Source organism: Aulostomus chinensis, chromosome 15, assembly GCF_037954235.1.
Source record: "Aulostomus chinensis isolate RoL2024-O1b breed Wild chromosome 15, RoL_Achi_v1.0, whole genome shotgun sequence".
Lineage (NCBI taxonomy): Eukaryota > Metazoa > Chordata > Actinopteri > Syngnathiformes > Aulostomidae > Aulostomus > Aulostomus chinensis.
In genome coordinates, this window is record NC_141334.1 from 10447690 (window position 1) to 10590240 (window position 142551).

Consider the following 142551-nt stretch of genomic DNA (forward strand, 5'->3'; position numbering starts at 1 on the left):
TTTAAGTCTTTATTTTTTTAACACTCTGGGAACACAACAATTCTTCAGCGTCATCCTGCACTTCAGCCTCTCACAGTCCTTTTTGTTATATTTCTCTCTCCCTCCCACCTCTTCATTGTGTGGGGTTTTGATTACATTAAAGTAAATTGTAGTATGTATGTCACTCTGCCACAGCCCATGAATTACATGTTAAAAATAAGTAATTTATCTGGTTTTTTTTTGTTTTTTTTTAATTTTTATTGCATAATTTGCCAGGATATCCTTCAGATGGTCATTGCATCCCCCTGAATCAGAAATCTGATGAATTACGTAATCAGAGAATATTTCTCAAATGTGCTCCAGAGGGCACCATTGTTGTGCCAGTGTGTCAGTCTTTATTGTTATCACAACAATGAAGTATCAGCAGTCGCATTAATTACACTTACAGTTGTGGCTGCATTTGCAGTAGTAGAATTTAACTTTTTTATAGAAGATGCTACATATGAAATATATTCAGTAAATTCCAATGTAGGTTTTTTTTTTTTCTCTTAATATGTATCAGTAATGAACTATTGTGGTTTCCACCTTCAACGACAACATCCCATATTTGTCCAGTGAGTCCAGTGAAGCCAACAGATTAAGACCTTTCAGTGTGATTGTGAGACTTTTGCTTGGTAGATACATTGCTTCTGAGAATGTACTCCGTCCACCATCTCGATCCGGCTCCTCTACACTGGCCTGTGTGGCTCATTGTTGTTGTTCTTCCTGTTTAGATTGATCACTTGATTTGCAGCTGAAGGCCTCTGTGTTTTCATTCATGGCTTCTCTGTTTATTGCAGAAATTTGAGGAAGAGATTTTATTGTGGTTTGGCACTGTGTCATTTATGTTATCCTTGAGTCTCTGAAATGGCATCTTGATGGAAAGCATGAGCCAAAAGTAAACTTGTTTATGCCCACAGTTGACTTGTCAGACCGGGTTGCGGAGCATCTAGGGCAGTTTTGCCAACTGTTCATGTGACAACATATTTTAGTGACAAGAGAAATTAAAGGTCTGTGGATGCAATAAAAGTGATCATTAGAAGGGTGATAATGATTAAAGAATGGTGAGGAGGATTCACATCAAGACCCACACGTGCTCAGAAACAGCAGAACTATCACATAACGTGTAGTATGGAATTGAACCAAAGCTACTGATAAACAGCTGCAAAGCCTTGGAGTTTAACTGATGTCTTGTGAATAAATGGATGATTTATGAAGAACATACTATATAGCATGATGATAATGATTAAAATCTATATTTAAATCTTCATATAGTAAATTTACACATTAATCATCTGTACAAAAACGATCGGGATTCATTTACTTAACAGGTTAGCAGGAGTGTGAAGGGAAAGATGGGATTATCTTAAGTCTCTGAATTGTGGGTTTGAAATCTTTTGACCTTCAAAACCTTTGCCACAAACTAATCGGGTCAAGCAAGAAGAGAGTGACAAAACTCAGCAACTTGTAAGTGAATCATCAACCACTATATATATTTTTCACCACTGCGAACGTTGCAGGTGCACTTACGTCAAGTGTACGGTAGAGAAGAGATAACTGGAACACATTTCCAACACATTCCTGAAGATGAAAGGTTACCCTGTGGGTTTTCTTTGATTGGTTGGCCAGGGTGTTTGAAAAGACAAAAACAATGGTGTGTTTGTGCGTTAGTGCGCATGTGTGTGTGCGTGTTTGTGTGTTAGTGCGCATGTGTGTGTGTGTGTTTGTGTGTGTTAATACTTGGCCGTTGTACTCCCTCAGGGGTAGGGCACGCCTCTGTAACTGATTTTGGCACCATTCCCTGCTCTGTTCGTTTGCCACCTTTAACTATTTCCCTGCCAGATTTAAAGGTACTATTTCTAAGAATGTGAAAAAGATCTGTCCTGTATAGTAATACCACAAGAGAGAGAAAATACTCTGACACTGTAGCATGCACTGACTGCACAGCCGCCCTACGGAGTAGGCTCACTTCAGCACCATGAAGCAGTAAAATCTCATTCTTTAACACAAAGCTCTTGATCATAAGTGAGGGTTGAGACATTGAGAATTTGGCCCTCTAGTTTATGCAAAGGAATTTAGGAACCCATTTTTTATGGGAGAACATCTAAACCTTTTGGCAATATGCTACCCCGTATTGGTTCGGGGTTGGGAACCTGATTAGATTCTTAGAATGTGTACCTTTAAGAAATCCTCAGCATTATTTTGGAATGTTGCCCTTAGCTATTCTGCTTGGTTGGTTGAAAACTGTTTAATGCACCTTTTAAAATAACATCCCACTCAACAGCCTGCGAGATATGAAGTAATTAAGTTTTTCCTTGCCCATTTATCACGAAATTCCTCCAGTTAAGGGTTGTTTCTATTCAGCCAGAGTACTAATAAATTGCTTGATTTTCTACAGAGAACTAAAATTTAAAGCAAGTGGAAATACCAGTTTAACATTTCACTAGTTTAGTAAATGATTTTAAGAAATATTTTTTGCGATACTTTACCTCGTCATTCATACAGTCTGTACAGGTTGTACAATTTGTGGCACAGATATTTCTGTAGTGATCACTTTTAGAAGAGGATATGAAAGTTGTGTTGTTTTTCTCACCTGCACACAAGAGCTCTGGGGCTCAATAGAGCTGATGTCATGACAGTAGTGGCATAAACAGCAAAAGTCACCTCAGGGTAGCTATCTCCCAAGAGATAATTACCTTACATACAGAGGTGGAGAGCAGGAGGAAACAGTCACTATGGCATTGTCTTAACTGATGACTTTTAAAGATTAGATTTTTCTGTTTGGTCTATTTTTTTTATTATTTGATTGCTTCTTTGTTGGGGTTTGATCAAAGAAATTTTTTACCTTCCAAAACAGTCTTCTGTATTTAGTTCTGCCCCTGTATGTCTTCTTGAACTGCAGTACCTCCCCAGTAAGGCAGATTAGTATTTAAATGCATATTTCTCCTGCAGTGGGACCAGATTCCTGCTTTGACAGGAATTCATGATATTTTGACGGTGCTACTACCCCTTATGTATCTCTCAGATACATCTGCTAATCAAGTTTAACAGCTAACCTTCACAAAAACATGTCAGTCCTAATGTTTGAGACTTTTCCTGTTTGTGTGAGGCTTTGTTTCCCTCCTCTGTAAAGGGGTGTGTCAACCCTCAGTAATCCTACACCATTAACACTTCGAGGTTACTGTAACTGGCTAAACAGCCTCGACCAGTGAGCGCAGGGACTAAACTCTTACTCACACCCACATGCCAAATGTTGGCTGTTTGGATCAAGTAGATAGGTGTCATTTTGTCATGCTTTACTTATATGTGTGACAAAGAGGATGAAAGAGGAAGGAGAAGTAAACAGGTGTGTGAGGGGTTTTTTTTTCATTGCCCAGTAGTCTTGTCATGACAATAGGGGGAGTGTTATAAAATCCCCCAGAGAGAGAGAGAGAGAGCGAGAGAGAGAGAGAGAGAGAGAGAGGACGACAGAGGGGATAAAAAGATCCACCCAAACTTCTCAAACCACCCAATCATGCTGCGTTCTTAGAATTGGATCCCTCCCTTGTTCACCACCTGAGAGCAGAGAAACACAGCTGTGCCTCAGAAACTCAGAGGACTGAGAAAGTCAGAGAATCAAAGAACAGGTGAGGTCACAGAGGTAGAAGTCGTTTGAGCTTTTAAAGAAAATAAAACCTTTTCTCGGACTAAATATAAAACAGAGACAGCTGTTTTAATCTCAAGCAAGAGAGCGAGAAAAAGACCTGGGAGAGGACAGACCTGAAATCTCAGAGGTGAAATAACAAAGCACGAGCTAACCGTCTTTGTGGATCTGATGAACCTTACCCAGTGAGAAGACATTGGATACCAAATTGTGGATATGGAGGAGACAAAGAAAGTCAAAATAAAGATTGTGAGACTGTCTGAAGAGTGCGTTTAAATCTTTGTTGAAAGTGATTTTTTTCCAACAATTTTTTGTTGTTTTTTTCCTGCTACTGAAGAGGCATCATGTAGCACCTCTTTGCTTGCTCTGAGGACAGAAAGGCTTTGAAAACAGACTACCTGGAGTGAGTTAAGCTCCTGTGGAGACATGTCCCTAGAAGATGTAAGAAGCACCACCAGCTTTGGTGCTGAGACTGCTGCATCAGATCACGGCAATGGCTACTCTCCAAGCCGCTGTCCAGAACAGGATCAGACCAACAAGAGCCATGGTCAAGACAGGATTGTTCTGGATCGTATTGCCTCTCTGTCATTGGACATGTTTGATCCCAGTGACTTCACCGGGAGATTTAGTAAGATCCAGTCCCGATCCAGAAAAAGGACAAGAATCATTGGCGGTAGGTGCAAGCTCCTAGTGTCTCCTTGATGAGTCAGTACTGGAGTGAACACAAGTTGCTTTGGGCTTTATTTCCATGCATTAATTTGTTTTGAAATAATCCTGATTTGAGTATGAATGCAAATGTTGTCATGCTCTGAGGGTTCTGCCGGACTGACCAGTCGAACATCCAGCTGGAGTAGTGATTCTCCACTGGAATGTGGGCTGGGTTTAAACTGCCCTGACATTTCAAACATTTTTGGACCCCTTTCTACCTGTTTGGACCCCCTCGGGCTCTTTGCCAGTGAGGTTCTCCTTTGCTGTGACTTTAACTCTTTACAAGCAACTCTACAGGGGCCTGTTAGACCCTGGGTGACTCCAGAAAACAGCATAAGGCTGCCCCACTAATTCTTTTTCTATAGAATGGTATACCTTTGTGATTATGGCCTTGCTTTTGAGTTCATTGTTTTGTTTTTTTGTCATGCCATTTGTCTTGTTTCATGAGTTGAGATGAGTCGAGTGGAGTTGTAGAAAAAGTACAGTAGTATTGCAGCAGGTTTATATTCCAATACGTAGTGAATGGTGACAGTTTTACGAGTTTCATTATGGCTTAAAACTACTGCACTACTGACACACTTCCTGAAGCTGAAAATGTGGAACACTCAGGCTGAGTTTATACCTTCGCTGGATAATCCGTAACACTTCTGTCATTAAAAGATTACAGGTTCAAAAACAACATCAACTGATGACTCATCGAATTTATTATCCCAGCGTAAAAAAAACAAGAACCTTGTGCTCCAGTTTATTTTAATGTGTAATGATTTTGTTCATTTTCTTATTAAGAGAAACCCAGCGTCTTAGTGAAGGTATGTGTGTGTGTGTTTGTGTGTGTGTCAGGGAAATACAGGAGGGATTCATTTAAAGTTAACCACATGTTGAGTGTGAGCAGAGAAAGAACTTTTAGAGTCGGGTCACGTCTGACTATACATTTTTCTTTGGATGTTGGCTGAATTTCAAAAGATTTGACATTACTTGCACCAAAGAGAAAAATGTGGTGTAATGAGGTGCCTGTGAAACAATATAACACCTGCACCAACAGGTCTTACAGGCAAAGTAAAAGTGAGTTATCTATAAAGTAGAGTTCCACAAAGATTTAATCATCAAATGCAAGAAATGCAATTAAATGGATTATTTTTATGCTGTGGCCACATGAACAACTGTGACTGATAGGGAGACAGGTATGCCTGGCATGAAAATTTCTCTCTTTCTCTCTCTCTCTCTCTCGCTCACACTCTCTCTTTTACACACTTACACACATGCACACATTCTTCCCAACATTTATCTATTTGATCAGGCCAGTTGTGTCAAGGAGACACCTCTGTGTCAACGGTCAACCTCGAACAGTACTTCTTTGGCAGCGTGTGTGTGTGATGACCATTCACAGGCACACCAGATGAACATATGAGAAAGACAAATTCTCGACACATGTTCAATCGTATTGCATGCAGATGTAGATGTGAATAATGTGGTTGACCCTCACCACTCTCCAGAAGAGCTTTGTGTGAGTCAATTTCAGTGAATTGATTACTTCTTTAATTGAATGACCTTTTTTCTGATTTATTTTTATGTACAATAAAACATTGCATTACATCTGTCAGATGTACTTAAAAGTACAACAACAAAAGCAGCTCCATTATGAAGTATAAAAGATAAAACAAATGTTAACAAATGTGTGTAGTAATGTTATAAACTTGAATGAATCACTAAATAGTAAGTGTTCGCATCATCAAATTGTGGTAACAATTAGTAAAGGTGAAGATGGGTGTATTTTTTGCTCGGGCAAACGTATTCATGCTTACTGAGTGAGAGAGCAGCTTTAAACCCGTGAAAGCTCAGCGTGGTGAAAAGTTTCTGTTTTATTTATTTATATATATATATATAAATATATATATATATATATATATATAAATATATATATATATATAAATAAAATATACTATACTCTTAGTGTATCTCAGTAAAAAAGTACACTTCCTTCGACTGTTTGTCATTTCTCTCGGTTACTCATGTCCGCCTGCTGCATTCTTTTAAGAGGAAACAATCTTTGATGGTGATGTTTACTGGTGGTACAGTCATTAGTTCACCATCTGTACAATCACTCATGTTGTACCCTCTGATAACACTCACACGAGTGCAAAACCCAAGATAAAACCGGTAAGTGCTTAACTTTCTTCCACTGCTGTGTGTTAAACTAACCTGCATGTGAATTGTCAATTGGCATGAGGATATGTGTGTGTGTGTGTGCGCGCGCGTGTGTGTGTGTGTGTGTGTGTGCGTGTGCGTGTGTGTGTGTGCCCACTTTGGCTTACAGTGTGAAGTAGTCATGTTTTGTTTTAAGTCATATATTACTTTAACTGTAGGTTGCATTGATACAGTGTACTTCTATATACTGCATGCGTGCATGTACTGTATTCCTGTGTGTGTGTTGAGGAGTCACATTCCGACAGCTGGCATGCCCAGGCCTCTGCTCAGAATGTGTGGAATCCACCCTGTAAGTGTATTTGCGGGCATGATTTTGATTTTTAAGATGAATAAATGTGTATCCCTATGTGGTGAAAATTCTACTCTTTGTGTGTCATAAATTTGAATACATTTTTTTTTACATCTTTTACTTTCCACAAATACAGAAATACTGACGAGTGGTAATCAAACTTCTCCAACTCAAGACCACCTACAGAGAAACGTTCAGTCTCTGTAATAAAACAACAAAAGACCATGTTAAACTGACTGTAGATTATTTGATCTGAACAGAAAAAAGATAATTTTTCATGTAATGGAATGACCGAGGACTTAAAATCAGCAGGCGATTCCATAGCAAAGAGATGACTTGCATCTGTTTCTCTTGTTTTCCATCTTTATCTTGTAACAAGGTCTCATTCTGCTGTCCTCATCAAAGGCACATCTTAGATTTTATTTGCCTGTTTGTAACAACTTAAAACTTTTCACATAATCTTTTTTAGAGTGTGTAATAAATGGGTGCAGTTGGTATTTTGTGATGTTCTCTTTAGAAATGACTGATAAACTGCGATAGTAATCACATTTATTGATCATTTGTGAGTTGGACTCACAGCCAGTTGCACCAGTATACCATATTATAAGCATTGATGGTTATAATACCTTATAAATTTGCTCATGTACCACTGCAGGATTTGGTGAAAAGTTATAGCAAGTAATGTGAACAATATTATAATATGCGATTGCGATACAATAAACAAATGCATAGTGAGTCTACTTGCTTGGTTTTTAAGAAGAATTCTCACAACTTATCAATACATTTTCATGTGCATTTCTTATGTCACACAAACTATCCATCCATCCATCCATCCATCCATCCATCTTCTACCGCTTACACTGTTAAGGGTCACAGGAGGGCTGGGGCCTATGCCAGCAGCCTTGGGATGTGAAGCAGGGTTCACACTGGACGGGTTGCCAGTTCATCACAGGACCAACACATAGAGACAGACAACCATTCACACTCTTAGTCACACCTACGGTCAATTTAGAGTGGTGAACAAGGGAGGGATCCAATTCCAAGAACGCAGCATGATTGGGTGGTTTGAGAAGTTTGGGTGGATCTTTTTATCCCCTCTGTCGTCCTCTCTCTCTCTCTCTCTCTCTCTCTCTCTCTCTCTCTCTCTCTCTCTCTCTCTCTCTCTCTCTCTCTCTCTCTCTCTCTCTCTCTCTCTCTCTGTGCTCACCTCTGCACCACCATGCCGCCCACACATAAACAAGTTTAAAGAAATTTTGTTATGCACTTTTCTGTGTCGCACAATTACCTGTTAGTTATCATACAGTGAAAAAAAAACTCAAACCATAGCAATGCAACTGCGTTAGTCTTGATTTAGTGAAGTCCAACCATCAAACTCATTTTAACAAATGCATCAATGTTAAGTGTTGCTGATTCTAAGTGACTATAATTCAGATATGACCAAGCCTGCAGTGTTCATTGCTAATTTTCTCCTCCTCTGAGATTAGGCTGTAATTGACTGTTAATGTGAACCAGGCCATCCTGTGCTCTGTGGCTCTCTGGTGAGCTGCAGCTTTGCATCATACTGTATCTCACACGCTTTCCTCTGCATCGTCTTTCTCACTCTCATTTCCTCTCCCCCTCCCTTGGCCATTCACATGTTCTGTGGCCCTTCCACTGGTCATCCATCATCGTCTGTTGTATTCTGTGAGTTCGCAGGGTATTTTTTTTCATTGTGTTGAGTGAATATGCAGTCATGTAATCTGTTGGTTTGCATGGGTTTTCTCAAGTTGCAGTATGTTGAGTACCCACAAGTTGGTTGATTTGAATTTTGTCTAAATAAATCAAGAGTGTTCAGTTTGATGGCCTGTTAATAATTATGTTGTGTAGCATTGTTACCAGTGTGGTGTGGAGGCTAGTTGACTTACTGGTACTGTAACTACAGTAGGAAAATCTCTCCTGGAGGCATCCCTAGAATTGAAGGGAAGTCTTTTTAGAAATGTTCTTTTATCTTTTTGATTTCCTACTGGGATTTGTCACTATTTCAGCATGAGCACCCAAAAAGCCAGTTAGAATCAGTGTTTTGTACAGTATGATTTTTACATTATCTCAGGACTGAGTCAGTGATTGACCTGCTATTATTACTGGCACTCTACATTGGAGTGTCCTCCCTGTTATTGCTTCTCTTGGCTCTCATTGGCCAGAATGTGATGTCATCATGCTCTCACACACACACACATGCACGCACACACAGAGGTGGACAACAGTGATCAGAAAACACAACAGGGAATACTTTTCTTTGTCCCTTTCATGTTAATTACTCAGACACCACATAATGCTGGCTCCTCCCTCTAGTCTTCCATCCATCTATTTTCTGCGATCTTCCTTGCAGTTCTTTCTGCGGTACGCCCCCCTCCCTATCCCCATCTTTCCTCTAAGAGGATTGGCTGCTCACATCTACCAACATCTGTGTATCACTGTCCTGAGAGAGCAAAACAGAGAGGGGATGGGTGTTGTTAGCCAGCAAGATAGCAACCGACACAGAGCACAGACAAAGCTTACAGCCGCTCTCCTTTGCTTTCTCTCTGACACACTCACACGCAGCCTCTCTGGTGTGTGTACACACACAAACACCCAGCAGCAGACAGCCGCAACATCTGCATCGCTGGCTGCACACCCCCATCCTTCTTTCCTTCTCTCCCAGTCTTTCTCTCGCTGCCGCGCACCCCTTTTTTTTCTCTAGCTTGCTCTGTCCGCAACGCCTCATCCTGCCTTCCTGTCCTCACTCTGCTGTCTGTCACCGTGGCGACATAGCCTCTGCAGCCATGGCGACCAGCCAGCAGGACTCAGGCTTCTTTGACATCAGTCTCAAGTCTCTGCTCAAGTCCTTTGGAGGGAGTGAGTACAGATAACACTTGACAGATCTGGTTGCTGGTTTGCCCAAACAAATGTGTGATGTGACCTGCTCTGGTATTAGACCAACCAGTTGTCAGTGACTCTGACTTTCTGTTGTCTATGGTTATTTTGTTTGTGTATCTGTGTAGCAAGAGTAGCTGGTGTGGCACGCAGCATATAGCAGGAGCCACAATGTCAATATTTGGCAACATTACGTAATGGAATAATGGAAGCAGAGAGGTAGAGAGAGGGGGTTAACTAAGGATACAGTCAATTTCACTCCTCAGCACTTTTCAGTATTAATTATACCACACATTAATCGACAAAATAATAAATAGGTTTGACTTTGTTATCTTTTTTGTTGCAGGATTAATTACAATAGATTTGTTTTTGAATAATTCTTTTGGGATCAAACAATTTCATGTGGTATTGAAAGTTTGAAAGACTTAATCGATGACTTGATCACTGAGTTCAGCAACTTGAGGGCAACGCTAGACTATCTCACTCTGAGCCCGGACTGGACATACTGTACTTTCAGCACTGGACTCATTAACCTGAGACAATACATTGAGCTGGATCTGCTTCTGGTCCTTACAGCTTGGAGTGAACCTTCACTGTCACATCAATGTTGTCTTGTTGATACAGTTAATGCAGAGATAAGTCAGAAGGCCCTGTAGCTTCTTCTAACATATTGGTTCAACGCTGCCTGCATATCTTTTGTGTGTTCATTTTATTTTTTTAAAAAGTTTGTTTCTTTGGTGTCCTTGTCATTAGCAATCATAACACCTATTGCTTGTGTGTTTGTGAGCGTGTGCATGTGTAGCTCTTACATTAGATGTGTGATGACAGTTGCTGTCAGCAAGGGTTGTGTCAGTGTGAGGGTTACAGAGAAGTAGCAGGGGATGTGCTGATTAATCCCTTGCTGAATTAAAAAAAGAAATCACGCTGGTTTGCCCTGATGAGATGTTGCGCATGTTTCGGCTATAGAACTAAATTCTGAGATGTGCTGGCTTAGATTCCAAGGTCATAAGGATGATGGCAGTCAGAAGGTTTAAAAGCCAAGAAACAAGCTGGACATGTCCAAATTAGGTTAGTATTTTGAGCATAAATCACATACCAAGTGAAATCACTAGATAAACAGCTGACTTCATCAAGCTGAATGTGCTCCATTTCATGCCAGCCTCACTAAAATAATAATTCTGTGTATTATCAACAAAATTGGATTAAGGTGACTCAGATTGCATGACAGGATGTGTCCAGACATTTTGCATGTACCATCGTCTAAGAAAACTATACCACTGTAATAAAGGAAATTTTCTGTATTAAAAAAAACATTACGTGAAGGTATCAATCAAATGTCAACAAAAGGTCACCCATGGTCAAAAAAGAGAGTTTTAACCTCTTGTGATGCAAATAATGACCCACCTATTTAACATGGTTTTTAACAAAGTCTTTTTTTTGTTTTTAGGAATACATTGTTTTTTATGACATGCCGATATTTTACAAGAGATAGCCCATATGCCAGATCAATATTATCGGTATAAAAACAAGTTATAAGATATTTACGTTTTGCGCATTCCGAAAAACTCATGTAAGCATTGTGATTATGAAAAACTCATATTTTTTGTTATTTTCAAATCATTTGTAAATACCAGCAAGTTATATAAGAGAACTGAGCAAAACTAGGCAGATATAAATACAGGCCATTGGATTGATACTGCTATATTTTAGAAATGACAAATATCTGCCAATTCCATTACTGATGATTTGTCAATCTACTTTAATCTTTGTGCTTCTGCTTGCTTTAATTGTGTTTTTTCTTTTATTAGTTGTTTTTTACTGTCATCATTATTTTTTTTTTTTTACTTTCACACTTGATCTGGAAAGCACTCTCGCTTTTAGGTATGAAATGTGCTGTATAAATTTACTTTGTTTACAATTGCGACACAGTATTGATTTGTGTATTTAAAGCTCTCATAACTGAATATATGAAGTACAGCCAGCATTAACAGAATGGATGATGCTGTAGTACATTAATCACACACAGTGACATCGTGCAGGTTTGTTTCTGCAAGGTCTTGTTGAGGGCAAGTTCGTGGCAATTGTCCTTGTGATCCACTGCACTGAGAAATAGACAGCAAACCAATAAAGAGTGCAGAAATGATTTATGGGGAGTTTTAACCCGACAAACATCTTGCTCACTTCCAAACACATCATCCCTAACTTTGATTTAACGTTGTGTCATTGTGTTGGTTTTCCTCACAAAGCTTGTAACTCGTGATTCACCACTCTGGTATGTTGTCAGTTGGTGTGACGTGATGGGGTAAACGTGAATCTAATCTCTATTACCTCCTTCTGATCTCTGCTTTATAATTATTAGGGCCTGAGCCCGGAGGTACTCGGGGGCCAAGACCCTTTTATGTTTTTTTTTTGTCTGTCTCTTTAACTTGCTTCTTCTTTCTTTCGCTTTCAGTCCTTCCTTGTGTTTTGCTCATCTCATTGTTTTTCGCACAACTTAAGCCATTGAGGATGCAGAAACCTGTGTAGACTTGTATTGACCAGACATGACGTATTTCTGCTGATTCACCTCTTAAAATGCTGAGTCATATGTACAAGGGTCCTGGGATGTGCTCTGTTGCACGATATCGACAGCATTATGTCTTCCTGCTCTTCAACCTCCTCAAACACACTCACTCACTCACACCCACACAGGCCTTAAATTCATGTCAGTTGGAAGCTGGAACTGATTATTAGAGTTTAGAGTTAACCTTGTATTCACTCAATTGGATTACCGCCATTTGCTTTGTAGTCCAAGCACATTACTTTGTTTTCCAGATATAACACTGTTTGCCCGGAACAGTCACACACGTGTATGTCTTTTTGTGTGGTTGTTTGTGTTCTTGTGAGCATGTCTGTATGTGTGTGTGTCTGTATTTGCTAATGTGTGTTTGTGTGTGTGCGCGCTTGTGTATGAGTAGGGGTCAGTGGGAGTGGTGCTCTATATATAGCGCCACCCTCCTCCCCTCGCCTCTCTCTCGGGGCAGTGTTGAAATTCCAACCCAACTCTTCTGGTTAGATCTCCACAAGGTGCAGACTTTACTTAAATGGGACTGACAACTAAAGGGCAGCCTTGAAAAACACTTTCTACGAAGCACTTTATTCCAATACAACTTCACAGGTGACAGGCAAGGATTCCAAGGTCGTGGGAGCTGTCACACGCAGAAGTGATGGCAGGGTGGAAGCGGAGCAGAAGCAAAAGTTGAAACTGATAGTTGTTCTGAAGGCTCATGTAGCTCTCAAGCATGGGGCCCTACGCAACCTCAGGCCTACCCAAGCATGTCTTGGAGCAGAACAGTGGAATATTTCTTAATCCCTGGTGGTCAAGTCCACTTTTGAAGGAATAGCAGCGTGGCTTGTGTCCTTTTTATTTTTCTAAATGGACACTTTCATGCTATTTCTTTCTCTGTGACACTTTGAGGCATCGATTCAGAGTGTTTTCCGCTTTCTTTTGGATTTAAATCGGGATACAGCTGCTGTCATGGGAGTTTCTTCTTTCACCACAAGGCCCTTGGTTCCCTAAATTTTCTGAAGGATGGAGTTTCACACTTTTAGCTTTGGTTAAAACAGGCCTAAGTTGGACATGATGTCTGAAGTTGCTGTCTTGGTGGATAATAAAGACAACATTCTTCTGCACAATGAGTCTCCTTCAAGGAATTACATTTATTAGTCAATCATGGAAACTGTAGTCTAATTTACATTTTGTAGTTAGCCCTTATCAGCTTCCTATTTGCTCCTTCTTCCTCCATCCCTCCATTTCTTCCTGTTCTACACACCCTCATCCGCTGTTTTCTTGTGTGACTATCTGACTGTCTGCACCATGGAAGTGCCAACTAAATGGAGCAGGGCTAGTGTCATCAGCTTCATCAAGGGCCTCGGTAAGCGTGCAAGGGGTGTGTGCTCGCGTGAACACATCATGTGAGGGCTTAGCTTTCACAGAAATAGTTCTCTGATCATTTACAGACAGGTGAAAATGTTTTGGGAAAAACCTGAATAAATTAACAAGGGCTGTTGATGATAAATAATGAAATGAAATTTTACTTTTAACAGCTCAAGTACAAAGATTAAAAAAAAAAAAAAACTTGTCGGTGGAATAGAAAGCACAAGTGGCTGAGGAGTTATGACAGACTGTGGCAGTTGCCCTCACTGGAGACTTGAATTTCACTCAGAAATCACAGTTACCTCAGGGTGATTTTGATCAGCAGTTGGATCTCCTGTCACAATGTTGTTTTGCTCGGTCCTTCTTCCGTCTTCATCCCTCTGACAGCATTTTGCCAGCTCAGATTTGCTAGCACTCTCTTTCACTGTCAAGACTAAAATGAAAGAATAGTTTTTGGAAGAATGTTGTTCTTCCCTCCAGCAGATTTGAAGGATCTCTACTGAAGAAGGCTGATGCTATTTTGGCAGCAAGTGGCAGCCCAACACCTCACTAAGATACTCTATGTTGGGTTTTCCTTTACTTTGTCACCTGTCCATCCATCTCACCACTCTTGGGTCTCTGGATCCGGAGCCAGCAGAGGTGGTCATAAAAGGTCACCTGACAGACCTGTTAACTGACACACACGTGCCACTTCTACGAAGTGCTGCCGTGAATTATTGCTTTAGTTCATGTGGAAAATCATGCCTGTACATTACGGAAGGTTACATTAACTGTTCAGGAGAGACGCTAAAAAAAGAGGGATGTTTTTCCAAAAATGTACAAGCTTAGAGTATATTCACTGGATTTAATAAAGCCTCATATCAGCTTTTAGTAAACTTTATTATATTATATTGTTTTATTTTCATACATTTGTGGACAGCATAGCTCAAGAGGCACAATGGTGATCTGACAGTTTTGAAGTGTCCTTGAGTAAGATACTGCAGCCATAGTAGCCTGGTTAATGTCATGTATTAGCTCTGTGTGTGTGTGTGTGTGTGTGTGTGTGTGTGTGTGTGTGTGTGTGTGTGTGTGTGAAGGGTAGAAATAGCAGGCTACTACATCAAAACAAATGCAATCATTTTATATTTCTGGCTAAAACAAGGAATATGGATTTTATCACCCACCATTACTTGCCAAACAATGCATCATTTACCAGCCGGAGTGGACAGGAGGACAGACACGTTGCATAATATACTACTGCCAGAAAGAGTGAATCATTTGGATGAAGCTTTGTGGTGTGCGAACCTGAGACACAGGAAGTAGCACAAACACAGAATCTTTGACATTTTTGTTTTATCATTGAGAACTGGAGACGACATACAGCAGGATCACACTATCAAGATGTTGACACCCATGAGCACCGCTTCAGTGTAATCTGTGATCAAAAGAGTGCACAGTCATCAAAGGGCCATAAAACTTCAAACTCACTCTTCATTTCTTAACTGTACACCTGGAAAGTTAGGGACTTAAATTTGAATGTGGGCCAGTAGGAGAATGTAGGGGGCTACTTTCCTTCTTCTGGCATCTGAACTCAGATGTCATTGCAATGTCGAATGCACACCTGTTGTGTTTTGTGACTATATCTCACACAGTTGTGACGCTATCGTAGTGGAAAAAACTTTCCACTGACAGACATATAAAACCAAAGTATTCATGACTGCCTCTGCAGTTTCCTGGTACTATAGGTGTCATTAGGTGTCATTGTTTTACCATGATGACACACGCAGACACACTCACACACATCTCTCAATGTGTAATATGAAGAGGAGCAATAAAATCAAGAACTTACAAAAAAACACACACACACACACAGCGACCAGATGATTCTTTTAAGACAAACTTTAAATTTTTTTCTACCTGTTCTATAAGCTCTTATTCTACCTACTGTTTTCACTGATGTCACAAAAATAATTTCTGAAAGTCATGAGTTTATTGATATTTTAAGGACATTTTCATAATCCTAGAAATGCATGACAGGAAATGCCCCCTGCCATTATATCTGTTTTCGATCTCTTATTCCTATGTCACGACACTCCCTGTCTGTCTATTATTACATCAAAGTATAATTTTTGCTCAGTCGCCCTAATGATGTAAGCAGACGGCAGAACTGCACACATAGGCGGTCCAGACAGCGTTTGTGTGTGTCTTTGTGTGCTAACCCGTTAGCTTGATGTGGTCATAGCTGAGGAATTTTAATTTACAGACAGTTAAGAGGTAATAATAATTGTGGCATTCATGTTCATTCATGTGAGAGACAGGAGGGTCTGTGTCTCAACGGTTGCTGATGAATGCATGTTGAAGATGACATCATTTTGTCATTTTAGTCAGAGCCTGATGTGAAACAACTAAAAATGCAAGGTGTCAATACACACTGACAGACTGACTGAAGTGTCTTTTCTTTGCCTAGCCTCTCCAGTGGGACTAAAGCCATCCCTCCCACCTGTCAGTGGAACCTTGGGAGAGAGGAAGGGTCCTGTCGTGATGGCGCCTGTCAACGTGGACCCCGAGAGTAAGCCGGGCGAATTCGTCCTAAAAAGCCTGTTCGCCAACTTCACTTTGCTCTCTGAACGCAAGATTCGCATCATCATGGCGGAACCACTGGTGAGTGACTTGCATCCATGTCTCCTCTTGTACTCGTCATTTCTTCTCAGGTTACAACATTGTTGAGATCTACCTTCAGACATCTTATATGACTGTACTATTCAGGGTGGTTCCTATAACAATAAATGCGAATCAATGCAGAGGAAATGATGCCTTTATGTACTTCTCTGCAGAATAGTACATCCACAGCATGTACTTTAAATCTATTTTAGACTAGCTCTAGCAATAGAATCACAATATTATGGGTGCTGTTATTGTTTCAATACAGGGATACCATTGATAATTTAAATAATTTATATTTTATTATCTGATTAGATTGCAATGAAGCACACATATCATATGTTTATGACAGTGTTGGTCAATGCTGTTAGTGACAATTAGAAGTATTTGCCACTCAGTTTGTTGCAAACTGTAAAAATGATCCGCTGACGACCTTTTTATAACATAATTCAAAGTGGCTCTTTTTTTTTTTTTTTTAACCAAATTAGCCGCTCTGATGCAGTGGTTTACTAAATTGGTGTTTGTGTCACAGTAACCCTGACATAGATTTTGCAGCTACATTTTGGAATTTTCCATCCATCCATTTTCTCCCCCTTAACCTGAAGGAGTCGTGGGGGGGCTGGAGTCTATCCCAGCAACCTTTGGGCGAGAGGCGGGGTTCACCCTGGACAGGTCACCAGTTCATCACAGGGCCAACACAAATAGACAGACAACCATTCACACTCACAGTCACACCTACAGTCAATTTAGAGTATCAATCAGTATCAATCCCCCCTGCGATCCTTAACAGGATAAGTGGTACAAAATGGATGGATGGATGGACTCAGGATATTGTAATATGTCTAATATGGCAATACCATTTTATCATGAAGTATCAGGATATCTTATGAAAGGGTCTTTTGTGATTCCCACCCCTTGCAAAATTGTGAGTCTGTCCATTTTCTTTCTCTACTTATTTCACTTGAGGATTAGAATGAGCTCAAGCCTATCTCAGTCTTTAAATGAAACCATCACACACAAGTAGAATAAGCACCCCACACAGAAAAAGATTAAGGACTTTCTCATTTTTCCTAGAGTTCGTGCAGGTAATTCCGGTTGACCTTGTTTTCAAATTCTAGGATTAACCTTTCATCCTGATCGGGTGCCATGTCACCTATAGACATATACACCACAACATTCAAAGCCTCTAACAGACCATCATTTTATGAGGATTATAATGTTTTTAATTAATTGGGTTTCAGTGATTATTTTTGAGGCTGTAAATAGTGGTGCTGTTGAATTTGACTTGATCACACAGAGGGGCGTTCTTTTTTTTCCCCTCCCTATGAATGGCCTTGATTCACGATATTCAAGATACAAGATGAGACACACTTGTGCCTGACCTTCATCAAACTATGATAATTACATCCACACCCTTATTTTCATTTCCATAATGCAGAATGATTCCTAACATATATGATAAAAACACTGAGATCATTTTTGACGGTAAAGAGGGGTGAATGTGATTGTTGTTAGACTTCAAAGAATCAACAGAATGTTTGAAATCTTTGTAAGGCTTGTGTGTAAGTGAATTTCTTGTGTCAGTGCTTTATCATGAAATATTGTTTTTTTTGTGGTTTCTTACTTCTTTTTTCTTTAATCTTTTCTCACAGGAGAAGCCCCTCAATAAATCTCTGCAGAGAGGAGAGGACCCGCAGTTTGACCAGGTTTGTGTCCCTTACACCAGTGCATCATCACCATTATCCAAATCTGGGCATAAACTGAAGCTTTTTTGGGGAATAAGATTAACCTCTCATGCTTGTTTGCTTGTGTGTCTTCTCACCATCTGTGCAGTTGATCAGCACAATGAGTTCCTTAGCAGAGTACTGCCTGCCGTCCATCCTCAGGACTCTGTTTGACTGGTACAAGAGGCAGAATGGCCTTGAAGACGAGTCCCATGAATACCGACCCAGGGCCAACACCAAGTCTAAAAAGTGAGGAAACAGCACAAGATTTTGGTTTAAAACTGATTCTGGCATCTGTGACACAACTGCTGAGTAGAGAACATTGACAGAGTTCACAAAGAATTCTCCACCAAAAGCCTATAAAAGATTTGATGTTGTTATTCCTGGATTCAGATCAGCCTTTAATTCGTCACATACATAATGCTACATTATTGTGTTGCTGATAGTAAAGCATACATGCTTTGTACTGTATGTATGGATGCTAAATGTTAAATGATATTCACGATGGGCTGGATGTCTCTTTTATTGTAATGACAATCATGGAGTTAGAAAAATAACACAAAAAGGATTTATATTTAGATACAGCTACAGTACACAAACATTCTATTAAACTGAAATCTAAAGTTCAATTTCAACCTGGCAACAATACTGCACAATCACTACAACGAAGCTGAAGTTGTTTGCAGATTCATAAATATGAAACACAGTGTACACACGGTTTCCACAGTGGGCCAGATGGAGCCTACAGTACATTCATTTATTAATGGAAATTCAATAAAGTCAAAATCTCATGTGCAACACGGTCATGTGCTGGGAGTCTGCACGTGGATACAGGATCAACGGCGATGATGACTAATCTGTTTCTCTGTGTTCATCCATCTCAGTGATGAGCAACAAAAGGACTACTTACTGGAGCGGAGAGATCTGGCAATAGACTTCATCTTCTCTCTAGTGCTTATTGAAGTTCTAAAGCAGGTGAGGCTCATTTTACAGAGGCAGAATTTGCCTCACCACTCATTTAAAAGTGTAAGCAAATTAAAATAAATACCAGAAGTGCTTTGCCTATGTTACATTTAGTCATGGGTTCAGGAAAAATGTTTAAGCTATCAGGTTCTAGCCACTAGTGTGTTTACAGACATGCAACTTTTCCTCTTAACCCAGATCCCCCTTCATCCTCTTCTTGATGGACTCATCCAAGAAGTCATAAACTTGGCCTTCAAGCACTTCAAATATAAAGAGGGGTAAGAATGACCCCATACAGCTACACAAATACATCTCCTACAGTTTTCACACGACAGAACTGTGAATACTGTAATTATTACTCTGATTACATGTTCGATATTTTTATTTCAGGTATCTGGGACCCAACACAGGCAACATGCACATCGTGGCCGACCTCTATGCAGAAGTAGTAGGAGTTGTTGCTCAGTCCAGGTACTGTAGACTTTCAAAAAAACAATGTGGGTATGTTTCTGTTACATTAGAACTGTTGCAATATCTCTTGTAGTGCAACAACCCTTGAGTGCATACACACTTCATGTTTTTCATCCAAGGGGACTTAATCTTAGAACTGCATTTTGTTTTTACAAATGGTTTGGACTGTTTGGAAAAGTCCTTTAGAAGTTTAACTTATCAATGACTGAATGAATGGTTTTTATTTTGTTATCTGAAATATCTGAAAGCCCCCAATTTTGTTATTGTGTAATTTGTTTTCATTTATTTTCATTATTTTACAGCACTTTTTTTAGTTGCATTGACAGCAGAAGTGTAATCCAGGTCATGTTGCAGCTGTGAGTGTTGTTACAGTCACTACCTGTCATCCATTGACCCCATTTCTACCCCAGTAGAAACAGCAATTACAAACACTGTCTGTCCTCAAAAGTTGGTTTTTGTGTGCGTGCGCGTGTGTGTGTGTGTGTGTGTGTGTGTGCTGGTAAAGGTGTGTATTGCAATTGAGGAAAATGACCCTCCAGATGATGGTCCTCTGTCTGTGTAATGTTGTTTGTGATGAGAGACGCACACTGTTCCCATTTTCCAGGAGGTTATTACTGTGATGGAGGAGGCGTGGGTTTGCTGAGCAGCTCAGTCACTGCTGTCAGAACACACACACACAAGCACACATATACTGAGCCATCTTTCAACAGAGTTATTGATCTTCTAATGGATTAAAGTCAATACTTTCAGATAGTAAATCTACTTAGGAAAACAGGCTGTCTTGTCTTGTGGATGATGGGTTTTTACACTTGATTTGTTGATTTTTAACATGTTTAAGGTCTGTGCTATTCAGCAGCATTTATTTGTGGTGCTTTATTTACACACTGAAAGCTTGAATACTCACACACATAAACGGTCAGAGGAATACACACTATGTTCTTGGCATCATCCAAGTGTTTTTCTAATTTGGCTCATACTGCACAGTTTACGTGTGTCTTATTTAAACACTCAGCGTTAGGCAGAAGGTTGATGTCTATTCCACTTACTTAACTGCTGTGGCAACCCCTGTGAAGCACCAGCCAAAAAAACGCCTCCAAAGAAGTGCACACACATAAGAACTCTCACCCACACACATAAATACACAAACACACACACACACACACACACACACACACACACACATACACATACACATACACACATTCCCTCCACATCACCCCTCCAGATGCCATTCTAAATATAGAGTGGCAGAGCCCTGCTGGTAAAAATCTTGTGGGTACATCCTCAATTGCGCGTGCGCGCGCACACACAGACACACACACACGCGCACACACACACACGCACATAACTTGTGCATTTACAAATAAAAACAGGTGCAGAAGTAAGAGAGCGTAAAGAAGACCTTACAGAAAGTGTTTTTGTAGTTGTACGTTCACCAACCATAGTCAGCGGAGTCAACGGATATAAAAACGCAGCACAACTGAACATCTGTTCTCCTGCAGGTTCCCAGCAGTGCGAAAGAAGTTCATCTCTGAACTCAAGGAACTGAGACAGAAGGAGCAAAGCCCCTATGTCATTCAGTCCACCATCAGTCTCATCATGGGGCTCAAGTTCTTCCGCATTAAAATGTACCCTGTGGAAGACTTTGAAGCATCCTTCCAGTTCATGCAGGTAGACTGAATTCATCTGGCACCTCACACTGGAAATAGACAAGACGATTTTCAGGATTCACAGTCGTGACCAGCCCACCCAACTGCAAATGTGTGCCATCAATAATCAATTCTTACTTTTTACATCACAGATGGTGGCGCATATAAAAAAAGCTGTTAGCTGTCTCGCCTCCGTGTTTGTTTACTCTGCGAACTGTTGTTCACCCCAGTGTGATGCGTTCATTTGGCTTCATTTAGAGTCTGTGTAATCTTTGACACCTAATCAGGCACTAAATTTGTCATCCTCAGTCATTCAGTTGTCATAAAAAAATCTACAGAAACCAGTCAGTTAGTGTAAACTCCCAGTCTTTTCATAGTCTGTTAGGATTCTGAAAGTTGTCCAGTGTATCCTAAGTTTTGCACATTTATATATCAACAGACTGAAAATAAGATATGACTTGAAGCTCAAGGAGCATTCACAGGACACACAAACTCCTCCTCATGCATTCATGTCTTGATGCAGTTGAGTGCAATTATAGTTAGTTATCCCAATGGCTACTGCCAAGTTGTACTGAAGTAATTAGAGCTTAAGTGCCTTCTCTTCTGGCCTTTTGATGGTAATCGCTGTGTTGAGGATTTTCTCATTTCCTTCCCCCCTAATGAATCAGAGCGATAAACCGCTCACTTTGCATTCATAGAATTATCATATTTTTTTCCCTCTGATGTCTCTTCGTCTGTCTTTAGGAATGTGCACAATATTTCTTGGAGGTGAAGGATAAAGACATTAAACACTCATTAGCCGGACTCTTCGTGGAAATTCTTGTACCTGTAGCAGCTGTAAGTGTAATTCACCTTAATGCTCAGCTTAAAAATTGGCACTCTTGTCGTCAGAATATTGAACCACCTTTCCATCCTTCCTCCAGACTGTGAAGAATGAGGTGAACGTGCCGTGTCTACGCAATTTTGTTGAGAGTTTGTATGATACCACACTGGACTTGTCCTCTAGGAAGAAACACTCCCTGGTAAGTCATTCATCACTGCTTATCGCTCTTCATTTCCTCTCCATTACCTACAATTTGTGGAAGCACTTACTGTAAGTCTCTAACGTGTGGGTTTTTATCTCTGCAAGGGAAGGAAATAGGAGTGCAGCGTACAGCTCACAGACAAGTTTATGAAGCAGTGCCAGATTGCAATATTTGGCTACAAAAGGGAGGGAGAGGGCAGATCAGCAAATAAGTTGCTGTACATCACCCTCATTAAGATAGAAGTCTGAACAATCAAGCGAAAGTCCAACGACACTGTTAAATGGTCAGAACTGGCACAGATTATCAGATTGCTACTGCCCAAAAAAATTGTAACCATTAATGTTAGAACATTGAAATGTCGTTCTAATCACCTTTAAGTTACATGGTGATCTTGTTAGAGAGCACATCTTAATTTATTTTGGAGTCATGTTTCTATCCAATATTCACTCTCAAGCTGTCGCTTTAGCTCTGTTTCTTGGCCTCTATCAACCCCCTGGAGAAAAATCGGTCTTATTGTTTGTATAATGCCCCAGTGCTTTTACCAGCTTGTCACTAATTGCGTGCAATTTTGTGCTGAGCAGCAGGGTTTTCTGTGAAAACAGCTGTCTGCTGCAGGGGAAAAAAATAATCACAGTGAGAATGATGTGAGTGAATAAGATTAGAGGCTAGAAAGCTAAATGATTAACTGGAAGTTCCTGAAGAATCTGTGGTGAGCAAAGAGGTGCTGCAGAGTTGGTGAGTCGTATGATGTGAAACGCTCCCATTCTTTGGCAGCCATATTGGATTCCTGTTTTGTTTTTTGTTTTGTTTTTTTGGCTGTTGTGAGTGTTTTTGAATACTGGATGAAACATGCTGCACTTGGCAGACACGCTAGGCAGTTGTGGGCATCTGACCATGTCAAGTCAGAAATATGTGGGAATACTCTTTTTACAAGCATTGAACGGAACCCCTGGCAATTACAACATCAGGCTGCTGTGTTGCATTGAGCTGTTGGTGATGTATGCATCTTCTAGCTGCAGAGACTTGTGTTGTCAGGGCTGCAGGTGTGTCACTCAGCCAGCCTGACTGTTTCCCCTGACAGATTCTCCACACCACCCAAGCGTTGTAGACAGAAGCTTTACTAAACACGACACACCTCAATGCAAACATGTTTTTGTCCCCCCTTTTTTCCAAATGAACGAGCAAACAACAACCTGTCATGTCAGAGCTGAATGAAAGGAATGAGAGTTATGTGGTGCATTTGTATAATTGTTATTCTTTTACATTCTGAGTGAGGTGGTAAGAGACAGATAACAAACACCCACTGTGATAAGGAGTGACAGGTAAATGATGCATTTCCTTAACTGTTCACGACAAGGCTGCACCTGAACTCGCACCACTCATTAGCATGGTGCCATCCACATGCAGATTAAAAAGGCAAGTTCGCATTCCTGTATGAGAACTTTGTGTGGAACGCTTTGGTGCATGTCTCTATATCTATATAGTTTTAAAGGTGTTATCATGTTGCATTAAAAATGCCATGTTGTTTATAAAAGACTACTTATGTATCTTGAAGTGTATATTTACAGTATCATAAATTATTCAAAACCAAGTGAAGGCGTAAAACATGTTTCTGATTAAATGTCTGCTGCTTTATAACACAGTGATCCATCATCCACATAGTTTGCTGATATATTTCACCATCCATCAAGCTTACTACATGTGCTGCCACAATAAGTGCATACATTATTGTTATAACTTCACATCAACATCCAACAGGGTCATAAAGTTCTTTTTAGTGTGATTGTTTAGACCACATATAGTGTAGCCATGCAGAGCTAAACCACAAACGTTAGCTACAGGAGCCCTCTGATTTGCTTACACTGTTAAATCTGTGGAACAAAACGACATAAAGCAGATCAATGTGAGTATGCATGAACAAAAACTTACTTCAATACTTCATCCTCAACATGAATATTTAACAGTGAAGACAACAACCTCCAACACCCCACACCTCTTAAAACAATTGTCTTTTGTTGTTTGCTGCCTTCAACAGCACAAATGATATCATCTAATCTAATTTCTTCTCCATTATTACAGAAAAAGGTGTTCTTTTGTTGTAAATCAAATTGATTCATCCCGAAGACGATAGCAGTGATTTAAAAATTATGTTCGAGGGCATGTGAGCTTTATGTTAAATAATATAATTGCCTGCTGTTGTGAAAGTACAAAGGAAGCCTCAAGTAGAGGTGAATAATTATTTTCCTTAAAAGATGAACATGTATGTAGAACAGTAAGAGCAACGAGCTGCATATTTAATGTAGAAAACATGTAGGAAGAAGGTCTGAATCGTTTCCACTCAGTGAAAGATGACTGTCTGTCCTCCATCTCACCACCAGGCTCTTTATCCTCTGGTGACCTGCCTGCTGTGTGTCAGCCAGAAGCAATTCTTCCTCAGCCGCTGGCACATTTTCCTCAACAACTGTCTCTCCAACCTCAAGGTCAGCCTCTCTGTCGCCACCATGCAAATGCAGTGAGGTTTATTACTCGCATTGTTTGGGATGTATGAGTTTGCATCTCATTGTCAATAAAGATTGATCTGTTTCTTCTGTGAATATTAAGTTTGCATTACCAATTAATATGGTTTATACGCAATAACTGTGTAAATTGTTTGGGCTACAAACAGCACACATCATTTTTGCACTTCCACTTCCTTCAAAAATAAAAACATGTTGATGGATACTGCAGAACAAGAGCGAAGTGACGATTTATTGTTCGCTGGGAATTTATTATTGTCATGCGTGACTGCAGAATAAAGACCCCAAGATGGCACGTGTGGCTCTAGAATCGCTCTACCGCCTGCTCTGGGTCTACATGATCCGAATCAAGTGTGAGAGCAACACTGGAACACAAAGGTATCAGACACATGCAGTATTATCTCTTTTTAGCTAGTTCTGAGATGCAGTTTTATGTTGTTGTTGCTGTTTTGTTTTTTTTTTGTTTTTTTCATTTCTATGCAATTATCAACTCATTTAAAATCCCTTGTAATAGGGCTTGGTGATATGGACTTCATCAAACATACTGATAATTTTGACAAAATACGATATTGAATTGTGGCAATGTTGTCATGATGACCATTGGTGATTTCACAAAATATGAACACAGTGACATTTTTGAAGAGTTATGAGAACTATTGATATATTGCCCATCACTACCGACTTATTACCCTGAGCAATGACCACCCTGCCTTGAGACAGTAGCGACAAACGCTAATCTCTTATCTTGTGTTGCTTCATTAGATTGGTTACTTTTGTTTGCTTTCTAAAATCAATGTGGATATTTTAATGTTTCAACACTTTCGCATCCCTCTCTCTCCCTGCCCCCTTCTCTTGTCTCTCTTTCCACTCTCAGCCGCCTGACGTCCATCACCTCCACTCTGTTCCCAAAAGGGAGTCGGAGTGTTGTTCCCAGAGACATGCCCCTTAATATTTTTGTCAAGATTATCCAGTTTATTGCACAGGTGTGTGTGACATATGACATAAAAGCACTTAATTTCAAACTCACATTAAAATCTTGTATTTTCTTGTCATCTCAGACCCTTAGACTTCAAAATCGGGTGAAATTATTAGTAAAATAAGTCATGATTTCACATTGATTTTACACTGATTTCTTATGTTATCAGAGGGATGTAGTTCATCACATATTGATTACATTCTCCAGTGTCCATTAACAAAATTGAATACCTTTAAGCTCAGGGTGGGTGTTTTAAAACTTGTCTTTGTAGTGTCCTGCCTCTTGAGCTCATTGTACTGTAAATAACCAAGACAATTAAATAAATATTTGTATTTCTCAGTATTTCATATTTGTATTTGGAGCAGATGTACCTGCGCCTCTCGCCACATTAACTCTGACCTGCAGCATATGTATTTTTGTTCTCGGCTCAGGAGAGACTGGATTTTGCTATGAAGGAGATCATATTTGACTTGCTGAGTGTTGGGAAACCTGCCAAAGCCTTCAGTCTCAACCCGGAGGTAAAGAACACAGTGTATCACCTGTGCATCTAAGGAGACTGAGCATTCCAGTTTTTATTTAGAGTTGCCAGCACAGTGGCTCTCTCTGTTGAAGCTTTGAAATTGAATTCATCACTGTAGGTATTGTGTGATATGAAGTCCGTATTCTAGTGAAAAAGGCGGCAGATGAATTACAGTAATGACAAATATTGGATTTTTTTGAATGGCTTGCAAATCATAATGGATATATATTTTAAAGATGATATAAAATCACATCTATTTACAAGCAACATAAATAATTTATGGAATAGCTCCGAAATATTCACCAAAAAATGCTACATTGCTCTTGATAACAAGACATTGTTGCCTTCAGTAAAAGGTTATGTTTTCACTGTGTCCCAGCGTATGAACATAGGTTTGAGGGCGTTCCTGGTGATAGCAGATGCTCTGCAACAGAAAGACGGAGAGCCTCCGATGCCCAACACAGGAGCCACGCTGCCCTCTGGGAACTCTCTGAAGAAGAAGAAAACCTATCTCAGCAAGACCCTCACTGAAGAGGAAGCCAAATTGATAGGTTTGTGTGGGTCTGCAGGCATGTCAGCTAGTTTATTTTTTTTGTAGTCCCTGACTCTTTTGTTCCCCACAGGCATGTCCTTGTACTACTCTCAGGTGCGAAAGGCTCTGGACAACATCCTCAGACACTTGGACAAGGAGGTGGGTCGTTGCATGATGCTCACCAGCGTCCAGATGCTCAACAAAGAACCAGAGGACATGATCACGTATGTAACTACAGAGTTTATGATTGCTTCTGTTTCATACTATAACACTCAATGACTTTTAAGTGACTGAGGTTTTGGTGCAAGGCCTTTGCGTAAACCCAAAACATGATGGCTAACTTTACTCCATCTTTGACAGTGGTGAAAGGAAGCCTAAAATCGACCTTTTCCGGACCTGTGTGGCTGCCATCCCTCGTATCCTTCCTGATGGCATGTCCAAACCTGAGCTTATTGACCTTCTTTCACGGTGAGATATAGTTAGAAAGAACTCTATTTCTTTTTGTTTCAGCTGGATAATAAATCATCACTTGCTAATAATTATCTCAAAGAGATCACACAACTTCTGCAGTTGTCCTTCATGTATTGTCATCAATCCCTCAGACTCACGGTGCACATGGACGACGAGCTTCGGCTTATCTCCCAGAACTCCCTGCAGAGCCTGTTGCTGGATTTCTCAGACTGGAGGGAAGACGTCCTGTTTGGTTACACACATTTCCTTTTGCGTGAGGTAATTACAAATAAGATTTGACAACTGACAATTAAATGTCATATGCAAGTGTCGGGTGTCAAACTGTGCTTTTTGAAGGGTATTGACAGAGACATGTTGGTACTGTTTCACATTAAATCAATAACTGCCAGATTCCAACACCTGACACCTCATTTGGGTGAGAGAGTGAAATATAAAGAGCGTAAAAGATTAGTGAAATGTTAGTCAGCTGAAGTATGGATTTTCTGTCTTTGGAAGTAAAAAATTACAAGCACCAAATTCGTCAGTATTGGTTCAAAAGTGATACCCAACCCTCACATTCGCTACATTTGTGTTGGTTAAAATACTTTAAGGCTTGTGTTTAGAATTTATTTGTTATTTGTCATTCATTATGGTTGGTTAACTCTTCAGTAGTTTTTTTTTATTTTTTACCACTAGTTAAAAATGTAAAAGTCATCACACAGAAACAGTTCTATTATCTAGGTCAAACAGAGCTCTAACATAAAAGTACAAAACCTTTAACTCAAAGTAGGTTGCTACTCCTGCAGAAAATCTCTTACTTTCTTGTTTGAAACTAAAAGCCATTAAACGTTGCCCCCAGTTATCCATCTCAATAGTTTATGCGGCTGACAACCCCTACAAACTATCATTTGTACCACCGGAGGTCAAGAACACACAGGAAAGATGGAACAGGAGTGATCCTCATTTTGAATTCAGCATATTTCAAGAGTGCTTCTATAAATGTATCCATCCTCCAGGTCCAAGACACCCATCAGGGCCTGCAGGATGCGTCTGTGAAGCTTCTTCTCCAGCTGCTCACACAGTGGAGGTTGGCTCTACAGCTCCAGGGGAAGATGCGTGGTGGAGTTGAGGTTTGTACAGTGTAGTGTAATTTTTGAAAATCACTGTTTTGTTTTTGTTTTTTCATTTCTTTATTAGGTGTTCAAATGATGCATCTTTTCACTGCACCCACTTTTTAGAAAGTTGAGATTTGCTAAGACTGATGGTCTACTGTCATAATACAGGTTTAATAAAGATCTATTAAGTTGAAATATTGTCCAAAACATCACTTTGAAGGTTATGAAATTTAATGTTTTTCACTAAACCTTGCTCCTCCCCTCATCAGGCCAGCCCCAGACTACCAGAGCGAAGCCCTCACTGCTCTGTCCTTCATGCAGTTGAGGGTCTGGCTTTGCTGCTCCTCTGCTCATGTCAGATCAGTACAAGGAAGCTGGCAGTGGGCGTGTTAAGAGAAATTCGCTGTCTCTTCACAGCTCTGGGACATGCAGAGGTACAGAACAGGAAACACACATCTTTTCAAGCCACAAATGGTGGGGAGAAGAACTCAAGTTTTAAAACATTCTTATAGTGTTTAAGTGACTGGAAAAGCTGGAGAATACTGTATACAGCTGAAACGTATTCCTAAAATGCTGCAAGCACCTGATGGTAAATTCTTACTGAAGGAGAAATGTGTGACATGGAAAGTGTGAGATGTAAGGAGAGCCATCTGACAAAGCCATGATTAGAGGTAGACAAAATGCAGCATGTGAATTCTCTCACATTGTATGGCGCTGGGATAAAAATAGCTTGATTCCATAAATGTCTCTCCCTCCAGGACGATGACAAACCCATGATAGAGGTCATGGACCAGCTGAGCCCTGCTGTAATGGACAGCTTTGTTCATGTGGCTGTCTCTGACTCGGTAAGAGTGTTGATAACACAGCACAGTGCATCACATTCATTATTTATAAAGAAAAACAAGCTTCCAGGTCACTTGTTTTGTTGCTGTACAGCGTTTCTAATTCCTCACCTTTTCTCCATCTTCCATTCTCTCCTCAAGTCCACCTTACCTCTGAGCCACCATGTTGACCTCCAGTGGTTGGTAGAGTGGACGGCTCGACTAGTAAGCAGTTCCTATGACGTGAAGAGCCCGAGTCACGTTTGGATCTTCGCCCAGTGTGTGAAGGACCCCTGGGTGCTTTGTCTGCACATCTTCTTGCGTCAGGAACACCTGCCCAAACACTGCCCCATCGCTCTGGGATACGCCTGGCCCTATGCTTTCACGCGGCTGCAGCTGCTACTGCCACTGGTTGACCCCAAGTATGTGAACACGCATTTTAATAACCAAATTATCAGCTAAAATACTGTGTGGCTGTAGAATCATTCACGAATCTCCAAATTGCAGCAAACAATATATATAATTTATAACAATACCTTGTCCTTTTTGTCACTGACCTTCTACAGCAGCCCTGTGAACGCTAAGAAGACCAGCACAGCCGGCTCCAGTGACAGCTACATGTCTCTGTGGCGGAACTACCTGATCCTGTGTCTCGGTGTGGCTAAGCCAAGCATCATGTCACCTGGACATCTCAGAGCTTCCACGCCAGAGATTACTGCCACCACACCCGATGGCAGCGTCACCTACGACAACAAAGTGTGTATTTGTTTGTGCACAAACAGAGTTCAGAACAGGCAGGGGATCTCAGAGATGTATGGGAATAGTTGCTCTGTTCTCTTACACAATGAGGGATAATTTTAATGGTGGATTTTCTTGAAGTTTTCATTAAAAATATGTCATTTTTGTTTGTGTTTGTCCTCATTTAGGTGATCGGCACTCCCTCAGTCGCGTGGCTTTTAAAGCAGCTGGTGCCTCTGATGAGAGCAGAGAGCCTGGAGATCACAGAGTCCCTAGTGTTGGGGTTTGGATGTACAAATGCTCTTGTCTTCAGGTACTGGAAGAGGAAAATTGTATCCTTCTACAATATCAGACATGCTAAAGGATCATGCTGAATATGAACAAATTTAAAGCTTACTGTCCAGTATCATAAAACAGAGACCAGGCCTGATGGTTTCTCTTTTTTTATGAGCTGTCATGTTGGTAGTGAACAGACACACAATGCCTGAATGGAAGAAGTTACACTGAATGGATGTATTATCTCACCAAACTTATCTGTACATTCTCTTCATAACTGAGAAGACCCACTTGCCTCTCTGGTGTTTTGAGAAGAAAAGAAAATACTGTCACTTCTGTAGAGATGGAATTCCTTGAGGCACAGAGATGTATCACATTTTTTTTAGAGGCCAATGGTTCTGTTATGAAAGGGAGGTGTTCATTTTAAAACATGTCTTTTTATAACCCATAATGGTTTCCAAAAGTGCATCCATTGTTATCAGAGAGATTAAGGTCGCCCCAGACAAATTTGTCTAACATTACTGTGTTTGAGGATTAGTGGTTTTAGGGCACGTGACATTTGGGTTGCACAAGAGAGCTATCTGTTTCCAACCAGATATGTGTTTCCAACCATTCTCTTCTTGTAATACAGACCAGCTACAATGAAGGAAGATTGTCTGGTAATGCGATGAAGAAATAGCTGATTGTTCTCCCTCTTCTCCTTCTCCTGTGTTTTTACAGGGAGTTGGTTGAAGAACTCCATCCACTGATGAAGGAAGCGCTGGAACGGAGGCCCGAGGTAACACACGCAAACACGCAGTTGTGTGATGTACTGAAGGTCATATTCAAGTGTAATCCTGATTAAGACACTGCCATTTTGACAACCTTAACCAGAATAAGGTCATAGTCAGAGTAAGTAATTATCAGATTAATAATAATCAAAAACATGCACATTCATGTTAATCTGACAGCATTTTTTTGCAAATTGTTTAACAGTCAATCTGCTTCATGGAGGTTGAGCTTTCAGCAAGTGGTACAAATTTGGCTTTAAAAGCACAGTGTTCTGCATCATCAACTGTACTGCTCTCTGCTTCCTTAAATGCCCCCCAGGAGGATAAATAAAGTTTTCTGAATCTGAATCTGAATTATCACCAGTAAAAATGTACCAATCGCAACACAACAGAAAGGTGTCATTTCAAATTCACGAGGGAGACTCCTACGTAGTAGGTAGCGATGTCATGTAGGCATCTTGAGTCACTTGTCAGAATTTGTTCTGTAGCATGTGAACAGGAATATGAATAGAATATTCTATTATAAAGTCACGTAAACACCCGAATCAAAATATTGTCCTGTTTAGCATAAGATCAATAGTCGGATTATTACAGTCCGTGTAAACATAGCTGATGACAGCACTTAAACAGGACGAACTTCATCGATTGCAGGAAGGAGATCTGGAATATCGACTGCCATATTAGGTCTTATATTACTCAGATTCACAGAAGTGTATCTTTCATCTTGCAAACTGTATGCTCATTCATCAGTGTTAGAGTTGTCTTCCTCACGTCAGTTATTATATTGTGTCACACCCAATTTATGTTAGTTTGATTTTCAACAGTAGAACTGACATTGTTGAGAGGAGGACTTGAAAATATTGGGTATCTCAAGTGTTGGTGTCATTTGCTTTCAGAACAAGAAGCGCAGAGAGAGGAGGGATCTTCTCAGGCTGCAGCTGCTGAGGATCTTTGAACTGTTGGCGAATGCTGGAGTAATCAGTGACAGGTTGCACCCAGATTTAATCTACTAGCTCTTTTTGTTTATGTGCGATACACAACAGCTTGATGATGGAGCTATTAACCATCAGTCATTTTCCTGATAGTCCCAGTAATACAAGCAAACTTCTCTAATTTTTTTTCCCTTCTTTTCATTGCTGCTGGAATCTCCTTTGTTATAGCACCAATGGAGCACTGGAGCGGGATTCCCTGGCATTGGGTGCCTTGTTCCTTGAGTATGTGGACCTAACTCGGATGCTGCTGGAGGCGGAGAATGAGAAGGAGCTGGATGTGCTTAAAGACATCCGAGCCCACTTCAGTGGGATGGTGGCCAATCTCATCCAGTGTGTTCCTGGTCAGTGTTTCTCTTTAATAATAAGAATCAGAAGCTTTCATATCAGCGGGTTGAATTATAATTCAGAGCTTATACATGCTTACACAATATGTTATCGGGTAAATATAGATGTTCTTTTAGAAGTCTGATCCCTGCTTTGACTTTCTGTGTTTCTCTCTTTCTCTCTTAATCCGTCCAGTCCATCACAGGCGCTTCCTCTTCCCTCAACAATCTCTGCGACACCATCTTTTTATTCTCTTTAGCCAATGGGCCGGACCCTTCAGTGTCATGTTTACTCCCCTTGATCGTTACAGTGACCGCAACCACCAAATCACTCGCTACCAGTACTGCGCCCTCAAAGTAAGCGGGCAAAAAAACCTAGGACACAGCATCAGCAAGTTTGTTATTTTTCTCATTTTGTTGTGTAGTGCAATGGTAAATCATTTTAAACTTTTATCACCCAGGCTATGTCAGCAGTTTTGTGTTGTGGCCCAGTTTTCGACAACGTGGGCCTCTCTACAGATGGCTATCTCTACAAATGGCTTGACAACATCTTGGCATGCCACGACATACGGGTAGGCCAACAGTAGGAACAATTTTTTCACAGGAAAATGTTTTGAAATGTTCACTTCATGTGTCTAACATTAGCAAACAGTAGATATAAAGACATTTTTTTTATGCTGCCATGTTACATGGATCAGGCCATCTACATACTGTAATAACCTGTGTTTGCTGCAGGTGCACCGTCTTGGCTGTGAGGTGGTGATTCTGCTCCTAGAACTGAATCCAGACCAAAGCAATCTCTTCAACTGGGCAGTGGATCGCTGCTTTACTGGATCTTACCAGCTGGCATCTGGCTGCTTCAAGGCCATCGCTACTGTTTGCGGAAACAGGTGGGACTCATTCATTTTATGGAATCTGCTTTGCTTATATTCTCCGTATCAAGTGATAACAGCAACTGCTGTTTAGCCTCTGAGTTTAAGTCCTGTAAGTTATTATTATCCTGTAGTAGTTATTACTGTTAGGATCAATATAGTGTTAAATTAATATCCTTACAATAACATATTCATCTTCACGAGCAGGTAATGATTCTTTGTGTTCCCAGGAATTACCCATGTGACCTTGTGACCCTACTCAACCTGGTCCTGTTCAAGGCTTCTGACACCAGTAGGGAAATATATGAGATTTCTATGCAGCTGATGCAGGTATGCACAAAACACAATTTCTATCATGTTCATCACACACAAAATCCAACAATGCTTTTTTGACCATATAGGATATATAATGTATTTATAATGTTTGCAGGTGCTGGAGTCAAAGCTGTGTGTGTACTCTAAGCGGATGGTGGAGCAAAAGCCTGGCAATATTCTGTACGGAACACACGGCCCCCTGCCGCCTCTGTACAGCGTCAACTTGTCCCAGCTCTCCATCCAGCTGGCCAGCATGTACCCCGAGCTTACTCTGCCTCTCTTCTCAGGTAAAAACACCTGCATCAACCTGCATCAAACTGCACAAAGATAGTAAAAGTTTAGAAATCATTATAAGTAAATTAAAGATAGTACAGTACATCCTGAAGCTGACAGGATCTCCAAATCAGTCTGACTTTTGTTTTTCCTGTGTAGAGGTGAGTCAGCGTTTCCCAACCACTCACCCAAATGGCAGACAGATCATGCTGTCCTACCTGCTACCCTGGCTTAGTAACATTGAGTTAGTGGATACAGGACTCCTACCCCCTGCTTCAAGCCCATGCACACCTGAGGAAGAACCTCGTGGTCAGGCACACAGCATGGGTCTGTCCCCCAGTCTGAGAGGAAACGGCTGGGGCTCCCTGCAGGCAACCTCACTGGTGCTCAACAACCTCATGTTCATGACTGCTAAGGTAGTGAGAATTATTTATGCACATGTGTGAAATGAGTCTTTCTTTACTAATAAACTCTCCTTACTTTGTTTGTATCATAAGTATGGAGATGAGGTCCCTGGCCCAGAGATCGAGAGTGCATGGAATGCTCTCGTGTCCAACGAGAGGTGGAGCAACAACTTACGGATCACACTGCAGTTCCTTATCAGCCTGTGTGGAGTCAGCAGTGATACCACTCTGTTGCCTTATGTAAGTGCCATCCATACACATCCATACACTGATTACTAGTCATATTGTTTGTTTTTTGAAATATGATAGTTAAATTACTGCCACAAAGACACTTGGTCAAGTGTTGTAAGTGAGGTAACCAAAAAAAAAAAAAAAACTAGAAAAACTTTGATCAGCTACTATAAAAATCTGCAGGTATTGTAAGCACTTGTAATTATTTAATATGTATCTATTTAGATCAAGAAAGTGGTGATCTACCTGTGTCGCAACAACACCATCCAGACTATGGAGGAGCTGCTGTTTGAGCTGCAGCAGACGGACCCAGTCAACCCTGTGGTCTTACACTGCGACAATCCGCCGTTCTACCGTTTTGCTGCCAGTAACAAAGCGTCCACCTCGCAGACAGGTGAGAGGAGTCAATACAACTCAGTATTTCACAGGTGGGTGCTTGACTGTATTTTTGAAGACTTTAAAATGTCTTATGTGCAGGCACTACCTCCAGCAGTAACACTGTGGTGGTTGGTCAGGACAACCTTGCAGACACAGATGAGAGCAAGCTGGTTAGAGAGAGTGAGGAGCGGTGAGTTTTAATTTTTTTTATAGCCTTGTATTGACTAGACCTATGTGCAGACTTTTCCAACATGGAAGGATGCTGTGTGAATCTATGAACTGAATTTATCTGAATTTAATTCAGATCAAAAGTGAAGGAATCTTTTGTACTCTCTCAGGAGGGCCAGGGCTCACAACAGACTGGAGTCTCGCTACAGCAACAGCTCTGGAGGCTCATATGAGGATGAAAAGAGTAAGTTGTCTTGGCTCTCTCTGAATGAATGTACGAAGTTGCTGCACTTGTAGAAGGTGTACTCACATGCAGCTGAGAGGGAGTCACAGCTGTTTGTTAGTTGGAAACGTCTTCAGGACATGGATTTTTCCTGTCAATCCATAATGTTCACTCACTAACGTCTGACTTTTACCCTTATTGAGACTAATCCCCTGCACTGACAGACGTCATAAAATCCCTGAACTGGATTCTTAAAAAACTGTCTGTATCTGAGATGTGATATTTGGACACGAGCCCCTGCTGTCCCTTATGACACAGACACAATTTCACCCTTGGAAATGTTTATCTGTAGCAAGCATCTGTGTTGGGTAGCTTCCAGTTGTAAGTCTGTTGCTCTTGTCCTTGCTTGATGTAAGAAAAGCTGTAAACAAACAAGTAAAAGGGTGAATGTGTTTCTGTGTAAAAAAAAAGAAAAAAAGAAGATGTTTCTGAATCAAACCAAGCCATGGTTGGACCTGATATTGTAAATTAGGAACTTAATGATTAGGAATTAGGAACTTGAGTATCTCTCATCGGTCGCTCAGCACAAAAGCAAGTCACCAAAACTGAAGCTGCATGTGAAACCTATTGAAACACAGTCTTTAATGTGTTCTGCTTCCTTTCTGCTTCTCTTTTTTTCAACTCCGTTGTGATGAAATGTTGAGACAAAAAGAGACGCTTGTTTTGACAGTTGCCCGGCAAAAATTCTTTGTAGTATTATTTCAGTAAATTTTGTCAGGAGTTGGTAGCATGCTGAAGTGAAGCATTATTGTAGAAATACTTGGACTGTCACTGAGCTTACATTTGCCCAGGTTTTGTGTGAGCTGTTTTGGAGTAGTTATGTGAAGTTCGGAACAAAGAGATTTCAGTCAGGCCTTGTGTGTTTGATTCAATTTTTATGATTGTGTATAATTTTGTGTACTGAATCTATGGATCGGATTATAATCTCAGATGACCCACTCCCACCGTACGCTGCCTGGCTCCTGGGTGTCCTGGAAACGAACCGTCCTCAGCCATTACCCATGCCTGTTAACGGAGGCTGCTGGGCTCCTCTGGTTGACTATCTACCAGAAACCATCACACCCAGAGGACCCCTGCACAGGTATACACAAACATTGCACTGGAACTGCAATCAGTGTTAGCAATGTGAGGTATTTGCTCACACACTCCCGCCTCAACCAAGACAGCCAATTATAGCTCTGCTATGTAGAGTATGAATACGGCTCAGTTATCATCGCTGTCTCTGTCAAAAATCATTACTTAAAATGAAATGAAAAATGACACGCCTGTCTTGGAGAATTAGTTAAAATTTACAATGAGGAAAATGCAGGAAAGCAAATCTTTCTGAGGCTTCATATTTATGTAAGTATGTCAATACTGTAAATAAATTGCAGTTCAGCTTCACAATTCAGGCAGCAAATTATACGCAAGTTTCTTTTGAATGTACCTGTCTGAAACTTGTTTTGAGTCTAAATGCTCTTAGTTACTTGTAGGACGATCACCGCTCACTTCGCCGGCCCACAGCTAATGGAGGCAGTATTGCCTGATGGTGCACTCATGAGTTTCTTGTGTCTGTGAATCCTTCAGGTGTAACATTGCAGTGATCTTTATGACTGAGATGGTGGTGGATCACAGCGTGAGAGAAGATTGGGCTTTACATCTGCCCCTGCTACTACATGCTCTCTTCTTGGGTAGGAGTGAAAAACACGCTCTGAAAACACATTATGATTATACTTCAGCTCATCTAGCCTGTTAATGAATGTAGATTAAGGAAGCAATCGTCATGCATAAAGTACACATCCTGTGTAAATATTACCCAATTTAATGTGATTTTATATTTTGGGGAGTGCTTTATCTTAAAACTGGACAAACTAGTTGGCTAGCAACTCAGAAGTTCTCCAGCCTGTCTTACTTATCTCCCAGTAAGAGAGTACAACTTGGACTTAAGTGAACTTAAAGATAAGATCTAAATACATCTTTTACTGTCCGTTCAAATAGGGCGTCTAAACTCAGACAAACTGAGATACAGTATGTTGATATTTTTCTGTGACGTCCAATAAAGTCATAGCGTGACAGTTAGAGGTTTTATCTCTTTCCCACACAGTCATGCAGCTCAGGACAGATCATTCTTTTGTGTAACACACACAGACATTCCCCAGAGGCTGCATTTCTCACCAGTTTTATCATCTAACACTTGGACACATACTTACCTACCCTTTAAGCTGTACCAGTCCTGTCTACCCTGCACATTCAACATACAAATCCTCAAGTTTGTCAGGTCAGCGGCCAGTGAAGCACATCCAGCTGCTGGAGCAAGTGGGTTTCAACTACACCAAAATATCTGGGCACAGCAATAGCATTTGCAAAACCTCCTCATGACTTTTTTGTCATTGTCAGTAATTATTTTCCTACAAAACTGGGATTCACAAAGTTCCTATGAAGATCAATGTGAGCATGATCACTACATTCTGCCCTTGTCTTATTGGATTTGTATTTTACTGGCCAGGTCTGGACCACTACAGACCAGAGGTGTATGAACACAGCAAACGTCTTCTACTCCACCTGCTTATTGCCCTCTCCTGTAACAACAACTTCCAGGTTTGATTGGGATACTTACTATTATTTTCAGGCTATTTTAGCCACTACTCACAGACAATATCTGCTCTGGATAAAAGTGTGTGCCTAAGTATTGAATATACAATTGTTTTTTTTAGTCAGTGTTTTTCTCTCTTTCTCTGTTTGACTGCTTATATCAGGTGATAGCCTCAGTCCTGATGCTGACCAGGGAGATCAGTGACAACAAGACTCTCACCATTAAATCCAGCTACCACTCAGAGTATCAGCAGTCTCGTAAGTAGAAACAAGCATAGTTTGTTATTCAATAGCAGATATAAAAGTGTGTTGAAACAGTGTGGTACAGCTGGAGTGCTCGTGTTCCCTCAGATGCACCTGATTTCTTACGAGAGTGGCAGGCATCTCCGGTGGTGGACTCCGGCCTTAGTTCCACCTCCAACTCTTCTTCTGCCAGTCTGGGTGGAGGCAGCACTGCAGGCAGTGTTGGAAATTTGCCTCTTGTGACACCAGATGACCTCGAGGACCTTGAAGATGCCCCCAATGAGAATGATGAGAAGACAAATAAACTCATTGAGTTCCTCTCCACCAGGTACGCAGAACGCCAGGGTTTTGTGCTGTTGTGTGGGAACTGCTTTTTTTTTTTGGCAGACAAATAGCCAAGTAGGGGTGTGTGTGTGTGCGTGTGTGTGATTATGGCTTAAGCCACTTTTGGGGACACAAGCCACACATTAGACTAATTAATTGCATTCTCCTCAAAAACTCATGAAGTTGGGAATTCCCGATTTACCACCTGGAAGTCAAACAGCGAGTCAAGTGATAAATGCAACTTGTAAAATCAGGGCTCTTGACCCTCCGTTACTTCAGCGTTGGAGAGCCACTGCTGCGAACAGGTCAATGAAACGACAATCCGAATCTCATGTTGGATGTTGTATCTGTGGCAGTTGGCAAACAGCTTTTCTGGAAGACATCAACACTTAATAATATCAGTAGTCCATAAGAAAAATGAATAGCAGAACTGGTAGCCTTCAAATTATACTGGAAACTGGTTTGATCTTTGTCGTCATGAACTTGTAATGTTTGAAATGGATCATGTGACCAACAGTGGGTGATTTCAGTTGTTCAACTCTTTTACATCTCCAGCGTTCATATTGTGTACATGATGAATTTACCAGTTCCAAGGCATTAAATTAATTAAAATATTAATTGATGTGAATACCCCAAAAGTAACTTAAGTAACCTTGAATGTTTGAGGAAGTTTCTGTGTCGTGCACACGTTTTAGTGCCCATGTAACACATGTGTGGTGCTACTGGTGGTGGGTATACAGTGCCTGGAGTACTGTGTTGTTGTTGCTCAGAGCATTTGGGCCGCTGTGGGTGCATGAGGACATCACACCCAAGAACCCCAACTCCAAGAGTACAGAGCAGCTGTCCAACTTCCTGCGCCATGTCATGTCTGTCTTCAAGGAGTCTAAGTCAGGTGATGAATCCAAAATAAATCTCAATATTTCTCTCCCTGACCACCTCATGATTTGTCATGTGCTTCACTAAACTATGTTTTTTGATTTCATATTGTTAAATGGCTACTTGTACCATGAAGAAATCCTCATAATGTGAAAAAAATTGCAGTGCAGAGGCAGAAAGAGTGCTACTAAACAATGATAATATTCCTATTTCCTTGAAATATAGCCATAACATAACACTCAAAGTCTGCACATCTTTGCATGTCAATGACCAGATTTCCACCTGGAGCAGCAGCTGAGCGATGTGGCCTTACAGACGGCTCTATGCAGCTCTTCCCGTCACTATGCTGGACGTTCTTTCCAGATATTTCGAGCCCTCAAACAACCGATTAATAATCACGCAGTGTCTGACCTGGTCTCCCGCCTGGTCGAAGTGGTGGGAGAACACGGGGATGAGGTACAGGTAAGAGATTTTGGCCCATTAATCCCTTTTTATGGTGAAAACAAGATTTGAGTGTTGATTAGTTTAACAGCAAATGTGTGTTTCAGGGCTATGTGATGGAGGTGTTATTAACGCTGGAGTCGGTGGTGGTCAATCTAGCAGAATGTCTAAAAAACAGCGACCTCATGGCAGCTCTGACCAGGTGGGTCTCTGTTCCTTGATCTCTGCAAATTCAGAATGTAGCTGGACTTCCTGTTGATTGTGCCATCCTTGTGATGAAATAAAAGGAAACCATATTCAACTAGATTCAATTGTGAATGACTTTTACCGTCTGATTTATAGGACGTCTTCACCAGATTTCGTGACAAGTGACAAACTGATGAACAGAAAGAGCACAGGCCAGTTAAACTTCCCTGGCCCTGGATTTGTTGGTCTGTCATCTCAGCGGCACCAGCGCTCCTATTCTGTCCCCAAGAAGTTCGGCGAGTGTGGCTACCAGTCAAGTGATCCTCCTCGCAGTGCAACTCTGGACCGCATACAGGCAAGAAAGGACGATTCCACTTGAGTCTCAAGGCTCATGGAGACCTGTTGAATCTGGCACATGAACACAGTGTCATATTTTTGTTTCTGATCTACAGGCCTGCAACAATCATGGCCTTGCCCGAACAGGAAGAACTCCTGGGTCCTGCACGTCGTCAACCAATCGAATTGATCCCAGTGTTCTGTCAGATCCAGCTCATGTCTCCCACCCTTCATCAATCCTGGCCACAGTCTTCTGGGTTGCAGTGTCACTCATGGAGTCAGACTTTGAGTTTGAATATCAGATGTCACTTCGCCTCGTTCACAAGCTTCTGTCAAAGGTAGATGAGATGGCACTTGTAATTAAAGAAGTAAAGGTTTGTAAATGAAACAAAGAACAGAAGAGCTGCTTCTTTCGAGGATGTGGATCAAGACATTCATACCTCTTTTCCACATAGATTTGTGTGGGTTTCATATGATGTACAAGTGTTGCCCCCTAGTGTTCAAAGCAAGAAAATGCATGTATTTACAAATGTACCAAAACCTTGATATGTCCAGATAGAGAGGTTAATTTTGTTGGCTGTCTAGTCAGGTAGAAAATTAGTGTGGAGCATTACAGAAGTAGTAATACCTTTCCTGATGTTCTGCCTGATTTTTTCAATTAATTAAGTGTCAAAACACTTGAGGCAAACACTGCACAGAAAATAAATGGAAGGAGCTTTGGAAACACATCACAGGATTTTCCGTAAGAATTATTAGACTTCCTGTCGACTCTCATACTTTCAAAGAGCTTTGTGGAAATGAAGTGTCAAATTGAGACCATCCTTAGAGACCCTCTTTTGCTATGTAGGGTTTGGTTAAAAAGCTTGTATATAAAAAAGGAATTTTCAAGAGCTTAAAATATGCAACATTCAGTGAGAGTAAATGGCTGTTAGTTCATGCAAGATGAGTTTAGCATCTGAAATAGGACTGTTGTCACCATCCGTTAAAGCAGTACCTCTTATTTCCCAGGTGCCCTTAGACAGAGCAGAGAACCGCGAGCGCCTGGAGAAGCTGCAGGCTCAGTTGAGGTGGAGCGGTTTCTCTGGGATTCAACAGCTGTTGTTGAAGGGTTTTACCTCACAGGCCACCTCTGACCTCACCTTACAGCTCTTCTGCCAGCTCACACCAGTCTCCCGTGTGCCTGTCGTCGACAGCTCACAGTCGATAGGTAGGCCGCATCATTTTAGGATCCTTCATTGACAATTGACATATTCAGTATTTCATGTGTCTACTAAATGGCACTGGTGCTGAATCTCCTCTCTCTGCAGGTTTCCCTCTAAATGTGCTGTGTCTGCTGCCTCACCTGGTGCAACACTTTGGCCATCCGACACAGTTTTGTAAGGAGAGCGCTGAGAGGATTGCACAGGTGCTTTTCTATTCTCTACACAAAATGAGCTAACAGTTGATTTTCTTGGTTCATTCCAGATTACTCTTAGTTTCAATCAAAATATCTTAGGCACTTGAGGAGAGATGAAAAGCCAAACAAGCTGTCTGTGCTTTCCCCCCCCCCCCCCCCCCCCCCAGGTGTGTTTGGTAGAGAAGAACACAAAGCTTTCCCATCTGGCCCACGTGATGACTCTCTATAAGACCCGGTCCTACACACGGGACCCTTTCTCTTGGGTTAGCGTGGTTTGCCGCTATCTTCATGAGGCTTTTTCTGACATCACTCTGAACATGGTCACCTATATGGCTGAGGTAATTGCTGGTGCATACTGTATTTCTAACTTCAGATAAAGGGTAGTCTGTAATGGTTTAATGGCTTCATCATCTACAATCTAGTGTAAATTGAATGTCACTCTGTTTCCCAGCTGCTGGATAAGGGCCTTCCCAGCATGCAACAGTCTCTCCTGCAGATCATCTACTGTCTACTCAGCCACATGGACCTGACTGCTGTACAAGTGAAACAGTTCAATGCTGATGTCACAAAGACCATTGAGAAGTTTGTCCAGGTAAGTTTCTTATGTTGTTTTATATTAAATGGTATCTTATTCCACTAATACGTTTGTCCATCTTGAATTTTACTGTATGTTTCGCACCTGATTCCACAGACGATACATTGGAAAGACGCCTTAAACATCTTGAAACTGGTGGTATCGCGATCTGCTAGCTTAGTTCATCCAGTGTATGGCCACACGCAGGGTGACCTTTCCAACCTAGAGGTCAGCAGAGTGTGGGATGGTTCAGCCAAAGCTCTGCCTGGAAAAACACTGGACTTCACCTTTGATATCTCTGAGGTGAGGAGGAAAGTGTTCTGAAAGTCTTTAAAGAGCCCACTTGGGCTCCGTGTCCACCAAAGTGTTTTTTTTTCCAGCTCAAAAACAGCAGGAAAACAATTAAAAGGACACTGCAGCTATAAGAAAGAAAAAAAAAACCTTTGTTAGACACGGTCCCCTACACCTTCAGCACAAAGCAGTTTCAAAGATGTAAAAGTTGACTTTGTGTCACAAAGTTTTGATATTTATGTCGTTCAAACATTTTCATTGTGGCCTGCTGCTGCTCTTCCTCAACAGACCCCAGTGATCGGGCGACGATTTGATGAACTCCAGGGTTCAGGCGTTAGGGAGGGGAAGGCCCGAGCCATGGCTGTAACGCGCAGCACTTCCTCCACCTCGTCTGGGTCCAACTCCAACACCATCTTGGTGCCTGTCAGCTGGAGGAGACCACAGTCTTCTCAGGTAGTCACAGATCCATTTGTCCAGTTATCACCAAATGAAAATATTAGATCACCCACCGATAAGAACTCTCCAGTGGTTTACTGGGTCACACCTAGTCTTCTCACTTGCTGCAGTTAAATACCACAAGTAGCCTTTGTGACACGAACCTCGTAAAGTTCTACATTTATATGCTACATTTATAAATGACTCTAAAGAAGTTAGAAATGAACAAGCCTATTAAAAAAGGGATAATAAAGAAGGATTAATACTTTAATATGCTTTTTGTGGGGTTTCCTCTGTAGAAAAGAACCAGGGAGAAGCTTGTGAACGTTTTGTCTCTTTGTGGACAAGAAGTTGGACTTACCAAGAACCCTTCGGTACGCTGCCCCCTTCCTCTTTTTTACAATACCATTCTTTCAAAAGCTTTAATTTATTAAACTTTCAGATATTTATGGGTCCTAGATCTTCTGTCTTTCTTAACGATGCTTCCTCTAATGAGTGTAAATACGTATTGTTTTTTCTCATCAGGTGATCTTCTCATCCTGTGGTGACCTGGACATGATGGAGGTGCGGGAGAGTGGGGTGTCATCAGAAGAGGGTGGAACCAGAGAGGACACGTTAGATGATACCGCCAGCGAACAGCAGTTCAGAGTTTTCCGAGACTTTGACTTCCTGGATGTAGAGCTAGAAGATGGAGAGGTGAGATGCTGCTGGACAGTTTTTTTTTTTGTTTTGTTTTTTTGTCATTAATTGAATTGTTCCTTTCAATGTCTCATGATGATCAGTGTAGCAGTGAACTGTCTCTTTCCTTCCTTTTTTACTTTTAATGCATGTTTCATTTTCTTCCTTTCCTCAATATCAATGTATTTTAAATGTATTTTTCTGCCCCTCTTCTTTGTCTGGCTGTCTAACTCTGTGTCTCTCTCTCCCCCAACTTGCTGCCTAGGAGCTCCAGGTAAGGTCTCTCACACTTAGCACTCACATAAAGTCTGTGGTGTTGCTGGCTCCTTTTGTTCCTGCTGAAACAACAAGAAGATCTTGCTTCATTTTGCTCTCACTGCTTGGTTGTAGGACATTTCAGTTTTGCTACTTGGCATAAAGAAGATTAATGATGGTGTAAAATCTTTGTGGGGTAAAGATTGTCATAGTGAATGCAAACAGCTTTTCCAGCACATTATTATGTCATGAGTAACAGTCGGTTCTGCATCTTGTGCTTTTCATCCAACGCTCTTAGACAGCAACCCTTTATTATCTCAAAAGTGTTCTTCACTCCTGTCATTTTCTCTCCTCCATTGTTTGTGTTTGTATTTTATCCAGGGAGAGACAGTTGATAACTTTAACTGGGGCGTGCGTCGGCGATCGCTTGATAGCACAGAGCTTGGGGACCTGTTGGAGGAGAGCCAGCACTCAGGCAGCACACCTAGTCTGGGTCATGAGGATCCCCACGACTCAGAGGAGTCTTCAGAGGAGGAGGAGTCTTCAACTAGCCAGAGCCTTTCACACTCACAGCTTGTGTGTAGCTTCACTGTTTGGCTCAATACATGAACATCCAGCCTGAGAAGCTACACAATAGTAACCATGGCATCCCTTGTTTGCCGTCTTTTTCCAGACCAACCCCTCGCCATCAGATGAAACCAATCACACCGACTCTCTGTCTACCTCTTACGACACATCCGCTGACCCACAGTCTCTCAATGCCACCACACCAGGCCAGGGAGCACTCCATGATGACCTCAGTGGCCTACATGTGAGGAGTAATACATACATTCATACACACTTGCAGAGATGTATTCAGGAAACCTTATCAGCTCCATGCCCGCAGGCGAGGGTGTGCGGTGAAGACGAGGACACTCAGGCTCAGGATGATGAACTGTCACTCAGTGCTAATGAGCTCCCTCCTGGATCAGACTGTGGTGAGAGCTTCACCCTTGAGTTGCCGGGGCAACCTCAGGATCAGTCACGCAATCTGGACCACAGCCTCAACTACTGTCAACCACCGCTGGACTTTCTAGACCCCAATTGTCTGCCAAGGTGAATATGAAATCAAAAAAGTAGTGAAATAAGTCCTTTCCTCTTGACATATTGAACAATTCCTTATATATCTTAGATGCCATTTTCTACAAGATATTTAAGCCTACATGGTGCTAAAACTATTAGCTTTCAGCCCATTTTCCCATGAGTCCTCTTGGCACTTGATTTTGAAATGAAAACCTGCTTTTTGAGGGTATCAAAAACTTTGCCTCCATTTCTTTCCAATTTTCATGACAACAGCTTACGGGATGATGTGGATGACCTGGAGGACCTTGGTTTCCCTCCTCCTCCCTCTCCTTTTTTTTCCGCCATCTTGGCAGCGTTCCAACCCACAGTATGCGATGATGCAGAGGAAGCATGGCGTTGTCATATCAACCAGCTCGTGACGGACTCAGACGGTTCCTGTGCTGTGTACACTTTCCAAGTCTTCTCATCTCTCTTTAAGGTAAATCTGTAAGATGATCTTTTTATTTAGGTTTCAACTAAGAACTGATACCAGTAGAGTTTGCATGCGTGTACTACTACTCACTCAGTGTTTCTCCCCGTCTCAGAACATCCAGGGTAAGTTCTGCACCCTGACGACTGATGTTGCCACTTACCTCGGAGAGGGTCTTAGGGGCATTGGATCGAAGTTCCTCAGGTCCTCCCAGATGCTTACCACATGCTCGGATTGCCCCACAATCTACATTGATGCTGATACTGTAAGTGAGACATAACTGACTCACTGACAGTGAAAATTTGATGTATATGGAATTGGTCAGAATGTGTAAAGCCCTGTTTTCAATTATTATTGCTGTGTCTTTCTCAGATCATGTCATATGGTCTCCTTGAAAAGATGAAATTCAGTGCATTGGAGCTTCAAGAGTACCTCGATACCTACAGCACCAGAGAGGAGGCTGCTGTAACGGTAAATCCTTATAGATCTTATTGAGTTTATTGAAATAATCTTCTTGTACCTCCAATATTCTTTTTATTAATTATTTGTCACTGTTTCCTTCAGTGGCTGAGGAACTGTAAGGACACGTTTCCCAGGTGCCCTGGTGACAGCGTTGTCACTTGCCAGCCGGGAGACTCAGAGGAGAAGGTATGACAGCTTTTTACCAGTTATTAACAGTAGCTTAAGACATGGGAAACATTCGGGTAACATCCCTGTTCCTTTCTTGTTTCCTCTTTGCCTCTCTGTGATTTGTCACACTGAAACGTTTGCTCTTTTTTGCACGTTAGCAGCGTGTGTGCCCCCCCCCCACCCCCCACCCCCCACCCCCCAGAAGCCTCAAGGCACTAATTTAGATTTCAAGTTGCTGGGTTTATACATGGTGGACTAATTCAAGTTAGCTTTACTGTTAATAGTTTAAACTGTGCCTGTGTTTGATTGACGCTTTGTCTTCCTCTCACCTCGCTCTGACGCCCTAACATGCTCTCTCGCTGTCTAGCAAATGGAGTCTCTTGCAGTAAGTTCTCTTAAAAGTTTCTCCACTTTACTGCTTGATTAAACTGCCTGTTCTACTTCATACGAGACAGTCAGCTAGTCGTGTGATTGTGTTTGTGTTTTGCATGCGTGTGTAGTTTTGAGAATGTACATGATGTGACAGCGTGGTCTTGACTTATGTTGATTCACACCCGTTTCTTCATTAATGTCTTCTAGCAACTGGAGCTTTGTCAGAGGCTGTACAAGCTGCACTTCCAGCTTCTGCTCCTTTTCCAGTCCTACTGCTCACTCATTGGTCAAGTTCACGCCATCAGCTCTGTACCAGAGGCAAGTACCATCAATATTAGTAATATTCTAATACTGCAACTTTCATTGTTCCTACTATGAGAGAAGAGTCACCGTATTGTATTTTATATATCGTCTTTACATTGTTTACTAAATGTTTTAAAAGGACTGTTAGCTCTCTCCCAACTTGAATGTTTAATATATAATGTAATAACTGAAATGTGATTATAAGGGGAACATGAGTCAGAAGAGTGAAATTTAAAGAACGAGTTAATCACAAACAACACTTTTCACGCCCACTCTGTCCTCTGAACATTCTGTTAATACCTTTCTATGGGGAGAATGTAGACAAAATGTCAGATGTTTTAGAAATTATGTGATTCATCAGTGAGAAACATTCCACTCCTTTTAGTGTACATGTCTGTGAGTTTGATGAACTGTGTGGGACTAGTTAGGTGCTAAAAAGTACAGAATAAGAAAAGGAAGTTTGGGAATCGAAGAACATCTAGTGAGACTTTTCAGAAATCCCACCAATTACATAAAACCTCTCTCTTTCTCTCTCTCACATTCGCACACACTCACACACATATTCACACTCAACCTCTGACTGATTCCCACCCAATAGCTGCTGAACATGTCTCGAGAGCTGACCGATCTGAAGTCCAGCCTGCAGGCTGCAGAGGCGGCTGTAGCCAGTGACCTGGAACACAAACACTTGGCCCACACACGAGCACATGCCAGCCAGGTTGCAGCCATGGTTGTGCCCAGTTTCCCCACTTCAGAGGCAGCTGTGAAGGCAATACTGGAGTGCCTGAAGAACCACGAATTCACCAAAGCGGTCCGCTACATTCAGGAGTGCAGGTGAATAATTGTTCTGTCTACGAACCTGCACGTTACTCACAATAATGGTTAAACATCTAAATATGAAACAAAAACTGAGACATGAAAAATAATGAATAAAACCATTTCACTAGTGACTATTGATCCCGAGTTTTCTGCCAGTCACTCTGTTCTTCACTAAAAGAATTCCAACAAATACCATTCAAATGTATTTCTAGTCCACTCTTGAACTACAAACGTGTTCTTGAATACTTGCATGATTTTATGTGAATTTTATCAGAAAACATGGGTAAGCAGGAGACAGTTTCTGTTTTCTTGAGAAATTCTTGAAAAATAAATTTGATTCATGAACATGAAAACTGGGTTAAAAGCTGTACTTCTGAAGTGTTTTCAGTGCTAACATTAAGAAACCTTGTTTTTCACTTTTAGGAGGCAGTGGCCCCACGGAGTGTTTGGTGGCAGCTCAGAGAATGAGGTCCAGACGCTGCTCAATGTTTACTTTCGCCACCAGACGCTTGGCCAGACAGGCACCATCGCTCTGGTTGGCTCCCGCCAGGACCTCAGCCTGATCTGCTCCAAGCTCCTTGAGCTCAACGGGGAGATCCGTGACATGATCCGCCGCGCCCAGGGTTACCGGGTCGTCACAAACTACCTCCCCGACTCCAGCGCCTCCGGGACCAGTCTCTGACAGGACCTCAGGAGCCCCCCACCCCCTCCACCCCCACCCTTACCTCCTTTGCCACTACAGCCATTGACGCTTCCAAAACAGCTCAACCACATGGCGTCTCAGCCTCTTACACAGGAGGGGCAGCACCCACATACATGGCCGCTGCCTCCTCCTATGTGTCTGCTGCAGCGCCTGCAGAGCTCCCACCAACACTACAAACCAGATCCTGTCTAGACCATGGTCTCAATCCTTCCCTGCCTCTCTCATTCTCATCTACCTTAAATTCTGGTACCCCTTTGCTGGATTTCCCCACCCCCCCTAATCTGTTCTCATCACCCAGCTGCTCAGACAGTGCAGATTGTTCACTGCCACACACACAAGAGCCAGGGAGGAGTTGTTCTGATGAGAACAACAGTGTTTATTATCCTTTCAGAGGACATTCATCACATAGCTCACCATTGTTGTATCTACACAGCAACAAACAACAGAAATCACCTTTTACATCCAACACACTCCCGACTGTGGCCTCAGAACCCACCCTGTTCACACACTCTGACACCTCACCCATGACCCCTCACGGCTCCCATCTCCCACATTTCCCCCAATCTCCTTACAAACATTCAGGACCATCTCCAATCCTACACCCACACCACGGCTCAGTCTTAACGCACGGCCCCGCCCCATCTTTATCCGGTCTCCCTCCTCCTCCACCTCCTCCTCCCTGTCCCACCGACCCAGGAGAGGCTGCAGCATGGGGTTGCTGTTGCTCCTTTGGTAGTGCTGCTTCCCCCTTATCTCGCTACCTGGGGAAGGTGGGGCATGCTGCCCTGCCCTTATTGAAAGTAGGAGGGCTCCTGAATAATGAACCGTCAGATGTCCAGACCTGAGACATTTAATGTGAAGACCTGAGCTTCGACCTCTGTGAATACAAACTCCTGAAATCGACGGAAGCAGCTGATTTTACACTGAGCGTGATCACTGAACCGGCTGGATACGACAGATTGCTGCCTGCTGATGAAGATGACCTGATGGGATTCTGTCTGAGCACTCGCTTTGCTTCATGTGCTCCTAGTTCACGTTGATGGTCATCATTATGCACCTGAGGACCTGCGAAGGCACTTACCTTGGATTTGAAACAGGCTTCCCAGAGGAACCTTAAGACCTGATTGAACTTGATTGACTGTCGCCGTCTCCTTCATTATGCTGACGCCAGAGACAGCGAGGAAACTACCCGTGAAACAGCGTTACAGCATTGGTGGAGTTTTCGCTATTGCACTAAATGGACATACGGTATTAGGTTGTGTTTTTTTTTTATGTTACAGGAAGGAGGGTGTGTTACTGAAAAAGGCTATCACTTTTACTGAAAAGCCAAAAGACGGAGTAACTTTCTCTCCTGTTGTGTCTATTGTCTCGAACTCATTTGCAGGAAATTGTGCAATGCATGACCCAGTTGAATGCTCTCTACTGTACTAGCATCTCCTTTTGCTCCCATGTCTGACCTCTCCAGACTGACTGAAAGACTGACAAAGATGCTGAATATTTGTAATTCCTGATGCTGCCCCTTACTCTGTTTATATTCTGTATCAGTGAACAAGACTACTGTTGTGACCATTGGTAGGGTAATCATGCCATCACCCGTGCGCCGCTTACACAACTCTATGGCTCATTGTAGCATCATTAGTGAGAGCACACACACTGTCCTACACTGTATCACACGTCGAGAGGATGGCGCATGTATACACTTTTGTCTCTGTATACTGTTAATAGTTACTGGCACACAACCATTGTAGCATATGTTTGTGTGTGGTTTGTAGTTACCTTATACGTAAGGGAAATGCTGACATTCAGCTCTCGTTGATGTTCATACCTGTGCTACTACTGAACACTTCCTGCTGTCACCTTGGTTTCCCTTCTAGCAGTTACTCGCCCTTTGCTGTACAAATATCTTTTCCTATTTATAGCTGACTAGCTGGAAATTTGGTTTTATATTGATTACTCTCCCAAATCAAACTGCCATGCATGCATCTTCTGTGGACTGTATGGAGTGTTTGAAATATTTATTAACAGAATCATTTTATCTGAAAGATATGTTTGTATGAGGTACAAAAGGGAGCTGTAAGCTCACGCGGGAATGTTTTGCGGGAATGTTTTTTGTTTGGGGTTTTGTTTTTTCCTGTGTGTGGGAGAACGTGTGTGTGTGTGTGTGTGTGTGCGTGTGTGTGTGCGTGTGTGCATGCCAAACAAGAAATTGCACATTTTTAAAGCTTTTTAGATGAAGACCATAGTTGTTTTTTTCCACCTTGTAAATACTTTTACAGCCTTTGTGAAGTTGTTTTTAGTTGGTGCTCTGTACAAGTTGGTGTCAAAAGTAAAAGACATATCAAACTACTTCTTTTGCACTTCATTAACACCACTTTATTTTATCGAGTGGTTAAAGGGACCTAATAATGCCCTTTTCGAGTTTATTTCCATTTTGGTCATGTATATACTAATGTACGACTATACTTTGTGTATTTATGGTCAAAAAGATCAAAGGTAACAGCTCTGCACGCCATGACTCCAGCTGCATTTCTCACACTGTGGGGACCCCCCCTCTGATTCATCCTTCTTAGAGGGTGTTGGTCTACTGCCCAATACCATATCTGGAGTTCCCCTCCCGATACTGCCTGAAACTACAAAAAAAAAGTCCAGCCCCTTTGTGATGCGTTAAGGAGCAGGAAGTCTAAACAGCTTGTTTAATCACAAGACGACAGAGCGAACCCTCCCACATCAGAAGTGCTGTTATCAAATTGTTTTAGAGGGACATCAGACATCCAAATATGTTCTCACAAGCACTGAGCTTTTAATCATACAGACCCTTTAAAGTATTCTTAGCTCAGTTTACATCTTGAATGTTGGAATTTTCATTTTATTGACCTCACAATGAAGCCTCTTGCTCTGACACGTCAAGTTCTTCGTTTGTTACTGTGCTTGTCTTGGCCATACAGAACATCTGCAATAACAGCACTTGACCCTTAATGCGCTTAAAATTTAACAAGACCAACAAGTACACAGTTGACGTCTACAACTTTTGAGATGCCATTTATTTCATAAACTTTATTTCCTCTTACAAAAATAATGAATTAAGCACCAGGGTAAATAGAGGGGAACAAGGCCATTATGAAGTCAGTTCATAAACTTTCAAGGTAGTGATCCAGCTACTGGCAGGTAGGAGAAATAAGTGAATCGAGTCCGTTTGAGGGGGCAACACTGACACGTAACCACGACTAGCACAATCAGGCATACACGAGGAGTGGGAGATTACAGGTCAGGGTGCTGCTGAGCAACTCAGACGATGTATTTGAAGCTGTAGGTGGCGTCACAGGACAGCTTCATGCCTTTGCAGCGGCAGCACAGGTCCTGACGGTGAGGCCTCTTCATGTTGATGTGCCTCTGTTTCTTCTCACAGTTGCAGCAGGTCTGAGAGCAACCCTGAGACAGGAGAGACCGACAGAGAGATTCAGTCCGGGAATATTTTTGCAACATTTAGATTTTTAAGAACCTAATTAGACTTAAACCTATTACTAACAGGCACTTTTAGAAATGTTCCAGTCATTGGGGGATATGTGGAAACAACCCGATCACTGATCAACTATAGAAATCATTTAAAAAGCAGAGATCAATACCAAAACCCAAGAAATCAGAAGACAGGTACCTTGCAGAGGATGGACTCCACCCGATAAGGGTTAAACCCCACCTGACACTTCCGGCAGAGCTGCTTGTAATACACCTGATGGATCAAAACTTGCTTCACTTTTCCTTTTCATATTTCTTTAATAATGTTTGTTTTATCGCATGCTACAGGTTGCTACCTTGTTGGTTGCTGAGATGCACCATACATAAGCACTCTCCCACCGGATGTTGCACGTTTTGCAATGGAAAAATCCATACCTCTGCTCCAAGAACTGATAGAAATGACAGAAATGGACATTTTCAGAGATCAATGCAAATTGATACCAACCTTTTTTATATAAGGGTTTTAATTAGAGGTTTTTTTTTGAGGGGTCGTTTAATTCATTCCTGGGTTTGTAGACAAAAAACAACAACAACAACCTGAAAGTTAGAGCCCTTATTGGACCGATGGAAAGCGGTGTTCAGGTCCTTCCCTGCCTCCTCCTCTCCACTCTGATCGTCCGCATCCTCCTCATGCTCGGATCCCTCAGTCTCTCTCTCACTGCCACCATTCTCGCTGAGCTTCCTCAGGATCCTGCGGTCAAACACCGGAGAATAGATGGAGACCGGCCTCATGAAGCGAAGTTGGCTCACTGGCGGTGTTTTGAGAAGCTCCGGGCTCTTAAGTGACCTGGAGGCCGCGGGAGGGTGCTCGCCGTCCGGGCAGAGCAGCGTCTTAGGACCCAACGAGCACTGAACAGCTTTATCCACTTTGGCGTTGACCTGCACGCCGCACTCTTTGGTGTTTATTTTCCTGAGGGGAGCGGGTAACCCGGTGTTGACTTGAGACAGGATGACCTTGCAGAGCTCCAGGTAGTTCAGGCCCTGGGGGGTCATAAGGCGACCATCTCTCTTCCCCCAGTTGCTGCCCGGAACCGGGGGAACGCAGAGGTCATAGGGTGGAAATGTGGATAGGAAGCCCTCCATCCTGGTGCCATGAAACCCGTCCCAGTCCTTCCCGCTGGGATTTATTGGCTCTGTAATTAGATGCGGAGAACGTTGCAGTTGCGCTAATTAGGTGATTGACAACAGGGGAGTGCGGAGGCCTGGGTGACCCGTGCTGGTACTGGTAGAAAACGGTCTATTTTTACACGTTAAGTCCTCATTTAAGAGCAAAAGACTCCACCTTTGCGAAGGTCCTTTTGAAAAAAAAGATTCGGTAATCATTATACGTCATGATAGATGGAATTGGAAGGCTGTTATTTATTCAGCTGTTCGGACCTGTTTTGCTGTGTCTATCTGCAATATTTCCTCAATGAAAGATGACTTATCTAAAAAGAATAAAAATAAAAATGAAGCACTCTGCCGCCAAATTTTTTTCAACAGCAGTAAATGACAGCAGTTGTTCTAACTGCTGATATATCAAGGAGCATTTGTTGATTGGCCATTTTTACAGCAGCCATTTTGACATGTCACTGCAGGTAAACACAGGTAAGACTGGTTAAAATCAAAGAGGCTCTTCCTCTATTTATTGCCACAGTCACTAGAAGAATATCAGGGTCCGGGTCCAACTGAATGGAACAGGGCCCTTTGAAAGCTGATTAATTACTTGTCTTTACCCTCATGTCAAAATGGCTGCACTGAAAAGAGGCCTGATTAAAAAAAAACAAAAAACAAACCTTTTTATTTGTCTGCAGCAGCTTCCAGGGCTTCAGTTCTGAGGGGTGTAAATCTGAAACACTATATTAGAGCGCCCCCTACAGCTCGTGTTAGAGATGTAACAGACAAAGGAAAACCGTGAGACACTGATTCCTTTTACTTCTGTTCAGCAAAGGGCAGAAATGTAGGAAAAAGCAATCAGGTAAACTGACCAAATGGTACTGGAAGATGTAAAGATCCATATTAATATTTTAGTCTCTGTTCAATAAATGGGTAAAAGCCAAAACGTTTATTTGGATAATTAAAACTGAGTTTTGCACATTTTAGTTTATTGTAATTAATAAAGTCAAGGGGAATTACACTTTTTTAAATAAACTTTATTGTTAACGACTAAACAGTTCAACAAAGAATAAATCCTGTAATGGGATATTGTGTTATTGAAATACCGTTTGATTCATATATATATATATATATATGTATATGTATATATATAAAAAATAAATCTAATTACAGCATATGTCAAACACAAAAAACAAATCACTATTACGGTTTACTCGATAATGAAATGTAAATCTTTAAATAATCTGATAGTTTAGGTTATTTATTACTTTTGAGTTTTAGAGTGTCAGTTTTATATATATATATATATATATATATATATATATATATATATATATATATAGTTTTGTCATTTTCTTCCCTGTGATATTTTTTCTCACCTATTTTGATCAATTTAATGGATTCAGCAGTGAAAATATATAACATAATGACCATCCGTTTAATAAAGGGTACATGTCAAAGTTATGAAAACCCCTGGTTATGTTTTGTTCTGACAACAGATTTTTAAATTATAGGTCTCCCTTTGAGTTTTGTTCATTCGTTATTGCGCCTTTTCAGTGACCCATTATGCGTGTACCGACTCTCTCTATAGGTGGCGCTGTTTACCCACTGATAGATTGTACACACGGGCACTGAATCTATACATATTGGCGCCATTTTGGAGCTAGGAGGGGGAAGAGAGCTGCAGAGGAGGACACGATTGATCACAATTCACCAAAACAGGTGAGAAATTGCATTAATAAGCCTGTCATTTTGATTGAAATCTATAATTTTTTATTGGCGGTACTGCGAAAAAATAGATATGACCCGGGATTTGTCGGTGGAGAAGCCAGGTTTCCCAGCAGTAGTAGGTGGAGCGCAGCCCGCCTTGCTCGCCTGTGTTCTCGGCAGCCGTGTCCGATTCACAGCGCTGGTTGACCTGGTCCTGCGGTGCAAAATGGTTAGCTAGACATAAACTAGCACCAATTCGCAAGGTTTCACGTATCGGCAGAATGAGGAAACTGTGAGTCGTTGTTGTATGGTTGGGGTCGGGGTACCGATAGCGATATAACGGGAGTTAGCCGGGATGTTTTGTTCTGTGCAGCGTTACTATCTGTCCGCCCTCTGTCACTGAGATTGCTGCTGCTAACGCGTTAGCTCCGCTACGCTAGCTAGTGTAGCGAGCTGTGCACATCAGCTAGCAGGACAGTTAGCTAGCGGCAGCTAACTAGATCAGCTACGGTCAACATTACAGCAACAAGGCAGTCTGGCTCGTATACTGTCCTTAGCCTTGACATGCCTTTGGATCATAACAATGGGCACCCGTATTCCAGCTAACTACCTCACTTTTATGTTACTTTAAGTTGGAAATGTTATCCAGGTTGCACCGAAGCTAAAAATGTGTCTTCGTTATGAATCCAGCTATTACGCGCTACTTGTGCTTGTTGTATTGCTTTTGGGACGTTTACTGCATAGGCATTTTTTCAGGGCGCAAACTATTTTGTTTATTTGATTGTTGGTTTGCTTATTGTAACTTATTTTGCGTTGTTTTTGTTTTGTTTTGTATTGTTAACCAGATAACTTATTAGTTGAGTTACCTTTTCTGGTGAGGATTCCATGTGATAGAAGGCAGCAGCACTCATGAGCTCGTATAGGCTTTCTGGTATTGATACAACAAACAAGAAAAGGCTTTCAATGGGGGGGGGGGCATCTCTAGGTTGATGGGAGTTATTTTTCAGTGGCAGCATTGCTATATTTTATAAATTGATTGAGGACAGTCTCCTCACGGTGCTGGAGTACATTTGATTGACAGCTAATACCTGAGTTGATTGAATGATATCATCATCACGATCATCATCGCTTTGTTAGAAATTTCTTAAACAACAAATTCTAAGGCCATTAAAATAACAATGTGCATTGATCATTATTCTGATGTTTTATCTTCACATTTGACACCAATAAACAGTAGTTTTTAGGAAGCAAGTTGATGGAGGTTTTGTGTTGTTTTTTTTTAAACAAGATATAATTATTTTGCATTGGCAAGCATATATTTCCTTCACAGTTTTAATGTTTGTGGAACCAATTTTGTAGCGGCAGCTCCAGTTCATGTTTGGTTTTGGTTATGTCCCAGATCTGATTCTGGTCGCAGATTTTTTTACTTGTATTTTTTTTTCCTGGAAAAATGATCAGTGGTTTGGTTAAATGTTTGCTTCATGTAGCCACAGTTAATTTCTTTCTCCTTGGTGGTTTGCTTGCGTTGAAGCGATGAGGAGGGAGACGATTCATGCATTCACTGCCCGATAACTTTAGACGCGCTATTTGAAGGAAAAATGTCATATGGCTTTCCGTCCTCTGTGGCATCTTCAGAGACTTACTTCCACCTTGTTATCTCATTCTCATACCCTTTGGACCAATTTAAGTCATCCCTCTCTGCTTCCTTTGTTGTTGATTCTGGCTGACCATCTCAGGGTCAGATTGAGACTCGCTCCATTCAGAAAAACTTTGTTTTCATCTTGGGAGAACACAACTCTTAGCCAGCACTTCCCCGTTTAGTCTCCTTTACTTTGTGTTTGTGCCCATATGGAGGTCGCTGAGTTCACCAACCAGCTGGTGTCCAGTTCTCTTTCTCTCTCTCCCTCTACCCCTCTCCCCTGCTGTCGGCTACTCTCTTCTCCTTGATCACCCGCAGGGTTAAATCCAAGGATGGCGGTGTCAAGGTTCCATTCAGGCTCGGAGTCCTCATATTTCTGCTGGCAGCTGTTTGCATGGAGAACATCAACAGAAAATGTGTTTGACTGTGATAAAGTCAGTAATGATTCAAAAGCAGCCCAGGATCAAGAGTGTAGCGTAAAGCTTGCATTTGTGAGATTATTTACTGTCGCCGCTTATTTAAAGTTGAATATTCCCCAGGGTGGTGGTACTCCACAGACCCCACAGGTCGAGATTCAGCCCCTCTGGTTGGCTGCCAGAGCTGTCAGTGTGGTGGATGTGAGAGAGAGATGAACCCATCCTTGGCAGTGGATGTAGGGTGGAAAAGAAGGACCAAATCAAACAATTTGGCTGCCGGCCATCATCCACTGTGTGCATGTGTTATGACGTGTGTGTGTGTGTGTGTGTGTGTGTGTGTGTGTGTGTGTGTGTGTGGTTATAAAAGCTCAAGTACAGCCACTGAAAATTGCTTGTTCAAGATTTGAAGTTCCGTCTCGTTGTTTAACCTTTAAATCAAACCCAGCAAGAGTTTTTTTATGTGTGTGTGTGTTTCAAACTGCTGACCTACTGACCCACTCAATTTTGTAATCATCTATCAATTCTCCGTCTGTGATAAAAGCAACATAAATTGTAAGAAGCCATAATCACAACAGTAGTCACACAAGAACCGTTATTTGTCCATCCGCTAAAAGCTTTTTTGTAACAGTTATATAGTGCACTTCTGGAGTAGTGGGACCTGGTTTTCCAGAGTCCCCTGAGAGAGAAGGTTGTTATAGAATAAAATGCTACATTGTATACTTTTTTTGTCTCGTAGCTCCAATGTATGTCCTGAAAAAGTGCTTTTAAGGTCTTGATTATTGAATTATAAGCTTCTTGATGCAAAACCTAGAGTTTCTGGGTGAGGGGGAAAAAAAAGAATCAAATTTATTTATGACTGTGAAATAAATTAAACCTGGATAATGCAACTCTTTAAATTCAGAGAATCTTCCAGTTTACCTTCTTGGAGCCAAAAAAACCCCAAAACAAAAACTAACCCATAGTTCTACTGAAGGGAAACAAAGTGGAGCTGCAGAGCACCTCAACACATGCCATGGTTAAATTTTGGCCAGTCATCATGTTACTAATGTAATTCACTTTAATTAGTGACAACTGATGCGCTTCGTTGCCAGCAACGTATATGAAAAGCTGGTGGTGGTCAGGTCTGAGGGTGAAGCTGTTTCTGCACCGCTCCATCCTGTTTATTATTAAATGAACATGTGATTTTCACCATGCGGAAAACACAGATTATCTGAGTTTGATCATAAAAGTGCTGTTAAAGGCCGAATATTATAGAATTTGCCACAATATGGATGCAATTTATTAAGCTTCGGGTTTAATTGCCAGCATGCTGAAGCTGAATGAATACAGGAGATGATTGTGTGAGTCTCCGGCATGTTTTTGTGTCATTTATGGACTCTGCAAATGAAGAAAACAAATTGCCTCCAGTCACAAGCGCTTATTCTTCATGTGGAAATTCAATTACAGATATTTGTAATTGTTATTCTTGCTACTGAAAAAGGAAAGACTGAATTTTTCAATCATAAATACAAATCTGTTATGACTAGTTGAAGTTCCAAATGTGAAAATAATAAAAAATAACCAAATATATTTCCAGATGTTAAATTAACTTTTTTACTAGTTCAAATGGCATTTGGCTTTTTGACTTTCTATAGGCTAAGGTGAAGACAACCTTGTCGTGTATAAAAGGATAAAATAATGGCTCTATTAAAATTTAAATGAGATTATCAGCTGCATGATTATAATAAAAAATATTTCTTTTGAGTAGATTGGAGTTATGTAACATGGCCATTGACTGTTGAAAGAAACATTGTGTACTTGCAACTGAAAAACAGATTAGAAATAAAGAAAGCAAAATAATAGAATGACATATAAAGTCATTTTGTATTGTGTTGTTTTTAAGGAAAGGCAAAAGCTCACCACTATAAAGAAAAAAGGTGCATTAGATTTATAACGCAAGACAAAACCAGAGCAGTATCAATAAGGTTTCCATAAGGAGCTTGTAAATAATGATGTTTATCTCAATTAACTGGTGTTCCCTGAATGAAGGAAGCCAGATGGTTCATTTTCATCTTCCTGACAACTTGGGAGGGACAGAGGGGGCTTCTCCATGGCTGGAGTTGTTGCTAACTCTGCAGCTAACGTAACTCCCTCACCTTCACATGACCCAACACCTGGAGCAAAACACAGCAACCCAGTTTGGATCTGTTCCGTTGGATTTATTTGTTTAGCAGTGCAGCTTTATCTGTCATGGTTGAGCCGAATCCTCTGGCCTGCAAGTCAGTGAGTGTGCCGTTTCATAGCACTGCATTGCTAACTAAGTTGGTATTTGTGGTTTGGGGGGTTAGAATTCATAGCAGAGATCATACATTCGGGTCGTGTAATGACACCCCCGCACTGCAGCACGACTGCCACAGCTCCCGAGCCTCACACCTTCCAGGACTAACCCATTATCTTCAGGTTTGGGAGGTATAAACCTTTCAGCTGCTTGCAACTTTCCCTATTGCACACTTCAGATATGCACAGTTACAAATGTCAGCAATTTGTGTGTATTTTTCTTGATAATCAAGTAAGTAAACTAATGATATTAACTGTTAAATCACAATTTTGCACACAGTTCTAATAATATGACCTTTTCACCAAATCCTGCAGCACTAATTATGAGACTTGGGCACAGAAATATAACAAATGTTAATTTGGCTTACAAATTTAGCCTAAAACTGTTGTGGAAATGAGAACAGAAATAAATTTTATGTTCCTCAATTACACAACACCACACATAATTCCATTAAACAGTCTTGCAATGAGTAAATATGTTAAATAATCCTGATTATGAACAACTCCATGGCTGGAGTCTATCTATTATCCCCTTCTGGAATTGTGCACACACATATTTTGTGTTATGAGCCTCAGAAACTGGAGCAAAACAGTGCACCAGGTTTTCAAATAGAAAGTAGGATGTAATTTGGTTGGGAAAAAGTGTTCTTCTGGTCTGACTTTAGATGTTTAGGATTGATGGCTGTCATCCTTGACTTTCAGATGGATGAACACTAATTTGGGAGTCATATGTCACGCTCAGCAGCATAGCAAGTTGTTGTCTTGAACTAATCAAAACTGATGCCATAAATTCACAACTGATGCTTTTCTATTTACTATAAAGACAATAAAAACAATACAGATGTGCTGAACCAATGACCAGCTCAAATCACTGGATCAGATATTGAAAACGTATATTCATATAATCTGATCTGTGAGCCCTAATTCTCCAGCAAAATGTTAAAGTAAGCATCAAGCAACACGCTAGTAAGGGAGAGGAGCCAGGAGCAGGACTGCATAATTAATAGAAGTTAGCCAGAAGGACTGCAAATTGCATTATGACCTGTTGCAGTTTTCGAATCACAAGACATGTCCATATTTGTTAAAGGCTAATTGTGTGTCAAAGTACAATTCAAAATCAAATACTGAGATGTCCTGCTTACAGATTTCGATGGAATCACTCGTTTGCTCAAGTCTCACAAAAGTAACACCAATATAGTTGTTTTGGGCTCCGCTGTGAAAATGATGTTAGAATTAACATTCCAACTAATTTCACAACGTAGCACAACGGTATCGCAACCCAAAATGTTCGACAAAATGATCACAAATGGGTTTTTTGTGTTGTTGTTGTTGTTGTTTTTTCCCAAATAAAAAATCATGCAGCCCTCGTCAAAAGTAGCTGCATCATGGGTCAAATTTGTCATAACTGAGCCTGGGTGCAAGTATTTTATTTTTCTTGGAGTAGAGGATAGTGGAATTTATTTTTTCAGATTTATCTTTTTTATGGCAAGTAAAGTGAAGTGCAACAGTACAAATGTGGCTTTTACTTCTCAGAGAGGGGAAAAAATTGCATTGTTATCAATATCAGCAGATACTGGAGGCTGAACATGAATTCGGGTATGTAGCCATCATAGAAAGGATTCCTGAGTCCTCAGTATATGTGAGAGAGGAAAGAAACTACAATAAACCCAGTCAGTGAAGCCAGACGTGGAGTGTTCTGGAAGGCAGAGGGAAGGTAGGCACATATCTGTGTAGAAAAACTCAACCCAATAAATGCCAGGAGGTTGGAATTTGTTGTAAGCCGTTTTTAACTTTCAGAGCGGTGACCCGCCAAAAGTAATAAATGAATTTAAAACACATTCTTTCCACAACTTCACCCAAGAAAGTGCATCCAGAATCCCGGGTTGTAAACTGCGCATGTTTAATATTTAACAGTTTTTTTTCCTGTATGATACACTTGTCAACATTCTCTCCAAAAAAAAAAAAAAAATACACAAGCAAGCTCAGTTTCCAGGAGGCCAACAGTTAATGCCTCAGCTAACTCAATTTCTTTCGGAAAATCCTGGAAGTTCATGTCGTATTACAGATAATGAGTGTCAACATTGTGGTTTCTGTATAAGAAATACTACACGAGCCTCCTGCCTTGGCTGTAATCCACCGATAAATCAGCCATCCGATGTAAAAATTGAAAAATTGCCGTGCCTACCAGAAAACACTATTCCCATCGCTCTGACTGTTGAGTGTGTTTGTGTGTGTTGTCAAGGAGTACAACAGAACTGTGACACGAAAGAGCGAGTTGCATTTTCAGTGTAACTAGAGCTTTTTATCACTCATATCTGTCCCCTTAGCAGTGAATGTGACAATCGCTTCAGCGCACTGTCCCCGATATCTCACTGGAAGCAAACCTAATTTTATCAGTTAAGTGATTAATATTTCTGTCACATGTAAGAATTGTGAAATTATAATCTTGTCTGGATGCATCTCAACCTTTTTTTAAAATATCTTTAAACAAAAAGCAGTGGAAGAGGCAAGACGGTCCAGTTAGCTGTTGCCAACAAAATAATATCAAACGCAACACAGACAGGATCTGGATGTGAGCGGAGCAGTAAATTGAAAGTCAAAGCGCATTTGGAGATGAGGATGTCCTGAACATGAATTGGGTGTAATCCTTGTCAGGTTCTCCAGATGTGGAACAAGGCGGTAGCAGCAACGTCCAGTGGACCGTCGGCTGGCTCTCTGAATGCAGCCGTTTCTATATTCATCTTTCAGAAAGCTCTTACTGTGCCGTGGCTATCTCGCTGAATATTTCAGAGGCTGGTCTATTGCATATTTTTTTCAAAGCTTTGAAGTATTAAAAAAGATTTGACAAATGGTTAAGAGTAGGTATTTTTGTCTTGGTATAACAGTTCTTTAAATTCTCAGCCCTGTTCATCTGTTCGTCTGATTTGCAGCCCAGGAAATCTCTATGGCACTTAAGTTCTAATGTGGAAAGTTGTGACACATTTAATCCAAAAAAAAAAAGTAGAAAATTGCACCCCCTTCAATTTGGTTATTGCACTTAGTCATGTTGCAGTTTTAGCAATATTTCAGTTAATTTTGCAGCCATAAAAACTGTTTTGTCTTCTCCCAGGCAGTGAAGAGCTGAAGAGGATGGCTCACTCTAAAGCTCGAGCCGCAGACGGGAAGGTGACCTACCCCCCGGGGGTCAAGGAGATCTCTGACAAAATCTCTAAAGAGGAAATGGTCCGCAGGCTCAAGGTCAGTCGCTGTCTGTCTGTCTGTCTCTTTCTCACTGTCATTGTGTCTGGGAGTTCTCAATATGCTTTTGTCACATTGCTGAATGCAGAATATTGTCGTCACATCTTTGTTTTTGTTTATTCTTGATAATTAATTAGTAAAAGTAAAAACAATCTAAGCCTTAGAACTGATTTTGTGATATGCAAAAACAACAACTTTCTACTCTCCATTCTATGCTAATAATGATAATATGGCAACAGCTTTTGGAGTATGAAAAGTTTGTCAAGAACAGAATTTTGATCGCTGCATCCCATCCCAGCCTCTAACTTGGTGCCTTCTCCCATCACCCCTCTTTCAGATGGTTGTGAAGACCTTCATGGACATGGACCAGGACTCTGAGGAGGAGAAGGAGCTGTATCTTAACCTGGCCCTCCATCTAGCCTCAGATTTCTTCCTTAAACACCCAGACAAGGATGTACGTCTGCTGGTTGCCTGCTGTCTGGCAGACATATTCAGGATTTATGCCCCAGAGGCACCCTACACATCGCCAGAAAAACTTAAGGTACAATGATGAGGATCTGAACCCCAGCCGATGAAACTATGCAGTGACTTCATTCCTCTCTCTCACCAAAACTACTCAGTTTTAATTACATAATCCTGTTGCATCTACTTTGAAGGACTAACACTTGCTGCCAAATTGATCTGTGTTTTCTTTTGCCAAATTTTTGAGGGCTTAACTTGAAATTGGCAGTATTAAACTGAAATTTGACACAAGTTTGTTGCACACTGGTCCCAAATGAGCATTCGGCAATGATTCTTTCGGGATTACCTCACACGGTCATATTTTAGGACCAAAAGCATTCTGCACTCTGTTGTAGTGTGAGTAGTATTCAGCAGGCTTTGATTCTTTGCAGGCTCACAGTCCTAGAGGAAAGCCAAAAATGTGGAATGTACTTGCTAAGTTGCGGCCTCACCACCTGTCTGCATCAGCTAACAACAATTCTTACAATGACTTCGTTACCTTTTTCTGTTTCTTCTTTTTTTTTTAAACGTTCTCTCAACTCCACTCTTGGCATCTCAGCTCTCACTGATCAGACCTTGAACAATAAGAGGCAAACAGAATTGGAAGTCTTTGCAAAAATACCTGCTGCTTACAATAGAAGCCCTGAAATTTGGACTGATGGCTACAGAGATTAGCATTCCTAGTCATCATGCGTGTCTTTCTCCTCTCCAGGACATTTTCATGTTCATCACCAGACAGCTGAAAGGACTCGAGGACACCAAAAGCGCCCAGTTTAACAGATACTTCTATCTGCTCGAGGTGTGTGAGTGTGTGTTTATGCATCAGCTGGAACGTTAGGGTTTGAATCGCATCGAATCTTCAGTTAAACTTAGTAGGTTTGCTTTTTAACAATGTCAGGTGTCTGCAATTACAAATGAACAGAACTCGAAGGTCTGTATTCAGTCTTTGCTCAGAGATTTGATTGTCTGGCTCGTGCAGCTGCAGCTGAAATGAGCTGAAAATTAGATGAGCAGCAAAAGATTTGCCGTGATGATTAAATGCATCTCAGACACTGAAATAATAGCTACTGGCTGGTTTGGCCTTTATTTAGTATAGATGTGATAGCATTGGTGGAATAGTTGGACGGACACATTTCAGCAACTTCCAGATGTGTTATCATGTAATTTTGGACATTGGTGGCCCCGGGAAGATGAATGTGATTTTAGTGATCCCTCGTCTTCTGAATGCAACCAAACAGCCAACAAGGAGACTGAACACTTCTGCTGATGTATTTTTAAAACATCAGCTTTGCCCAAAATTAGTGTCAAAGAGGGAGATCTTCACATTTTTGATAGCTGTAACTGCAAAATAGCTACTTAACACTGATCTACTGCCACGTTAACTGTAGTGGGTCCATGTCTGAAGGATAAGGTGATGATACCAATGTGAGATAGATTGGAAAGTCAAAAAAGAAATTCCAGAAAACAGTTGGAAAATAGACATTTGCTGCATTAAAGGCAAATTATTTTATGTATTTCCTTCTTTTAGATGATTTAACATTGCAGTATTTAACCCGATGATCAGTGCATCTGCATTGTAATGTCACTAACACAGTGCCTCCTCTCTCTCTGTTCAGAACATAGCTTGGGTGAAGTCGTACAATATTTGCTTTGAGTTGGAAGACAGCAATGAGATATTCACCCAGCTTTACAGAACATTATTCCAGGTCATCAAGTAAGTTTTGTGTTCATGTGTCCTTGTTTATCACAGTGTTTGTCCCAGTGTTTGTTTGTACAGCTCGCCTTTATTTTGTCACATTTCCCTCGTTACTTTGGCTGCTGCAGCAGTCCTCAAGACAGAGCTATGTCCTCTAAGCCCCCTCTGACATCCCAGTAAGTCTCTGCAGCTACATCATGAAACAGCACAGTAGCAGTCCGGGTGTTTCTCTGGCTTTTTTTTTTTTTTTAATCGCCCTCCCTCTCATCTTTCCTCCAAACCCCTTTCTCCCTTTCACTCTGCTAAACACAACCTTGAGGGCTGAATTCTGCAGTAGAGAATTTGGCGCTTTGCCACTGGAACAAAATTGCAGTGTGTATGTGTGTGTAAAGGTTGTGCCTGCACAATGTTTTTCTTTGTATAAGAGGAGTCAGAATAGCTCTGCTTTCCATGTGAAATGTTGGTAGTGAAGTAGGAGTTGCAGGGGAATGCAGCCCTTATGCGTGCGCGTGTGTACGCGTATGTGTGTGGGTGTGTACAAGTGCCACCTCCACTGAATGGGATGTAATCAGACTAATAACAGCAGTCATTGAGAAACAAATCTATGTAATAAGCTTTACCTCCCTCTGTCATGCTCATCATTCTAAGGATGCACAACCACCCACTGTCTGATCAGAAGTGAGGAAAAGGAATCTCAGCTAGCAAAAAAAAAACATACTGGAATAGTAGTTTAACTCTCACAAAAATATAGAAGTTTGTTGGATATTTGATTTTAAGCTATTGATGTTAGTTTCCTCAATGGGAATCAGTGTTTTATAAGCCTGCAGTCAGACTATCGCAAAGTTATGAGGGGATGCCATCCTTGACTTTTGACTGTTTTTGCCTTGTTTCCCTAGCAACGGCCACAACCAGAAGGTGCACATGCATATGGTGGACCTGATGAGCTCCATCATCTGTGAGGGTGATACTGTATCCCAGGAGCTGCTTGACACTGTGTTGGTCAATCTGGTCCCAGCCCACAAGGTACGTGTGTGAATGTACATGTGTGTACATGATTACATACATACATGCATGCGCACACATAGTCATGACATACATTTTGGAGCGCCTTCAGGCAGAAAGAGTTTGGTAGAAGAAAGAAGTGAGGAGGAAATATTCACTTCCATACACTGTAATTCAGTGAGACCCCTGCAGGTGACTTGAAGTATTGCAGCTCAAGAGATGGTGTGCATGCTACATGCCTCCTGATGGAATCTTTGTGTGGACAAAAAACAACTTCTTTCCCTATCAGTTTATTCTTCTGGTTGATTTACCAAATGTTTTTCTTCTTGTCCAGAATTTGAACAAACAAGCATATGACCTGGCTAAAGCTCTGCTGAAGAGGACCGCTCAGGCAATTGAACCCTACATCACCAATGTAAGGTTACATCTTTCACGTGCTTAATAATTTGTCAAATTTGTATTTGTTTATGTCAGAAGTTGTTGTGTAGTTTGATCTTTTTTTCGGTTGTAACACTGGAAAGTTTGCACCAAGTCACACAAGTTTGAAGGAAGGAACAACTTATCTTAGAGTTGTGACAACCGGTCTGTAACCACTGTAACACTGCCAAGGTAATTAAACAACGAGAACTGTCTTGGTACTCTTAAGTTGCTCTGAGCCAATTAAGTGAATGGAGAAGCTGAAGAGTAATAACTGCTGCTGCTATCAAAGAATGAATATCCCAGTTTTATCAAGAAATGCTTCTTTTATCCAGATGTAAGAGCAAGAAATTTCTGTCTGCTTGCATCTGACTCGTCTAAATCAACAACTGATTGACATCAAACTTGGTGTGTGCATTGCTGTTACCTCAAGGACACGCAGTGATGAATTTGTAGTCTGGGGTCTGAGATCGCAGTCAAGTCTCTGACTGACAGTCAGGATGGAAAAGTGATCGGCTCCTTTTTCCTACTGGCAGCGCACAATCCAGTGAGAAGTAATGACGAACGGCGAGGGAGGAGCAATCCTCTTTACTGGAGAGGAAACTATCTGCTGTCGAGAGGAAGCGACGAAACAAATCTCTCAGTGCAATCAATTTTTATTGTTTCATTAGATGCTGATGAGTTAATATGCCACAGGAGAAAAAAAAAGATACCAGCCGTTCATTGTTTTTTTTTGTATCTGTCATGTGGATGCTGCCTGAACTGAGTGTGTACATAGTGGTGTAGGCACGTATGAGATCATGGAATTGATGGGGTCTGTGGGTCTCATTGCGATTGGACGGCTTGGTGATGAGAACCCCGGCTAGATATAGGGGGTGTGTCATGTGGTAGTAGTGATATCGCATTATGATTGGATGGATTTGATGTTCTATGATGTCACACAATGGATGGCCCCACCCCTCAAACATCAGGCGCAGCACTGGTAAATGTAACCACAGTGTTGTAAATTAAAACTTAGCTGGGTTTCAACTCAGTAGGTTGAGAAGAAGGAGCAACAGTAGACATTCACTGCTAATAAACTCCCTTCATGGGCTTGGGTTACCTGTCAGGACCATTTCCTGTCCAGCTATAATTGAGTGTCTCTTCTCAGATGTCTTCATGTGGCACAAAGGCCATGCAGTATCTATTCTTGAGCCATAACCCATATTCCGTGTGTGTGTGTGTGTGTGTGTGTGTGTCTCTCAGTTCTTCAACCAGGTGCTGATGCTGGGAAAGACCTCGGTTAGTGATCTGTCTGAACACGTTTTTGACCTCATCCTGGAGCTTTACAACATAGACAGCCACCTGCTGCTCTCAGTGCTGCCACAGCTAGAGTTTAAACTCAAGGTAAACACTGCTTAGCATTCTTGTGGCGACAGTATTGCAATTTTATGACCATCTGTGTTTTAGGGAAGTATGAATTCAGTGTTTTGGCACCTCTTGTTGTAATAGAATGGTTATTTTTGTGCAGTGCAAGACATTTTTCTGATGAATTATCATTATTGGGTCTAGTTTTAATATTAGTAGCATATGTAGGGTTAGAAGCAGCTCCAAAGCTTGTGTTATTATTGGTATTTTAACAACACGCTACACCAAAGAATTGACGTTCTCTGACCCATTACCCACAGAATAGCACATTTTGACTTTCTCTGCAGGTTTGTTGATTCATATTAGAAAGATAAAGCAGTCAGCCAGTCAGCATAATGTTGCTTCTGCAGTGTCTCATAAAGGCATCTGGCTGATGGATAACACTCATTAAGTGTTCAGAGGGAGTGTAGATCACTGCTGTCTCCTCAAAATAATAGCTGCGATAAAAATCTCTCCCCCACAGACTACACACCATCCCTCTCTCTCTCTCTCGCTCTCTCTCGCCATCTCTTTTTTTTCATCCTCATCTTTTTCTCCCCCAACTGCTTCTCACCCTTTTATCCTCTTCCCCTCTTGCCTTCCTTTATCTTCAGCTCTTATTTTCCGCTGCCTCGCGGCTCAGTTCGATGCCACCGAAACTGCCTCCATAATGTTTTCTGAAAATGATGTTGCTGATGTATTTAATGTAAATGACTTGGTGCATCTGTCCATTTTTGCACTGCCTGTGTATCATTCTTCTCTCCCCGTCTTGCCCTCTGTCCCCGTGTCTCTGCAGAGTAATGATAATGACGAGAGGCTGCAGGTAGTGAAGCTGCTGGCTAAGATGTTTGGAGCCAAGGACTCGGAGTTGGCTGCACAGAACAAACCACTCTGGCAGTGCTACCTGGGAAGGTTGGTGTCAGTGCTGTGGCCCTGGCAACCACAGATCAATAAATCAAACAAAGAAAAGAAAATCCTGAAATATCAAAATATCTAGAGTTGATACTTGGGTTGAAATGTAAGAAAACTGTATCGTGATAGAACGTTTTATTTCAGTCAATATTGATTATTTTTCATAATGTTTCATTATTTTTTTATTACTCAGGTATTTACACATTTTTGATAGATCCTGTGAAGACGGACAGAAAATATGAGGAGGGGGTCGAGATAAAGCTTTCAGACAGGATTCTAACCAGAGAATCAGGATCATGAGACCACAGGCTGAATTAAACTACTTTATTCAGCTGAAATGTTCTTTAGTGATGCAATTGTCAGAATGACAATCCTGCTCCCTAAAAAGAGAGAACATACACAAGTGCAAATTTTAGGAGCTGGAAGGTTTTTTTTATTTTATTTTATTTAGAAGTAGGCAAAATGTGTTAAAACATGTAGTTGTGATTAAATTATTGTGGTGCAACTTAGATTTTTTGATAAGGACCTCAGTAACCTTTCGTCTTTTAAAAAATATAATAGATTGGCAACTGTTCAAAATAATCACAGTGTAGTTCTCTTACGCTAAGTGTGACACTTTTATAGAATCTCTGACCTTCACACATTTCCCCCTCCGAAGGTTTAACGACATCCACGTGCCTATCAGACTGGAGTGTGTGAAGTTTGCCAGTCATTGTCTGATGAACCATCCCGACCTGGCCAAAGACCTCACGGGTAGATCAAACCAGTCGAGCTCATCAACGTGGTGGAGATCTCTTCTCAAAAATGTGCCAGTATTTAACTTTGTTCTTGTTTTCTTTTTCCAGAGTATTTGAGGGTCAGATCACATGACCCAGAGGAGGCCATTCGCCATGATGTCATTGTCTCCATTGTAACTGCTGCCAAGAAAGACTTGTCTCTTGTCAACGATGCGTTGCTCAATTTTGTAAAGGAGAGGACCTTGGATAAGAGAGTAAGCAAGCACCCTTTGTTTTTGTCTTGGTGGTTCTCTGCGTGGGGAGCATGAGCTAAGAGCCTTGAGGACTGATGTCAGAATTGGCTTCGCTATTGTGATGTGACTGATAATTCATGTTGCTCCCTCCCAACATGTGACGTGTGTAATCTTATCTACAGCATTTTCTGCTCCCATCAGGGTTCACATCCAACTTCCCACAGTAACTGTTCCTCAATAGTCATCATTGTTTTTTTAACCTTTTGCTGTCCTGTTCCATCATTTGTCTTAGTGGCGTGTACGTAAGGAAGCCATGATGGGCCTGGCGTCGATTTACAGGAAGTACTCACTGCAGGGAGAGGGGGGGAGGGAGGCCTCCAAACAAATTTCCTGGATCAAAGACAAACTGCTCCACATCTACTACCAAAACAGCATAGATGACAGGTTTGTGGGCTTGTTTTCCTCTCTGTTGTACTCTCAACTCAACAATAGCAACCTCCATTATTATTATTATTATTATTATTATTAATAATTTTAACGTGGGATTTCAAGGGTTTTGTTTTTCAGTCCATCATCAAACCTGCTGCTGGCACCATGGATGTAGCTAATTTTGGGATTTATCTCATTCCATAGATGACCAGGTGAATGATAACCGATAGATAAAACACTTCTCTGCCATCACAAACATGACCAGGAACAAGCGCTCTGGCTCATCGCTATCATAAATAGAACGAGAAAATGATCATAGAAGAGTCGGTTTGACCACCTACAGTCCCCTCAGGGCACCATCATGCAAAGCAGCCCTGGCTGTTTTTTTTTTGTTTTGTTTTTTTCCCCACAACCAATTGAAATATGTGCTTGACTCCGCATCATCTCCCACTTCAGCTTTAAGAATCTGCTTGCGTTAGTGCTGTTGTTTGTCCTCCTACACGTTAGTAATGCAAAGGTCAACCTGGAACTGGTCCAGGGAAAGTTCTTCAAAGAAAAAAAAAAAAGGAGCAGTGGACAACAAATATGCAACACTTTATTAAGAATATATGAATATATAAATATGAATATGATTTATAAAATATCTGCCTAACAATAAAAGTTGATGATTTTGCAACTCGTACAGAATGATCTACTGTAGCTGTGTGTAATATTCAAAATAAACAAATGAACACTGATGATAACTGATTAGGAACAGAGTTTGTGTGCGCGTGCACACGTACACGCTGTAGACCAAAGAACACAGTGACAGCATGAATGTTCTGCCTATTCTTGCCTTCTCAGGATTGAATTGCGACATGCCAACAAAAAAAACTATTAAAAATCATCCGGCAGGCCAGATGTGGCCCACTGGCCTCCATTCTTACGTAACACGGTGAAGCACTTGATTGTTTGTGTGCCATCAGTCTGTGTTTTTCATGTGACCTCAAACTTCAGAACAGAAATCCCTACTGCGAATGTAATCAGGTTACCGTCCACACGTCACCCTTGTCACCTTACTACGAGAACCCGAAGGAGTCGGCGTCTATCCGTGTTTACTGCCAAGCTTGACAACGTTTGATGAAGTGATTAAGATAAATGTACTCTGATATGATTAGGATTAAATAACTAGATTTCCTTCTGTTGATTTTTTTGTCATTTATCTTTGAAAAATGAGCAAAATTGACATGAATCATTTACCATAATGATTAGAATACAGGTGGAGGTTCCAATTTTAGGGGAGGCTGGTTGGACTACGGACATGTGAATGATGGCTACTTGATGGCGGTCTCACACTTGCACAGTTACTCCCCAGCTGTCAATCATCTCATATGTATCCTTGCGTGCAGGTTGCTGGTGGAGCGGGTCTTTGCCCAGTACATGGTGCCCCACAACCTGGAAACCACAGAGAGGATGAAGTGTCTTTACTACCTGTATGCCACCCTGGACACAAACGCGGTCAAGTAAGTCATCATCAGTCTCCCATACATATGAAAGAAGAAGCTGTGTTTCAAGTGTTTTACTGCTCCCATTCCTTTTTCTTATTTCCCTCTCTGTCCTTTCTTTCCTCTCAGAGCTCTCAATGAGATGTGGAAGTGCCAGAACTTACTGAGACATCATGTCAAAGATCTACTGGACCTGATTAAGAAACCCAAGGTTGTAGCACACCACAAAAATTAGAGGGAGGCTGATGTTTCTTCATCTTTACAACTGTCTTATTGTTTTGTTTTGTTTTTTGTGGTCTTTGTTGTAGTCCGAAGCATCCAGCAAGGCTGTATTTGCCAAAGTCATGGTGATCACAAGTAAGAAATCTTACTCACAAGATGATTACAAACAAATTGTATCAGAAAACATGCATGCAATTGTTATTTTCCAGTGGTTAGAAACAATGTACCATTCTCATCTGGCTTATTTTATGTATATAAAATGCTCCAAGTTACTAATGAGATTTGTGAGTCTGGATGACATCACCTTGTTTTTTAAATGTATTCCATGCAGACATCAGTTTTTAATTTTGTGTGTCTAAGGGAACCTCCCGGATCCGGGCAAAGCTCAGGACTTTGTGAAAAAGCTGGCTCAAGTCCTGGAGGATGACGAGAGAATCAGAGATCAGTTGGAAACGTTGGTCAGCCCCACCTGCTCCTGTAAGCAGGCAGAAGTCTGTGTGGTGAGTATTATCAGTGTTTATTGTTAGTTTGAACTAAAATCATAGTCATCTGGATAAAGTACATGAAAAGGAAATGGCTAGAACTTTTTTAAAGTTCATTTTCAGTACTAGTTGATCACTGTTCAGTTATTGTTTACCTTTAAATGTGGACAGTCCATCTTTTGATTCAACAGTCATTTAGGCCACGGAGAATATTCCTGCTGATACCACTCGAAACTGGTTAACATATCAAAAGGAAATGTTCAAACACTTCCTGCAACTCGGGTTGGGCAGTACGGTACCACAGGGTATTTGAAAATAGCAGCAGAGTCCGTTTCATTACTGCATTAGAGGAACTCATTTGTTCACACACACACACACACACACACACACACACACACACCTACATGTAATTGCTCTTGTTTGTCACCTCTACAGCGAGACATCACTAAAAAGCTCGGCAGTCCCAAACAGCCCAGCAATCCCTTCTTGGAAATGGTCAAGTTCCTGCTGGAGAGAATCGCTCCCGTGCACATAGACACAGAATCCATCAGGTTGTGTGTGTGTGTGTGTGTGTGTGTGTGCGCGCGTGCTTAACCATCTCATCAACATAAATACAAATTCAAAATGATGTATGACCATATTTCTCTACTGTTTAGTGCTTTGATAAAACAGGTGAACAAATCTATCGATGGAACGGCTGACGATGAGGAGGAGGGCGTTCCCACTGAGGGCGCCATCAGAGCAGGACTGGAGCTGCTGAAGGTAAAACATAGCAAGGAATCTGAAGTCTGGATTTATGCACACATTGGCACATTGAGAGTAATAGTGCTCTTTTCATCAGTTTAGTCAGCTAAATTGGCTCATTCAGAATCGGATCATTTTTCTTTCATGTTTTTTTTTTTTTTTCCTCTAACTCTCTTGTGTTGTTCAGCCCAGCCGGCTTTTGCAGTGCTGCTCTTCTATCCGACAGTGCGTGAGCAACTCACTGCAGAAACAAGGAAAATTACTGTGTTAATGTGAAAATTGATGTGGGCGCACCACTGCGAGTGAGTTCTGGCACCCAGATTGGCTGCACAGATTTGTTAAACTCCAACTCTTAATCGCCTGTTTATATCTCATCTCTCTTATTTGCTACCAAAGAGCTTCACTCTGCATCACTGTACACGGAGCGACGCAGGAACAACACACGGCAGGGTGCACGTGGACGCCGTGGTCAGCCAATATTGGTTATTTAATGGTTGATATTTTAGGTAACAGTCAGTAGACAATACATAACGCCAATATCATGCTCTTTTTTTTGTTTTGTGGATTTTAAGAAATTCATTTCAATATGAACAAACGAGATACAATATTTACTAGGGCTGGGCGATTCATTGAATTTTAATCACCACGATATCAGAACGTGCGATTAACACATCGCAAAAGTCATGTGTCCATGATGAGAAGTTGCAACTCTGCAGCCGCTCGTTCACCCTCCGAGAGGCTCTGTAGCGCGTCAGGGAATGTGGTTACATGTCAGCGCTCCTGCTTGAAAGCTAGCAAAGTGAACATGTTGATGTTCCTGTGTAAGAACTTGAAATAAGAGACGTGTTGAAGGAGTTATGGGATGAATTAATCCCCCTTTCTCTTGATTTAGTGGTTCTACATTACTCTCTTAAGTTTTCTCCATCCTAGAACTGTAATTGCCACCTGTTTAGCAAGATGATGGCACTGGCAGGTCTCGATCTTTATCATGGGAGAAATGTTTAATTTGCCAGTTGCCATGTTTAATTTATTTTATTGATGTTTGCTCCCAGGTATCTTTTAGGTAGGGTCTTGGAAATTGTTTGAATTTGCCAACAGTCAGGTTTGAGCCTTGTGCAATATGTTAAAAATAAAAGCATATGTTGGATACAAATAACTGTTCAATTTCTCCATTCAACGGGCATAGGCTATTAATATGTGTATATATAATATATATTTATCGCAGGTCATATCGCCACGGCACTATTGAACAGTGTAATCACATGGCATGTTTTCCTGATATCGCCCAGCCCTCATATTTACCAAACTGAAATGAACGTTTAATTACGATTAAAATTGTCGACGTTGTCTCCAGTAGCTTTCCTGCACACAGTCTACAGAACACTTGTTGTAATCATGGAAAATGATCAACTACATGAATGGTAGTGAAGAAAAAAAAACTTTTTAAAAGAAAAAAACCAAACAAATATAAAATACAACAACGTTTCAGTGAACCTTACAACTGCCTCCAGATGAAAGCCTTTTAAATTTATTATTTTTAGCCTCGTGGGTGCAGGTATCAGCCAATGGGGGATCTGAAAAGGCTTCTATCTGCATATAAAGGCCACTGTAACCTAACTTTTAATGAGCCTCGCAGGTACAACAAGAGAGTCGTGTTCGCTGTTCAACACGTGAGCGGCAGAGATCATTTCTCAGTGATGAATGAAGAGCTTCGTTCCTTCAGTTCCAACAGAGTGAGACATCTTAATCGGTCACGATGCAACACTCTTGGGAATCAAATCGTCCCTGTTCAAATTCAACAATTCATTCAATATCATATTAATTATTCAAGATGATGCACTGTTTTAAGGCGGCATGACTTGGAGGTAGAGCGGCCGTCGAGCAAACAAAGGGTAGCTAGTTCAATCCTCACTTCCCCCGGTGACCATGCCGAAGTGTCCTTGAGCAAGATACTGAACCCCTAATTCCTCCTGATGGCCCTGTGATGGACTGGCGACCCGTCCCATGTGAACCCCACCTATTGCCCAATGTCAGCTGGGATAGGCTCCAGCCCCCCTCCCCCCCCCGCGACCCTTAACGGATAAGTGTTGTAGAAAATGGATGGATGGAACGTGTTTTGAGCACAGACTTTCAGGACTTGGATGAAGTTTCTTGTGTAAAATAAGACACGTCATATTAAGTCATCTACTGCTGCCTTGTTTCGGGGGTTACATACACATTCATGATGTGATTGGTCTCTGCAGACGCCTGTTAGGGGAATCATTTTATGGTGGCTTTTTTTTTTTTTGTGTCCTCCACACAGGTGCTGTCATTCACACACCCGGTGTCGTTCCACTCTGCAGAGACCTTCGAGTCTCTGTTGGGTTGTCTGAAGATGGATGACGAGAAGGTGGCGGAAGCGGCGCTGCAGATCTTTAAGAATACAGGCAGCAAGATGGAGGAGAGTTTCCCTCACATCAAATCGTAGGTGTACTTCCATCTCAAGCTTCAGTTGAACTGAGATAGACGTCTCTGAACTCTTTAGGACTTGTTTTAATCTTCCCAGATAGTTTTTAATGGTCTGCCTCTGCTTGCTCCCTCAAGTGTTTTGCTGCCTGTACTGCAGGCCAAAGCCAAGAGGGGCCCCCCTCGCCAGGCCAAGTATGCCATCCACTGTATCAATGCCATGTTCACCAACAGAGACACTCACTTCGCCCAGATCTTCGAGGTCAGACTTCTTTTATTTTCGGATTAAAAACGTATTAATGCCACGTTTTCTTTTTCTGTTGTTCTGGAAAACTTGTCATGTCTTACGTGTTTGTTTTACGGTGTGTGTAAACTGGATTGTTTAGGATTTCAGTTTGTCATGATCACTCCAACCAATCATCAGTACTTTTAAATTAATTTTCTATTGTAAGATCAGAATATTTAACCATTTAAAAATGAGTCCCTGTATATGAGTGTTTATACCAAAAAAAAATGCAATCCTGGAGTTTTGAATGTTTGGGTTTACATATTTTATACTTTGATTTACTGGTCCCATTTTTGAGGACCTGAAAAGAAATCCAGACTCTGAATCATCAAGTAAGCTAAGTTGCTTATTCATACGTGAAGAATAAGGCCCTGATTTGATATTTCGACTCTTTGCAAACCCTTTAACATTTCTACTGAACTTCAGTTACAGGATAAATGTGTCAAGAACTTTTTTTTGTTGTTTTTGTAAATTTGTGTACATAAAAGCCAGCTACAGTTAGCATGAATAATAACACCTGTGATAAACATTGCCTGGTTTGTGTATTTCTGCAGCCCCTGCATAAAGGCCTGGACCCTGCTAACCTGGAGCAGCTTATCACTCCTTTAACCACCCTTGGTCATCTGGCTCAGCTGGCCCCAGAGCAGTTTGCTGCACCGCTTAAATCTCTAGTCGCCAACTTCATAGTGAAAGATCTTCTCATGAACGACAGGGTTAGCACACAAAATATACACTTTGGTACTCTTTCTGTATCCAGTGCGTCCCTGAAGGTGACAGGATGTTTTTTGTTGTGTGATTGATAGATTCCAGGCAAGAAGACGACCAAACTTTGGGTTTCTGATGATGAAGTTTCCCCAGAAACTCTCGCCAAGGTCAGCGGTGAAACCTTCAGCATCATCCACCTTGAAACGCATCTCTCAGAAGCGGATTATGTCATGCCAGATGTCTCTCCACAGCTTTGGAATCCCTCTAATTAAAGACGTTATGTCCTTTTACACTCAGATTCAGGGCATTAAACTGATGGTGAGATGGTTACTGGGGGTGAAGAACAACCAGAGCAAATCAGGCAACTCCACCCTGAGGATGCTGACTGCAATCCTACACAGTGACGGAGACCTAACGGAGCAAGGCAGGATGGGGTAAACAACAAAGCCTGCACCACTTTGTCACACAGAACAAAGGTCCTGTGTGTGTTGGCCTCCTGAGCAGCTCACAGAAAGCTTTGTCTCCAGATTATAATGGCGTAATTTTCAATGAAGCGATAGATTTTAATGGGTATTGTGGGAGCTTTGGGGTATGTGAGGTTTTAATCGAAACACGTTTGCAGACCTACGATGGAATCTGTCTCCTCATCCTCTAGTAAACCAGATATGTCGAGGCTGCGGCTGGCAGCAGCGTGCGCCCTGCTGAAGCTGGCACAGGAGCCATGCTATCACGAAATCATCACACTGGAGCAATATCAGCTGTGCGCGCTTGTCATCAATGTAAGAACCGCCATGAGTCTCTTTCTTTTCATACTCCGTTTATATCTCCGCATTTCAACTTTCTATTGTTTTGAAAAGCTGTATCACTGTTATTGTCATTCTCTCAGTAGCCCTCCAGCTCTTCATTCCTTCTTCTTTAAACCATCTCATTATCCTCCTCCTCCTCCTAATCAGCCTAATCGTTTCCTATCTTCCTCCCCAGGATGAGTGCTACCAGGTGCGACAGTGTTTTTCCCAGAAGCTCCATCGAGGACTGTGCCGCCTCCGCCTCCCGCTGGAATACATGGCAGTCTTCGCTTTGTGTGCCAAAGATCCCGTTAAGGAGAGGAGGGCTCATGCACGGCAGTGCTTGGTGAAAAATGTCAACATAAGGCGGGAGTATCTCAAACAGCACGCCGCCATTAGCGGTAAAGACATAGATTAGATGTGGCAACACTTTTCCATCGCTTATACTTCAATATGTGGAAGGTCAACAAGCCCAAACAATAAAGATTACATTTGTTTTTGTAAAATGGATTAAAATTCTTTGAAATCTAGCTTAAAACTTAAGGCTCTGCCCCCTCATACATGCCTGGTGCCTGTTAAGTTCTTTAACAGCACCCTGCTCATTAAAAAAAATAGATCTGCTCAAAGTCATAAACTGCACAGGGAACCTTTTTTTTTTTAAATAAAATTTTAGTGCTTCTCAGTGCATTGGGCTTTTAGCACGTTAGCGCTGGTGAGATGAGGTCATCACGGTAAGATTTTTGTCTTGTGTGTACCGACAGACAAGCTGTTCTCTCTGCTGCCTGAGTATGTGGTGCCCTACACCATCCACCTGCTGGCACATGACCCTGACTACGTCAAAGTTCAGGATATCGAACAACTCAAAGACATCAAAGAGTAGGTGGAGAAAACAGAAAGTTTATGACAACTGAGGGAACTTGAGTCAAGAGAAAAAATGTGGCTACTAAAACACAAATGTGCTGCTCTTTAGGGCTCTTTGGTTTGTCCTTGAGATCATCATGGCCAAGAATGAGAACAACAGCCACGCCTTCATAAGGAAAATGGTGGAAAACATCAAGCAGACAAAAGACGCCCAAGCACCCAGTGACCCCAAAACAAATGAGGTACAAGTTTGTGCGTGAAACATTTGCAACGTGCAGTAAATGGTCATAAGCTGCACCTAAAGTGTCTTATGCTGAGAACCTTTAATTTGTCTTCCATACACAGAAACTCTACACAGTATGTGATGTAGCCATGCACATTATCATGTCAAAGAGCACCACCTACAGCCTGGAGTCGCCTAAAGACCCCGTGCTGCCCTCGAGTTTCTTCACTAAACCTGACAAGGTTGGTGTTTTATACCAGTGAGGGTGTTTTCTTTCTTTGGTGTAAATAGTTGAGTGAGGGATGATGGGGGGGGGGGGTGTAAGAGTGTACACTGAACGTCAGAAATGAAAACACCTGACTTGTTGTATTTCGGTTGTGGTAATGGATTTCTCAAAATACCTGGCGCACAAGTTGATTAATAAGATTGTTTTAGCAAATCTTGCCATCATAATCGGCTCCTATTTTGGTCTTCAAAATCTGTTTGTACACAAACAAGGTCGCTGACACAACTTGCCTCCACTTTCAGAATTTCAACAACACAAAAAATTATCTCCCACCGGAGATGAAGTCGTTCTTCACACCAGGGAAGGTGAGTGATATCAAACCTGTGAACTACAAATGTTTGATGCTTTTTTTAAATCTCACGTTTGTGTGTTGTTGTGCATGTAAAAGCCATTTTCTGACACTTGGGAATTCCTCCTCTTCTTTCCTGAAGCCCAAGTCAGCAAACGTTTTGGGTGCAGTAAACAAGCCGCTATCAACGGCAGGGAAGCAGCTCCAGAGTAAAGCGTCTCGTATGGAGACGGCCAGCAACGACGACTCCTCATCCAACCCAGGCTCCCCCCAGCGCAGCAAGACCAGGTAGGACACACACACACACACACACACACTCCTCTTTATCTTGCTCTGGTGGCTGATTTCCAGTTGTTATGACCTATAAACCTACATACTCTGGGTCTAATTCACCAGATGAAAAATAATGAGAACAAACGTCCTCAGCACAGGGAACGTAGATGTTCTCTGAGCTCCAAGACTACTCAGACAGTACATCAAGTTGTCTTTGTGCCTGGAATATTAACAATCATTTACTTTTTTTTCAGGCACGACAGCACAGAAATGGACCATAGTGAAAACGAGGACTTCAGCCTAAAGAGAGCAGACAGCACTGACAAGGTAGGAAAACTTCTTTTAGACGGAGAAATCTTTCCTGCGGGACTCTTAGAATTGTCTTTCTCTCATTTGTTAGCCTGTTATCACCTTCAAAATAGAAACGTTCCCAGATGATTCTCTCTCCTGTTGGAAAACTCATATTTTCAGTTCCGGAAGCTTATTTTCTTACTAATTACTTCATCGCCGTAGTTCTGCTCAACAAAGTGTGAGCTGTGTTGCTGTGATCACTCGAGTGTCTCTTGTCTGTCATAAATTCTCTCGCACAAACAGCAGCTGGATTTAAGATAAGCAAGAACTGCATGTGTCAAGTACCACTGTGTGTCCTCCAAATCTTTATTTTCTTCTTAATAGTTTATTCTTTCCTCCTCAGAAAGCCAAAACTATATTTTAAAAAAGCTTTTCGGGGATAGAGATGTGTGATTATTTCATTTTTGCTCTGACAAAACTGATTCTCTAGTTTAAAAAAATAAATACAAAATCTTGGTTCCTATTCCAGGACATCGAAAAGCCTCGCGGTCGCAAACGTGGCGTGACATCCAGTGACGACCAGGAGAGCAAACCCAAGCGCGGCCGCAAGAAGGCAGCCGTCAACACGACAGCGGTGGTCGAGTCTGAGGACCAGTGGGACGAAGACAATCGGCCAGAGGACGAACAGAACAGCCCGCCAAAAAAAGGTCGCAGGGGCCGGCCTCCAAAGACCGCTACTCCCAGTCAGGACACACCATCCAAAGGAAAGAGAGGGCGCAAGAAGGCGGTTCCTCCTCCAGAGGAGGAGGAGGAGGAGGAAGAAGAAGAGGAAGAGAGGGTTGAGGACGAAGTGGGGGAGGAGGAAGAGGAGGATGACATAAGCAGTGAAAATATGGAAGTGAAAACCAAAGGAGGTCGGCAAGCCCGGGCGCCGCGGCGGTCACAAGGGTAGGAAGTTAAACGGTCTTGTCGTAAATACACTCAGAGCTTAAACATCCTGCTGACACAGCGAATTCTGTTAGCACAATTCATTAATGACTCACTGTTTCTGTGCAACAGCTCTGAGTTGGCAGAGTCCACGCCGCCCAAGAGGAGAGGACGTCCACCTAAATCAGCTCAGCCACCTGCCAAGAAACCAGCGTAAGATGCTCGCTAGCTTCCTCAGCCTCACCTGCATCATAGACTGTTTCTCATCTGACATTATAAAGGGCTAAAGCAGAAACACAAGTGCCAGTGGGAATGTGGCTAAATGTCGTGTCCCCTGTGGCGTTTTCAGGCGTGGTGGAAGATCGAAGGCATCTCTCCCTAAAGATGACTCTGAGGAGGAAGAGGAGGAGGAGGAGGAAGAGCAGGAAGATGAGCCAACACCGAAGGTACTGAGAGGGATATCACGATCATTTTGTTGTGTTTGGAGTAACGTCTGTGCTGTCCAGAGTTCTCATCTCGTCGTTTTTCTTTTTTAGGGTCGCAAAAAAGCAGCCGGGCGAAGAAGATGAGCTGAAAAACGTTGGAGGACTGAGGAGGAGGGCGCGCCTTCTCTAAAGTCTCGGAGGAGTGACGTAGGAAAGCAAATATGGACATAGAACTTTTTAAACTTTTCATACCCTGACGCTCCTACTGTTACACACACACTCAAACACACACACACGCGTATACCACATGCACACTACATCAGTACATCCGTATTATCCGCTGTGGGCCGTTGCATTGTGTTGCATTGTGATGATGTTCGCCACATTACGTAGAAATAATTTTAACTGAAAAAAAAAAGATCACTCTTGTAAATAGTCTCTTATGTCCGTTTCATGTTCTGTTGTTGTGTTTGATGCTGACTGGGGGGATGCTGTAAAGCCTTGACCCCCACCCCACCCCACACACACACACACACACACACACATACACACACACACACACACCGATATTATTAAAGTGCTCCCTAAAAGCAATATTGCTTATCACTTCCTTCTGTGTCCCACTTTTAAAACTTAAAGAGATTAATCTTTTTTTTTTTTTTTTGGTGATGTTAATTGTGTCCTTTTACTTTGAAAGAAAACATGTTTTTGTTTACAGCTCTTGTACATTAATATCTTTTTTTACCATGTATTGAAAAAATTAAAAACAAAGAAACAAAACAACAGCAAAAAAAAAACAAAACCCAAGCATCTGTCCACATGTAGAGTTCTGGAAAAGATTGTAGCATGTCTCATTTTTAGGTTTGTACTAACTGGTAGACAGGAGTTCTGAGCAGCTGTACTTGTAGTAACTCGGCTTCACATCCACCCAGTCAGATCCTCCGTTGTATCAATATAATTCTCTATAAAACCTGACCTGCTGGCTTCTCTTTATTTCTCATTTGAGTCTTTCAGTTGGCTTGATATACATACGATGTCTTCAGGTGTGATGGACATACAGACAAGACGGATGGACACGGAGAAACACAATCAGCTGTCCTGGACTGTGAGATTCAGAAACTATCCGAACTCAAGCCTGTCGCCTTCCTCCTTCCCTCCGAGACGATGGTTGCACCCTCCTTCCTATGATGATGAGTAATCACTGTCCTCATCAGCTGGAAGTACGTGTCCGTGGTCTGATTGGAAAAGAAAAATCCCCCAAATTCTCCATTCAAGGTGGCGAGACTAAGGAGCTAAGAAGAGTCTGTGATTATCTTTAAAAAAGAGAGAGAGATTGAAAAAAGAAACAATTTTAGTCTTTTTTTTTTTTTTTTTAAGGAAAAATATTAAAAATTTTGGTATGATTTTGTTCATCGGTGCAATTGAATAAGGGGGAAAAAATAATTGATATTTCAGCATTCATGGACCTGCATTCATATGTGTGTGTAGATTCTGCTCTTTTTCAAATAGCAAATTCTAAACTAGCTGTGGTTCTGGTCCTTGGATCAGTTTCCATATCTGATTGTTCTTTAACTCCAATTCAGTTTCTTGATAACAAAGGTACAAAAAAAATGGCCAGCATTGATACGGCCATAAAAATCTGGGAAAGTTGGTTATTGTGGGGGCGGCGAAAAGACGAAGCCTGAAAATTCATGGACGTGTGGTTATGAGTTGAACATCGACCGAGGAAAGAATCTGATGGTCTTCAAAAGCTGAGTCTGAGTTGAAACACGGAGACGGGACACAAGCCTTCTGCTGCAATCGACTAACCAGGTTTTGTTTACAAATCTGACCGAGTGGATTTCTGCTACAGAGTTTAAGTTTCGAATCAGATGTGTCTTTTATTTAATTGTTGCCATAAAGGCACAACTGAATTAAAAAAAAAAAAGAAACTGAATTCTTAAAATTTGAGATATTTGTATGAATGTTAGCCATTGGACTATGACAGTGGGTCATTATTTGCTTTGGGTTAAAGTGTTAACTACTGTAACCACACACACACACACACACACGGCTGCTAAGCATCCCTGGATGGTTGATGTTCTTCCTGAGAAAGATGGAGACCAGCTGGGATCTGTTCTGATTATGCATGTGCAATTGAACTTTTATTGCCTCTCAGCCCAGTGGAAAAACACACACACACACACACAGATACAGATGCCTGCCTTCTACCTCTGCTGATGATCCATGAGCCGCCACTGCTGAGTGTTTCCTGTGTGGGATCAACCTCCTGCCCTGCTGATGAGCTGAACATCACTGAGAAGCAGCATGACGCTCGTGTTTGACTGAGCTCAACACTCTGTAACACACACACACACACACACACACACACACACATGCAGGATGTGTCCAAGAGCTAGTTAGTATTGAACAGATTCTGGAGGTGGAAGTCATTCAGAGAGAGGTTGAACTGATCTGTCTTCGAAAGCAGCAGTGATCTAGACAGCTGTTATATATTTATCTGTTCTTTTATTCGTATGGTCCTACTTTTGTGAACCTGACACTTTGAAAAACTAATTTCTAACTGTTTTTTTTTTTTTTTTTTTTCATGAAATTGGTCCACTTCAGCCCAGGTGTGTTACCTGGAGAGATCTAAAGATGTTCAGGTTTTATTGCTCTGAGAAAGCGAGCCATCGTCTTACATTGGGCTGCGGTTCTGAACATTTTGATGTGAAATCCCTCAATACTACATGATACAATAACCTCTAAAGCTGAATTTAAGAAAACGTCGCAAAATTGAGAAAATAAAATTGACCTGAGGACGTTGACCACCGGCGAATCTAGAGGTGTTCTCATGGGTTTGATATAAAGTAAATACATCATATTTCTGATCTCTATGACTCTATTTTTAAGTTAAAATATTTATATAAATCCCCAAGTTCAACAGCCTTTTTTCTTTTCTTTTCTTTTTTTTTGGTGAACCAACCGAATACAATATGGTCTCCCGGAGACCAAGCAAATCTTTGAGTCTGTATTTGATTGCGCCTGCACAGAGATGTATTTGGACGTCGTCCCTCTGAACCGCTGACAGCAGCAGGCTGGAGGCATAAATCATGCTTTTCATTCATGTGTGTATCCATTTCCTGTTACCCTGATGTCCCAGGAACACCTTGAGAGAATGTCCTTCACATGTACCACGAGATTTTGAAGGTCAAAGTTCATCGGGATGGTATTTCTAGTTGCTTGATGTGTTGCTATTTTTGTTGAGAAGTCGTGAGATTTTGGATGTTTAACCTTTTGTTTTTATTTGGTTTAAAATCACTACCCAACACATGTTCCATTGTGAGCGGAGACTCTATGCAGACACACACACACACACACCAGATACTTATGAAGGCTCTCTATACACCAAGATGGACAGCAGAGTTTCCAAGCAACCGCACTAACGCAGGAAGAGAACGGTGTAATAGTGCTGCAGGGTGCTGTTTGCATATCCCCTCCTCAACCCCCCCTCCTCTCCAGCCTGATTGAACTTCAGTCAGGGGTGATTTCTCTGCTTTGACACCAGACATGTAAAGGTGTCAGGAGGTGATGTGTGATCATGATCTTGTGTTAAGGCGGCCAGCACCTGGGTCACTCTGCTTCTGGTTTAAATCTCCAATTCAAGACAATTTGCCCTTTTTGAAGGGAACTGAGGTGGACAGAGACTGAAAGTGTTGACAGACGTTCGCTAGGAGTGCTTTCACTGATCAAGAGTAAAAGATTGCAGGTCTGGGGCTCTTACCATCATGCTGTGCCTGGAGACCTCGGTGCGTCAGGTGCTTTGGCTAATAATTGATAGATGTGGTGGGGTCACAGCTGGCCGCCTGCCCTCCGCACACCGCTGCAAGCATTGTGAAGGGACGATCTCTCTCAAATCCTGCCATCCGAGGCCGCTTCTCGGGTACCATGACTTGTTTATTTGCCCTTTTGACCTTTCTCTCCTTCGTCTACGGGGCCGCGAAGCCTAACGCCGGTTTAAAAACATGGGGACGTTTTAATAAGCTGCCGTATCCAGGTGACAAGGCTTTTCTCTACGACACCTTCCCCGAAGACTTCATATGGGCGGTGGGCACGGCGGCCTACCAGGTGGAGGGCGCGTTCGAGAAGGACGGCAAGGGGCTCTCCATATGGGACACTTTTACGCGCGGGGGGAACCGAAAGGCCACGGGGGACGTGGGCAGCGACAGCTACCACAACATCCACGCCGACATAAGGGCCATCAACCAGCTCGGGGTCAGCCACTACAGGTTCTCCTTGTCCTGGTCCCGGATATTTCCCAACGGTACCCGCGGGAGCTACAACGAAGTGGGCACCAACTACTACCGGACCCTCATCAAGAGACTGAAAGAGATCCGGGTGCAGCCAGTGGTCACCCTCTACCACTGGGACCTGCCGGACCAGCTCCAGCAGACCCTCGGGGGCTGGAGCAACCCTGAGCTGATAGGGATCTTCAAGGATTACGCGGATTTCTGTTTCCAGACATTTGGGAAAGATGTGAAGTATTGGATCACCATCGATAACCCGTTTGTGGTGGCGCGGCACGGCTACGGGACAGGAGTGGTGGCTCCCGGGATAAAGAACGACCCGGATCTCCCGTTTACGGTTGGACACAATCTTCTCAAGGTGAGCGGATCTGTGTGCTTTATTATTGCAATGAATTATTATTTATCATCTCGTCTAGTCTCTTTTTCACTTAAAATATCGTATATATATCACCCACATGTGCAGGGCAGAAGGGCCCTTTGCAGGGGTCGATGTCGTCACGCATTGTGATTTCTATGACTGATTGAGGTCCAATTTTTTGTTTTGCTATAGGTTGTAAGACAGAAGTTTCGGTCCAAGAGTGAAATAGTTTGAAAGAAATACAGTGTAAAAAAAAAGAACATCACAATCTGTGGTTTAAGACAGATTTCGAGTCTAAGTATCATCTTTTTAAGAGGGTCACACTCGCTGTTGTTGAAATCTTTTCTTTTTAGTATATTGTTTTGTTCAGGTGTCCTATTAGGTCTAGTTAGTTTGTGTCTTTCCTCCATCACCTCTGTGTCTTCCCTCCATCACCCCTCTGTCTTCCCTCCATCACCCCTCTGTCTTCCCTCCATCACCTCTGTCTTCCCTCCATCCCCTCTCTGTCTTCCCTCCATCACCTCTGTCTTTCCTCCATCACCTCTGTGTCTTCCCTCCATCACCCCTCTGTCTTCCCTCCATCACCTCTGTCTTCCCTCCATCCCCTCTCTGTCTTCCCTCCATCACCTCTGTCTTTCCTCCATCACCTCTCTGTCTTCCCTCCATCACCTCTGTCTTCCCTCCATCCCCTCTCTGTCTTCCCTCCATCACCTCTGTCTTTCCTCCATCACCTCTCTGTCTTTCCTCCATCCCTTCTCTGTCTTCCCTCCATCACCTCTGTCTTCCCTCCAGGCTCATGCAGCTGCCTGGCATCTCTACAACCGTCAGTACCGACCCTGGCAACAGGGGAAGCTCTCCATGGCATTGGCCTCTCACTGGATCAAACCCAGCCGCACCCGCCTTGAGAGCCTGTGGGAGTGCCAGTGCTCCCTGGACCACGTCCTGGGCTGGTTTGCCCGGCCCCTTTTCACAGATGGAGACTACCCTCCCTGCATGAAGGCAAGGCTGGGCTCACGGCTACCCTCCTTCACCCAGGAGGAGAGGGAACATGTGAGGGGCACGGCAGACTTCTTTGCCCTCTCTCACGGAGCAGCACTCAGCTTCCAGCTCATCAACGACAGCTTGAAGTTTGGGCAGCAGGAAGATTTGGACCTGAGGATGCTCCTCTACTGGGTCAATGCCGAGTACGACAAGCCGCCAATCTTTGTGGTGCAGAGTGGCTGGTGGGTCGACATGTCTGGAAGTGATGCTCTCGTGTGCTGTCCTGTGGTTCTGGTGTTGTGATCATGTCTTGTCTCCGCTGCTGCTAAACACAGGTACGTCCTGGGCAACACCAAGACCGAAGACCCAAAACACATGTACTACCTGAAGAGGTTCATCGCAGAGGCACTGAAATGTGAGGGATGACACAACTGAAGTTGGGAGGAAATAAGTAGATGTCCTTATTTTGAGTTTTTGTGGGGTGTGTGTGTGTGTGTGTGTGTGTGTGTGGGCAGCGATTGTCATCGATGGAGTGAATGTGATTGGATACACAGCCTGGTCTCTGATAGACGGCTTTGAGTGGCACAGAGAGTACGGGATACGACGGGGTCTTTACTACGTCGACTTCAACACTCTGGACATGAAGAGGGAGCCAAAGACTTCAGCCACCTTCTACAGGTGCCTGTGTGTAATGTTATGAGCTTGGTTTTGATGGGGTTTATGTTTTTGGGTGATAGTACTGCTGCAGATCTGGAGTTAACCCTTCACGCAGTAAGTGTTTGATTTATTGCTACACTGATTTATACAAGATTATCTCATAACATAACACATAACATCCACATCATGATCGAGATTAGTAATACAAATTTGTCATATCTGTCAGCAGAATGACAAGGAAACAAGCCTTTAAATAGCTCGATTTTTGAATGGAGTTTGGTACAAGGAGACAATTTAGCTTCTCCACGAGCGCCTGTTTTCAGCACCCTGTTGTCTTCCCTCTTCACTTTTCTCCTCAGGTGTGTCGATGGTTGACCTGCAAAATATAAGACAGCTGAGCAAATGCATTCAGCAACAAGCACAATAGTACAAAAAGAACTAAAACCACAGTGAAACTAGCTTCTTTTTTTTAGAGAGAGAGAGAGAGAGAGAGAAAACGCAGCTTAAGTAGGTTACTACGTTTAAAATTGAAACGTAAGGAAATGAGCGGGAGCAAACCTGGTTTGTTCTGTCGAGGCTCAGTAGGCAACATGGTGACCTGCTCCTTTTTGGATGTAAAGCACTCATTCTAAGCTCATAGAAACACAACGGTTCTTATATTTAAGTGAAAGTTATGAATATTATATTCAATTTCAAGAACCCTCTAAAAACTACACACCGTCCCTTTAATTTGTTTTAAAGTTTTTTAATCACATATAAAAAAAAGTTAAATCTGCATTATTCAGAGAGGAAGTATTATTAGACATTCATATGAGGGATATGAACTCTGTCTATTCCAAAAGTAATTGCCATCTTTTGACAAAGTGTAAACAAACATTTCGATGATACACATCATTGACTGCTTAATCTGGCGTTAAATCCAAACACAAGGACCAAATTATTACACGACATCAACCGATCTGTTATCTACATGTTAGAATTTGATATAAAACTAGATTTTACATTTCGGATTACATCATGACACTGCCACGGTTGTAGTTTTGGTCTTTTTAGGGCTTTTATGATAAAACCAGGCACAAATAAAGTTGTCTCAGGAGTTCCACAGCTCGTCCTGAAGTGACAATTATTCATTCTTCCTCAAGAAACGTCATCCAGAGAAAAGGATTCCCTGAACTCCCGGAAAACAGACCGGCGCAAGGAGTCTTCCCGTGTGATTTTGTCTGGGGGGTTTCTGCCAATTCCATACAGGTTTGTAGTTGTGCATGCAGGCTGAGAGAGGAGGAGGGGGAGGAGGGGGAAGGATAGGGGAGTCACAGAGGGTGAAGTGTGCCAAGTGCAGAGGTCAGATGATAAGGAACAAGAATACTTCCTGAGAAAACGAGCAACTTGAGAGAACATTAACTGTTTTCACTGTAGTTCAGAGATTCAGTGACTTCTGTTAATATTCAGTTAACAAATGGGACATCCACGTCCTCCAGCGTGTGGTATTGATGAACTCATCGTTCTCCCTGGCCATATTTATTATTCATTCACCCTCTACTTTATTGTTGCAATCAAGGAAATTGAAAGGTGATGCTCGAACCTCTCCCCTCCATGTTCAAGTTCCATCATATTTGCCGCAGCATTTGGAAGCGTTGACACACAGCACAGTTTTAAGCCAGTTGCCCCATTTGGCTCCTTATTTACGTCTGTGTCAAGTAAACGGAGTGTTAGAGGGTGAGAAAGTGAGTTGGCATCTGGGCTGGGTTTTTTTATGTCCTAGGTGGAGACCACTCCCAGCCAGTTTGCAGACCCCAGCGTTTATCTGTGGAACATCTCCAATAACGGAGAGCTGATGAGGCTGGAAGGCTTCAGCGCTCCGCCGTTACATCGAACCACACACTGCGCCGATTACGCCACCATCCAACAACAGGTGGGTCCTTGATGGCCTTGAAAAATAAAAGGTTGCTGTGCTGTTTTTCTAGTTCTCTCTGTACTTTGAATCCTTAATGAGTGTATTTTATTAATGAAACAGTGTTTTGTACCGCTGTTTTTGTCTGTCCGTTGCTAAGCATGATATATTTTAAAGCTGCGGTGGTGCTTTGAGAAAAATAAAATTAGATTAAAAAAAAAAGTTAGTACTGTTGAGAAAGAGGGCTGCAGAATTTTCTTGTCCTTTTTGTCAGTTCTTTTAGATTCATCATAAAAGCAGTGATAATGTCTCTTCTGCTTTAGGTGGATGAAATCCAGCAGGTGGGTGTGACCCACTTCCACTTCTCACTGAACTGGTCAGCCGTGGTGCCCTCAGGTGATGTAGCTCACCCTAACAACACCCTGCTGGGCTACTACCGATGCTTCACCCGCCAGCTGCTCCAGGCTAACGTCACGCCCGTGGTCACTCTGTGGCACCACACGCGTCTACGCAGCAGCCTGCCGGCGCCGCTGGACGCTGCCAACAGGTGGCTGAACAGGTGGGTGATGCTTCTTGAAATATTGGGAATATGCATCGGTTTTTTTTCATGAAGTCTTTTTGGAGGATTTAGTGCAACATTCATGTCTAAAAATGCCATATCGCAATGTTAGATTTAGATAACACTTTCCTCCACAGTAAACCAAACCATTCACATCAACCTCTTGCTGGATGAAGTCTAATGTTAAACTTCCATGTGATGAATAGAAAAATAAAATCATGCCTTGGACCTCCACTCCAGGGACACCCCGGAGGCTTTTGCAGACTATGCCAGGCTCTGTTACCGAGAACTGGGTGCTTATGTGAAGATGTGGATCACGCTGAATGAGCCCAATGATGAGATGGTGAGCTACCAGGAAGGTCATCAGATGCTGCGGGCGCACGCTCTGGCCTGGCACGCCTACGACCGCGAGTTCAGACACGCACAGGGAGGACAGGTCCGTGGTTATTATCGTCACATGAGCTGTTCTGAATGTTGACATCCTCCATGTGGAGACACGAGCAAAGATTAAATCTCTGCTTAGGTAGTTTGTTGGATGTTTCTTCATGGTTCTTGCTGCTTTTCTACTTTTGTTTCTTCCAAGTAAATAACGTTGTGCAGTAGAGGAATTCATCTTGGCAACATCATGTCTCAAACAGTAAACAGCGTGACTGTAAAGGCTGTAAAGGTGAATGGCTTCAGAGTCAACAGGAGACTAAAACGTTCTGCTGTTTCTCAGGTGTCTCTGGTGTTGCACATGGACTGGGTGGAACCAGCCTTTTCATTCAGCCGTGAAGACGTGGAACCAGCTAAAAGGGTTCTGGATTTCCGAGTCGGCTGGTTTGCAGAACCGATCTTTGGGAGCGGGAACTACCCACTGGGAATGAGGAGCTGGCTACGACAGCTCAACTCACTGGAGTACAAATACTTCATTTTTACGTCTTACATTGTACAGCGATAAAATCCAGCATGTTGCATTTCTTAAAGTTCCCTTTGATATTTTGCTACAAAAATTTTATTTTTAAAATTTTTTTTTTCATTTACAGTTTGATTTCCTCTGTTTGTATGCAGCCTTCCAGTGTTCAACGAGGAGGACAGACAGCTGGTCAAAGGGACGTATGACTTCTTTGCCATCAGCCACTTCAGCACCGAACTGGTGACTCACGCCAAAGAAGACCCGTAAGATGAAACCATGAACATAGAGAGAGAGAGAGAGAGAGAGAGACACACACACACACACATACACACACACACACACACACACACACACACACACACACACACACTCCTGGACTGTCTGTGTGTCCGCAGCTACACCTACCGAGCCATGCTGGAGGTCCAACACATGATAGACACCACATGGATCATGTCTCCCAGACCTGTGGTGCCCTGGGGTCTGAGGAAAGCCCTCAACTGGGTGGGACTGGAGGGACCTGGTTGTGGTGCAGTCTTGAGTTATCTCGTTTGTTCTTGTGGAGGATTGAACAGTGACCTTTGCTTTTGAAATACTGTATATTCCTAACTGATTAAAGTCTGAAATTATAGTCCTCTCATCAGATTTTCATTTTGAAAATCTATCGGAATACATTATCATAGAATAACAGTTTAAGGTTAATGTCTTTAAAAAGAAGGTAATAGAGGTGCTGGATCCACAATCAATGATTCAGTCAATGATGGAGGCACTTGACCCCAATATGGTTTTTCTGTGTAAGGTGAGGGAGCACTACTGTGATGTTCCTGTCTATGTGATGGCCAACGGGGTCCAGGAAGACCCGGCACGCTTCAAAGACAGTCTACGTGTCTACTACCAGTACAACTACATCAACGAGGCGCTCAAAGGTCAGACCCAATCTCTGTATTCCTACTTCCCTCGTAGGATTTGTTCTTCTCATCACACAGCCTCGTCAGAGTTTAAACATTAAACAGAAATTTAGGTCAGCCACCCCTCAAAACTCTGCCACCTCAGAACACACACAAATATAAACAGACACACACTCGACTTGCTGAGTCAGTGTTCGCGGTGTATGAGGTAACGTGCCAAGACACGACCTCGACTAAACTCTGAAACCACGGTGTGCGCATCAGTCGCACAGCAAAGCAACAGCAAAGGCTTTTCTATATATGTGCTGGGAATGTAATATATTAAGTTTATGTTACTATACTACTACTACTATACTTGATAAGCTATCAGCTAAAACTCAAAAGTACACAATACTTTCCTCATTTGCAGTAATGTGTGTAATAATTACAGTAGCCGCATTCCTCAACTGCTTTCTTTTACTACTTTTGGGGGACGTTTATGTCGGTCCTGAGAGCTCAATACGCTGTAACTTAAGGAAACACAATGAAATATCTTAATTTATGTGACAACAAGTCAAGATATGTTAAGTTTAGATATACATGGGTGTGTGTATATTATGGTGGTCACAAACAAAGCTCATTTTCCTGGTCACAAACCACCGAATCAAGAGTGTAAAAGAAATTGATAACAAACAAATCTGTCGGTGTTCATCGCCTCAGTGTCGTCTAACAAAGCAGTGTTTTATAAATCGTTCTCATGAGTGTTTTTTTCCTTTCGTTTTCTTGTGTTTTGTCTATTTGCATGTGCGTTCTTCAGTGTCAGTGTGTTCAGCTGTCACTGCATATTTTCAGCCTGAATACAGAACCTTTATACTTTAGTTTTATTCTTCTACTGAATCTCACGTTGTGTACCCCCCAGCGTACACTCTGGACAGGGTCAATCTGAAGGGGTACTTCGCGTACGCCCTGAGTGACCACAGGGACCCGGGTTTCGGTCTGTACGGTCAGGTCCACGAGGAGGTCATCGTCAAAGCCTCTCTCTCCAACTATCGCAACATCATCCAGCACAACGGCTTCCCCATTCAGGGAGCGCCGCCGCAGCAGTGTCCCAGGGTGCCCCAGCCCTGCCTGGGCTGCCACGTGCTGGTCAAGGGGCCAGTGGTGGGCTTCCTGACCCTGGTGGGTTCAGGCATGCTGATCACGCTGGGCCTCATCATCTACTACACAGCCAAGAGACACAAGGACTGCTACTGATGACTGTGAACGAGCGCATTGTCCAGCTGGCTACATGTCAACTTTAAATTATTGCTTGAACTAACTGTTGATAAAGTGAATAACACAGTGATCCAATTGTGTAAAAGTTCCTGAAAAACTACATTTGCACACAATAAATGTAGAAGAAATGTCTATAAATGTTAAATGTAAAAGACTCAAATGTGCGGTTAGAAAATTGTAGAATGACAAGAAGCTAATTAGCTAATGGCTAAATCCAGGATTTAAGCTACTCAGATACTGTGCATTGCATGAAGACTGGAGAAAAAACTGGATGATGATGAGGTCTGACTGCTGCCAGTTAAGCTTTGAAATAAATAAAGCACCTCGGAAACCTTATTTCAGTTATATAATACTTCAAATACACAACCATTAATACTTTGAAAAATACCGTAACTACAAAATACTGCAATTCTCCAAAAATGACGACATGTTTTGACAAGTTACAAATAATCAGCTTCTGAGGATTTTGTCGATGACTGAGCGGGTTCCACTCTTCAGAGGGTGAAGGCCTTGTCTTCTTTCTATTTTTCAGAGACCTGTTGCACTCCACCAGGCTGCTGAAGCGTCTTCATGTAAGTGGGGTTATCTGAGGGAAACCTGCATCTGTGGGATGCCGGAACACCTCAAAAGGCTTTTAACATATTTGTCCTGCAGCTTGTTTGGAGCAGATTAGGCGTAATGGATATTTGTTTATCTCTTATTAGCAATTTAGCATGAACAAGCAGGTTGAAAACAATTTCAGCTATGGAACAAGCATAGCGTTTCATCCATCTGGTTCTCTCCCTTGTTTGTCTCCACTGTTTATTAAAAGCGAAACAGAAAAGCAAGTCTGTAAAAGCAGCGAGTGCACTCCTCCGTAGAATCAGCGTTCCAAAGGGTTCAGAGACGTTTTTACCAGTAACATTTCATGATTTCTCAATTCTTCCTGTCAGGGAAAATTCTACTTATCTCAAATTTTAGAACATTTCCAGGTTCTTCGTGACACTCAGGCGGTGTTCACTTGTCGAGCGACGTGTGCCTGCACAGCAGGATCCTGTTACTTCATATGTTTAGGATAACAAAGTCCATGTTTGGTCGAATGTCAACACAGCAACTCGATCTTTTTAACCAATCTAAACAATTTATTGTGATGATGCAGATTCTTTCATTATTTCAAAACCTTCGACAGCAACTATCAAAACTTTCACACTAGTGGAGCAACAATTCAGGGTTCAGTGTTTGCAGTCGCAATCCAGGATGTTCATAATCCGGTCTGAAAGGGGGGGAGTCAGTGAGGGCTTTAAATCTTAGTCGGAGTCAGAACATCATGGCGTCCAGGCCGTCCTCCATGAACTTCTTATAGATGGCCATGAACTTGGCTGTGAAAGCCTCCAGGTGGTAGATGGCTTTGCTGCCCAGCTGCAGTCTGTGTTCATAGTACGCCGCCATGTGTGCCACCTCGGTCTTCAGCTGGCCGTCGCAGTTGCTCAGCAGCTCTCGTACCAGACCCTGCAAGAGGATCAGGTCAGGCTGTTCAACCATCGAGTGCTCGTTACAGCGAGGGGAGGAGTTGTAGTAACAAAGTACCTTCATAATAATGTCTGGAGGGATGCAGTGAGTCAGCAGCTCGTACAGTCGCGCTCGGACCTCCAACAGCCTGCAACATAGAAAAACAAAATTAGCGAAATAAGTCCTGTGAAATATTCTTTTAAATGATCACCCACGTGATAAATAGTGTACTGTTGTTTAATCACCTTTGTCCCCCGAAGTGCAGTCCGTCTAGCTTTGCTCTAAAACATTCATATAAAATACTGGAGCTGATAAAAAAGAGGTGTGTAGTACTAGTACTACAATATCTGGTGGTGATTTAGAGTAACACGACATGGGAGCTAACGAGAAAAAGAAGACCCTAATCATGCAGTATTTGGGGGGGAAAAAAATAACATTTTAAAGTATTTGTATGAAACATATGAGGCAATAAAAACAGGTTCTATATTTCAAGTCCAGTTCTAAAATGTTACTGAAAGCTGACTTTTGCAGATAAACAGTTAATATGAGGTGAATACTGGACAACAGGAAAGCAAATGTTCTCCATGTATTCAGGAGTCCCCTCAACCATTGTGAGTGTTGTTCTTGTTTCTGCTGCCCCCAAGTGGTCACTGATGGAAACCCTAACCCTGTTCATACCACTGTTGACAAGCTTGGAGTCTTTACCAGTAGGTGCAACACAAAAAACAGAGGAAAACAGGAGTGACTTTGGGGTAGAACTGCTGCTTCAAAACAGTCTTGCCCACTGGAACGTTGCTGTTATTAACCGATTATCATTGGCCGAGTATTTGAGACATAAAAATCCCTTCTGTTTTTTGGTGTTCTTTTGTTTTCAAAGTCCCTGTTGCTGCTTGAAACAACAAACTCCGAGCTACCATGCGAGTAGCAACCTACACACTAAAAAAAACAAAGTTCTGATGAAGTTTTGCAACCTAAAATAAGGCCGATCATTTCAGTGAATACCTAGACGATTTAAAACCAATATGAGGTGAATCACTATCGCCTCTGGAGGTACAAAATGGTGTCAGGAGATAGGAGGGACCAGTGCTCGCTAGCATCGACAACCCTCTACTCTCTCTCTCTGGAGCTCTTACCTCTGAGGGCTCTGCTGGCTGACGATGGTATTGGCTGTTTCTCTGAGGTAGACCTCCCAGTCCGTCTCTGGGACATCTTGGTCCACTGAGAATGGGTACCTGGTGAGGGTTAAATAAGCACAGCATTGACAGTTGCATGCTCACATGTGTTCCACAGTTGGGAAGAATAATGAAGGATTGTGCAAACTCACTGCTGCACTCTGCAGGCCTCACACATCAAAATGGCTTTCCGAAGGTTGCGACCAGACTTGTCGCTGATTTGTTTGGCCAGTTCAGGCGGGAGGATCAGACCCTCCTTTTTACAGACGGATGTAAGAACACTGCAGACCTGTCAAACCGCAAAAAATAGGGATAAAGTAAGAGTGAAAATGATGTGACGACAATGACCTCAAACGTGCGAACATTTTCAGATCAAATTCTGGACTGAACCTCTTCCGTGCTGGGCAGAGGAACTCTGATGGCCAGACAACGGCTCCGAATTGGACCGATGACTTTGGAAGTGGAGTTAGAGCAGAGGATGAGACGGCAGGTGGCCATGTACTTCTCCATCGTCCGACGCAAAGCGTGCTGGGCATCCTTCGTGAGCCGGTCCACTTCTGTTAGCAACACCACTGAGAATGAGAAATGTTTAAACATTTTATTATAAAATGTTCCACAGAAAACATGAATTTACATTGTCTAAATTGTTTATACACAAACTATACAATTATAGGACAAAACCTTGATGTAGAAAAGTTGCTCTAAAACACGACCTGACCTTTCAGGATAAACAGATTCTCATGAGTGCGAGTGGTTCCTACCTTTGAAGTCTCTCTGGGTGCTCGACTGAATCTGCTGAGACTGAGCCACGGTTTTAATCAGCTCCTGGATCACAACGCGGTCCTGGTTTCCTGCATCACTTTTCATCACAGAACAGAAACACTTAAACTAATCAAAGACGTAGCAGTAATTCCAACGTGCATCTGAGTAAATGTATTTTACCTCGGGTTGACTTCCAAGTGGTAGTTACTGGCTATAGTGTTGATCTCGATTTTCTTCTTTGAGGGAGCCTGGCAACAGAAGACACTATTTTATGTACATTATTGGGTTGCGTATGATTCACTGTCATTAGCAGAACTGCAGCCGGTGGGTCCAGTGACTTCTTCAATACTGGCAGTCTCACCACGATGGTCTGGTGTTCGATACGCAGCTTCTCTACACCAGCTCCATACAGCTCCCTCAGTAGACACATGATTCGTGTCTTCTTCCCTGCACCCGAGGGGCCGTACACCAACAGGTGCGGGAAGTCGCCACATGAAACCTGAAATAAATGACATTGAGTGATTAGCTCAAGTATGCTGAGCGAAATACACACCTTTACTTGCCTGTAATAACTTTGTAACTAATGATTACTCTCTAAATCAATAATTTGTTGTTCTCACATTAGGGACATTACACATTTTTTTACATTTTCCAAGCAAACCTGAAAGCTTTGATTGAATACGATGGCTATTTTCCCAAGATTCTTGCCTTTCATAAATCAAATATCAACTGCAGTTCTGCTGAGCTTGATATCAGCATCATCACGGCCAAGCTAGCGAGATCATGTGCTACAATAATAAACCTGCCTTGCCCGGTTTGCCTATCACGAGAATTAAACAATATCTACAAGCAAATGACGGGTTCCACATAGTTCCCGCAGTGAATACCTTCAGCCAGTAAGGTAAACTGACAAATGGTGAGCCTTGTGTTTCATTCTACGCAGCTTCTGATTGAGATGCTAACGCCTAGCCTGCATCAAGTTTCTCCTACCAGGTTTTTCAGTTGAGTTGCTTGCTCTTTATGATGGTCCAGTTTCCCGAGGGAAGTCGGTCGATATTTGTCCACCCACAAACTCATTTCGCTGTGAATTTAAAAACTGTTTCTGTCCGTGTTGACAGCAGGCTGTCACTGGCTAATCTCCCGCGAAATAATATTCGCACGACCCGCGCTGCTACTTCCGCCTGATCTATGGAGACTCGAATAGGCCAAAACACCTGAGCTAAACGGTACACGTCCGCCTCCGTAAACCACAAAAACTGTAAGTGCAATAAAATTAATAATAAAAAGCCTTTTCATGCTTTTATCGGTTAGAGTGGAAAAGAAGCACCTCGTTATGTAATAATGGCCACGGAAATGACACACAGTTGAGCAGAGGACTGAAGCTTTTGTTTTTTAAATCAGTTACTTGCAAACTTTATTGCCCGAGTGTGAGTTTTTCAATAAAGTTGTTCGTGCAAATGATACACAGCATTTCTACAACAAACCTTTATTAAATTACTGTGTAAAGTTTGTAACAGATATTTCCTTAAAGATGTGTACACTTACATAAATATAAATAATCAAACAAGGTTCATACACAGACGCATTTGGCCAGCAGCATTTTAGTCCCAAAGAAAATTTAAAAAATAATCTTAACACACATATATTTAGATTTTTCAGTTGAACACAGAAACATGTGAAAATTTTAAAAATGGATTTTCTCTGTTTATTTTTAAAAGTCGACCCACCCTGTGTTCTACATCCAGCAGGAAGCTAATTTGTAGAAAGCTGAACATCCTAATGGACATGGGGGACGACTGACATGTTCCTCAGCAGCCAGGCTGAGGTGACTGAGGTGTCTGCAGACATCATGCGTTTTGAATTTCACCTTAAACGTATTAGTCCAATATATTTGGTATTAATTATTTCCCCCTTTCTTTTGTCAGATTGGTTCGTGATGTCTCAATCTACCTGTCCTATTGCACCGTGTCTGCCTCGCTCTCCCCTTTACTTTGAACTGCTTTTCTTAAGGCAGGTAACCATACGTCTGACGGACAGGAATGTGATATATGGAGGAGCGTGTCTCCGCAGGTTGGCGTTGCTCACACTGAAGTACATGTCTGACTAAAATTAATGTGCATCCATCATCACAGCTCCATTGTAGGACGGTTTAACATCTGGAGCTGATGAGGGTGCCATGTGAAGTAACTTTTCTAAATGTTTAATGAAGTTGTGTAAGTCACATATGTTAGAGTTACGCACGTGAATAAGTGTATTTTTATAAATTAATCTTCTAATATCTACGAATAGTAACTTCCCTTCCATATTTAGGAGTGGGAAAGCATTTCGAATGGCCTATTCACCCCAAAATATGGCCTAATAACATTAAGCCTCCATCTTGACCAGATCTCATCCCTCCAAGACCTTGAGGGTCAAACAGGTCTTGACAGGTAGATTCATGTCCTCAAGGTTAACATTCAAGCAGCAGGTCTTCACTTCTGACCAAAGGCATTCTCTCCAAAACACAAGGTTCAATATTTGCCAGCCAAGCTGAGGAATTCCACGGTCCATCTTCAGCTTTGTAGGCTGCTTCTTGTTGTTTATGGCTCCCTGGCAAATTTGCTTTAGTCAGAAATAGAAAAGTATGAACACTGAGAGAATTCAATGTTTAAAGCATTACCTCATATGTTGTTGAGGAATGTGCTTCCCAGGTGAAAAATCCTTTGCCTCAAGCTGAAAATGAAGAATGGGGAGGGGGAAAGGGTTGGGGGTTGGCGGCATAGACCTTGCATTTGGACATTTGTATGTAGATGAAGGTTTTTATTTGCTCAATTCCACAAGAGAAGTTTGTGTTGCCTTTGTTTTTATGTTTTTATTTTCTCTCTCACAAGCAAAATAACAGTGTCCAACGCTCTCTGTCTCTCTCTCTCTCTTTTTCTCTTTCTCTCTCACTCGCTCACTTGTGGGCATGCGTGTGCATGCACATGCACACGCACACGCACACATACGCAGCACAGACACCTGCCTGTGGAAGTCCCGGCCTTCTTGCTGAGGTAATGTAGGAGGGAAAACGCATTCCTCACCCCTGTCTCTTTTCTCCCCTCCCCTTACAGCATTTCATCCTCTCGGACGTAAACTGGCTCTGTCTGTATTACTGGTGTCATGCTGCATATATGCATTGTGTCGCGCTGGCGGGATACTTGTGTTGCGTCTCAGGTTCTACACACTGCTGCGTTGGATGTGCTCTTGGACGTCTGGTATGTTTGAATCTTAATGGGTTCCTTTACAGCATCCCGTAGTTGCTAAGATGGATTTCGTAAAAATGTATTCAAGTACAGTAGAGTTGTTTTCCACAGCCTACACGCTGTGAACAATATCTCTTTGTTTCTGTGTGTACTGATGAATTGAATTCCTGTCGGAAAGGATTTTAATTTTACATGTGCATCCTATCTGTGTTTATTATACAAATGAGATTAATTTTTAACTCTTATATTAGAGGACCAAAACTCTGCCTGGATGACAAACAAAATAGCCATCATCAAAGTATCTGAAAAATAAAATAATTGCCTTACCTTCATTTTTTTCCTTGAGGCAATACTTTGGCAATGATGCCAGTACAGTTAAATGCCTGTAGTCGATCCTTGTCCTCCCTGGTCCAGGAGTGACTGCACGGGCCTGTGTGAACACATTTTTTAGCAAAAAGGCAAACAGAAGACACTTAAATATGCATGCTTCTACTTTTTTTTTCTTTTTAAAAGTAGGATTTATTATGGTTAACTGTTATTTAGTTACAAGACAAAGAAATTAATAATCATCATCATCATCATCATCAATAATACATTCATGAAAAGATTTTGAAGCAAGGAATATTCCCCTGCATCATAGCCTAAACTGTATTTGCATCATAAGTCATATAAATGAAATAAAATTTAAAAAAAAATACGAATAAAAACATAAAATGATCATAAGAATAAAGGGTAAAACAATGCATAGAGGACTGCCAAAAATTGAAACCCACACTCTGCTTATGCTCTTTATTGTGTGTGGATGAGTGAACTGGTTTGGCTGAAATGTTTCCTTCTTTCTTTCTTTCAACTCTTCAGGAGGCACCAATGCGGGTCCGACTCTCCGTGTCATCCGCTTCATTCTTCAGCTGTTAACTGATCAAACCAACGCTCCGCTCACCAAACTGTAACAGACTTAACCAATGAGGACTGGTTCTCAGGTGATGCATGAAGGTCCAGTAGCTGCCCTGCCTGGTCCGCAGCACCCTCACCCTCAGGCTGTGGGTGCCTCTTTGGGTCACCTCCAAGGTCAAGTTCCCTTCCTGACATTAGCCTCCAACAGCAAAGAGGAAGTCATGTCTCAACCTGCTCCTCTGCTGCACTGTTCTCCAGGTCCTGTGGGCAGTCATGTTCAAGGCGTTACAGCGATGACGCTACAGACGGGAAATGGCGCCCCCTGTGGCCCCACTGGGCTCCACTCAGAGCTGAGCAGAGAGAGTCTGGATGCAGCTGTGGGGGTATCACACCTGGACTGTACAGCAGCAGATGATGTGAAAGACTGTGGAGCCACATTACCTCAGCAGCATGGAGAAACCTCCCCTCCTGGTGAGGCTCCTTCTGTCTTCTCGGCCCCAGAAAACAGCTGCATTCCCCACCGGTCAACATCTGCATCAGAGGACGGTTCAATGGATTTGCGAAGAATAATAAAACACAAGCCGAGCGCCATTATATTCTGTAGCACTGACAGCCAGGTGGTCTTTGCCTCTGAGAGCTTTGCTGAGTCTTCCTCATCAACAGATGAAGAAGCTGGCAGACACGAGGAGGACGACTCTGCGGAGGCCTTACAATTTGAGGAATTCCTGGTCAGTCGTCACCGCAGAAACTTGAGCAGCAACAGGAAGTGCTTGAGGAAGAGACAGGATGCCCGGCCTAATAGCACTTCTGGCTGGCAGAATTGCACCAGCAAGGGCAAACCTGAGTTCACAGGTAGCGCTGAGGAAGAGGATACACCACAGAACAATGGGAAACAGGTAAGACAAACACGGCAGGAGGGAAGCGATAACAAAGACAGACACACAGGTTTCTCCAGGCTGTGTTGAGCTGCCAAAGTCAATAGCTGCATGCTTGTTACATTTTCCACAACAAACATTTTCTTGGCAGTGTAGGAAAACGACAGGTGCTGCCTATTAAGTTAACAATGGCTCATCATTAACCATAGCTATGCTTACAATGACATGTCAAAATGACTAATTGTCCACGTCTGTGAGTATGATTACTGCCACTAGGGGGCAGCAAATAGTTACAGCATATTTTCTCAGTGTAGATTTTGCTTGTCCTTTTCCAGCTGAATTAGTGACAATGTTGATTTTGTTCATTTTTAGAAACTCTGACACCCAGGTGGTAGTGGAGAGTCTCTGCACACTCATTCATCCTTCTCACAACTTTACTGAACAAGCAAACCTGTTATGCGTTGTTCAGTAAAGACATTGTTGTGGTGCAGTAGTGCACAAGTTAAATGTGAGAGGAATTTGAAATAGCCTGTTTTATCCATAATTACCACAAAAGATAAAAATAGTGGTAAGTTCACCTTAAAATGCATTTGCCGAAGGCTGTTTGTGAACTAATGGGATAAAGGTCAATAATGCATGGATCTCTCTCTCTCTCTCTCTCTCTCTCTCTCTCTCTCTCTCTCTCTCTCTCTCTCTCTCTCTGGATCTGGAGGTTCTGTTTATGAGTAAAAGAGGGAATCTGAAAAGGTTGTATTGGCTGTTATATCTTCAGTCGTAAATTCTTCTCTCTCTCTATCTCGCCCCATGCTGGCATCTCCATCTCCCAGCATGTGTGCCAGTAGGCGTCCCTTAGTGTGAGCGTTCTCCTGACTATGTTCTCACACCTGTCAGATCGGCCCTTAGCCACGGGCACGTTCCCACAACAAGCCGCTGGCACACTACACCCTGTTTTCCTCTCCTGGCTTAAAATGAAAGGATTTATACTCCCCATGTTCCTTTTGTGATGTCGTTCTTTTGACCGAGTCGCTTTTAAAGTCACTTATTTGACCAATGCTCATTTGAATACCTGTTAAGTCCAAGAGGCCCCAAAGTGGTTCCACATTCTTGAAATATCTTGGCTGCGGCAGTTTTGTCACACTCCACAATTTGGATAACAGCCTTGTCTAATGGAAGGATTTCAAGACATTATGGTCAGATGACAAGTTAGATCAGTGCATTTAAAGTAGAGGAAGTCTTAAAAGCTTGTCTGTAATGTTCCACCAAGTCCATGTTGTATACATGCCTTCGCTGAATATCCAACAGTTTGATCTGGAGTGTTTATCTTCTTGTTCCACTACATAGTCCACTGGTGAGCCAACTGTATAGTCCATGAGTAAGCCCACTATCAGTCCACAACATTGTCCACTATCAAGTCCTATACACAGTTCAGTATGAAGTCCACTACATAGTCCACTCTCAAGTCCACCACAAAATCCATTATCCAGTCAACCATCAAATCCAAGTCCATGTTCACTATAAGGTCTTATTTAGTCCACTCACAAGCTCTCGACATAGTCGATTACATAGTTCACTGTCTGGTCCACTAAAATTGCGCTACCGAGTCAGTTAGCAAGTTCACTAAAGAGTCCTTTATCTAGTTGTGAATGACAGCACAAGAACGTTAATTCTGTTCATTGATTTGAATCATGTTGTGGTATCAGTCACAACAGCGGCTGAGGCCGGAATCAGCCTGCATCTCTGACCACGTTTGTACGCAGAACTCCTCCAGATTGGTTTATCACATCTCAAACTACAGTCGCTGCCTCAGTATAGACCAGCGATTTCCTGTTTCTACATGTTTGTATTTTGTGGATTGTTGTGTTTGTGATTCAAGAGGCAGATAACATGTCTGAGCTTAAAATTATAGAAGGACATGTTGCGTTTGGAACAGTGCATTCGCGTTTTTAACCTTTGTCTACACTAAGAATTGAGCTTTGATAATCTTAGTCATCATGGGCAAGTTCTTGAGGATAGACGAGCTGTTTACACGTGTTCTAGTAATAGGCATCGAAAGACAGTTCAGACACATAATGAAATGCTCTTGAGGCAGAGATACTGGAGTGCATTAAAAGTGTTATCCTCAGTAGGCAGTTTATAGAGAAGCCATTAACATTTCATGAGCTTTGAGAAAACTCTGTCGCTGAGAACACTCAGTGCGCATTTGTGTTCACATTGCCACATCTCTGTGCCACTCTGTGTGTGTGTTTGCTCATGTTTTCAGTCACTCACATCTCTGAAAAGCCTCCCTTCCCTGTGTTCTCCCCTCACCCCGTGCCTGTTTCCCCATAGTGAAGGTAAAAATAGCACCCTGGTGCACATAGACAGCCCTCTGTGTCCCTGTGTGTTGGAATCTGTAGACGTGGGGGCCGTAACACGCAGGAAATGGCTTTCCCGCCAAGCAGTTACTGCAGATATTTTTCAAACTGGTCAACATGATGAGTATTGGGTATGAGAGCGGACAGAAGGGTGTGTTTGGGTTTTTTGTGTGTGTGTGTGGATCGGCGTGTAGGGGGAGGCTGTTGAGGCCGCACTTGTGTGTGTGCATGTGTGAATGAGTGTGAGGGGGCTGTTTTTGGAGTTCCTCAAAGGGGCCCTATGTGCTGCTATCAGCCTCTGGGACTCTGGGATTGGCAGCGGAGCCCAGAAACAAAGCTGTTTGTTCATTTCCTGGAAGGCCAGTGAACAAGTGTCTCAGTCACAGTCCGTGACCAATGGGTGGAAAGCAAAAGGGAGGGGAAGGCAGGGTGTGTGCATGAGTGTTTCTGTAGAACATAGACACATGTTGTAGCACAAAGCTACATTGCTGCTTCTATAAGCTGAAAACCAACATGCTCTTCAGAAGCATCTATTTGTGTCTTTGGCTTTAGTGTTTCTCACCCATTAGTTGCTGCTGCATGACATCAGGGCTGTCCAAAGTGGAGCCTTGGGACCGAGTTTGGCTAGACTTTTTTTTTAAAATATGCAGGATCCTTAATTAAATAAGTACTTTTTTTTAAGAATTCGATTTGGTGGCAGAGTGACATTTGCAGGGTGTAAATTTTGCAAGAGTGAAATAAGAAAAAAAAAAGGGGGGGGGCACCAAAGACGATGATACACAGACAAAAAAGGCACAATATGTGTTTGATTTTGGTCCACAGCCCACCATTTATCTAAAGTTTTGACCTGCCAAGTGAAAAGGTTTTGGGCACCCCTGCTGTACAATAACCTCACAGAGATGGTGTCACCACCACAGGTTGTAAAAACACCAGGAGGCCCAGCAGCAGCAAAGGTAATGAAGGTAATGATTTGGGTTCAGGAGACTTGTCTGAGGTCTGAGTGCGAGGTTAACCCCGGGAGTTTTAACCGTGAGTGATATTCACCTGCGTGTGTGTTCAGGCTTCTTCATGCGAGTCCATGATCCTGCTGATGAAGAAGCTGGATCAGCTCAGTGACCAGATCCAGGAAGTCCAAAACCCCTCACACTCAGACGCTGCTAATGTCGACCAGGAGGAGCCGAGCACAACGGTAAGACGCGTTAAATCACAGTTCACGGTGCTTTAATAGGAATGATAAATAAAAAATGACTAACCGATAAAAAGATGAAGGAACAATCAAAGAGCAACAATCAAGGAACAACAAAAAGCCTCATAGTGGTGAACTGATTTACAGGAATGAACCAACAGTACTGATATAGAGTTTCATACAGTTATGCTTTTATTTTGACATTTCATGTTATGCTCTTCAATGTGTGTGTATGTATATGTGATCTCACACACACACACACACACACACACACACACGTTAGTCTCTACTGAGGAAAAAGGTTGCCAGGCTTGCTGTCTCTATTTAATTTGTGGTCAGTTCATTAAGAATTATAGTTTGAATGTTCTCCAAACCTGTTGTTTTTCCACTATTAGACCTTTTATAAATCAGGTTGTTGTGACTCATCTGGCATCTACCTGGAAACAACTTTAATCCCCCTGAAACCTCAGATAGTGAGTGCTGAGGTCATTCTAGCTGACTGTTAATTCTAAAGTGTTATTTAATAGGAATCTCTGGAGGAAGGACAGTCGGCGGACACCCTCTGTGCTGAGCTCCTTTGGTCTCGCTTCATTCCAGCTGCCTCATTATGCTTACCAAGTGTAAATCTGGCAACCTCAAATAGCTCTTAAACCAACAGCACACAACATCAGGAATTCTTATAAAAATCTGCATTTAATCAAGCTAATCTTTATCAAACTGTCTGGCAAGCCAGGAGGGCAGCAGTAAAGCAGATACTTCAGCCTTGTGTGTCTCACGTTCTTGTGTGTTTTTAATGTGCGGTGACAATGGGCTGCTCGTATTGAGTGTTGGGGAAGCTACTGTGAGCTTTGCAAGCTCACAGTAGCATGCAAACCAAACGCTAGGTTTGCAAGCTACCATATACTTCATAATGTAAGAGCCAGGCTAGAGAAACTTCTAGTTTGGTTACTGGATTTTAAAAACAATCAACTGGTCGAAATACACTGAACAAAAATAGGAACTTTTGTTTTTGCTCCCTGTTTTCATGATTGAATCTAAAATGTCTTCTGGCCTCAAAAGATCCATCCACCTGACAGGTGTGGCGTGCTAGCATGCTAATTAAACTGCGTGTGCAGGTCGCAGTAAAAGGAGTAACGTGCAGTTTTCTCATGCTACATAACTTTTGAGGGAGCATTAAAATGGCTTGCAAACATGACAATTCAGTCTTCTCGCTCTCATGCTGATGAAAGCTTGAGTGAAATGGAAATCACTGAACAAAATTTTGCTGTAAACCGAGTGATCTGAATCTAAGTGACTCATTTTCAAGTATATTTAAAAAAAAACACGATAAACCCTAAAATGCCTCTGTATTGCTCGTCCGAAGTAATTCAGTGTAAAAGTTATTTGAAAAATGTCACTGGCACCATGTTTTTAGCCTCACGGTTGATGCCATGTCACGGCTGGCAGCTACAGGCCACAGTGAACCGTGAGGCTAAAGACACGGCGTCACCTGACCTGCCTGCAGCATGTGGGTGAGTAGAGAATAACCACATTTTCATTTTTTGGGTGAACTATCCTTTTAACAGGCCAGCGCTCTTAGGATGACAGTAAAATATTCTTGAGACATTAAGGTGCCTATGGTGCATCTCCACTATTACTTTCACTTCAGTGCAATCCATTAACAACATGTAGAACACACACTCATTCTGATTATTTTTTAATTTATTCCTCTCTCATAACTGCCTTGGTGATCCCCTTACTTTCATCTAGCGCCATCTTCAGGTCAAATGTCCTGTACTTTAGTTGAAGCCCAAAATAGCTGCAAATGTATTCACACTGACCTCATCTGTAGGTCCAAGTTGATGTTAAGTTGGGTAAATATTAGCACGTGAACATACTAAGTTAAGATCCATGGTAAACATTTCATCTGCTAAACATTAGCAATGTCATTGTAAACACAGCGCGGTGACATTTGACCTTTAGACTCTCTGTCTTGTTTTCAGATAAACTGAACTTTCACTGAATTTTCTTCTGTTCCAAAAAAAAAGAGTTGGCAAAATAAATCCAAACAAAATCGACTGAAACTGAGAGAAACAGATATATGGATTGAGATCAATTCACCAATTCTTCATTTGACCTGTACTTGTTTTGGGGACACAGTGTCCTTGACGTTATCTAACTGAGACATCATGGTTAGAAAATTAGCAACAACATCATACCATCTCTATGATGCAAACACCAGAGTCCAGAGGGGAATTTTCTACACAGACGTGCATTGTTGAGAGGAAAACTATCTCTCCGAGCATGCATGCATGTGTGGATCTGATTCTTGAGATGAAAATGTTCCATCTACAGGAGACCATGCTATTCCTTTTCACTTTCGCTTACACATATTAACAGACATGTAGTCAGCTGGACTGGACGGGAGGTGGGGGATGGGGGAGGTCAACAAAGCGGATCTTCCCGCTGAAGTGGGTACAGTAGTTGACTCATGGGGTCAAGCAGGGATGGACTTTCCAGAGTTGTCACTGATATACACTCACATCATCAGCAGTGTGTTATATCTGCCATCACTCCTCACCAACAGCAGCAACTTAACGCTTCACAGGAAGCAAATAGAGCTGCAGAAGAGACAGGTGACACGACGACAGGGAGGAGGGTAAGAACACCTGGGTTGTGATGAATTTGGCACTAAAAAATGTTTAAATGTTTAATTGCCTTTTTTGTTCTCAGCACTTTAAAGACCTGTAATCTGTGTCAGTGTGGACGTCACTGAGGATGCCTTTCTTCTGTCTCTAAGTTCAAGAATCAATGTATGACCTCAGCTTCACCCTAGTTTTTTAATCCTTTGGTCTCTCAGGGTTCTCCAGCATTGAGCAAGATCAGGAACCAAACCGTCAGTCAAGATCAGGGAACCTCCAGAGCTCGAGACAAACCTGAGCCACAGACCAGGCGCCGCTCGCGACCTTTGACACGTAGCAGACCGCTGACTCGCTCTTCCCTCTCATCACTGACACATCTCCATGCTCGGCGGGCCAGGGTGAGTTTCTGCAGCGACTGGTGATGTTTGATGTGAATTCAAAAGTTCTAAATTAATGAGGAAAGACCAGGAGTTCTCACTTTGTTCTGAATACTTTGTTTCTGACTCGCACATGCAACCTGCAGCTTCCGCCACTGTGATCGAGGCCTTGCCTTGTAACTCTATCATCATGTTACAAGCTGCGCTGGTGTCCCTGATGTACCTCAACTTGATAAGATGACAGATGTAGTTCATAGCCTCAGTCCTCCCTGCTGCTGGCTCGGTCTTAGTCACTCTGGAGCACAACACACGCTGGTTTGAAGCTGAACAACCTCTCACAGTCTGCAGCAGACAACAGGCCAGACTGCTTCAGTCTCCAGATCTCTGATAGACATAAGTCATCTGCTGCAGGTTTATGATGTCTGTCAAACTTGACTTGAAACATCTCACCTTTTCTTAACCCAAGGCTTTTTCGGTAAATGTCTTCCTCCCTTTCCTCTTTGACTGTTTCTCTCATTGCCTCCCTTTCTCGTATCCTCCTCCTAACCTCTCTTTCTCTCTCCTGGGTCGCTGTCCAGTCTGCATGTTCTCTGCTGTTGCATGAAAGCAAGGGGATGAGACAGCTCTGCTCCATTCAGCAGAATGCAAGGTCACTTTTCATCATCGTCAGCACTGCAGCAGCAGTAGCAGCAGAAATGGCCACCGACGTCCAACAGGTTCAACTGTCAGACACACGAGTGGAGGCGACAAGCAAGAAACAAAGACGCTGATGGTCACTGATCAAGAATTCAGCCTTTTTAAGACTTTATTAGTACAAGTCAAAGCAATATTATGCATGAAAGTGAATTCTAGGCCTAAAAAATAACAGTTTTCTAGCCTTAATTGCAGCTTTTTTTTTGGCAGGGCTGTTAATTTTTCATTTTATTTGGTAATCAGCATTTCAATGATGTATTTCATGCTCGTGTTGAGACTAAAACCGTGTCTCACCTAGAAATCGAAATATTGTTCAACTGTGCACGAGAGTCTTCAGCACAGTTGTAAAATGAGGAAGCTTTCAAATATTATGAATTGTTTAGAAGTTATTGTTACCGCCATGCAGGGACAGACGTCGGAGCAGTGGAATGTGATGTGCTGGGATGTGGATGATGAAAAGAAAAGTTCTGTTACCCCCACCCTCTTTTTTGCCAGTTCAAGGCATCTGGCAACTTTAGCAATTGCTGCCTAAAAACAAGGAAGTGTTGCTGAAAACAATTTGCATCAAATCTGACTTGAACTGCACACCTTTTTCAATTAATCGGTGCCTTTTATCAAGGTACTTCATGGGTTAAATGCTCTAAGCGTCTTTGAGAACCTACCACAGTTCCTGTGTTGAATCTGTTGTGTTTTCATGCAATCCCAAACTAACTGGATGATGTAGAGATTATGGCTCTGTGGCCTTCTTCTGTTACAGAACTTCTTGTTCTTGGACTGATGGGGAGACCAAAGAACAAAAAAAGGTTTTTCCAAAATGTAGCCTGAAACCTGCAAAAACCCTCACCCTTGCAGCACCTTCCAGCCCTTCGCCAGACAAGCTGACGAACATTTCAAATTTCAGAGCACGTGCTGCTGTTTTTCTGCAACCCAGTTCTGGTGCAGATAGAACTCCCTTCTCCAGCTGCTCTTTTGTACTTCACCCAGTTGTTGATCTGAAGTCTTTGTAAATCTGATATTTCCTATTGACACACAAACGCAGCTAAAGTACCTAAAACATTTACACAGTGATAGTCGATTTAATATGGAAAGAGACTGCATTCCTCCACAGAACACATAGTGTGTCAACATTTTTAGATGAGTGTGTGCGTGTGTGTGTGTGTGTGTGTGTGTGTGTGTGTGTGTATGTGGATGTGTAGGTAGGTAGGGGGAGCAGCAGGGGCCGTGGGATCAGACTGATGCTAAGGAGTGGGTTTATTTTCCCCTGACCGTGACTGATAAAGTACAGCTGTACAAACTGACATGAACTCACACACATAGATCCTTCTCTGTTCCTCTCTGCTCCAAATTTAGTGTACTTTTTTCTATCAGTGGTATTTATAGTAGACCTGCAGTTTCTGAATGGTCACATATTTGATTCTGAATAGATGTTGATGGACTGTTAGCGTTAGGGTGAGGGATAAAGATTAAGAAAATACAAGAGTGGAAGAATTTAGTCCCTCTAATGGACCAGATTGGTTGACTTTATTTTAGAAATGGTGTTTGGATTTAATTTTTGACATTTCACCTTCACTTTTGATGTTTCAAGATGCAAAATAATTCAAGTCATGTTTTATTACTCATTATTTCAGAAATAATGGTTAATATTCGCTTATCAGAGAGTCTGCTATTCCCTCTATCTGGGGGAATTTTATGACTTAAATCAGTATTTTTATGTGAAATTTAAAACATTTTGTACTGTGAACTGGACTTGATAGGTAAGATGATGACTCATTTATTAGATAATTTCAAGTATGAGCTCAGGGCAGATGGGAATCAGAACATTTCTCATGCATCATTTGGTAAAATCCCAGTTTCTGCTGACCTTCCTGGGGTGACGGGGTTTCCCTCTGACACCCATAGCAACACACTGATTAGGTTAGATAAGATAATTAGATAAATCTGGGCTATAGTTTCCCTGATGTTATAGCTGGTAAATTCCTGTGGATTGTGGGAATTGTAAGGAGGGTGCATGTCTATTTTTGTCATGTCCTCCTCCTGATCGGTGACTGAGCTTTAATTTCCTGTTTTAAAACACCAGCAATTTAATATGTGAGTCATGTATTGTTGATAGTGGATTTCACTCTTTGCTCTCTGCCGCGTTTCTTCTTTTCACATCGGGTACCATCATCAATTCTGATTAAATTTTCTGTCATGCCCCCTTTTTTCTCCTCTCCTTCTTCCAAGTCAGCTCACAGACTCAAATGAGCTCACACACACACACACACACACACACACACACACACACACACACACACACACACACACACACATCCGCAATATCTTTGACAATTTCCTGTAGTGTAATTGCATCATTTATAATAATTTAGAGCGCTTTCCCTGAAGCAGCTTCAGTCTTATTCATCCGTGGATGTCACCCTGGGAAACAACATATTCGTCACATGTAATTCAGGTGTCTTTGGAAAATCTTATCTTGTCACACGGGTTTCTCAGGAAATCTGCCTCTGATGACAGAACCAAATATGGAATTTGGTTCATTTTCTTGGCCTAGCCACTGTTTCTGTCTGAGAAGAGTTTTTATCAGGAAAACTGAGTCACTGCCTTTTGCTGGTATTGAGCTTTCAGTCTCCAATGTGGTTTCACTGTCTCTCAACTTTATTAGTTTTGCTTTTGTTGTCATTGTTAATCACTTCTCTTTGTTCTCATGTCAGGGTGCAGCAAGAATGACGAGTGGATCAGCAGGTAAGATGACCCTTGTGTGTGTGTGTGTGTGTGTGTGTGTGTGTGTGTGTGTGTGTGTGTGTGTGTGTGTGTGTGTGTGTGTATACACTCAGTATCCATTTTGTTGGATTGTTTGCATTCCCACTTTGGGATAAAACTGGACTTCTGGGAATGTCTCCCACAGGATTCCCGGCCAGTATGTCAAACCCCAACCACCCAGAAGTCATGATATACTGTTACCACACACACACACGCACGCACGCACGCACGCACGCACGCACGCACGCACACACACACACACACACACACACACACATATTCTCGTACATAAACAGATTTTCAGGCAAAATTTGACTGATACCAAATATCAGCTGGATTAAAAGGAGCTTCAACAAAATCTGTTTTTTTCCTCTTTCATTTTTATCTTTTATCTCCTCCCACTGGGACTCGAGTGATAAGAGTCGGAGCAGATGATTAATGAGTCCAGCTCTGACCCCTGTCCATATCTCTTATCCTCATAGTGTGTCCTCATTTGATTGACATGCACAGGCGTCACGGTGACTGTAAGTTAAGTGCTATGCAGGGAGACGCCTCAGCAATGGGATCACATTTTCTGCACTGTGGGATTGTTTATTTTTGTGTACTTTCTATGGGTTTGTGTACGTGTGTGGGGTGACTCTAATGTGGCACCAGCGCCAACCAGGGTCACATTACTGTCAGTGATAGTCCATGGAGGAGAGGTGCAGTGTGGGTAATGAGGCCCCAGAGGCCAAGGGGAGGTCAAAGGTGATGCCGTCAGTGGCCTACGACGAGAGTGAAAGTGTGCGTTTTTCTGTGTGTCTATGCAAGAGTGAGAAACATTTCTTTGCCCTCTCTAACTACTACAAACACAGTAGTGCTGAAGGAGGAGTTTGGATTAGTTTCATTGTTTGGGCTGTCATTCTTTGGGTTTGTTTTCTCACTTTAGAGTGTTTATTTTCTCCTCTGATATGAGGAAACACGTTGGCTGTTTGACAGGGATCCTGTCTAATCAATCAGTGTTTGTCGGTCTGTGTGGTCCGCGCCGTGGCGGCAAAGCGACAGGACTCGATTTGGATATATCTCTGTCCACATAGCTGACATTCACACGGCGCTCTGCCAGATAAACAGGGAATTCCTCCCTGGAGTTCCAACCAGAACTACTAGTGCTACCTGTGTTATCTAGCTCTACATTTTTGTAATGACCTGCAGCATATTTATTTGATGTGTGTGTGTGTGTGTGTGTGTGTGTGTGTGTGTGTGTGTGTGTGTGTGTGTGTGTGTGTGTGTGTGTGTGTGTGTGAGCAGGAATGCCATGACGGTATGTGGTTTAAATTAAATCCGCCCTCCAGCCACTGAGGAGAATGTTTTAATCCCTGCAAAACTGAAAGGATTTATTCTCAATACATCTTTCGGGGCGAATTAATATGCAATAACAGCAGAGTATTTTGTATAGATACTTAAGTGCTTGACTTGATCTCAAGTTTGTTTGTATTTCAATCTTTTAATCTTTGAGGTCACCACCATGGTGCCCACGCTGTCTCACATCAACTGTGCTGTACAGAACATAGAAATGATTTTTTTTTTACCTTAAATTTCTTACAAAAAAAAAAAATCTAGTTTTCCTGCTTCATGATTCCTAATGTGACATCTTAGATATCTGTAGTGCCCTGAACATGAAGTGTCTTACTGGATCAGACTTCATGTAAAAGTTAATTTTGTAAAGAAATTATAAAGAATACATGGGCAAAGAGAACTCGAGAACCAGAGAGACTTCGAGACTGCTCGTAAGCTTAGCACAGTGAATGATAGTAGAGGGGAAGTATTAGCATACCTCCAACAAAAATCATCAAATTGTTATGGTTCTGTCGAAAAATTTTTTGCCTTGTCAACTGAAGTTCCAATTGGGCTTTTTAGGAGCTGCGTTAAATTACTCCTGTTAATAATATTTGAAATACGAATGATTGTCACCCCTACTGCCACTGTCAGCACTGACAAGACTAAAAACAATTGGATTTCACATCCTGAAAGCAGTCAAACGTCTACCAAACTCATCAGTTCGCTTCTGTAGTTGAACTCGTTGCAGTACTTTGAGTTTCTGCTCTCTGTGTGAAATCACCACTCAAAGATATTCTAGATGTGCATGTGCCACCGCCTTGCTCTGAAGCCAGAACGCACTGACACACATTCCCACATTTTCACTCCAGATGAGGATTATAAATCCAAATCATATAATCTATCGGAGTGTTCATGTTATTGGAAAGCTCTCGGTGGGTAATCTTGGCCTGTTGATCCATCTACTATTTCCCTCACATGTCAGTAATATGTTTTTAATATGTCTGCCTGGAAGCCGCTCCGACAGACTCCTGACAAATGTTTTCTTAGCGGCAGCGTCAAGCTGATGTTCCACCCCAAAGTCTCTCTCTCATTTTTCTCATTAATAAAGGAGCACACTGAAGGAGAGGTGCTTGACTGTGTCAGCGTGGCGTCGCTGTGTGCGAGAGTTCAGTGTCAGGTGTACATGTGGCTCTCCTCCCGCCACTTATGGATAAGATACCTCACACACACAAGAAGTTGGCTCAGCAATTAAATGTGATAAAACTTATGAGTTAATGATGGCAGATTCCTGTGGTCTTCACATTTATGTGTGTGAGTGTGTGTGTGTGTGTGTGTGTGTGGGGGGGGGGTCAGTCGATGTGGTGTGTATACATGCCCTAGCGCCTGAATTAGAGGTTTATGATAATAGGGGGTCCCTTATTAATTCAGTGTGTGTGTGCGCATGCATGTGTGTGATAGTAAATAGTGTGGAAGAGGGGAGCAGTCCTTTTACAAGTCAGGATGTGGATTATTGGCTGTGGTCCCGGTCTCTCCCTCTGCAGCTCTTGAATTCCCTCTGTCTTTCTGCCCTCTGCTGTTTCTTCAAATCTTTCAAACTTCACACATTCATTTTTATTTTTCTTCATTGCCTGAACATCATTCCTGGAACTGTTTGCTGGGTTTCCATCAGCCGGGTCCTCTCCGTTAACCTTCAAAGGATTTTTTCTTCATATCTAAGATCACACTTCAACCTCTGCCCCCAAAATCTTAAAAGTAACTAATGACTACTGGAACAGAACATGAAATAACAGTCCGTTTGAATTTCAGAAATGTTGGAATACACTTGACTAATATTTTCTAACACACATTTCAATTCAGTTCACTTTTTAATGCTAAATAGTGGGAAGATATCTGAAGGACTTGCAGTGTGATGCCGACTTTCCTCCGTCCATCTGCTTAGCGAGTTGCGTGCTGAAGGAAGGTGAGCAGTCAGACGTGCTAGGATGATCCCTGCGTTAGTGATGCATATAGTATTTTTTTACTGATACTATTACTACTGAAAAAGTATCATTCATGAACTGCTATTAAAGTAAAGCAACTAGTATTGAAAACGCTTGAACTATACCCAGCCTTACTTGATTTTACTATATTTCATCTATCTTCGATTTTATATTTTCAAAGTTTTCTTTCTTTGTAAAGCTCATTGAATGACGTCTGTGCAATGTGGATAACACGCACTGACTTACGCACAAGCATTGGCTATTTTCTTCCTCACCTTTTACCTCATGCATGTATTAGCAATAAGACTGTTTACTGATCGGAGGAAAAATGACATCATAATACACGTTATTTTGCGCATTAACTCTGCGACGATTGTGTGTGTTAGGCATCACATGCACGCGTGTGTATTTGTTTTTGTGGTCCTGCAGCCTTTCACTACAGCACAGAGAAAAGACTGAAGGTCTCAAAGTCTTTGAATATTTTCCTGCTAAAAACTTATTTGAACGGCTAAAAACTTTTCTACGTGTGTGTCACCCTTAAGTGCCTTTACAATGAGACGCTCAGCAACAAGGCCTCCTATCAGCATGTGATCTACACTCCCAGGACCCGCACAGTTTCCTCTGCATCCATTAGCTATTGTGTCCCGTCCTGCTCCTGCCCCAGGTCCTGCTGCTTCCATAGCCCACCACGCTCAACTTCCACACCCCCACGTCTGAGTCCAAATACCAGCCTCAAACCAGCGTCTGCCCCTCCCCATCATACTTGAGTCTGCTTCCCTGCTGTGGTTCCTCTTATTTCCCATCATCTCTCTTCTCAGGTCCTCAGGCTGAGACCTTTGCTTTGTGTCGTGTGACTTCAGTGATAGCCATCTCCTGCTGCAGGTCATCCGCTCTCCTCAGTACCTCCGCAGGCTGGACAAGGCCAGTTGTTGTTACTAGAGAGTGTGTGAGAGATTCACATTCTGCATTTGCTCCTGACCCACTTTTCCTCCGGCCCATTCCTGTAAAGGAATCGACCAGAGCAGCATTCCTCGACAGCTGGTGACACAGCAAATAGTGTTGATTCAAGCCCACGTGAACAGACGGGCACAATGACACACCATGAGGACGTGGATCCCAAGATACCCCAAACATGCATCATCATTCCAGTGGATGGGCTGTATTTTAGTAAAGCCCACTAATCAAATTCAAATGTCAGGCAGGAAAATCTGAATTGTTTCCAGTCTCTCCTTCTTCCAATGGAAAAACAAATGCCTTCAAGCTTGAAACAAAAATGACTTCATATCTCTATTCATTTACTATTTTGGTCTCTCCTTTCTGATATTTCCACTTTGGACTGTGTCCATCCTCATGAGAGTATCACTTTTGAACATATATGTCTCCAAAAAAGTTTTCAGTTATGAAAAGCGATGTTATTTTTTTCGTACAAGGTTTTTCCAGCTGATTTTATATTTCTGGAGGAAAATCCCACGTGAAGACAAACAGATGTGTGTGTGTGAATTCTCCACTGTTGCTATTCAAAATGATATTCATGAGCTACGTGATTCACAGGGTTGATGAAGAGGAGTGTGTGTGTGTGTGTGTGTGTGTGTGTGTGTGTGTGTGTGTGTGTGTGTGTGTGTGTGTGTGTGTGTGGCTTCTCAAGAGGCGCTATAAAGAGATACAAGGAATTTAGATCAAGGTCACCTAGTGCCATCTGCTCAATGATTTCATGTAATCTGGATGTTTTCCACCTGAAGCAGACGGCAGCCTGCAGGTAACAGGCTGCTTTCACGCATATTCATGGACCCTCTTGTCTTTCACGGAGCACCTGAAGGTTAAAGCTCTTCATTATGGTAACACAGAACAAAAGTCGGGGTGATGTGTTCAAGCTCCAGCAGTTCGCTGAGCAGCAGATTGACCTGAATGACTGAGTGTTGCTGAAAATAGGAGACGGCGAGAGAGAGAGAGAGAGAGAGCGAGAAAGAGAGAGAGAGCGAGAAAGAGAGAGCGAGAGAGAGTGGCCACAATGAAGATGAGAAAATGAGCAGGAGAAGGAGAAAGGGAACAAGGGTATATGTTAGGATGAAAGTATGCAAAACGAAGAAAGCTGGGAGAGGGGCGTGGCTTATGCTTTTGTCATAGTCTGATCATGTGATCTGTTGAATTATTGATCGGTCTGAACCGGCTAACCCAGCCCCGTGTGCACATGCAGCTATTTTCAGCAGCACACTGGAAAGTCAGGGACAGAAACCCTGGAATACCTGAATGAATTTAGCTTTTTGATGTCGAAATGCTTTCCTCACCTCACATGACCTGGTGTTAGACTGGAGACAGACAAGGGAAGAAACCTGACCTCCGACTGCACCACCTCCTTGTCTTAAGACAGCAGCAATCTCCAAACCTTTCCATTTCTGTAACCACTGCTCCATCTGATTGCTTCCCAAAGGGAGACGCCCATGCCCTCTTGTGTATTTTCTTCGGAATATTGTGTCCCGGGTCTGTCCTAAACATGACCATTGTGCTGCTTTGATTGGCTGCTTGAGTCGTGGAATGTGTTAGATTGGTGTTTAGATTGGCTACTGTATGAGACAGTGTTTTTATGGAGTTCTGTATCTGCCTGCGGTCGAGGTTGACCTCAATTACCAGCTTACCGTCCACATCTCGTAGCCTTCAACATCACAGGGGACATAAACCAGACTGAACCTGGATCAGAGTCATTGCAGGATCAGTAGTTTTCACACAGACGTGTTTGATTTCTGGCATGCAATCCTTTTTTTAAGGCTTTGTTCTATCTTTTGACCTAAATGAACAGTTTCCGCAACTTCTTAAAGCACATCAGTGTTGATTAGCATTCTTGTTCATATAGCAGGATATTTAGTGTTGCAGCTTTACCCCATCATCTAAATATGTGGTGATTTCTCTCACAAAAAAAATGATAACGGGGTCAAAATAAAGGATTTTTGGTGACATTTTACGAAGTAGAAGTACCCAGTTTGTTAGATTGTATTTCCAAACGCTCACAGATGCTCTGGTCATCTTTGCTCTCTTAAACCATCAAAACCAAGTAGAAAAGTATGATAAGAATGACTCAAACACGATTATTTTTGAATCTAGAGATCCAGTTGGCTTGTCACATTTTAACACTTTTTAAAAGGTGCCAATGATTTTTTTTTTTTTTGGCTGAGATGGAGATATTGATTAGGGTGGTTGAACATAACCTAGGGCTGAGTAATTGATTGTATGATAACTGAGCGTTATCATCTTTGAGATACTTTGAAAGTAGAGATGTCAGATTCAAAGATGTCAGACTGATTCAAAGTCACGTCACTTTTTACTGACATGTTTTGTTTTGTTTTAAATTACTGGAGCCGACACTTTGCATTCTTTCTCACGGCTGATGGGCCCAGGCAGGAAATTTACATGAAAGCAGCACAAACAAATATGGAGGAGCGTGAACGTGACACAGAGGGAGACAGGAGACGGAGTCCTGCAGCCAAGACTAAAGGAGGACCTCGTACCTTAATAGATGAGGGGGAGAAAAATGAACATTTTAATCCAGAACGAGCCACCAAGAGATGCAAACATCACAAATCTTTTTCACCTCCACTGAACTTGTATCGTTTCTGTGACATTACCTGGATGGGATTTAATGTTCTGGTTGTATCACATAGCTTTTCGATGACGTGTGGGCATGTTGTATTTTTCCTCCTCTGCTTTCTCTAAAATGACATACTATGTGCATTATTGTAAATGCTTAAATGGAAGAGACAGGAATAGATTTTAATCCTCTGCCCAGCAGCGTTCTGTGACAGTGATTGTAAGCCAGTTGTGTCTGTGGTTGGCCGTGATAATGTGTTAAAATCCCTTAATCCTGCAGCCCACACGTGATGCACAAGGAGCTGATGGCACGATGTGAAGTGAAGACATATGTATCCACTTAAACCCCATAAGCTGTCATCTTCCATGTTTACCCGCGTGTGCTTAGCTTTATGTACATATATTTGCTTTTTTTCATGTACGTACGTGTCTTTGGGTTTTCAGAAATATGCGTCACTCTTTCTGATGCCGCTAGAGTTGAGTTTTGAATTCGTATATTGTTTTTATATCAGTGGTTGAATGAAAGAATGCACACTTGTGCTTTGTGTTCTTTGAGTGCTTGTTTAAAACTGTACCCTTCATTTAAATGTTTGTTTAGGATCACGCCCATCAAGTCAATTACTTCCATTTCCTGTGTGTGTGTGTGTGTGTGTGTGTGTGTGTGTGTGTGTGTGTGTGTGTGTGTGTGTGTGCGTGTGTGTGTGCGTGTGTGTGTGCGTGTGTGTGCATGTGCACCAAGACAGCGCTAAGAAATCTGCTTTATTTTCCCGGAAAAATGTGCATATACAGTACTTGTATCTGCATAGCCAGCCTGTGTGTGAAATACAGAAGTTACATTCTTCTTAACATCCATGTTGAGTTCTGTTAACTGTCCACAGTTGAACCTGACACAGAAGATAATATAGTTTCATCAATAAGAAACTGGAAATATTCTTTTCAAACCAGTTACATAATGTTAGGAGTCAAGTTAACTGAACTGTTAACGATAGTTTGCTAAGATTTAAGAGGAGATAAGTGACGAGTTTTCTACATACAGCCCAGTCATTCCTAAATTACATGTATTTTTCTGTAATAATGGTGTACTGGTATCTATGTGTGTATGTAAAGATGTGAATGAGTGGTAAAATATAATGTATTAAGCAGTACAGTATGACTACCACTGAGTGCTGTATGTTTGTCTGAGTTCTTCAGAGCTTTGAGCTGCGCACTTTAGCATCAAACCTCTGCTCAGTTTTATCACCTTCCACTCTTCTGCTCTTTCCACTCCTCCTCCATTCAAATACTTTTACTACTATAATATACGTCATTCATTCTCTTTTAAACCTGTTAACTCATGACTGCAAAAAACAACAGCTAATCTGAGGCTCTAAACTATGGACCGCAGTCAGATAAATCACTGGATGCCTCCATAGCAGTCCGGTCATCGGACACCAGGGCAGAGCAGGCGAGTCTGGCCGTGAATTCTGTCTTCAGCAAAACCCCAAAATTTTTAGATGGAGACAATATTGTTTAGCCCCGAATGGAACACTGACAATACCAGCCAGTAAAGTGATGTTTTGGGATCCAAATAGTCTGCTGACTCATCGAGATGTCAGGTTTCAACGGCTTGAAATGTCGAATCAGGCCTCTGCTGCTTATGTGGATCCATGCTGACCTGGAACTGAACACCACTAACAGGACATCCGATGGCAGAGTGTCAGGCAGACAGCAGCTGAGGAGCGTCCCTGCTGGCATTCCTGGGATAACGCGGGAATAAAACAGAGCTCAGAGTGAAAGTCCCAAAACTCTTGACCTGTTGAGATGGCTGATGGTGGCCCACCTTCCCTCTGGGTAGTCTGCTGAATCACACACATTTGCTGTCCCCTTTTTGGGATGCTAATTCAGTTATGATGTCAAAGACACCTTCTGTGTTACAGGAACAAAACTTTGCAAAAGAATGAAGCAGCCTCTTATGCCACTGGATAACCATTAACAGCACAGAAAACAATTTTCCAACAAAGCTGCTGTTTAAAATTCCAAACACCAATCTTTGGTTTCCTGTTATTGTTTGTGACATTTTTCTTCTTCTTCAGTGAAATAATCAGCTTGGAGCAAATGAAGCCTGTCACGTCTGTTGCTACCATTTATACAGCTGCCCAGGTCCTTCCTCGTGGCATGTATTTCCTGGCCAAACACTTGTGAACATTTTTGTGTGTGTGCGGCATGTTTGTGTGTTTTTAGAGTGTGTTTCGTGTATGAAAAGAGATCCTTGTTTGGGTGAGAGGGTGCTTTGGGTTGTAGAGAACATGTAGAGTGTGTGAAAGAGAGAGTCAGAGAGAGAAAGTGTGTGTGTGTGTGTGTGTGTGTGTGTGAGAGAGAGAGAGAGACACGGGGAGGGGAAGACCGCCTCTCACATCTGGCTCGCCTTGTCAGACATCCACACACATGCAGAAGTTATGTTGCAACAATTCGCCCCTCGAACCTCGGCCGACTGCACATGACGTGGGGGCGGTGGGGAGGGGGGCTTGAGTGAGGAGACGCTGGATGAAATATCGTTGTAGTGTAGTGTCGGATCTCCTCCGCCTCGGCTGGTGCAGGAGGTGACGCAGCCAGAGAGGAGCTGCGGACCAGGTGAAGCGGTGACGATCATTGCGGCAGCCGCTCTAGACGCAGCCGGGGCGCGCTCCCTCCGTCGATCCCTCCCCTCTCTTTCCCTGCATCTCCTCGCCGGTACCGCTCACAGTGGACTGAGGAATAACGCGTGTTGACGGACCACCGGTGGACTATGAGTCTGTGCGCGCCGCAATGACAACCCAGCGCAAGACCGCCAAGCTACAGCTGCGGCGGTCGATCAGCGAGCAGCTGCGGGACTCCACGTCCAAGGCTTGGGATCTGCTGTGGAGGAATGTCCGGGAGAGACGGCTGGCAGGTTAGAGAAGCGGCACAAGTGAAACTTATCTGAGCAGGCGGGATATATGGGTCTTATTGTGACTGACACAGCTCTGGATCTATTTCAGGGAGCCTTGATTAAAAATGAAACATGGAAATTAATGTCTGATTGTGTCTCTTCCGTGGAGCTCAATATTCGATTTTATCTCATCAGACTACAAGATATTTTAACTGAAATCATATTATTAGTCTATATACACCATCGGTCTGTCACGCGCAGCGCGCTCCCTGATATTTTGGGAAGGTCATTGTCAAATTTAGTGCTCAAAACAGCACAGGCATGTGTTGGGGGAAAGGAATCCAGTCGGGGTCTCAGATGCTGATCTGTCAGCATTTAATGTTCTGATCTGGAGGAGAAGGGTTTGTTTTTCTAATTTCCAGAAAGCAAAAGAAGTTTAATACTTAAGATTTCATATCAGGATGAAATAATCCTGAGTGTGCGCCAATGCAGCAAGTTTGGAGGGTCAGTCGGTTTGCTCCATATTTACAGTGGCCTGGATGGTGTCTCTCTCTCTCTCTGTCTCTCTCTCTCTCTCTCTCAACGGTGTGCAGAGAGAGAGAGAGAGAGAGAGAGAGAGATGCAACTTGGTTTAATGGAATTACAGAGACGTGCACCTCTTAAGAAAATTAAACATCAGCATCCCCACAAACCACCACCAGGCCGTGATGCTGGTGGTCCTCTCAGACACACAGACAGATGCTTAGAAATTAATCATTTTCAATAAAATGTTATCGAGGATGAGGAATTTTGCTTGGGTGTGCTTTGGGCTACACAATCAATCTAAAATCATCATGATGGTGGAATGAAGCTTCAGAGAGCACCTGCTGCCCCAGTAATCCTCTTCCCTCTGATTTCTCACCCCTTCATCCTGTCCTCCAGCAAAACCAACCCCCACCCCCACTGCTTAACCCATCAGACACACAGTCCACATCTGTTTAGATCAAATTTGGACATGGGGGGGATCCTCAAAATGTTCACATCTGGTCTTATTGTTATGTTACTATTCCTTTCCCACTGCGGTGGGATGTTGCTCGAGGATGTTTGTTTTGTTGCTTAGAAAAAAATGTCTGAAAGTCATTTAGTTTGTTGCATTTGTCAGAGGCAGAGGTCACATGTTGAGCAGAAACTGTAAATGAGCTGAATGTTTTTGTTTGATGACGTAAATACAATTGCATTTATTACAAACAACTGAAGAAATCCTGGACAATAGAGGACAAAAGCACAAAGCATAAAGCATCGTTGATGCACAAGAGAAAGTTGCCAAATGCTTTTCAAGCGCATACATCTGTCATTTGAAGTAAGAGATGAAAACAATGCACTAAACTGGACAGAATCATGCTGGAAGTGTCTAAATGTTAAAATCAATTTATGATTCCATGAAATCATTGGTCGGTTTGTGTGTGAAAACAAAGCATATAATGGCACCTGGATTTAGTTGTAATCCTGCAGATTTTGAGGTTAGTGGGGGTCGGCTCTCGCTTTGCGTGTGGGATTTGTGGGTTTTAGTTCCTTTGCTTTGTGTGTGTGTGTGTGAGTGTGTGTGTATGTTTGGAGGGATTGTTAGAAAACACAGATAAATGCATTGTTCAAGTAACTTGATTTCTGTACGTATAGAATCCACTTGTATCTGTGCCCACAACTTTCCTGTAAATATTTCAGAGATTTGTCGAACTATCAGGTTTTATGACGAGTGCCTTAATCAATTTTCGTGTCTCCAAATTCATTTCAGTAAAATAAAGGTTAAACTTCTCGCTATGTTAGACCGCGTCAAAGGTGTTACCAGCAATCCTCAGCTCTAGCCGTGATCTCCGTGTCAGTGAGGTGCATTTGTTACCAAGCTATACACTATGCAGCCGCGGGCTCCAAAAATATTCTGCCCTTTCTATACCTACAGTAGATGACAAGGCTCACGTTACAGTAATTGCAACAAACACGACTCTTCCAGCTGCACGTACCAGATGAATAAAGGACATAGCATAAACTGAGCCGAAGAGATTTGTGTTACACAACATAGCTGGGACCAGGGTAGGGTGCTCAGTTTTTGGCTGTCAGGTTTTTTTACCGCTCATCTAGAACTATCTATGTTGCAATGATGATTTAGACAGCAATTGATAAGGAAGTGGGAGCCAAAAAGGCGTTGCTAGCCTAGTTAGCTCTGCGGCATTCTTGACTATTAAATAAAGCAAGCTCGAACTCTCAACAATAAATTAGATCCAGAATACCATCCAAACTTTTTTTCATCCAACCATTTTCCACTGACTCGAGGAATTTAATCCAAATTCATGTCTGACATGTCCAGAAATAGCTGTTATCCAGCCAATGGCCTGGAACAATCTGGATCTATAATTTGATCCAGATCACCTCTGAATCCCTTATTCCATGTCGGGTTACGTATCCTTCCACCAAACTTCATCATAATCAGTACATTGGTTTGTAAAATATGCTGCTGACAACAAACCAGCAAACATGGCAGTGATGACATGTTGTGTGTTTGACAGATTGCGTCTTTCTTTCCTCAGACCTGTGTTTCAATATGTTTGCAGACCTCTGTTTTGCAGCTCTAAACTACACAACATGCTAATGAATGACTTTGTCTTATCTGTAGATTATCAGATGGGGATTTTTTTAAAGGATGGATTTAACAATCGTATTGATGTGTTTTTAGTTTACCTTATAGTCTCATTTCAGGTCATTTCAAATCATTCTTAGAGCCTCACACATGGGTTATTGGCTTGATCTAAGACTGTAAATTAAGATTAGAAGGGAATAATAAAGCACAACGTCACACTTAAATGGATGAGGAAGCAACTAGAAATATAGATCCCCCCAAAGAAGCTGCCAGGATGTAGAACATGAGCATCATCACATCTGTCCATTGTTTCAATCCTATGATACGCAGCTTCTTATATTTTCTCAGGATAGTGTCTATTATTTAGGCACTGCTAATGGGTCATTTCTTTGATCAGGTTTTAATAAACAACCATATTTAAGAGACTGAAAGGCTTTGGAGGGCATCCTACAGTGAGCCATTTCTAACCTCACATCATAGATAGAACCATCCCTTCATATTGGATTTTTAAAAATATTTGCTCAAGTTCCCACCTACTGCATTCCCGCCCTCGTCATCTCTACTGACAGAAAGCTGATTTTTTTCCCTCCGTATCATATTTTTGTCCTTAGCATCTGAGTAATGCATATTTCCCTACTGACTGGTTACTACATCCTGTTCCTGTAGCCTGCGTAGTTATTTACCTCCAGTGTAACTGTATCAGCTCCACTCAATGTTCTAATGTTTGCATAGTGCTGATTTTATTTTCAGCTGTGAGAAATACAGTAGTTGTAATCGTTTTCTGTTGTGTTGCCTCCAGAGGGCAGTCTAATCTAATCCAATCACAGATTAAATAATTCAGAACTTCACTGGCTTTGATTTGATTTGTGAGGGTTTCAGAATGTATTGCATGTGTGTATGAGACAGGCCTGTTTTGGTGTGTGTGTGTGTGTGTGTGTGTGTGTGTGTGTGTGTGTGTGTGTGTGTGTGTGTGTGTGTGTGTGTGTGCGCGCGCGCATTTGTGCTTGGATGTAAAATAATACAGTGGATTTTTAACTTTGTTAGACCTTTACATGAAATATATTATGATAATTATTTTTAATATTAAGGTGGTCAGGAATGCATGATGCCAATATATGTCCTGACTAAGAGTGTAAGAGTGCAAATGTGTGTGTGCTTGTGTGTGAGACTGCTGAAATTAAATTGACTTTCCTATGACCTACTTTTCACATGCACACCCGTCCCACTTGTACCCCCTGCCTGTTACCTCCCCAAAATGAGTTAAAATGGTCTCATATCCTCTCTAGTTTAGGCAAATCTGGGCGCTGCTAAACTAGGTCAGAGACTGCATTCCATACATTTATCTGTTAACGTGAAGACGGCGTGGCATCACTCACTCACATGTTTCAGAGTTTCGTGGTGATACGGCTACACAACATTTCTCACAAGATTGGAATGTACCTATGTGCCGGATCGAATTTGGGAAGTGGCTTGAACTTGATTGTGTGTATTTAGGGAATATTTGTCAATGGGATACTCAGAATTAGTAACTGTTGCTTTGCTCCTACACACACATTCCTCAGCACAGTCTCATACACACATTGCATACTCTCTATTGTCCTGCCCTTTCCCATTTCACTTTGGGATGTGGCCACTGGGAAAGTGCTCTTCTCGTGCCTGAGGCATGTTCCACATTGAGTCTTTGGCACATCTTTAGGGAGCAGGGCAGTGTTCTCTGAGACCATTGGCTGATGGTCATGTGACCAACGGAAAAACCTTGTGGAGGCAAGACTCTTTCTCCCATCCCATTTGAGAATCAGCATGTGTATGTTAGGAGGGCTGAGTCAGGTGGTGTGATGAAGCCTGTGTGTTTGTTCCACTGCAGTGAGTTGAAGGGAGGAGGCAGCAGCAGGCGGGTTGGGAGCTGATTAGGCTTCCAGTGAGGGCATGTAAGAGGCAGGAATTCAGGAGGAGTGCTGGAACAACAAGTCATCAAGGCAAGAGTGAGGAAGACTTAGTGAGGGTCAGGTTGTTTGGCTGTGGGCATCAGGGTCACCATTATGGATGTGGACGCTGCAGTGAATATGGACAGAATGGCTGGCTCAGCAGGAGAAAGTGCACACAGAACAATAGTAAATAACAATTTGAACTCAATGGAAACTGTCCAAGATAAAGACCCTGCAAGTCCAACCATTGCTGACGGCGAGAACAGCACAGACAGTGCTGACCTCACAGACAGCAGGAGGATAGAAATCGATGAGCACATGGATCAAAGTGCCAAAGGTGAAGGGAGGAACTGTGACAGTGACAGTGACAGTGACAGTGGCAGCAGCACTGAGACGACCTGCCTTGAGGTCATGACACCTGATGGACAGGACTTCTACCTGAGGCTGGGCGATACCCCTCGACGGCGGTCGGCACTACGCCTCTCACGCATCATTGCCCGTCGACAGCTGCTCCGGAGGCTGGCACAAGGTAGAAATGAGGAGAGCTGGCTGTCAGTTACTGTCTGAATTTGAGAATGGCTGCATTTCTGTCTCAAAAGAAAAGGTATGAAGTTAGTTTGATGTCTGCAAACTGAACAAACCTTATCTAGGAGATGGAGGTTCGTCCTAGGTGAAGTTACTATGACATTGACTCTGCAGAATAGAACTGATGACAACTTTAGATCATTTAAACCCAAGTGCTTTTTGGTCATTGTAAACTAATGTAGAGCGTATTTCCCTCAAATTCGTCCATTCGGAGGAATCAGATTATGTAAGTTCCAACAAAGTAAGCTTTGATACAGAGAGAACACGTGAAGGAAGATTCATGTGACATCATGTCATATCTGCTGAGAATGTTATCAAGGTTTTATTTATGTCAAGGGAAGGAAATGTCAGATTAACATTCGATTTTTAGGTCTTATGGTGATCTTTTTCACTCACTGAATTAATCAACGCTCAGGATAACACCAAGACGTAGAAGAATTTGATTGACGTATAATTCTGTACAATATCAGAAATATGCCTGAGTGGAATTTCAATTTCAACTCGGTGTTTCTGTTGTTATTCATTTGTCACAGTTTGATTTATTCTTTAGCTCCTTATTTCTCCTACAAAAGGTCTGTTATCTCTAAAATAAGAAGTTGATTTATGTCTGCTGAGATGAAGCAGATTGCTGTCAGCAGCAAATGTCTCTTTTGGGAGTTTCGATAAGATCAAACAACAACACCAGAGTTGACAAAAATGACACAAAAAAAAACAGTTTTAAGAAGTAGCTATACCCTTTATTCATAGTTAAGTGCTCACACATGCGAGTTGCCAACACTCCCGCATTCTGGATCTGCTCAGTTTGACGTATTAAGCTGCTTCTCCTCCAAAAATGTCTTTCATAAATCTGCAACAAGTCAAAACAAACCCTCAAGGATTGCACTGTTATTATTTCTGTCTATGTCCTCCCTGCCTTACTTGTGAGCTTTTGTATTCCATCGTTACTTCCTCAACTTCCTGTCACATGATTCATGTTTCCCGGGGAGTAAACAAAACATTCCCGGTGTTCATGAAGATTTGTAAGAGGAAAGGCTTTGGTTTGTTCCAGCAGCTCCTCTCAGTGTGTGTTGGGTTCAATGTAGAGGATGTTTTACTGTATCCAGCTTCAGCTAATGATTGAGAAAAGAAGCTGTTGGAGAAGCCAGAATTAGACGATGCTTGGTATGTTGTCGACTAAAAATGTGAAGCGCCAGCTGTTTCGCTTCTTATCAGCCGGAAGTCGTGTGCGCGCCTTTTTTTTCTTTTTTCTTTGGTTTGGTTTGTTCTGAATCTCCATGACACATAACTCCTTCACCTGAGGGTACAGAAACGTGTTAGGGCTGGTGTTTTCTTTTATTTCCCCGTCTCTGCTGATAGATTTGCCTCTGCGAGCCAAATCTTGCGTGAAGCGTTTAAAAAAGAGAGAGAGAGAGATATGTGGAGGAGAGTGAGTACGAGAGATGACAAGGTGAGGAATGTAGATGGAGGAGCAAGTTTATGCCTGACTCAAACTATTACTCCCTGCCTTTTATCCTGCACAAGTTCAATCACACACTCTCTCCGTTCACATACCAGTTGCATACTCACTCAGCAGCTGTTTCGACTGGAACTTAAATAAAAAGAACAACCTGAAATAAGCCCTTCCAAGCATTAATCACATAGCCTACAAACTCGACAGACGGGCAACGTAGGTCAAATAATTGTGTTTCTGTTCGTGTTATACTTTATGTACAGTTCCTGCTCAATAGCTCAGGGTAGACAGGTAGTTAGCTGGAGAACGCGGTGTGCTTTGGAAATTTTTCCCTCAGGAGGCTGTGGAGACCAAAATATGGGTGAAAAGAACTCAAACTGATAATAGACACTTTCCCTCGAAGCCACTTTGACGTGCCACAGCAGGTAAACACTGGTGTAATTAATGAGATTCATTATTGCAGCGAGACAGGAGGCACACTAGCAGGACCCCGGCCCACCTAAATGGAACAAGGCCATAATTATTTCTTTTTTTAACACCCGCTGACCCTCCAATGACATGTCAAAATGCCCTCTGTGTTTGTATCCTCCCTATGTATCAAAATATGAGTCTCAGGTTTGTGGGATATGAACCATATGCTTGCGCCAAAATGGAGGTTCTCTGTTTAGTTTACTTTTTGCACAGATCGCTACAGTTTTTGGAGTATTATGTATGAAAAAGAAGACTTGGATTATTCTGGAGGAAGCGACTGAGAGTTTTGCTTTTGTTAGAAGTGAGTCTCAATTCCTGCAAGATCATAATGTACAGCTGCCGTTTTCTAAAAAAAAAAAAAAAAAAACGTTTAAGTGTTTGTCACGTTCCATTGCAAGTGACCTTCCAAAGTGGAAACACTAACGGCATAAATAGTATATATAGGCTGTTAGTGTATAATATGATATGCAATAAATATTTATGATGAAATTTCACCCCCCAACCACCAAAACAGTTCTGATGCTCCGTGGCCTAGATTCTCAAAGTCTCTCAAACCCTTCCAGAGGGATGATCACAACTGCTCATTAAAATTTGATGTCATTCGCAGATATGATGATAGTAAAGGCAGCTGATATTTTCAGTTAGGAGGTCACTTCCTCGAGTGAACTCTCAGAGCGATCGGTCGACCAGTTTATCAGTGAAATTAGTAGAATGTTGTCTGTTTCTCACCCCTGCTGATACTGATACAACACAAGGCTGCCCTGATTCCTTTCAGGCAGTTGACGATAAATAACTGACGTTACAGATGAAGTGCAGCACATATACTCATAGGCACCTTATATTGTTCCTTCCTGTCAAGTCACATCATAAATGGATATACTATAAAATGCTGTATCCCATCATTGCAACACCCTCTGCTGGAGAAAAAGTGGCATAACCGAGTAGGCAGCTTCACTCTGGAGCAAGGGTGCCCAAACATTTTGCCTTGGAGGGCGAAAACTGAAACTCGGCGGTGGGCCGAGGGTCAAATGCAAACATTGTGTTGTAATATTTTGTCTGAGTATCACTTGCTCTCTTTTCTTTGGTACTTCACTCATGCCAAAGTGTTACTCTGTGCCTGATGAAATGATGAAAAGATAATCAAGTATAAGTAAGTATATATCTGACAAATCAGAAAAGCACTTCACACCGCAAAATAGAAGAAATATTGCCATTATTAGGTCTGTTGCTACTCCCGTCATTCATATTGGGATTCTTTATTTGGCGGGACGAATCAAACCTTTTTCTAAATCCAAATTTGTGGGCACCGCTTTGGGCAGCCCTGCTCTTTAGTCACCTCGTACTGTTTTTCTTCACCGGTTAACTTCTAAAAGTCCTGGTGCTTCATTGATGTTTAAACTTGTCTTGTAGCAACGATAGTAACCGACAGGAGACTCTGCTCCTGAACCTGCACTGATTTCCTGCCAGTGTTCATAGGATTTTTCTCCCCCCAGTACATTCCTGGGGGCTGGACATCATCACATATGAACCATATGGGACAGAGTAGACATATGCATCTTTAATGGTCCTCCCTCTTTTTCTTCCTCCATCTCATCCATCACTTCTCCTCTGCTTTCTTCACTATTTGTTGAGACCCTTAAACATGAGGGACTAAGTGTTTTAGCTGATGTGAGAATATGGCTGCTTTCCAGGCATTGCGTGTGTGTGTGTGTGTGTGTGTGTGTGTGTGTGTGTGTGTGTGGGCTGTGTGTCAGTTTATGCCTGTACAGCTTTACAAAGTGTAATTTATCTCCCCATTTTATTTAAATAAACAGCCCTCAGTTTTACAAAAATAACCCAACACTGTGTTACTGCTCATTATCCATCTGTGTGCCTCGGTCTGATCCCAGCTGAGTACCACTGACATATTAAGTCCAGGAACTTCCTGTTGCTGTTCTTAGCTCACATGCCGCTCTGGACGCATGGGAAATTCAGGGCAGGAAATGATGTCATGCAAGGCAATTCGGGGTCCTTGAGACCCAGTGTGAGGCAGCTATAACACTGAGAAAAGACAGTCAGAAAGCTAAGGTGGTTGGACTTTTACTCAGAAAGAAAGATAAAAGAAAGGAAATGAAAGGCGGAGGAGAGAAAGGCACACTTGCAGAGAGAATGCTGTGAGGACATTGGGGTGCTTGTATTATGTGTATTATGTAACCTTGGTGGCATTCTTGTTATGTAAGGAATTACCTTACAGCCCCTTTGTCCCACACATGGACGTCCACTCACACACACACCCACTCCACTCTGTGTTGGATGCACACACACACTCACGCACATACCATCTGTCTACCTTCCCTGCTGTTGTTCGAGTGGCTTGCTGCCTGTTGTCATATATTCTACTCAGCAGGAATGTGGCGACGTGGAATAGACCTGAGGAAAAGCACAGCAGGCAGCTTGGATTAGCTCTATCTGACTGTGTACATGTGTGTGTTTTGTGGCCCTCTAATAACATGTTTGTGCACTAATTAATCTCTTGATTAAATCCTGCACAGATGAATAGCCTTGCTTTGTTCCCACGCTGACAGAAGCGTCACCACTTGGCACCCTTGCAAACAACTACAAATACACAGCCAATTACGCATTCACAAACAGTATAATGAAGCACTTCTTCAAACAACTACAACCGCCGGGCAGCACTGCAACTTTATAACTGTTCATTACTTTTTAGGGTTTGCTGCAAAAGCAAGTATCTGATAAATTGTTGTTACCAAGGAGGTCATGTAGTCTGTCTAAAAAAATCTATGAGGCCCGTTTAGTCATAGCGCTACCTGATGGCAAAAAGAAGTTACATGCTGCTTTTACATTTGGATGTACTTTACCCAGGTGGTCAACCATCTCAGTTGCAATGCCGAAAGAACTTGTGGATGAGTTACTGTGTAACGACTTTTCCTCAAGCAGTGATATTAAAGTGGTAGTCCACCATGAACGAGGAAACTGTCACAGCTGGACTCACATGCTCAGATCTTTTCCAAACTTCACGTTTGATTGCAATCCTGGCCTGAAGACATCATAAGCCCGGTGTAACAAACCATTAGATTTACACCAAAATTACACCTCTCAGTCAGACGTTACAGCACATAATGTATATATGATATAATACTTTATTGTATATGCTCACACTGAAATTTGTCTTGCGACTCAGCAGCCTTGTACGCAAACACATATACACACACTTGACGTAACAAAGAGAACAAAAACAAGATTACATACATAAAAACCTAAAGTCAAGAGCGATGTCCATCACTTAGCCTACTCTTGGCTAAACTCCTGGTTAAGCCTCAAAATTGACAGATGGACAAAGGACCTCTTTAGTCTGACATTATTGTATTTTGGGACTTTGTACCTTTTTCCTGAAGGCAGCAATCTATATTCTCCATACAAAATATGTCCAGTGTTTGTAGTGATATTCCTTGCCAATCTTGGAACGCTGCTATCATACGTAGATGTAAACAGCTTCAGAAGTGGTTGTCGAAACAATCTTTGAACAAATGTTCAGTCATTGCAGCAGTTGCGACTTTGAGGCTACAGACAAACATCCATACCAGGTGGTACTACAATAATGAAGAACAGTTATAATAACAGAACTGAAAACCAGAGGAAGAATCCGTCTACTAGCACCAAAAGGTCTTAGACGGTGAAGGAAATAGCTTCTTTGCTTTGTTTTCTTACCCACTGACTCAATCTGATCTGTCCATGACAGAAGATGGTCTATTACTACTCCGAGGTATATGTACCAACATACCTGGTGATCTGTTCACCATGAATAGTAATGGGGGGGGATCTGTGTATCTTTATTGGTTCACCAAATAAAATCCCTTCAGTCTTTTATTGTGTTAATGATGAGAGCACCACCCTATTTACTCTGTTGGTGCAGTATAGTAAGTTTATGTTCTCTATTGCCACCTAGTGGATGTGAAAATTAATATTTGCATCACAGTGTGTCCATAAGGGGCGGCACGGTGGTGCAGCGGTCAGCACTGTGTCCTCACAGCAAGGAGGTTCTTGGTTCGAGTCCCAGCTCCAGCACGAGATCTTTCTGTGTGGAGTCTGCATGTTCTCCCTGTTCCTGTGTGGGTTCTCTCTGGTACTCCAGCTTCCTCCCACAGTCCAAAGACATCAAGAGGGGACGAGGCTGATTAATACTCTAAATTGACCGTAGGTGTGGCTGTGAATGTGAATGGTTGTCTGTCTCTATGTGTTGGCCCTGTGATGGACTGGCAACCCATCTCTAGGTTTCACCACCCTCTAGTCCACACTAGTAGGTGCACAGGGTGCGTGGGGCCACCCATCCCAGCTTGCAGCTGTAATTAGAGTTCAAACACCAAACTGCCAGGGGACAAAATAACTATAGCCGAGCAAATATGACTGCAAAAGTACAGTTGTCGAGGCTACAATTTAGGTGCACTCATTGGTATTCGTGACAGGCAGAAGGCATGTGTGGGATGCCCTCAACACCAGAGTTTGATGACACACGCACTTCTACTCTTCTCATGTGGTTTGGTGACAATAAGAGAAATATAGAATTCCACTTGGCTCATCAGTGCTTTACTGTAACATGTCTGGTGGTTTCTATAAAAAGAGTCGATAATGTTTCAGATCTCACATCCAGTAAATAAGCAGCTGGTGTGGTATGTCTTCCTCCCTGTGGTTTTCCCACAGGGTTCGTCCATCCCGGCTGCCCTCCCCACCCCAGCTGTCTGTCCGTCTAATCCATTTTACATTCTCTGACTCACTGGAACATCTGGATTGTACTAAACATTTGCGCTGGCGTGAGTAGTTTATGTGTGTGTGTGTGTGTGTGTGTGTGTGTGTGTGTGTGTGTGTGTGTGTGTGTGAATACACACTGCATTCTCCCACACATTGTTCTGGTCTGCAGTATTGTAGCATAAACCAATAGAAAGAAGCCGAGGTCAGAGTCTCCTAGCTGTCCTGCCAGTAGGTCCAGCTGACATGTGGAGTTAGCGTCCACCAGTCTGTGTGTCTGTGACCTCAGAGACACAGAAACCTCAGAACACCAGCTGGAATTAACCACTTCCTTTATGGATATGATGGGGAAACCGCAACTGTGGAAATGACCAAGAAGGTGTGGAGTTGGTGGCATCGACTGGCTTCTTGTCGAAGGAAAGAGGAAGACAGGATGAAGAGATTTCAGTGAACATGCAGAAGGGATATACAGTTGAAGGAAAATGTGTAGGGAGAGAAAGATAATGAGGGTTGAAGAGCAAGAAGGGTGCAGGAAGAGCATAAAAGTGCATCCAAAGATTGAGAAACGTTTAGCTTAACTTAAAAAAAGGTTAACAACCGATGACAGATTTAGGAAGAGATGAATGTGATGTGTGTAAAGCAAGAAACTACAAGAAGAGTGAGAAAAAGAAGGAAGTCAAGTGAAGCATGAGGCCGTAAAAGTAGAGAGATATTGTATGTGGATCCGAAGAAAGTAGCAAGTGTGCGCGAGAAGGTCGAGAGGAAAATTAGAGGGAAGAGAAAACCTGGGGCTGGAAGAGGGAGGTAGAGTTGTAAACAGAAGAAACGGAAAGGCAGCGAGAAAGGATTGTTGTAACTTGATTGAAAGCTGGGAAGTAGTGGATGGACGTGCCATGGGATGAAGAGGAACATTTACTCTGAACGACAGAGAGAGAAATAGAAGCATGTCATCACCTTAACCATGAGGACTTCAAGTAAGTTTTCAGTGTGTCTGCTTTTTACTCTGCACACAGGAGCGGTAAAGACACGCCGCTCTTTGAAATTTCTCTTTCTGCAAAGTCTATATTCAGCAGGTTACCAACTTTTTTTCCTGATTGGTGCGTGATTTAGAGAGAGGATTGGTCATGCTGAGCATGTTGGCAGAGGGATATAATTGCTGGATTGCGGTGAGAGGATAATTTCCTCTCATCTCTGATGGTGTGGACGGAGGCTTTTTATTGCCCCGCTGAACTTTGTCCAATCTGTTTCTGCGGCGTCTCTGATGTTGGCTGCCAGCTGCTTGAAATGAGAGGATGAGACGAGTGAGGGAGGATAAGATAAGGGCAGAATGTGAAATGATTTAGGAATATTGCTGCTACTGTTCTTTGAGAGTCACATTACAGAGGACAAAGAAGCATTTTTGAAGGTCAAGTTTATGGACTTGAAACAGCTTGTTATCAATTTGGAAAATTTACAGATGTTGATGATTTATTTTCCAAACTAAAATGCCAAACATTCTCTTTTTCTTTTTTATTTGTCTGCAGAAAATGAGCCCCAAATGTCCCAAATCTTCCTCAGTGTCATTTTGGTCATTCCTACACTTGTGCAGACTGTTAATTAAAATGAAACTGGCAGTGTGATTGACATTGACAATATCTGTTTAAATAAGTTTATTTTGAAATGTCCTTATTTATGAATTTCTTCCATCCTTTAGTTGTGTTTTTGTTGTATAATGAACACGTCATTGCCTTCCAACTTCTCACGAACATCTTATATATGTAGGTGTAAATGTGTGAATACATATATCTATATATGCATATGTACGGATAGAAATATTCTGTTTTAAGTTTGTAATATTCGTAAAACTTTTTAAAATTCAAGCGGGGCAATCATTTTTTTTTTTTTTTTTTTTTAGAAAAAGTGGGTCCACACAAATGCTGGCATCATGATCATGCATCTTGTGTTTTTGTCAGCACAAAGGCTTAATCAGCCCCATAAAGAAAATGCACACATACACGCACTCATACACAGACACGTAGACACATGCATTAACAATTTAGTAGGGTCTAAAATGCGAATAATAATGGAAAAAGTAGTAAAACAAATGCCTGTAAATGCCTGCGTGCTGGCAGTGGAGACATATGACGCCAGGCAGGAGTGGCAGTAGAACACACAGATTAATAACTCAAGTAGAAGTACACATTTAAAAAAAAAACAACAAAAAAAAAACGCACCAAAGCGCAACCAGAAGTACTAATTCCAAATATTTTGTAAAGTCTTTCAAAGAAGTGCAGGTATATTAGGTCAGGTGTCTTCCTCGAGGCTCTTAACCTTTTGTAGACGTCTTCTGCTTCTTCCCTCACACATTTTGAAAAGTGGCGTTTAAATGATTTCCTGCCACCTACTTCATGCTGGAGTGTCACCAAGTTATCGGCCCTTTCAACAGAACTCTTGTCTGTTTCTCTTACTGCTGCATTTTTGTCAGTTGCGCATCAAAACTAAAGGAACGAGTTAGGAGAAAAAGTAAAGAGAGGACAGGGCCGACATTTGTGCCAACATGTGGGAAGTAAAAAACAAGTACAGATTCATGAAAAATCTGCTTAAGTACAGTAAGAAAGTATTTGTTCCACATCATTTCCCATCTCTGGTGCCACGTCTCTTTAAGAAATGGTTGCTTTAACAGCTGAGGTGTAACCACTGGTGTATCTGAGTGGATAATATTTGAAAACACATACGATTTTTTTTTTTTTAACCGTGCTAAGTATTTCCTTTGTCCTCTCGAGATAATGTGTGTCTATTGCTGGCTAACTTCCAGCTTTTCCAAACTCTTCATTCCAGTGAATTCCCAGAGCAAATTTCAATTCTCTGAGATGTTCCTCCCCCATATGCTAAAAAATGATGGGAAAACCAGACAAAGACAATGTCATGCTCGTTATGTTTGTGTTCATCTTTTGGATATTTAAGGAGGAAACCATTTAAAGTTACATCAAGTTAAGCATGTAAAAAGACGTAAGTCAACATAATTTGACAGCAATTCCGAGACGGAAGTTGAATCCTGAAGGGACTTTCCATATGATGAGATTATATAAGATCATTGGAGCCAGACTCTTTGAACCCACTGTAGCAAGTAGAAAATGCTGCTGTCACACACAGAAGGACCGTGAATGCCAAAATATGTTCAGTATGTTTATGTGTAATTCTATTGCTGTTTTTTTTCGTTCCTTACAGAGATTGAAGCTAAGGAGGCGTGTGATTGGCTCAGGGCAGCAGGATTTCCACAGTATGCTCAGCTCTATGAAGGTAACCCACAGGATGAATATATACACATGTATACATACACACACACACACACACACACACATTACATATATATATGTATGTATGTATATATACGCATATGTGTGTGTATATATACATGCACTCAGCCTTTGAACATCTTCCTTCTTTTTTCCATCATCTTCATTTCTCTCTTTCCCTCTCTGACATCCCTCCATCTCCACATCCCTGTCTTCTGGGCCACTGCGGTCTATTTCCAGGCTTCAGTTCCTGTCCAGAGGGAGGGTCATGGGAAAGGCCTTGTTATCACTGCTGGGACTCTCACAGCTTCTCTTTCTCTCTTAACTTTTATTTTTTCTCCCACCTTTCTATTTCCTTCAGCCATTCCTCTTTTCAAAGCCTCCCTTTTTTAAAGCTTTTTGTGACTTCTAATCTGTTAATCTCTCTTTCTTGCTTCTCATTCATTCTCTCCTCATCCTTCGTGTGATGATCATCAGGTCAGTTAAGGCACAAACAGGAAACGGCCCCAGTAATCTAAAAGGGAACGCTTAAAATCCAAGACACACACACACACACACACACACACACACACACACACACACACACACACACACACACACACACACACACACACACTCACTCTTCCTCTCTGAGAAAGCCTGCAGTAATGCTGGGTTATGGATGCTGGCCTCTTGGACTGTGTGGCTGCTCCGGCACACATGCGTGCAGTCTGCCACCACACTCAACAATATAAAGGGCTTGAGTCATTTGGCATGGTGAGGAAACCAGTGTTATTTTAGGCTTAAAAATGTGTGTGTTCTGGGGACGACCTCGTAGTTGAATGTTTTGGACACAGTCCACAAGGGTGCAAATGCCCTGAGGAGTGAGTCCCTGGTTTGATTCTCAGCAAGCCAGACCACATCTCTACCCTGTGTTCCCTGTTTCTCTTCAATCTCGCTCTCAAATAAAAGTCTAAACCACCCCAAAAGAGGTTTAAAATGTGTGGCTGATGAGTCTATCTGGGAGCAGGTGTGCCGTACGTCAGGCCCTTAGAGAAACACCATTTGAATTTTCCTCAGCGGTTCTCATCGTTGTCTCATTCACGCACACACTCGTGCTGTGCTCACTGCTGGCTCCTGTCAGTCATTAACTAACAGGACTATCTCACTTCCAGATTCCCAGTTTCCAATTGATATTTCCTCGGTGAAAAGGGACCATGACTTCTTGGACCGGGATCTGGTGGAGCCTCTGTCACGGTAGGATTCCTGCATCTGTTTTGTTGTTGTTGTTGTGATTTTTTTTGGTCTCTAGCTTTTCGTTAGGCACCAAAATCACCCCCCCCCCCCTTACCCCCCTTGGTCCTGTGTTCCTGTGGCCTGGTGCTAACCGCTAATCATTAGATGTCTGACCCTGACTCATAATGAACTCCCCATCCCTGCCTCCTACTCAGACACCCAGGCTTTGATCTGGCCACTTCCCCTCCCCTCTGCCACACTCTGATCTCCCATTCAAAGAGCAGAGACCCTCAGGGGGTGCAGCAGGGGGAGTGGGGGTGGGCGGGTGGGGGGCACCTGAAGGTAATGGGAAAGGAGTGAGGAGATGGCAGCAGAGTCTACCAGATGGCTTTGAGTGTTTTTAAGCACATCTCAGCTATGATCTATTTTTCACATCTCTTATTGATTGAAGTTTTCCCTGCGTACCCTCATACTTTCACCCAGGATTACCTTGTTCTCCCCCTCTGCTCAACCCCACCCCCTCCAATGCTCATGGGAGAGGGAGGGTGTGGTAATTATAACGTTGGTGACAGCTATATTGTGCCCGAATACACATCAGACCCCCTGAGTATCATTGCGGCAGCCGTAAAACACACACATAATGAGCTCTCGCTTGTTCAGCTCCTCACAGAACTGTGTTAGATCATGTACTCGTGTTTGAAGTATTACTCTATACACGTTATTACTCTATACACGCCCAGATTTCCTCTTGTGTTCATTGCTTCTATTGTTGTCTCATGTTACCTCTGTATTCCATGCTTACTTATTTATTACATTCTAGATGCTTTATTTTTGATATTAATTTCCTCATTTTTGGACAAATGATAGATTTTTCTTATCTTATTACAATTTGTATCCTCAAATATTGTTTGTATCAGCCTGCAGTAGAAAAACTGACTGCAGAGACTTCCACAATGGCTCCCTCTGTGCGTTTCCAATGTGAATATTTACTTCAAGTGAGAGAGTTTCTTCAGAGGAAGTGTTTCTATGCCTCTATAAAGCACTTTGAATTGCTTTGTGTTTAACGTTGCTTTGCCTCACCTATTGGGTGCATGACTTAAAGGGACTTTTTAGTGAGATTACCCACAGTGCCGAGTATGAGGGGAGGAGCAGAGAGGGTTTCGGGGGAGATGGACTCCTCGAGGGGGTGAGGATCAGTCTCAGTGGAGAGAAAGAGAAGAACAAGGGAAGGGAAAGGGGCATGAAGAATGTGGGAGGCAAGAAATGGAAGATGAAAAGGCACGTCAGAGAGTGAGGGATCAGACTGAGAGGGAAAAGAAGACAATGGGTGTCTGAAGTAAGAGATAATACTGTGAAAATAACAGTTGAGTATATCCAGCCAGCATATTTGACAGACTGTGTGAATGTGTGTGTGTGTGTGTGTGTGTGTGTGTGTTACAGACGACTAAATACTCTGAACAAGTGTGCCTCCATGAAACTGGATGTCAGCCACCCCAAGAAAAAAGTAAGATATCTGTTTGTATGTCACCTATCATGTGTTGGCTGGAGTCATTGTTTTGGCGGCAATATCTGCGTAGAACAAGGAATAGTTTGATTTTGTATTTCAGGGTATTTAAAATGTGTTCACACACTTGTGTTCAAATGTGAAGTGGATTCAAGTGCTTTCATCCACAGTTTCCCCCTTCATAGTACACTATAGCAGGGCTGACCATCATGGGGGTCAGGACCCAGTGGGGGGTCTCAAGATCATTTCTGGAAACCAAAAATATCCCCCCCAAAAAATCATGAAAAATTCTAAAGGTGAAAAAAAAAAAAGTAATGTGAAAAAGAATTAAATCAATTTAAATTTGTGTGTGTGTGTGTGTGTCGGCTTTGAGCTTCTGCTCACTTATGCGTGCCTGTGTGTGTGTGTGTGTGTGTGTGTGTGTGTGTGTGTGTGTGTGTGTGTGTGTGTGTGTGTGTGTGTGTGTGTGTGTGTGAGTACTCTTTCAACACCTCTGGGTAAAGTGATCTTTCTTATGACTCTGGCACTTTTATTTTGGGGGTCCAAAGCTAGAAGAGTTTGGGAGCTCTTGCTCAAAGGACACCTGGATGTGCGTGAAAATCCTGTTGAAATCTCAACTCATGCTAATATTCAAATAGACCCTTTTATAAGCCTCTGTGAGGACAAAACCCTCCATGGAAGTGAACTATATTGTGCTGATCACTCACCAGAGACAAATAATTGTTTTATTCTGCCTCGCAGTAGCGAATCTTTGATGGATTCCACATAGAAATTCAATATATATCAATTTTTTCTTCAGTTCATAATCAGGAGGTGTGTTTAGAAAATGATCAAGTAAAAAAAATGTTTCCGCCTACAGGGCGATGACTCCGACGAAGATGACCCTCTGGCTATCAGTAAACGCTGGACATTTGAGTGGACCAGCCGACGCTGGTCTCGCCTGCAAGACTTTCTGTTGGACAGCACCAACGAAAGCAGCCCGACAGGTCAGGGGGAGGGTCTTCACAGCACGGTGAGCAGCGAGAGTGTGCTGACAGACCTGAGCGAGCAGGAGATCACCGAGATCTCCTCCCTCCACAGTGAGGACTCCGCCTCCACTATGCCTGACTCCATATCAATGGCATCCCTCTCCGCTTCCTACCAACCTCCCAGGGAGCTTCCACACTACAACTCGCTGCCAATTAAGAGTGGTCGCCATGGGCAAGGAGGGCGGAGTAAAGCCAAGGAGTTTTTGCGACGAATGGAAAACATGCGTACTTGGGGTCCTTCGACGAGGCGGAAAAGCTCAAATCGTAGGCCGCCAATGGTCATCAGTGGACCGGTGTTACAGGGGGAGGAGCCTATGGCACTGCAGATGCTCCAGTGTACCCCTATAAGCCAATTAGAACATATCTCCAAACAAAACCACCAAAGTGATGGTGATGCATCATCTGTTGGTCTTAATAATGATTGTAAAGACCAGTCAGCAATGAATGTAAGTCCCATCAATGAGAAAGTGGCGGCCAATGTGAAGGAGCGTAAAAAAGCCCGAACTGCCAACAAGAGAAGCAGTATGTATCTGGAGGATATGGAGCTGCCTTCTCAGGGTAAGAGGACTGAGGGACAGAGCCAGTTTGGGAGGAACCAGTTTTATTCATATGAAAACCTCCTCATTCACATCCCCAAAGATCACAAGCCAGGAACCTTTCCAAAAGCTCTGTCCATTGAAAGCCTGGCGCCTTCCCCTGGTGACAAGAACTGTGTCGCCACAATGCAGTCCCAAACTTCTCCATCCAATAACCACCTCGCTGAGCACTGGTCTGGTAAACCACTGTCCAAGCCCTGTCCAGGAGCTCCTAGGGGCAGCAGGGTGAGTGTTTATGACAACGTCCCGGGCTCCCACCTGTACGCCAGCACAGGAGACCTGCTGGACTTAGAGAAGGAAGATAATCTCTTCCCACACCTAGATGATATCATCCAGCATGTCAGCGGTTTGCAGCAAATAGTGGACCACTGGAGCCGTAATATGCTGCCTGAGGGTGAGACAGGGGACAGGGAGGAGGAAGGGGAGGACAGGACCACACCCAGTGAAGGTGACAGAGACGGGGTCTCCTTGAATGACACTGATTCTACTGGGACCAGTCGTGAGAGGAGGGATTCTGGAGTAGGCGCCTCCCTGACAAGACCACGGTGAGCAGTTCTAGTTTATTATAACTCGGGTCGGTTCAAAAACAGCCCAAACTGTAATACAGATATAATCTTGTACATTGACTTGGTAAGGATACTTACTGTATCACTGTCTCACTGACCCAGTCTACGATGGCCCAGTTTCAGGACGTCTGATCATCTCAACCAGCCAGCAGCTTCACTACAGATCAGTAGCCAATCAGCAGGCCAGCTCAGTCTGCTGCAGAAATTCTCTTTGCTCCGCCTGACAGCCATCATGGAGAAATACTCAATGTCCAATAAGCATGGCTGGACATGGTGCGTATACGCACACACGAGCGCGCACACACAAACACACACACACACACACACACACACACACACACACACACACACACACACACACACACACACACACACACGTGTTCTGTTCCTTACTTTGACTGTCTCTTTAAGTCCTTTATCAATATAGTGGAAATAGGTATGAGTGCTAAAACCAGGGAATACGTTAGCATGGTTGAATGTCAAAAACATTGGGTTGCTTCATCCTTGCTTGAGATTAGGGCTGAGCAATTCTATCGATTCTGCGATATATCGATATTTTGTTTCCCCAGAGGGTACCGTTTTTTTCAGCCGTGAGTATCAAGACATTAAGCCCCATTCAAATCCTCCGTGTCCCGCACTTAGCAAGAAGAGCAATTAGGTCTGCCAGCCGCTAGTGTCGCTGTAGAGCACTTCTAGTTACCCAGACGCCGACGTATTTCTCATCCTGTTAGAGTTGAGAGACTCAGGAGAATGGCAGCGAGCATTGTTCCCTCTAATTTTTCATGTGTCTGGCATACACACAAAGCATTAGACATCGATTTATAGACGTCTAAAAGACGTCTAATAGACTTCTATTTGTAGACATCTATTATACACCTATTCATAGATAATAGTTTGTAAAAATAATTTAAATAACCACCAATATCTGTGTATGTATTATCATTCATCTGCCTGTCCATGGAATGTGGGCCACTTGCTCCTCCTCACGTTCTCCATCTCTGTGTAGCGGGCCGTTTCCTTGGCTCACCGATGTTAGCTTGCTACTTTAGCTCGTCGTGGTAACCGCCGCAGTTCCCGCTTGCATCACACATGTACTCCTTGCAAACTCTCTGATCCGTCGTAGCCTGGGCCCATAACCTGTTGGCAGGCTCTATTCTCCTTCAGCGGAGATGGACAACTCTCGTTTGACAAGAGTCGTACTAATGACCTCTCTGGAGAACAACATGCGTGTTTTCTTTTTCGCTCATCAAGGCAAAAGACAAACTCGACAGGGACCCCTGGTGGGCTCCCATTGGTAACTACAACATACTAAAAATCACTGTACAGAAGCAGTCATACACATGACATGTCCTACCTCAACATAGATGTCTAAATAAACGCTAATAGACGTCTATTTATGGACGTCAAATAGACGTGTGTGCACTGAGAATGTGCGAGCGGTGCGCGATTGCACCCTTGGCAGCGAGTATAACTCTGCGCCTGCATGCTTAAACACAGATGTGTGGGAGCATTTTGGGTTCAGAAACAAAATGGAAAGTGACGATTTAGACAAAAGTATGGCGGTTTGCAAATTGTGTCACACAAACGTTAAGTACTCTGGAAATACCACCAACCTGCGAGCCCACCTAAAACGTCATCGCCCGCACAAGGAAATGCTAACTGAGACCGAGCCCAAGAAGCTGCGGCGCGACCAGAAACGAACCATGCTGGACAGTGACGGCGGTGGTTGCCACAAGTTCCCATCTTCTTCACTGAGGTCACAGAAAATTACGGAGTCCATTGCCTACTTTATTTGTCAGGATTTGAGACCTTATTTGGCTTTAGGCGCATGGTGAAAGTGATGGAGCCCCGCTATGCCATAGTCACCCGGAATTGAGTTATTGGCTGCCATGGTTTATTTTTAGTTAACCTGGTGGCTACACTGGCTAGTAGCTACCTCATATGTTCAATGGAACACACAAGATGTCACCAAAATCACTGTCCCTATAAAATCTTTCATAAAAGGATGTAAGTGTATCGAATTATATCGTGACATGTATGACGTATCCTGAGCCGAATATTGTGTCTTATATTGTATCGCAAGATAAGTGTATCGCTTCAGCCCTACTTGAGATATTTTTACATTTTGGTCTACAGTATAAAATACATATTTGCTAGCTTGTTAGCTAACAAGTGGCAAAATGAGACTACAGAGGTTGTCATGTTGTTGTTTTTTTGAATGCAATTTTCCTAAACTTATGTTTGCCAGAGTAAATCCATCATTAAAATCCCATTGGATTTTGGCCGAGGGAACCCACTGCAAGGCCGTCTTCCAAGTTGGCTAAAAGAAATACGACATCCCTGCAGCACTCTATTATTTCCCTCTTCTTTGCCTGCAAAGAGAGACATGTTATGTATGTGCAAGACAGTTTGCTCAGCTTCATGTGCCACAGCGTAAAAACAGTACGACAACGTACACATCAACACCTTTACACATGGTTTGAAGGCCATAACATCGACTGCATCCATTCCACCACACTGGCAGTTTTCAGATTTCTGCCCGCTGAGGTCATCAATGGTGCCACTGTTGGTCAAAAAAATTGGCTTCAGATGTTTTGTTGCACA

The 142551-nt window shown here is 42.4% G+C and overlaps 6 protein-coding genes and 1 long non-coding RNA gene across 14 annotated transcripts in view; 4 read left to right on the plus strand and 3 right to left on the minus strand.

The window, feature by feature from the left end:
- Positions 1-3555: 3555 nt before the first annotated feature.
- fryb (furry homolog b (Drosophila)) lies at positions 3556-50414 on the plus strand. Of its 4 annotated transcripts, none has more exons than XM_086225602.1 (66): positions 3564-4334; positions 16118-16311; positions 17964-18017; positions 18145-18284; positions 18920-19010; positions 19197-19276; positions 19389-19469; positions 20972-21140; positions 21863-21955; positions 22042-22140; positions 24522-24623; positions 24934-25037; positions 25534-25642; positions 26067-26153; positions 26535-26706; positions 26779-26911; positions 27048-27155; positions 27290-27416; positions 28154-28267; positions 28522-28686; positions 29011-29097; positions 29236-29495; positions 29640-29829; positions 30000-30124; positions 30808-30865; positions 31754-31845; positions 32018-32190; positions 32369-32529; positions 32634-32744; positions 32908-33062; positions 33275-33374; positions 33475-33646; positions 33792-34048; positions 34130-34276; positions 34493-34661; positions 34745-34835; positions 34984-35057; positions 36027-36177; positions 36663-36766; positions 37582-37673; positions 37832-37925; positions 38019-38238; positions 38975-39126; positions 39385-39572; positions 39659-39753; positions 39894-40092; positions 40190-40411; positions 41082-41280; positions 41381-41478; positions 41637-41807; positions 41921-42061; positions 42161-42346; positions 42623-42787; positions 43069-43143; positions 43295-43465; positions 44084-44278; positions 44376-44513; positions 44589-44797; positions 45038-45242; positions 45349-45498; positions 45606-45704; positions 45798-45881; positions 46231-46248; positions 46443-46553; positions 47137-47372; positions 47781-50414. In XM_086225602.1, exons 1-66 carry the CDS (start codon positions 4088-4090, stop codon positions 48037-48039), a joined length of 9318 nt encoding a protein of 3105 aa, XP_086081728.1. In that variant the 5' UTR covers positions 3564-4087; the 3' UTR covers positions 48040-50414. The 4 variants fall into 4 exon arrangements, with proteins under 4 accessions (XP_086081731.1, XP_086081728.1, XP_086081730.1 ...); XM_086225604.1 differs by having other exon boundaries at positions 39005-39126; XM_086225603.1 differs by lacking the exon at positions 46231-46248.
- Positions 50415-51080: 666 nt separating this feature from the next.
- On the minus strand, positions 51081-52713 carry zar1l (zygote arrest 1-like). 2 transcript variants are annotated; one of them, XM_086226188.1, is made up of 5 exons: positions 52361-52713; positions 52111-52264; positions 51870-51962; positions 51713-51787; positions 51081-51489 (listed from the first exon to the last, which is right to left on the minus strand). In XM_086226188.1, the coding sequence occupies exons 1-5, from the start codon at positions 52654-52656 to the stop codon at positions 51346-51348; spliced, it is 762 nt and encodes a 253-aa protein (XP_086082314.1). In that variant the 5' UTR covers positions 52657-52713; the 3' UTR covers positions 51081-51345. The 2 variants fall into 2 exon arrangements, with proteins under 2 accessions (XP_086082314.1, XP_086082315.1); XM_086226189.1 differs by having other exon boundaries at positions 52111-52696.
- Positions 52714-54258: 1545 nt separating this feature from the next.
- On the plus strand, positions 54259-80659 carry pds5b (PDS5 cohesin associated factor B). The gene is made up of 35 exons (XM_086226187.1): positions 54259-54390; positions 61859-61986; positions 62324-62527; positions 63200-63286; positions 64104-64201; positions 65080-65206; positions 65520-65600; positions 66848-66988; positions 67785-67900; positions 68559-68653; positions 68746-68891; positions 69163-69314; positions 70688-70801; positions 70913-70994; positions 71092-71140; positions 71366-71505; positions 71923-72038; positions 72144-72249; positions 74534-74694; positions 74815-74938; positions 75517-75675; positions 75766-75834; positions 75965-76101; positions 76323-76446; positions 76649-76853; positions 77214-77328; positions 77423-77555; positions 77659-77778; positions 78065-78127; positions 78254-78399; positions 78639-78711; positions 79205-79623; positions 79735-79815; positions 79952-80048; positions 80139-80659. The coding sequence occupies exons 2-35, from the start codon at positions 61879-61881 to the stop codon at positions 80169-80171; spliced, it is 4221 nt and encodes a 1406-aa protein (XP_086082313.1). The 5' UTR covers positions 54259-54390; positions 61859-61878; the 3' UTR covers positions 80172-80659.
- Positions 80660-83410: 2751 nt separating this feature from the next.
- Positions 83411-92121, plus strand: kl (klotho). The gene is made up of 13 exons (XM_086226957.1): positions 83411-84671; positions 85464-85894; positions 85988-86067; positions 86168-86330; positions 87452-87557; positions 88072-88221; positions 88524-88759; positions 89000-89195; positions 89478-89656; positions 89810-89917; positions 90050-90155; positions 90451-90577; positions 91458-92121. The coding sequence occupies exons 1-13, from the start codon at positions 83955-83957 to the stop codon at positions 91790-91792; spliced, it is 2934 nt and encodes a 977-aa protein (XP_086083083.1). The 5' UTR covers positions 83411-83954; the 3' UTR covers positions 91793-92121.
- Positions 92122-92720: 599 nt separating this feature from the next.
- On the minus strand, positions 92721-96418 carry rfc3 (replication factor C (activator 1) 3). The gene is made up of 9 exons (XM_086226958.1): positions 96226-96418; positions 95597-95734; positions 95416-95483; positions 95235-95332; positions 94864-95045; positions 94626-94762; positions 94435-94533; positions 93380-93449; positions 92721-93301 (listed from the first exon to the last, which is right to left on the minus strand). The coding sequence occupies exons 1-9, from the start codon at positions 96310-96312 to the stop codon at positions 93110-93112; spliced, it is 1071 nt and encodes a 356-aa protein (XP_086083084.1). The 5' UTR covers positions 96313-96418; the 3' UTR covers positions 92721-93109.
- A 1312-nt stretch (positions 96419-97730) lies between these two features.
- LOC147248648 (uncharacterized) lies at positions 97731-99855 on the minus strand. Its single transcript, XR_015119548.1, has 3 exons — positions 99233-99855; positions 98787-98889; positions 97731-97836 (listed from the first exon to the last, which is right to left on the minus strand). It is a non-coding gene; the product is annotated as an uncharacterized LOC147248648 (long non-coding RNA).
- Positions 99856-119481: 19626 nt separating this feature from the next.
- The window catches only part of LOC147248649 (stAR-related lipid transfer protein 13-like), a 27207-nt gene continuing 4137 nt past the window's right edge, over positions 119482-142551 (plus strand). Inside the window, exons 1-6 of one of the 4 annotated variants that reach the window (XM_086226281.1) lie at positions 119482-119999; positions 134971-135042; positions 136193-136274; positions 137694-137757; positions 138617-139926; positions 140050-140220. In XM_086226281.1, coding sequence (XP_086082407.1) covers positions 119876-119999; positions 134971-135042; positions 136193-136274; positions 137694-137757; positions 138617-139926; positions 140050-140220 — 1823 coding nt within the window. In that variant the 5' untranslated portion in view covers positions 119482-119875. Of the gene's footprint in view, positions 120000-124281; positions 125044-132025; positions 132738-134970; positions 135043-136192; positions 136275-137693; positions 137758-138616; positions 139927-140049; positions 140221-142551 lie in introns of those variants that run through there. The other 3 variants (XM_086226279.1, XM_086226280.1, XM_086226282.1) reach the window with 3 other exon arrangements.

What these genes read in the sequence shown, in the direction of transcription:
- rfc3 (XM_086226958.1), bottom strand. Translation starts at nt 96,312, where the DNA reads ATGAGTTTGTGGGTGGACAAATATCGACCGACTTCCCTCGGGAAACTG. An exon ending in CTCTGCCCAGCACGGAAGAG is followed by an intron (nt 94,763 to 94,863) that starts GTTCAGTCCAGA and finishes GCGGTTTGACAG; the next exon opens with GTCTGCAGTGTTCTTACATC. An exon ending in AGCCAGCAGAGCCCTCAGAG is followed by an intron (nt 93,450 to 94,434) that starts GTAAGAGCTCCA and finishes TCTATGTTGCAG; the next exon opens with GCTGTTGGAGGTCCGAGCGC.
- fryb (XM_086225602.1), top strand. Translation starts at nt 4,088, where the DNA reads ATGTCCCTAGAAGATGTAAGAAGCACCACCAGCTTTGGTGCTGAGACT. An exon ending in CAGCTCTGGGACATGCAGAG is followed by an intron (nt 28,687 to 29,010) that starts GTACAGAACAGG and finishes CTCTCCCTCCAG; the next exon opens with GACGATGACAAACCCATGAT. An exon ending in GTTAGAGAGAGTGAGGAGCG is followed by an intron (nt 34,836 to 34,983) that starts GTGAGTTTTAAT and finishes GTACTCTCTCAG; the next exon opens with GAGGGCCAGGGCTCACAACA.
- pds5b (XM_086226187.1), top strand. Translation starts at nt 61,879, where the DNA reads ATGGCTCACTCTAAAGCTCGAGCCGCAGACGGGAAGGTGACCTACCCC. An exon ending in TGGCAGTGCTACCTGGGAAG is followed by an intron (nt 67,901 to 68,558) that starts GTTGGTGTCAGT and finishes CCCCCTCCGAAG; the next exon opens with GTTTAACGACATCCACGTGC. An exon ending in ACCTGATTAAGAAACCCAAG is followed by an intron (nt 70,995 to 71,091) that starts GTTGTAGCACAC and finishes TCTTTGTTGTAG; the next exon opens with TCCGAAGCATCCAGCAAGGC.
- zar1l (XM_086226189.1), bottom strand. Translation starts at nt 52,656, where the DNA reads ATGGAGGGCTTCCTATCCACATTTCCACCCTATGACCTCTGCGTTCCC. An exon ending in GCATCTCAGCAACCAACAAG is followed by an intron (nt 51,788 to 51,869) that starts GTAGCAACCTGT and finishes TTGATCCATCAG; the next exon opens with GTGTATTACAAGCAGCTCTG. An exon ending in TGGAGTCCATCCTCTGCAAG is followed by an intron (nt 51,490 to 51,712) that starts GTACCTGTCTTC and finishes CTCCTGTCTCAG; the next exon opens with GGTTGCTCTCAGACCTGCTG.
- kl (XM_086226957.1), top strand. Translation starts at nt 83,955, where the DNA reads ATGACTTGTTTATTTGCCCTTTTGACCTTTCTCTCCTTCGTCTACGGG. An exon ending in ACTCACGCCAAAGAAGACCC is followed by an intron (nt 89,918 to 90,049) that starts GTAAGATGAAAC and finishes GTGTGTCCGCAG; the next exon opens with CTACACCTACCGAGCCATGC. An exon ending in CATCAACGAGGCGCTCAAAG is followed by an intron (nt 90,578 to 91,457) that starts GTCAGACCCAAT and finishes TGTACCCCCCAG; the next exon opens with CGTACACTCTGGACAGGGTC.